Source organism: Brachyhypopomus gauderio, chromosome 2, assembly GCF_052324685.1.
Source record: "Brachyhypopomus gauderio isolate BG-103 chromosome 2, BGAUD_0.2, whole genome shotgun sequence".
Lineage (NCBI taxonomy): Eukaryota > Metazoa > Chordata > Actinopteri > Gymnotiformes > Hypopomidae > Brachyhypopomus > Brachyhypopomus gauderio.
The window spans coordinates 20,890,757-21,034,935 of record NC_135212.1 but is presented as its reverse complement, the minus strand read 5'-3'; the positions used below and the strand labels follow the sequence as shown (position 1 = coordinate 21,034,935).

The 144,179-nt window shown below is 49.3% G+C and overlaps 7 protein-coding genes, 1 long non-coding RNA gene and 3 other non-coding genes across 14 annotated transcripts in view; 8 read left to right on the top strand and 3 right to left on the bottom strand.

The window, feature by feature from the left end:
* Positions 1–76,793: 76,793 nt before the first annotated feature.
* LOC143492152 (uncharacterized) lies at positions 76,794–102,548 on the bottom strand. Its single transcript, XR_013125250.1, has 3 exons — positions 102,284–102,548; positions 101,910–101,977; positions 76,794–79,077 (listed from the first exon to the last, which is right to left on the bottom strand). It is a non-coding gene; the product is annotated as an uncharacterized LOC143492152 (long non-coding RNA).
* Positions 102,549–108,959: 6,411 nt separating this feature from the next.
* rps3 (ribosomal protein S3) lies at positions 108,960–112,434 on the top strand. Its single transcript, XM_076990820.1, has 7 exons — positions 108,960–109,095; positions 109,758–109,888; positions 110,028–110,121; positions 110,228–110,322; positions 110,632–110,819; positions 111,667–111,869; positions 112,374–112,434. Exons 1-6 carry the CDS (start codon positions 109,066–109,068, stop codon positions 111,864–111,866), a joined length of 738 nt encoding a protein of 245 aa, XP_076846935.1. The 5' UTR covers positions 108,960–109,065; the 3' UTR covers positions 111,867–111,869; positions 112,374–112,434.
* On the top strand, positions 110,385–110,528 carry LOC143508981 (small nucleolar RNA SNORD15). The gene has a single exon (XR_013129559.1). It is a non-coding gene; the product is annotated as a small nucleolar RNA SNORD15 (small nucleolar RNA).
* Positions 111,385–111,534, top strand: LOC143508980 (small nucleolar RNA SNORD15). Its single transcript, XR_013129558.1, has one exon. It is a non-coding gene; the product is annotated as a small nucleolar RNA SNORD15 (small nucleolar RNA).
* Positions 112,110–112,257, top strand: LOC143508979 (small nucleolar RNA SNORD15). Its single transcript, XR_013129557.1, has one exon. It is a non-coding gene; the product is annotated as a small nucleolar RNA SNORD15 (small nucleolar RNA).
* A 142-nt stretch (positions 112,435–112,576) lies between the features above and the next one.
* Positions 112,577–114,536, top strand: kctd14 (potassium channel tetramerization domain containing 14). The gene is made up of 2 exons (XM_076990819.1): positions 112,577–112,835; positions 113,501–114,536. The coding sequence occupies exons 1-2, from the start codon at positions 112,749–112,751 to the stop codon at positions 114,170–114,172; spliced, it is 759 nt and encodes a 252-aa protein (XP_076846934.1). The 5' UTR covers positions 112,577–112,748; the 3' UTR covers positions 114,173–114,536.
* Positions 114,537–114,994: 458 nt separating this feature from the next.
* ints4 (integrator complex subunit 4) lies at positions 114,995–123,943 on the top strand. Of its 2 annotated transcripts, none has more exons than XR_013125249.1 (23): positions 114,995–115,140; positions 115,680–115,877; positions 116,059–116,176; positions 116,391–116,497; positions 116,777–116,980; positions 117,120–117,170; positions 117,266–117,354; positions 117,505–117,625; positions 117,726–117,797; positions 118,003–118,177; positions 118,283–118,488; positions 119,172–119,314; positions 119,918–120,033; positions 120,276–120,409; positions 120,490–120,656; positions 121,374–121,467; positions 121,651–121,731; positions 121,834–121,964; positions 122,075–122,134; positions 122,411–122,570; positions 122,677–122,864; positions 122,973–123,093; positions 123,526–123,663. XR_013125249.1 is itself a non-coding variant. In XM_076990813.1 (23 exons), the coding sequence occupies exons 1-23, from the start codon at positions 115,087–115,089 to the stop codon at positions 123,711–123,713; spliced, it is 2,934 nt and encodes a 977-aa protein (XP_076846928.1). In that variant the 5' UTR covers positions 114,995–115,086; the 3' UTR covers positions 123,714–123,943. The 2 variants fall into 2 exon arrangements, 1 of the variants encoding a protein (XP_076846928.1); XM_076990813.1 differs by having other exon boundaries at positions 122,677–122,820; positions 123,526–123,943.
* A 19-nt stretch (positions 123,944–123,962) lies between these two features.
* aamdc (adipogenesis associated, Mth938 domain containing) lies at positions 123,963–125,563 on the bottom strand. Of its 3 annotated transcripts, none has more exons than XM_076990818.1 (4): positions 125,160–125,563; positions 124,723–124,861; positions 124,423–124,518; positions 123,963–124,254 (listed from the first exon to the last, which is right to left on the bottom strand). In XM_076990818.1, the coding sequence occupies exons 2-4, from the start codon at positions 124,852–124,854 to the stop codon at positions 124,114–124,116; spliced, it is 369 nt and encodes a 122-aa protein (XP_076846933.1). In that variant the 5' UTR covers positions 124,855–124,861; positions 125,160–125,563; the 3' UTR covers positions 123,963–124,113. The 3 variants fall into 3 exon arrangements, with proteins under 3 accessions (XP_076846933.1, XP_076846932.1, XP_076846930.1); XM_076990817.1 differs by having other exon boundaries at positions 124,723–124,866; positions 125,171–125,563; XM_076990815.1 differs by having other exon boundaries at positions 124,723–124,866; positions 125,160–125,433.
* A 136-nt stretch (positions 125,564–125,699) lies between these two features.
* rsf1a (remodeling and spacing factor 1a) lies at positions 125,700–134,711 on the top strand. Its single transcript, XM_076990812.1, has 16 exons — positions 125,700–125,924; positions 126,881–126,972; positions 127,135–127,227; positions 127,553–127,758; positions 128,052–128,194; positions 128,388–130,042; positions 130,139–130,342; positions 130,496–130,600; positions 130,711–130,790; positions 130,898–130,952; positions 131,122–131,225; positions 131,306–131,373; positions 131,540–131,729; positions 132,153–132,400; positions 132,510–132,695; positions 132,917–134,711. Exons 1-16 carry the CDS (start codon positions 125,771–125,773, stop codon positions 133,435–133,437), a joined length of 4,104 nt encoding a protein of 1,367 aa, XP_076846927.1. The 5' UTR covers positions 125,700–125,770; the 3' UTR covers positions 133,438–134,711.
* Positions 134,712–134,854: 143 nt separating this feature from the next.
* On the top strand, positions 134,855–138,960 carry clns1a (chloride channel, nucleotide-sensitive, 1A). The gene is made up of 7 exons (XM_076990814.1): positions 134,855–135,325; positions 135,508–135,644; positions 137,350–137,472; positions 137,765–137,875; positions 138,006–138,179; positions 138,370–138,436; positions 138,694–138,960. Coding segments are annotated over exons 1-7 (732 nt in total). The 5' UTR covers positions 134,855–135,206; the 3' UTR covers positions 138,695–138,960.
* Positions 138,961–142,479: 3,519 nt separating this feature from the next.
* The window catches only part of aqp11 (aquaporin 11), a 2,850-nt gene continuing 1,150 nt past the window's right edge, over positions 142,480–144,179 (bottom strand). Inside the window, exon 3 of the mRNA XM_076990811.1 lies at positions 142,480–144,162. Within this exon, the coding sequence (XP_076846926.1) occupies positions 144,056–144,162 (107 nt within the window). The 3' untranslated portion in view covers positions 142,480–144,055. The remainder of the gene's footprint in view (positions 144,163–144,179) is intronic.

Here is a 144,179-nt window from a genome sequence, read left to right as displayed (position 1 = left end):
GTCAGTGGCCCCAACAAGCCATCAACAGCTACAGTATCAGTGTGCATGTCAGTGGCCCCAACACAACATCAACAGCTACAGCATCAGGGTGCAGTTCAGTGGCCCCAACACATCATTAACAGCTACAGCATCAGTGCGCATGTCAGAGGCCCCAACACACTATCAACAGGCACCGCATCAGTGTGCAGGTCACTGGCCCCAACACACCCTCAATCGATACAGCATCAAGGTGCAAGTCAGTGCCGCTAAAGCAATCAACAGCTACAGCATCAAGGTGCAAGTCAGTGCCGCTAAAGCAATCAACAGCTACAGCATCAGTGTGCAGTTCAGTGGCCCCAACACGCCATCAACAGCTACAGTATCAGTGTGAATGTCAGTGGCCCCAACAAGCCATCAACAGCTACAGCATCAGTGTGCAGTTCAGTGGCCCCAACACACCATCAACAGCTACAGCATCAGTGCATATGTCAGTGGCCCCAACATGCCATCAACAGCTACAGTATCAGTGTGAATGTCAGTGGCCCCAACAAGCCATCAACAGGCAAAGCATCAGTGTGCAGTTCACTGGCCCCAACACACCATCAACAGCTACAGCATCAGTGCGCATGTCAGTGGCCCCAACAAGCCATCAACAGCTACAGCATCAGTGCACATGTCAGTGGCCCCAACACGCCATCAACAGCTACAGAATCAGTGTGAATGTCAGTGGCCCCAACAAGCCATCAACAGGCAAAGCATCAGTGTGCAGTTCACTGGCCCCAACACACCATCAACAGCTACAGCTTCAGTGCGCATCTCAGTGGCCCCAACAAGCCATCAACAGCTACAGTATCAGTGTGCATGTCAGTGGCCCCAACACAACAGCTACAGCATCAGGGTGCAGTTCAGTGGCCCCAACACATCATTAACAGCTAAAGCATCAGTGCGCATGTCATGTCAGAGGCCCCAACACGCCATCAACAGGCACAGCATCAGTGTGCAGGTCACTGGCCCCAACACACCCTCAATCGATACAGCATCAAGGTGCAGGTCAGTGCCGCTAAAGCAATCAACAGCTACAGCATCAGTGTGCAGTTCAGTGGCCCCAACACACCCTCAACAGCTACAGCATCAGTGCACATGTCAGTGGCCCCAACACGCCATCAACAGCTACAGCTTCAGTGCGCATCTCAGTGGCCCCAACAAGCCATCAACAGCTACAGTATCAGTGTGCATGTCAGTGGCCCCAACACAACAGCTACAGCATCAGTGTGCAGTTCAGTGGCCCCAACACATCATTAACAGCTAAAGCATCAGTGCGCATGTCAGAGGCCCCAACACGCCATCAACAGGCACAGCATCAGTGTGCAGGTCACTGGCCCCAACACACCCTCAATCGATACAGCATCAAGGTGCAGGTCAGTGCCGCTAAAACAATCAACAGCTACAGCATCAGTGTGCAGTTCAGTGGCCTCAACACACCCTCAACAGCTACAGCATCAGTGCACATGTCAGTGGCCCCAACACGCCATCAACAGCTACAGTATCAGTGTGAATGTCAGTGGCCCCAACAAGCCATCAACAGGCACAGCATCAGTGTGCAGTTCACTGGCCCCAACACACCATCAACAGCTACAGAATCAGTGCGCATGTCAGTGGCCCCAACAAGCCATCAACAGCTACAGTATCAGTGTGCATGTCAGTGGCCCCAACACAACAGCTACAGCATCAGGGTGCAGTTCAGTGGCCCCAACACATCATTAACAGCTACAGCATCAGTGCGCATGTCAGAGGCCCCAACACGACATCAACAGGCACAGCATCAGTGTGCAGGTCACTGGCCCCAACACACCCTCAATCGATACAGCATCAAGGTGCAGGTCAGTGCCGCTAAAGCAATCAACAGCTACAGCATCAGTGTGCAGTTCAGTGGCCCCAACACACCCTCAACAGCTACAGCATCAGTGCACATGTCAGTGGCCCCAACACGCCATCAACAGCTACAGCTTCAGTGCGCATCTCAGTGGCCCCAACAAGCCATCAACAGCTACAGTATCAGTGTGCATGTCAGTGGCCCCAACACAACAGCTACAGCATCAGGGTGCAGTTCAGTGGCCCCAACACATCATTAACAGCTAAAGCATCAGTGCGCATGTCAGAGGCCCCAACACGCCATCAACAGGCACAGCATCAGTGTGCAGGTCACTGGCCCCAACACACCCTCAATCGATACAGCATCAAGGTGCAGGTCAGTGCCGCTAAAGCAATCAACAGCTACAGCATCAGTGTGCAGTTCAGTGGCCCCAACACACCCTCAACAGCTACAGCATCAGTAAACATGTCAGTGGCCCCAACACGCCATCAACAGCTACAGTATCAGTGTGAATGTCAGTGGCCCCAACAAGCCATCAACAGGCACAGCATCAGTGTGCAGTTCACTGGCCCCAACACACCATCAACAGCCACAGCATCAGTGCGCATGTCAGTGGCCCCAACAAGCCATCAACAGCTACAGTATCAGTGTGCATGTCAGTGGCCCCAACACAACATCAACAGCTACAGCATCAGGGTGCAGTTCAGTGGCCCCAACACGCCATCAACAGCTACAGCATCAGTGCGCATGTCAGTGGCCCCAACACGCCATCAACAGCTACAGTATCAGTGTGAATGTCAGTGGCCCCAACAAGCCATCAACAGGCACAGCATCAGTGTGCAGTTCACTGGCCCCAACACACCATCAACAGCTACAGAATCAGTGCGCATGTCAGTGGCCCCAACAAGCCATCAACTGCTACGGTATCAGTGTGCATGTCAGTGGCCCCAACACAACATCAACAGCTACAGCATCAGGGTGCAGTTCAGTGGCCCCAACACGCCATCAACAGCTACAGTATCAGTGTGCATGTCAGTGGCCCCAACACGACATCAACAGGCACAGCATCAGTGTGCAGGTCACTGGCCCCAACACACCCTCAATCGATACAGCATCAAGGTGCAGGTCAGTGCCGCTAAAGCAATCAACAGCTACAGCATCAGTGTGCAGTTCAGTGGCCTCAACACACCCTCAACAGCTACAGCATCAGTGCACATGTCAGTGGCCCCAACACGCCATCAACAGCTACAGTATCAGTGTGAATGTCAGTGGCCCCAACAAGCCATCAACAGGCACAGCATCAGTGTGCAGTTCACTGGCCCCAACACACCATCAACAGCTACAGAATCAGTGCGCATGTCAGTGGCCCCAACAAGCCATCAACAGCTACAGTATCAGTGTGCATGTCAGTGGCCCCAACACAACAGCTACAGCATCAGGGTGCAGTTCAGTGGCCCCAACACATCATTAACAGCTACAGCATCAGTGCGCATGTCAGAGGCCCCAACACGACATCAACAGGCACAGCATCAGTGTGCAGGTCACTGGCCCCAACACACCCTCAATCGATACAGCATCAAGGTGCAGGTCAGTGCCGCTAAAGCAATCAACAGCTACAGCATCAGTGTGCAGTTCAGTGGCCCCAACACACCCTCAACAGCTACAGCATCAGTGCACATGTCAGTGGCCCCAACACGCCATCAACAGCTACAGCTTCAGTGCGCATCTCAGTGGCCCCAACAAGCCATCAACAGCTACAGTATCAGTGTGCATGTCAGTGGCCCCAACACAACAGCTACAGCATCAGGGTGCAGTTCAGTGGCCCCAACACATCATTAACAGCTAAAGCATCAGTGCGCATGTCAGAGGCCCCAACACGCCATCAACAGGCACAGCATCAGTGTGCAGGTCACTGGCCCCAACACACCCTCAATCGATACAGCATCAAGGTGCAGGTCAGTGCCGCTAAAGCAATCAACAGCTACAGCATCAGTGTGCAGTTCAGTGGCCCCAACACACCCTCAACAGCTACAGCATCAGTAAACATGTCAGTGGCCCCAACACGCCATCAACAGCTACAGTATCAGTGTGAATGTCAGTGGCCCCAACAAGCCATCAACAGGCACAGCATCAGTGTGCAGTTCACTGGCCCCAACACACCATCAACAGCCACAGCATCAGTGCGCATGTCAGTGGCCCCAACAAGCCATCAACAGCTACAGTATCAGTGTGCATGTCAGTGGCCCCAACACAACATCAACAGCTACAGCATCAGGGTGCAGTTCAGTGGCCCCAACACGCCATCAACAGCTACAGCATCAGTGCGCATGTCAGTGGCCCCAACACGCCATCAACAGCTACAGTATCAGTGTGAATGTCAGTGGCCCCAACAAGCCATCAACAGGCACAGCATCAGTGTGCAGTTCACTGGCCCCAACACACCATCAACAGCTACAGAATCAGTGCGCATGTCAGTGGCCCCAACAAGCCATCAACTGCTACGGTATCAGTGTGCATGTCAGTGGCCCCAACACAACATCAACAGCTACAGCATCAGGGTGCAGTTCAGTGGCCCCAACACGCCATCAACAGCTACAGTATCAGTGTGCATGTCAGTGGCCCCAACACGACATCAACAGGCACAGCATCAGTGTGCAGGTCACTGGCCCCAACACACCCTCAATCGATACAGCATCAAGGTGCAGGTCAGTGCCGCTAAAGCAATCAACAGCTACAGCATCAGTGTGCAGTTCAGTGGCCCCAACACACCCTCAACAGCTACAGCATCAGTGCACATGTCAGTGGCCCCAACACGCCATCAACAGCTACAGCTTCAGTGCGCATCTCAGTGGCCCCAACAAGCCATCAACAGCTACAGTATCAGTGTGCATGTCAGTGGCCCCAACACAACAGCTACAGCATCAGGGTGCAGTTCAGTGGCCCCAACACATCATTAACAGCTAAAGCATCAGTGCGCATGTCAGAGGCCCCAACACGCCATCAACAGGCACAGCATCAGTGTGCAGGTCACTGGCCCCAACACACCCTCAATCGATACAGCATCAAGGTGCAGGTCAGTGCCGCTAAAACAATCAACAGCTACAGCATCAAGGTGCAAGTCAGTGCCGCTAAAGCAATCAACAGCTACAGCATCAGTGTGCAGTTCAGTGGCCCCAACACGCCATCAACAGCTACAGCTTCAGTGCGCATGTCAGTGGCCCCAACAAGCCATCAACAGCTACAGTATCAGTGTGCATGTCAGTGGCCCCAACACAACAGCTACAGCAACAGGGTGCAGTTCAGTGGCCCCAACACATCATTAACAGCTACAGCATCAGTGTGCATGTCAGAGGCCCCAACACACCCTCAATCGATACAGCATCAAGGTGCAGGTCAGTGCCGCTAAAACAATCAACAGCTACAGCATCAAGGTGCAGGTCAGTGCCGCTAAAACAATCAACAGCTACAGCATCAGTGTGCAGTTCAGTGGCCCCAACACACCCTCAACAGCTACAGCATCAGTGCACATGTCAGTGGCCCCAACACGCCATCAACAGCTACAGTATCAGTGTGAATGTCAGTGGCCCCAACAAGCCATCAACAGGCACAGCATCAGTGTGCAGTTCACTGGCCCAAACACACCATCAACAGCCACAGCATCAGTGTGCATGTCAGTGGCCCCAACAAGCCATCAACAGCTACAGTATCAGTGTGCATGTCAGTGGCCCCAACACAACAGCTACAGCATCAGGGTGCAGTTCAGTGGCCCCAACACATCATTAACAGCTAAAGCATCAGTGCGCATGTCATGTCAGAGGCCCCAACACGCCATCAACAGGCACAGCATCAGTGTGCAGTTCACTGGCCCCAACACACCATCAACAGCTACAGCATCAGTGCGCATGTCAGTGGCCCCAACAAGCCATCAACAGCTACAGTATCAGTGTGCATGTCAGTGGCCCCAACACAACATCAACAGCTACAGCATCAGGGTGCAGTTCAGTGGCCCCAACACATCATTAACAGCTACAGCATCAGTGCGCATGTCAGAGGCCCCAACACACTATCAACAGGCACCGCATCAGTGTGCAGGTCACTGGCCCCAACACACCCTCAATCGATACAGCATCAAGGTGCAAGTCAGTGCCGCTAAAGCAATCAACAGCTACAGCATCAAGGTGCAAGTCAGTGCCGCTAAAGCAATCAACAGCTACAGCATCAGTGTGCAGTTCAGTGGCCCCAACACGCCATCAACAGCTACAGTATCAGTGTGAATGTCAGTGGCCCCAACAAGCCATCAACAGCTACAGCATCAGTGTGCAGTTCAGTGGCCCCAACACACCATCAACAGCTACAGCATCAGTGCATATGTCAGTGGCCCCAACATGCCATCAACAGCTACAGTATCAGTGTGAATGTCAGTGGCCCCAACAAGCCATCAACAGGCAAAGCATCAGTGTGCAGTTCACTGGCCCAAACACACCATCAACAGCCACAGCATCAGTGTGCATGTCAGTGGCCCCAACAAGCCATCAACAGCTACAGTATCAGTGTGCATGTCAGTGGCCCCAACACAACATCAACAGCTACAGCATCAGGGTGCAGTTCAGTGGCCCCAACACGCCATCAACAGCTACAGCATCAGTGCGCATGTCAGTGGCCCCAACAAGCCATCAACAGCTACAGTATCAGTGTGCATTTCAGTGGCCCCAACACACCATCAACAGCTACAGCATCAGTGCACATGTCAGTGGCCCCAACACGCCATCAACAGCTACAGAATCAGTGTGAATGTCAGTGGCCCCAACAAGCCATCAACAGGCAAAGCATCAGTGTGCAGTTCACTGGCCCCAACACACCATCAACAGCTACAGCTTCAGTGCGCATCTCAGTGGCCCCAACAAGCCATCAACAGCTACAGTATCAGTGTGCATGTCAGTGGCCCCAACACAACAGCTACAGCATCAGGGTGCAGTTCAGTGGCCCCAACACATCATTAACAGCTAAAGCATCAGTGCGCATGTCATGTCAGAGGCCCCAACACGCCATCAACAGGCACAGCATCAGTGTGCAGTTCACTGGCCCCAACACACCATCAACAGCTACAGCATCAGTGCGCATGTCAGTGGCCCCAACAAGCCATCAACAGCTACAGTATCAGTGTGCATGTCAGTGGCCCCAACACAACATCAACAGCTACAGCATCAGGGTGCAGTTCAGTGGCCCCAACACATCATTAACAGCTACAGCATCAGTGCGCATGTCAGAGGCCCCAACACACTATCAACAGGCACCGCATCAGTGTGCAGGTCACTGGCCCCAACACACCCTCAATCGATACAGCATCAAGGTGCAAGTCAGTGCCGCTAAAGCAATCAACAGCTACAGCATCAAGGTGCAAGTCAGTGCCGCTAAAGCAATCAACAGCTACAGCATCAGTGTGCAGTTCAGTGGCCCCAACACGCCATCAACAGCTACAGTATCAGTGTGAATGTCAGTGGCCCCAACAAGCCATCAACAGCTACAGCATCAGTGTGCAGTTCAGTGGCCCCAACACACCATCAACAGCTACAGCATCAGTGCATATGTCAGTGGCCCCAACATGCCATCAACAGCTACAGTATCAGTGTGAATGTCAGTGGCCCCAACAAGCCATCAACAGGCAAAGCATCAGTGTGCAGTTCACTGGCCCCAACACACCATCAACAGCTACAGCATCAGTGCGCATGTCAGTGGCCCCAACAAGCCATCAACAGCTACAGTATCAGTGTGCATGTCAGTGGCCCCAACACAACATCAACAGCTACAGCATCAGGGTGCAGTTCAGTGGCCCCAACACGCCATCAACAGCTACAGCATCAGTGCGCATGTCAGTGGCCCCAACAAGCCATCAACAGCTACAGTATCAGTGTGCATTTCAGTGGCCCCAACACACCATCAACAGCTACAGCATCAGTGCACATGTCAGTGGCCCCAACACGCCATCAACAGCTACAGAATCAGTGTGAATGTCAGTGGCCCCAACAAGCCATCAACAGGCAAAGCATCAGTGTGCAGTTCACTGGCCCCAACACACCATCAACAGCTACAGCTTCAGTGCGCATCTCAGTGGCCCCAACAAGCCATCAACAGCTACAGTATCAGTGTGCATGTCAGTGGCCCCAACACAACAGCTACAGCATCAGGGTGCAGTTCAGTGGCCCCAACACATCATTAACAGCTAAAGCATCAGTGCGCATGTCATGTCAGAGGCCCCAACACGCCATCAACAGGCACAGCATCAGTGTGCAGTTCACTGGCCCCAACACACCATCAACAGCTACAGCATCAGTGCGCATGTCAGTGGCCCCAACAAGCCATCAACAGCTACAGTATCAGTGTGCATGTCAGTGGCCCCAACACAACATCAACAGCTACAGCATCAGGGTGCAGTTCAGTGGCCCCAACACATCATTAACAGCTACAGCATCAGTGCGCATGTCAGAGGCCCCAACACACTATCAACAGGCACCGCATCAGTGTGCAGGTCACTGGCCCCAACACACCCTCAATCGATACAGCATCAAGGTGCAAGTCAGTGCCGCTAAAGCAATCAACAGCTACAGCATCAAGGTGCAAGTCAGTGCCGCTAAAGCAATCAACAGCTACAGCATCAGTGTGCAGTTCAGTGGCCCCAACACGCCATCAACAGCTACAGTATCAGTGTGAATGTCAGTGGCCCCAACAAGCCATCAACAGCTACAGCATCAGTGTGCAGTTCAGTGGCCCCAACACACCATCAACAGCTACAGCATCAGTGCATATGTCAGTGGCCCCAACATGCCATCAACAGCTACAGTATCAGTGTGAATGTCAGTGGCCCCAACAAGCCATCAACAGGCAAAGCATCAGTGTGCAGTTCACTGGCCCCAACACACCATCAACAGCTACAGCATCAGTGCGCATGTCAGTGGCCCCAACAAGCCATCAACAGCTACAGCATCAGTGCACATGTCAGTGGCCCCAACACGCCATCAACAGCTACAGAATCAGTGTGAATGTCAGTGGCCCCAACAAGCCATCAACAGGCAAAGCATCAGTGTGCAGTTCACTGGCCCCAACACACCATCAACAGCTACAGCTTCAGTGCGCATCTCAGTGGCCCCAACAAGCCATCAACAGCTACAGTATCAGTGTGCATGTCAGTGGCCCCAACACAACAGCTACAGCATCAGGGTGCAGTTCAGTGGCCCCAACACATCATTAACAGCTAAAGCATCAGTGCGCATGTCATGTCAGAGGCCCCAACACGCCATCAACAGGCACAGCATCAGTGTGCAGGTCACTGGCCCCAACACACCCTCAATCGATACAGCATCAAGGTGCAGGTCAGTGCCGCTAAAGCAATCAACAGCTACAGCATCAGTGTGCAGTTCAGTGGCCCCAACACACCCTCAACAGCTACAGCATCAGTGCACATGTCAGTGGCCCCAACACGCCATCAACAGCTACAGCTTCAGTGCGCATCTCAGTGGCCCCAACAAGCCATCAACAGCTACAGTATCAGTGTGCATGTCAGTGGCCCCAACACAACAGCTACAGCATCAGTGTGCAGTTCAGTGGCCCCAACACATCATTAACAGCTAAAGCATCAGTGCGCATGTCAGAGGCCCCAACACGCCATCAACAGGCACAGCATCAGTGTGCAGGTCACTGGCCCCAACACACCCTCAATCGATACAGCATCAAGGTGCAGGTCAGTGCCGCTAAAACAATCAACAGCTACAGCATCAGTGTGCAGTTCAGTGGCCTCAACACACCCTCAACAGCTACAGCATCAGTGCACATGTCAGTGGCCCCAACACGCCATCAACAGCTACAGTATCAGTGTGAATGTCAGTGGCCCCAACAAGCCATCAACAGGCACAGCATCAGTGTGCAGTTCACTGGCCCCAACACACCATCAACAGCTACAGAATCAGTGCGCATGTCAGTGGCCCCAACAAGCCATCAACAGCTACAGTATCAGTGTGCATGTCAGTGGCCCCAACACAACAGCTACAGCATCAGGGTGCAGTTCAGTGGCCCCAACACATCATTAACAGCTACAGCATCAGTGCGCATGTCAGAGGCCCCAACACGACATCAACAGGCACAGCATCAGTGTGCAGGTCACTGGCCCCAACACACCCTCAATCGATACAGCATCAAGGTGCAGGTCAGTGCCGCTAAAGCAATCAACAGCTACAGCATCAGTGTGCAGTTCAGTGGCCCCAACACACCCTCAACAGCTACAGCATCAGTGCACATGTCAGTGGCCCCAACACGCCATCAACAGCTACAGCTTCAGTGCGCATCTCAGTGGCCCCAACAAGCCATCAACAGCTACAGTATCAGTGTGCATGTCAGTGGCCCCAACACAACAGCTACAGCATCAGGGTGCAGTTCAGTGGCCCCAACACATCATTAACAGCTAAAGCATCAGTGCGCATGTCAGAGGCCCCAACACGCCATCAACAGGCACAGCATCAGTGTGCAGGTCACTGGCCCCAACACACCCTCAATCGATACAGCATCAAGGTGCAGGTCAGTGCCGCTAAAGCAATCAACAGCTACAGCATCAGTGTGCAGTTCAGTGGCCCCAACACACCCTCAACAGCTACAGCATCAGTAAACATGTCAGTGGCCCCAACACGCCATCAACAGCTACAGTATCAGTGTGAATGTCAGTGGCCCCAACAAGCCATCAACAGGCACAGCATCAGTGTGCAGTTCACTGGCCCCAACACACCATCAACAGCCACAGCATCAGTGCGCATGTCAGTGGCCCCAACAAGCCATCAACAGCTACAGTATCAGTGTGCATGTCAGTGGCCCCAACACAACATCAACAGCTACAGCATCAGGGTGCAGTTCAGTGGCCCCAACACGCCATCAACAGCTACAGCATCAGTGCGCATGTCAGTGGCCCCAACACGCCATCAACAGCTACAGTATCAGTGTGAATGTCAGTGGCCCCAACAAGCCATCAACAGGCACAGCATCAGTGTGCAGTTCACTGGCCCCAACACACCATCAACAGCTACAGAATCAGTGCGCATGTCAGTGGCCCCAACAAGCCATCAACTGCTACGGTATCAGTGTGCATGTCAGTGGCCCCAACACAACATCAACAGCTACAGCATCAGGGTGCAGTTCAGTGGCCCCAACACGCCATCAACAGCTACAGTATCAGTGTGCATGTCAGTGGCCCCAACACGACATCAACAGGCACAGCATCAGTGTGCAGGTCACTGGCCCCAACACACCCTCAATCGATACAGCATCAAGGTGCAGGTCAGTGCCGCTAAAGCAATCAACAGCTACAGCATCAGTGTGCAGTTCAGTGGCCCCAACACACCCTCAACAGCTACAGCATCAGTGCACATGTCAGTGGCCCCAACACGCCATCAACAGCTACAGCTTCAGTGCGCATCTCAGTGGCCCCAACAAGCCATCAACAGCTACAGTATCAGTGTGCATGTCAGTGGCCCCAACACAACAGCTACAGCATCAGGGTGCAGTTCAGTGGCCCCAACACATCATTAACAGCTAAAGCATCAGTGCGCATGTCAGAGGCCCCAACACGCCATCAACAGGCACAGCATCAGTGTGCAGGTCACTGGCCCCAACACACCCTCAATCGATACAGCATCAAGGTGCAGGTCAGTGCCGCTAAAACAATCAACAGCTACAGCATCAAGGTGCAAGTCAGTGCCGCTAAAGCAATCAACAGCTACAGCATCAGTGTGCAGTTCAGTGGCCCCAACACGCCATCAACAGCTACAGCTTCAGTGCGCATGTCAGTGGCCCCAACAAGCCATCAACAGCTACAGTATCAGTGTGCATGTCAGTGGCCCCAACACAACAGCTACAGCAACAGGGTGCAGTTCAGTGGCCCCAACACATCATTAACAGCTACAGCATCAGTGTGCATGTCAGAGGCCCCAACACACCCTCAATCGATACAGCATCAAGGTGCAGGTCAGTGCCGCTAAAACAATCAACAGCTACAGCATCAGTGTGCAGTTCAGTGGCCTCAACACACCCTCAACAGCTACAGCATCAGTGCACATGTCAGTGGCCCCAACACGCCATCAACAGCTACAGTATCAGTGTGAATGTCAGTGGCCCCAACAAGCCATCAACAGGCACAGCATCAGTGTGCAGTTCACTGGCCCCAACACACCATCAACAGCTACAGAATCAGTGCGCATGTCAGTGGCCCCAACAAGCCATCAACAGCTACAGTATCAGTGTGCATGTCAGTGGCCCCAACACAACAGCTACAGCATCAGGGTGCAGTTCAGTGGCCCCAACACATCATTAACAGCTACAGCATCAGTGCGCATGTCAGAGGCCCCAACACGACATCAACAGCCACAGCATCAGTGTGCAGGTCACTGGCCCCAACACACCCTCAATCGATACAGCATCAAGGTGCAGGTCAGTGCCGCTAAAGCAATCAACAGCTACAGCATCAGTGTGCAGTTCAGTGGCCCCAACACACCCTCAACAGCTACAGCATCAGTGCACATGTCAGTGGCCCCAACACGCCATCAACAGCTACAGCTTCAGTGCGCATCTCAGTGGCCCCAACAAGCCATCAACAGCTACAGTATCAGTGTGCATGTCAGTGGCCCCAACACAACAGCTACAGCATCAGGGTGCAGTTCAGTGGCCCCAACACATCATTAACAGCTAAAGCATCAGTGCGCATGTCAGAGGCCCCAACACGCCATCAACAGGCACAGCATCAGTGTGCAGGTCACTGGCCCCAACACACCCTCAATCGATACAGCATCAAGGTGCAGGTCAGTGCCGCTAAAGCAATCAACAGCTACAGCATCAGTGTGCAGTTCAGTGGCCCCAACACACCCTCAACAGCTACAGCATCAGTAAACATGTCAGTGGCCCCAACACGCCATCAACAGCTACAGTATCAGTGTGAATGTCAGTGGCCCCAACAAGCCATCAACAGGCACAGCATCAGTGTGCAGTTCACTGGCCCCAACACACCATCAACAGCCACAGCATCAGTGCGCATGTCAGTGGCCCCAACAAGCCATCAACAGCTACAGTATCAGTGTGCATGTCAGTGGCCCCAACACAACATCAACAGCTACAGCATCAGGGTGCAGTTCAGTGGCCCCAACACGCCATCAACAGCTACAGCATCAGTGCGCATGTCAGTGGCCCCAACACGCCATCAACAGCTACAGTATCAGTGTGAATGTCAGTGGCCCCAACAAGCCATCAACAGGCACAGCATCAGTGTGCAGTTCACTGGCCCCAACACACCATCAACAGCTACAGAATCAGTGCGCATGTCAGTGGCCCCAACAAGCCATCAACTGCTACGGTATCAGTGTGCATGTCAGTGGCCCCAACACAACATCAACAGCTACAGCATCAGGGTGCAGTTCAGTGGCCCCAACACGCCATCAACAGCTACAGTATCAGTGTGCATGTCAGTGGCCCCAACACGACATCAACAGGCACAGCATCAGTGTGCAGGTCACTGGCCCCAACACACCCTCAATCGATACAGCATCAAGGTGCAGGTCAGTGCCGCTAAAGCAATCAACAGCTACAGCATCAGTGTGCAGTTCAGTGGCCCCAACACACCCTCAACAGCTACAGCATCAGTGCACATGTCAGTGGCCCCAACACGCCATCAACAGCTACAGCTTCAGTGCGCATCTCAGTGGCCCCAACAAGCCATCAACAGCTACAGTATCAGTGTGCATGTCAGTGGCCCCAACACAACAGCTACAGCATCAGGGTGCAGTTCAGTGGCCCCAACACATCATTAACAGCTAAAGCATCAGTGCGCATGTCAGAGGCCCCAACACGCCATCAACAGGCACAGCATCAGTGTGCAGGTCACTGGCCCCAACACACCCTCAATCGATACAGCATCAAGGTGCAGGTCAGTGCCGCTAAAACAATCAACAGCTACAGCATCAAGGTGCAAGTCAGTGCCGCTAAAGCAATCAACAGCTACAGCATCAGTGTGCAGTTCAGTGGCCCCAACACGCCATCAACAGCTACAGCTTCAGTGCGCATGTCAGTGGCCCCAACAAGCCATCAACAGCTACAGTATCAGTGTGCATGTCAGTGGCCCCAACACAACAGCTACAGCAACAGGGTGCAGTTCAGTGGCCCCAACACATCATTAACAGCTACAGCATCAGTGTGCATGTCAGAGGCCCCAACACACCCTCAATCGATACAGCATCAAGGTGCAGGTCAGTGCCGCTAAAACAATCAACAGCTACAGCATCAAGGTGCAGGTCAGTGCCGCTAAAACAATCAACAGCTACAGCATCAGTGTGCAGTTCAGTGGCCCCAACACACCCTCAACAGCTACAGCATCAGTGCACATGTCAGTGGCCCCAACACGCCATCAACAGCTACAGTATCAGTGTGAATGTCAGTGGCCCCAACAAGCCATCAACAGGCACAGCATCAGTGTGCAGTTCACTGGCCCAAACACACCATCAACAGCCACAGCATCAGTGTGCATGTCAGTGGCCCCAACAAGCCATCAACAGCTACAGTATCAGTGTGCACGTCAGTGGCCCCAACACAACAGCTACATCATCAGGGTGCAGTTCAGTGGCCCCAACACATCATTAACAGCTACAGCATCAGTGCGCATGTCAGAGGCCCCAACACGACATCAACAGGCACAGCATCAGTGTGCAGGTCACTGGCCCCAACACACCCTCAATCGATACAGCATCAAGGTGCAGGTCAGTGCCGCTAAAGCAATCAACAGCTACAGCATCAGTGTGCAGTTCAGTGGCCCCAACACACCCTCAACAGCTACAGCATCAGTGCACATGTCAGTGGCCCCAACACGCCATCAACAGCTACAGCTTCAGTGCGCATCTCAGTGGCCCCAACAAGCCATCAACAGCTACAGTATCAGTGTGCATGTCAGTGGCCCCAACACAACAGCTACAGCATCAGGGTGCAGTTCAGTGGCCCCAACACATCATTAACAGCTAAAGCATCAGTGCGCATGTCAGAGGCCCCAACACGCCATCAACAGGCACAGCATCAGTGTGCAGGTCACTGGCCCCAACACACCCTCAATCGATACAGCATCAAGGTGCAGGTCAGTGCCGCTAAAGCAATCAACAGCTACAGCATCAGTGTGCAGTTCAGTGGCCCCAACACACCCTCAACAGCTACAGCATCAGTAAACATGTCAGTGGCCCCAACACGCCATCAACAGCTACAGTATCAGTGTGAATGTCAGTGGCCCCAACAAGCCATCAACAGGCACAGCATCAGTGTGCAGTTCACTGGCCCCAACACACCATCAACAGCCACAGCATCAGTGCGCATGTCAGTGGCCCCAACAAGCCATCAACAGCTACAGTATCAGTGTGCATGTCAGTGGCCCCAACACAACATCAACAGCTACAGCATCAGGGTGCAGTTCAGTGGCCCCAACACGCCATCAACAGCTACAGCATCAGTGCGCATGTCAGTGGCCGCAACAAGCCATCAACAGCTACAGTATCAGTGTGCATTTCAGTGGCCCCAACACACCATCAACAGCTACAGCATCAGTGTGCAGTTCAGTGGCCTCAACACACCCTCAACAGCTACAGCATCAGTGCACATGTCAGTGGCCCCAACACGCCATCAACAGCTACAGTATCAGTGTGAATGTCAGTGGCCCCAACAAGCCATCAACAGGCACAGCATCAGTGTGCAGTTCACTGGCCCCAACACACCATCAACAGCTACAGAATCAGTGCGCATGTCAGTGGCCCCAACAAGCCATCAACAGCTACAGTATCAGTGTGCATGTCAGTGGCTCCAACACAACAGCTACAGCATCAGGGTGCAGTTCAGTGGCCCCAACACATCATTAACAGCTACAGCATCAGTGCGCATGTCAGAGGCCCCAACACGACATCAACAGGCACAGCATCAGTGTGCAGGTCACTGGCCCCAACACACCCTCAATCGATACAGCATCAAGGTGCAGGTCAGTGCCGCTAAAGCAATCAACAGCTACAGCATCAGTGTGCAGTTCAGTGGCCCCAACACACCCTCAACAGCTACAGCATCAGTGCACATGTCAGTGGCCCCAACACGCCATCAACAGCTACAGTATCAGTGTGCATCTCAGTGGCCCCAACAAGCCATCAACTGCTACGGTATCAGTGTGCATGTCAGTGGCCCCAACACAACATCAACAGCTACAGCATCAGGGTGCAGTTCAGTGGCCCCAACACGCCATCAACAGCTACAGTATCAGTGTGCATGTCAGTGGCCCCAACACGACATCAACAGGCACAGCATCAGTGTGCAGGTCACTGGCCCCAACACACCCTCAATCGATACAGCATCAAGGTGCAGGTCAGTGCCGCTAAAGCAATCAACAGCTACAGCATCAGTGTGCAGTTCAGTGGCCCCAACACACCCTCAACAGCTACAGCATCAGTGCACATGTCAGTGGCCCCAACACGCCATCAACAGCTACAGCTTCAGTGCGCATCTCAGTGGCCCCAACAAGCCATCAACAGCTACAGTATCAGTGTGCATGTCAGTGGCCCCAACACAACAGCTACAGCATCAGGGTGCAGTTCAGTGGCCCCAACACATCATTAACAGCTAAAGCATCAGTGCGCATGTCAGAGGCCCCAACACGCCATCAACAGGCACAGCATCAGTGTGCAGGTCACTGGCCCCAACACACCCTCAATCGATACAGCATCAAGGTGCAGGTCAGTGCCGCTAAAACAATCAACAGCTACAGCATCAAGGTGCAAGTCAGTGCCGCTAAAGCAATCAACAGCTACAGCATCAGTGTGCAGTTCAGTGGCCCCAACACGCCATCAACAGCTACAGCTTCAGTGCGCATGTCAGTGGCCCCAACAAGCCATCAACAGCTACAGTATCAGTGTGCATGTCAGTGGCCCCAACACAACAGCTACAGCAACAGGGTGCAGTTCAGTGGCCCCAACACATCATTAACAGCTACAGCATCAGTGTGCATGTCAGAGGCCCCAACACACCCTCAATCGATACAGCATCAAGGTGCAGGTCAGTGCCGCTAAAACAATCAACAGCTACAGCATCAAGGTGCAGGTCAGTGCCGCTAAAACAATCAACAGCTACAGCATCAGTGTGCAGTTCAGTGGCCCCAACACACCCTCAACAGCTACAGCATCAGTGCACATGTCAGTGGCCCCAACACGCCATCAACAGCTACAGTATCAGTGTGAATGTCAGTGGCCCCAACAAGCCATCAACAGGCACAGCATCAGTGTGCAGTTCACTGGCCCAAACACACCATCAACAGCCACAGCATCAGTGTGCATGTCAGTGGCCCCAACAAGCCATCAACAGCTACAGTATCAGTGTGCACGTCAGTGGCCCCAACACAACAGCTACATCATCAGGGTGCAGTTCAGTGGCCCCAACACATCATTAACAGCTACAGCATCAGTGCGCATGTCAGAGGCCCCAACACGCTATCAACAGGCACCGCATCAGTGTGCAGGTCACTGGCTCCAACACACCCTCAATCGATACAGCATCAAGGTGCAGGTCAGAGCCGCTAAAACAATCAACAGCTACAGCATCAGTGTGCAGTTCAGTGGCCCCAACACACCATCAACAGCTACAGCATCAGTGCATATGTCAGTGGCCCCAACATGCCATCAACAGCTACAGTATCAGTGTGAATGTCAGTGGCCCCAACAAGCCATCAACAGGCAAAGCATCAGTGTGCAGTTCACTGGCCCCAATACACCATCAACAGCTACAGCATCAGTGCGCATGTCAGTGGCCCCAACAAGCCATCAACAGCTACAGTATCAGTGTGCATGTCAGTGGCCCCAACACAACATCAACAGCTACAGCATCAGGGTGCAGTTCAGTGGCCCCAACACATCATTAACAGCTACAGCATCAGTGCGCATGTCAGAGGCCCCAACACACTATCAACAGGCACCGCATCAGTGTGCAGGTCACTGGCCCCAACACACCCTCAATCGATACAGCATCAAGGTGCAAGTCAGTGCCGCTAAAGCAATCAACAGCTACAGCATCAAGGTGCAAGTCAGTGCCGCTAAAGCAATCAACAGCTACAGCATCAGTGTGCAGTTCAGTGGCCCCAACACGCCATCAACAGCTACAGTATCAGTGTGAATGTCAGTGGCCCCAACAAGCCATCAACAGGCACAGCATCAGTGTGCAGTTCAGTGGCCCCAACACACCATCAACAGCTACAGCATCAGTGCGCATGTCAGTGGCCCCAACTCACCATCAACAGGCACAGCATCAGTGTGCAGGTTACTGGCCCCAACACACCCTCAATCGATACAGCATCAAGGTGCAGGTCAGAGCCGCTAAAACAATCAACAGCTACAGCATCAGTGTGCAGTTCAGTGGCCCCAACACACCATCAACAGCTACAGCATCAGTGCATATGTCAGTGGCCCCAACATGCCATCAACAGCTACAGTATCAGTGTGAATGTCAGTGGCCCCAACAAGCCATCAACAGGCAAAGCATCAGTGTGCAGTTCACTGGCCCCAACACACCATCAACAGCTACAGCATCAGTGCGCATGTCAGTGGCCCCAACAAGCCATCAACAGCTACAGTATCAGTGTGCATGTCAGTGGCCCCAACACAACATCAACAGCTACAGCATCAGGGTGCAGTTCAGTGGCCCCAACACATCATTAACAGCTATAGCATCAGTGCGCATGTCAGAGGCCCCAACACAACAGCTACATCATCAGGGTGCAGTTCAGTGGCCCCAACACATCATTAACAGCTACAGCATCAGTGCGCATGTCAGAGGCCCCAACACGCTATCAACAGGCACCGCATCAGTGTGCAGGTCACTGGCTCCAACACACCCTCAATCGATACAGCATCAAGGTGCAGGTCAGAGCCGCTAAAACAATCAACAGCTACAGCATCAGTGTGCAGTTCAGTGGCCCCAACACACCATCAACAGCTACAGCATCAGTGCATATGTCAGTGGCCCCAACATGCCATCAACAGCTACAGTATCAGTGTGAATGTCAGTGGCCCCAACAAGCCATCAACAGGCAAAGCATCAGTGTGCAGTTCACTGGCCCCAACACACCATCAACAGCTACAGCATCAGTGCGCATGTCAGTGGCCCCAACAAGCCATCAACAGCTACAGTATCAGTGTGCATGTCAGTGGCCCCAACACAACATCAACAGCTACAGCATCAGGGTGCAGTTCAGTTGCCCCAACACATCATTAACAGCTACAGCATCAGTGCGCATGTCAGAGGCCCCAACACACTATCAACAGGCACCGCATCAGTGTGCAGGTCACTGGCCCCAACACACCCTCAATCGATACAGCATCAAGGTGCAAGTCAGTGCCGCTAAAGCAATCAACAGCTACAGCATCAAGGTGCAAGTCAGTGCCGCTAAAGCAATCAACAGCTACAGCATCAGTGTGCAGTTCAGTGGCCCCAACACGCCATCAACAGCTACAGTATCAGTGTGAATGTCAGTGGCCCCAACAAGCCATCAACAGGCACAGCATCAGTGTGCAGTTCAGTGGCCCCAACACACCATCAACAGCTACAGCATCAGTGCGCATGTCAGTGGCCCCAACTCACCATCAACAGGCACAGCATCAGTGTGCAGGTTACTGGCCCCAACACACCCTCAATCGATACAGCATCAAGGTGCAGGTCAGAGCCGCTAAAACAATCAACAGCTACAGCATCAGTGTGCAGTTCAGTGGCCCCAACACACCATCAACAGCTACAGCATCAGTGCATATGTCAGTGGCCCCAACATGCCATCAACAGCTACAGTATCAGTGTGAATGTCAGTGGCCCCAATAAGCCATCAACAGGCAAAGCATCAGTGTGCAGTTCACTGGCCCCAACACACCATCAACAGCTACAGCATCAGTGCGCATGTCAGTGGCCCCAACAAGCCATCAACAGCTACAGTATCAGTGTGCATGTCAGTGGCCCCAACACAACATCAACAGCTACAGCATCAGGGTGCAGTTCAGTGGCCCCAACACATCATTAACAGCTATAGCATCAGTGCGCATGTCAGAGGCCCCAACACACTATCAACAGGCACCGCATCAGTGTGCAGGTCACTGGCCCCAACACACCCTCAATCGATACAGCATCAAGGTGCAAGTCAGTGCCGCTAAAGCAATCAACAGCTACAGCATCAAGGTGCAAGTCAGTGCCGCTAAAGCAATCAACAGCTACAGCATCAGTGTGCAGTTCAGTGGCCCCAACACGCCATCAACAGCTACAGTATCAGTGTGAATGTCAGTGGCCCCAACACAACAGCTACAGCATCAGGGTGCAGTTCAGTGGCCCCAACACATCATTAACAGCTACAGCATCAGTGCGCATGTCAGAGGCCCCAACACGACATCAACAGCTACAGCTTCAGTGCGCATGTCAGTGGCCCCAACAAGCCATCAACAGCTACAGTATCAGTGTGCATGTCAGTGGCCCCAACACAACAGCTACAGCAACAGGGTGCAGTTCAGTGGCCCCAACACATCATTAACAGCTACAGCATCAGTGCGCATGTCAGAGGCCCCAACACACCCTCAATCGATACAGCATCAAGGTGCAGGTCAGTGCCGCTAAAACAATCAACAGCTACAGCATCAGTGTGCAGTTCAGTGGCCCCAACACACCCTCAACAGCTACAGCATCAGTGCACATGTCAGTGGCCCCAACACGCCATCAACAGCTACAGTATCAGTGTGAATGTCAGTGGCCCCAACAAGCCATCAACAGGCACAGCATCAGTGTGCAGTTCACTGGCCCAAACACACCATCAACAGCCACAGCATCAGTGTGCATGTCAGTGGCCCCAACAAGCCATCAACAGCTACAGTATCAGTGTGCACGTCAGTGGCCCCAACACAACAGCTACATCATCAGGGTGCAGTTCAGTGGCCCCAACACATCCTTAACAGCTACAGCATCAGTGCGCATGTCAGAGGCCCCAACACGCTATCAACAGGCACCGCATCAGTGTGCAGGTCACTGGCTCCAACACACCCTCAATCGATACAGCATCAAGGTGCAGGTCAGAGCCGCTAAAACAATCAACAGCTACAGCATCAGTGTGCAGTTCAGTGGCCCCAACACACCATCAACAGCTACAGCATCAGTGCATATGTCAGTGGCCCCAACATGCCATCAACAGCTACAGTATCAGTGTGAATGTCAGTGGCCCCAACAAGCCATCAACAGGCAAAGCATCAGTGTGCAGTTCACTGGCCCCAACACACCATCAACAGCTACAGCATCAGTGCGCATGTCAGTGGCCCCAACAAGCCATCAACAGCTACAGTATCAGTGTGCATGTCAGTGGCCCCAACACAACATCAACAGCTACAGCATCAGGGTGCAGTTCAGTGGCCCCAACACATCATTAACAGCTACAGCATCAGTGCGCATGTCAGAGGCCCCAACACACTATCAACAGGCACCGCATCAGTGTGCAGGTCACTGGCCCCAACACACCCTCAATCGATACAGCATCAAGGTGCAAGTCAGTGCTGCTAAAGCAATCAACAGCTACAGCATCAAGGTGCAAGTCAGTGCCGCTAAAGCAATCAACAGCTACAGCATCAGTGTGCAGTTCAGTGGCCCCAACACGCCATCAACAGCTACAGTATCAGTGTGAATGTCAGTGGCCCCAACAAGCCATCAACAGGCACAGCATCAGTGTGCAGTTCAGTGGCCCCAACACACCATCAACAGCTACAGCATCAGTGCGCATGTCAGTGGCCCCAACTCACCATCAACAGGCACAGCATCACTGTGCAGGTTACTGGCCCCAACACACCCTCAATCGATACAGCATCAAGGTGCAGGTCAGAGCCGCTAAAACAATCAACAGCTACAGCATCAGTGTGCAGTTCAGTGGCCCCAACACACCATCAACAGCTACAGCATCAGTGCATATGTCAGTGGCCCCAACATGCCATCAACAGCTACAGTATCAGTGTGAATGTCAGTGGCCCCAACAAGCCATCAACAGGCAAAGCATCAGTGTGCAGTTCACTGGCCCCAACACACCATCAACAGCTACAGCATCAGTGCGCATGTCAGTGGCCCCAACAAGCCATCAACAGCTACAGTATCAGTGTGCATGTCAGTGGCCCCAACACAACATCAACAGCTACAGCATCAGGGTGCAGTTCAGTGGCCCCAACACATCATTAACAGCTATAGCATCAGTGCGCATGTCAGAGGCCCCAACACACTATCAACAGGCACCGCATCAGTGTGCAGGTCACTGGCCCCAACACACCCTCAATCGATACAGCATCAAGGTGCAAGTCAGTGCCGCTAAAGCAATCAACAGCTACAGCATCAAGGTGCAAGTCAGTGCCGCTAAAGCAATCAACAGCTACAGCATCAGTGTGCAGTTCAGTGGCCCCAACACGCCATCAACAGCTACAGTATCAGTGTGAATGTCAGTGGCCCCAACACAACAGCTACAGCATCAGGGTGCAGTTCAGTGGCCCCAACACATCATTAACAGCTACAGCATCAGTGCGCATGTCAGAGGCCCCAACACGACATCAACAGGCACAGCATCAGTGTGCAGGTTACTGGCCCCAACACACCCTCAATCGATACAGCATCAAGGTGCAGGTCAGTGCCGCTAAAACAATCAACAGCTACAGCATCAAGGTGCAAGTCAGTGCCGCTAAAGCAATCAACAGCTACAGTATCAGTGTGCATCTCAGTGGCCCCAACAAGCCATCAACTGCTACGGTATCAGTGTGCATGTCAGTGGCCCCAACACAACATCAACAGCTACAGCATCAGGGTGCAGTTCAGTGGCCCCAACACGCCATCAACAGCTACAGTATCAGTGTGCATGTCAGTGGCCCCAACACGACATCAACAGGCACAGCATCAGTGTGCAGGTCACTGGCCCCAACACACCCTCAATCGATACAGCATCAAGGTGCAGGTCAGTGCCGCTAAAGCAATCAACAGCTACAGCATCAGTGTGCAGTTCAGTGGCCCCAACACACCCTCAACAGCTACAGCATCAGTGCACATGTCAGTGGCCCCAACACGCCATCAACAGCTACAGCTTCAGTGCGCATCTCAGTGGCCCCAACAAGCCATCAACAGCTACAGTATCAGTGTGCATGTCAGTGGCCCCAACACAACAGCTACAGCATCAGGGTGCAGTTCAGTGGCCCCAACACATCATTAACAGCTAAAGCATCAGTGCGCATGTCAGAGGCCCCAACACGCCATCAACAGGCACAGCATCAGTGTGCAGGTCACTGGCCCCAACACACCCTCAATCGATACAGCATCAAGGTGCAGGTCAGTGCCGCTAAAACAATCAACAGCTACAGCATCAAGGTGCAAGTCAGTGCCGCTAAAGCAATCAACAGCTACAGCATCAGTGTGCAGTTCAGTGGCCCCAACACGCCATCAACAGCTACAGCTTCAGTGCGCATGTCAGTGGCCCCAACAAGCCATCAACAGCTACAGTATCAGTGTGCATGTCAGTGGCCCCAACACAACAGCTACAGCAACAGGGTGCAGTTCAGTGGCCCCAACACATCATTAACAGCTACAGCATCAGTGTGCATGTCAGAGGCCCCAACACACCCTCAATCGATACAGCATCAAGGTGCAGGTCAGTGCCGCTAAAACAATCAACAGCTACAGCATCAAGGTGCAGGTCAGTGCCGCTAAAACAATCAACAGCTACAGCATCAGTGTGCAGTTCAGTGGCCCCAACACACCCTCAACAGCTACAGCATCAGTGCACATGTCAGTGGCCCCAACACGCCATCAACAGCTACAGTATCAGTGTGAATGTCAGTGGCCCCAACAAGCCATCAACAGGCACAGCATCAGTGTGCAGTTCACTGGCCCAAACACACCATCAACAGCCACAGCATCAGTGTGCATGTCAGTGGCCCCAACAAGCCATCAACAGCTACAGTATCAGTGTGCACGTCAGTGGCCCCAACACAACAGCTACATCATCAGGGTGCAGTTCAGTGGCCCCAACACATCATTAACAGCTACAGCATCAGTGCGCATGTCAGAGGCCCCAACACGCTATCAACAGGCACCGCATCAGTGTGCAGGTCACTGGCTCCAACACACCCTCAATCGATACAGCATCAAGGTGCAGGTCAGAGCCGCTAAAACAATCAACAGCTACAGCATCAGTGTGCAGTTCAGTGGCCCCAACACACCATCAACAGCTACAGCATCAGTGCATATGTCAGTGGCCCCAACATGCCATCAACAGCTACAGTATCAGTGTGAATGTCAGTGGCCCCAACAAGCCATCAACAGGCAAAGCATCAGTGTGCAGTTCACTGGCCCCAATACACCATCAACAGCTACAGCATCAGTGCGCATGTCAGTGGCCCCAACAAGCCATCAACAGCTACAGTATCAGTGTGCATGTCAGTGGCCCCAACACAACATCAACAGCTACAGCATCAGGGTGCAGTTCAGTGGCCCCAACACATCATTAACAGCTACAGCATCAGTGCGCATGTCAGAGGCCCCAACACACTATCAACAGGCACCGCATCAGTGTGCAGGTCACTGGCCCCAACACACCCTCAATCGATACAGCATCAAGGTGCAAGTCAGTGCCGCTAAAGCAATCAACAGCTACAGCATCAAGGTGCAAGTCAGTGCCGCTAAAGCAATCAACAGCTACAGCATCAGTGTGCAGTTCAGTGGCCCCAACACGCCATCAACAGCTACAGTATCAGTGTGAATGTCAGTGGCCCCAACAAGCCATCAACAGGCACAGCATCAGTGTGCAGTTCAGTGGCCCCAACACACCATCAACAGCTACAGCATCAGTGCGCATGTCAGTGGCCCCAACTCACCATCAACAGGCACAGCATCAGTGTGCAGGTTACTGGCCCCAACACACCCTCAATCGATACAGCATCAAGGTGCAGGTCAGAGCCGCTAAAACAATCAACAGCTACAGCATCAGTGTGCAGTTCAGTGGCCCCAACACACCATCAACAGCTACAGCATCAGTGCATATGTCAGTGGCCCCAACATGCCATCAACAGCTACAGTATCAGTGTGAATGTCAGTGGCCCCAACAAGCCATCAACAGGCAAAGCATCAGTGTGCAGTTCACTGGCCCCAACACACCATCAACAGCTACAGCATCAGTGCGCATGTCAGTGGCCCCAACAAGCCATCAACAGCTACAGTATCAGTGTGCATGTCAGTGGCCCCAACACAACATCAACAGCTACAGCATCAGGGTGCAGTTCAGTGGCCCCAACACATCATTAACAGCTATAGCATCAGTGCGCATGTCAGAGGCCCCAACACAACAGCTACATCATCAGGGTGCAGTTCAGTGGCCCCAACACATCATTAACAGCTACAGCATCAGTGCGCATGTCAGAGGCCCCAACACGCTATCAACAGGCACCGCATCAGTGTGCAGGTCACTGGCTCCAACACACCCTCAATCGATACAGCATCAAGGTGCAGGTCAGAGCCGCTAAAACAATCAACAGCTACAGCATCAGTGTGCAGTTCAGTGGCCCCAACACACCATCAACAGCTACAGCATCAGTGCATATGTCAGTGGCCCCAACATGCCATCAACAGCTACAGTATCAGTGTGAATGTCAGTGGCCCCAACAAGCCATCAACAGGCAAAGCATCAGTGTGCAGTTCACTGGCCCCAACACACCATCAACAGCTACAGCATCAGTGCGCATGTCAGTGGCCCCAACAAGCCATCAACAGCTACAGTATCAGTGTGCATGTCAGTGGCCCCAACACAACATCAACAGCTACAGCATCAGGGTGCAGTTCAGTTGCCCCAACACATCATTAACAGCTACAGCATCAGTGCGCATGTCAGAGGCCCCAACACACTATCAACAGGCACCGCATCAGTGTGCAGGTCACTGGCCCCAACACACCCTCAATCGATACAGCATCAAGGTGCAAGTCAGTGCCGCTAAAGCAATCAACAGCTACAGCATCAAGGTGCAAGTCAGTGCCGCTAAAGCAATCAACAGCTACAGCATCAGTGTGCAGTTCAGTGGCCCCAACACGCCATCAACAGCTACAGTATCAGTGTGAATGTCAGTGGCCCCAACAAGCCATCAACAGGCACAGCATCAGTGTGCAGTTCAGTGGCCCCAACACACCATCAACAGCTACAGCATCAGTGCGCATGTCAGTGGCCCCAACTCACCATCAACAGGCACAGCATCAGTGTGCAGGTTACTGGCCCCAACACACCCTCAATCGATACAGCATCAAGGTGCAGGTCAGAGCCGCTAAAACAATCAACAGCTACAGCATCAGTGTGCAGTTCAGTGGCCCCAACACACCATCAACAGCTACAGCATCAGTGCATATGTCAGTGGCCCCAACATGCCATCAACAGCTACAGTATCAGTGTGAATGTCAGTGGCCCCAATAAGCCATCAACAGGCAAAGCATCAGTGTGCAGTTCACTGGCCCCAACACACCATCAACAGCTACAGCATCAGTGCGCATGTCAGTGGCCCCAACAAGCCATCAACAGCTACAGTATCAGTGTGCATGTCAGTGGCCCCAACACAACATCAACAGCTACAGCATCAGGGTGCAGTTCAGTGGCCCCAACACATCATTAACAGCTATAGCATCAGTGCGCATGTCAGAGGCCCCAACACACTATCAACAGGCACCGCATCAGTGTGCAGGTCACTGGCCCCAACACACCCTCAATCGATACAGCATCAAGGTGCAAGTCAGTGCCGCTAAAGCAATCAACAGCTACAGCATCAAGGTGCAAGTCAGTGCCGCTAAAGCAATCAACAGCTACAGCATCAGTGTGCAGTTCAGTGGCCCCAACACGCCATCAACAGCTACAGTATCAGTGTGAATGTCAGTGGCCCCAACACAACAGCTACAGCATCAGGGTGCAGTTCAGTGGCCCCAACACATCATTAACAGCTACAGCATCAGTGCGCATGTCAGAGGCCCCAACACGACATCAACAGCTACAGCTTCAGTGCGCATGTCAGTGGCCCCAACAAGCCATCAACAGCTACAGTATCAGTGTGCATGTCAGTGGCCCCAACACAACAGCTACAGCAACAGGGTGCAGTTCAGTGGCCCCAACACATCATTAACAGCTACAGCATCAGTGCGCATGTCAGAGGCCCCAACACACCCTCAATCGATACAGCATCAAGGTGCAGGTCAGTGCCGCTAAAACAATCAACAGCTACAGCATCAGTGTGCAGTTCAGTGGCCCCAACACACCCTCAACAGCTACAGCATCAGTGCACATGTCAGTGGCCCCAACACGCCATCAACAGCTACAGTATCAGTGTGAATGTCAGTGGCCCCAACAAGCCATCAACAGCTACAGTATCAGTGTGCACGTCAGTGGCCCCAACACAACAGCTACATCATCAGGGTGCAGTTCAGTGGCCCCAACACATCCTTAACAGCTACAGCATCAGTGCGCATGTCAGAGGCCCCAACACGCTATCAACAGGCACCGCATCAGTGTGCAGGTCACTGGCTCCAACACACCCTCAATCGATACAGCATCAAGGTGCAGGTCAGAGCCGCTAAAACAATCAACAGCTACAGCATCAGTGTGCAGTTCAGTGGCCCCAACACACCATCAACAGCTACAGCATCAGTGCATATGTCAGTGGCCCCAACATGCCATCAACAGCTACAGTATCAGTGTGAATGTCAGTGGCCCCAACAAGCCATCAACAGGCAAAGCATCAGTGTGCAGTTCACTGGCCCCAACACACCATCAACAGCTACAGCATCAGTGCGCATGTCAGTGGCCCCAACAAGCCATCAACAGCTACAGTATCAGTGTGCATGTCAGTGGCCCCAACACAACATCAACAGCTACAGCATCAGGGTGCAGTTCAGTGGCCCCAACACATCATTAACAGCTACAGCATCAGTGCGCATGTCAGAGGCCCCAACACACTATCAACAGGCACCGCATCAGTGTGCAGGTCACTGGCCCCAACACACCCTCAATCGATACAGCATCAAGGTGCAAGTCAGTGCTGCTAAAGCAATCAACAGCTACAGCATCAAGGTGCAAGTCAGTGCCGCTAAAGCAATCAACAGCTACAGCATCAGTGTGCAGTTCAGTGGCCCCAACACGCCATCAACAGCTACAGTATCAGTGTGAATGTCAGTGGCCCCAACAAGCCATCAACAGGCACAGCATCAGTGTGCAGTTCAGTGGCCCCAACACACCATCAACAGCTACAGCATCAGTGCGCATGTCAGTGGCCCCAACTCACCATCAACAGGCACAGCATCACTGTGCAGGTTACTGGCCCCAACACACCCTCAATCGATACAGCATCAAGGTGCAGGTCAGAGCCGCTAAAACAATCAACAGCTACAGCATCAGTGTGCAGTTCAGTGGCCCCAACACACCATCAACAGCTACAGCATCAGTGCATATGTCAGTGGCCCCAACATGCCATCAACAGCTACAGTATCAGTGTGAATGTCAGTGGCCCCAACAAGCCATCAACAGGCAAAGCATCAGTGTGCAGTTCACTGGCCCCAACACACCATCAACAGCTACAGCATCAGTGCGCATGTCAGTGGCCCCAACAAGCCATCAACAGCTACAGTATCAGTGTGCATGTCAGTGGCCCCAACACAACATCAACAGCTACAGCATCAGGGTGCAGTTCAGTGGCCCCAACACATCATTAACAGCTATAGCATCAGTGCGCATGTCAGAGGCCCCAAGACACTATCAACAGGCACCGCATCAGTGTGCAGGTCACTGGCCCCAACACACCCTCAATCGATACAGCATCAAGGTGCAAGTCAGTGCCGCTAAAGCAATCAACAGCTACAGCATCAAGGTGCAAGTCAGTGCCGCTAAAGCAATCAACAGCTACAGCATCAGTGTGCAGTTCAGTGGCCCCAACACGCCATCAACAGCTACAGTATCAGTGTGAATGTCAGTGGCCCCAACACAACAGCTACAGCATCAGGGTGCAGTTCAGTGGCCCCAACACATCATTAACAGCTACAGCATCAGTGCGCATGTCAGAGGCCCCAACACGACATCAACAGGCACCGCATCAGTGTGCAGGTCACTGGCTCCAACACACCCTCAATCGATACAGCATCAAGGTGCAGGTCAGAGCCGCTAAAACAATCAACAGCTACAGCATCAGTGTGCAGTTCAGTGGCCCCAACACACCATCAACAGCTACAGCATCAGTGCATATGTCAGTGGCCCCAACATGCCATCAACAGCTACAGTATCAGTGTGAATGTCAGTGGCCCCAACAAGCCATCAACAGGCAAAGCATCAGTGTGCAGTTCACTGGCCCCAACACACCATCAACAGCTACAGCATCAGTGCGCATGTCAGTGGCCCCAACAAGCCATCAACAGCTACAGTATCAGTGTGCATGTCAGTGGCCCCAACACAACATCAACAGCTACAGCATCAGGGTGCAGTTCAGTGGCCCCAACACATCATTAACAGCTACAGCATCAGTGCGCATGTCAGAGGCCCCAACACACTATCAACAGGCACCGCATCAGTGTGCAGGTCACTGGCCCCAACACACCCTCAATCGATACAGCATCAAGGTGCAAGTCAGTGCCGCTAAAGCAATCAACAGCTACAGCATCAAGGTGCAAGTCAGTGCCGCTAAAGCAATCAACAGCTACAGCATCAGTGTGCAGTTCAGTGGCCCCAACACGCCATCAACAGCTACAGTATCAGTGTGAATGTCAGTGGCCCCAACAAGCCATCAACAGGCACAGCATCAGTGTGCAGTTCAGTGGCCCCAACACACCATCAACAGCTACAGCATCAGTGCGCATGTCAGTGGCCCCAACTCACCATCAACAGGCACAGCATCAGTGTGCAGGTTACTGGCCCCAACACACCCTCAATCGATACAGCATCAAGGTGCAGGTCAGAGCCGCTAAAACAATCAACAGCTACAGCATCAGTGTGCAGTTCAGTGGCCCCAACACACCATCAACAGCTACAGCATCAGTGCATATGTCAGTGGCCCCAACATGCCATCAACAGCTACAGTATCAGTGTGAATGTCAGTGGCCCCAACAAGCCATCAACAGGCAAAGCATCAGTGTGCAGTTCACTGGCCCCAACACACCATCAACAGCTACAGCATCAGTGCGCATGTCAGTGGCCCCAACAAGCCATCAACAGCTACAGTATCAGTGTGCATGTCAGTGGCCCCAACACAACATCAACAGCTACAGCATCAGGGTGCAGTTCAGTGGCCCCAACACATCATTAACAGCTATAGCATCAGTGCGCATGTCAGAGGCCCCAACACACTATCAACAGGCACCGCATCAGTGTGCAGGTCACTGGCCCCAACACACCCTCAATCGATACAGCATCAAGGTGCAAGTCAGTGCCGCTAAAGCAATCAACAGCTACAGCATCAAGGTGCAAGTCAGTGCCGCTAAAGCAATCAACAGCTACAGCATCAGTGTGCAGTTCAGTGGCCCCAACACGCCATCAACAGCTACAGTATCAGTGTGAATGTCAGTGGCCCCAACACAACAGCTACAGCATCAGGGTGCAGTTCAGTGGCCCCAACACATCATTAACAGCTACAGCATCAGTGCGCATGTCAGAGGCCCCAACACGACATCAACAGGCACAGCATCAGTGTGCAGGTTACTGGCCCCAACACACCCTCAATCGATACAGCATCAAGGTGCAGGTCAGTGCCGCTAAAACAATCAACAGCTACAGCATCAAGGTGCAAGTCAGTGCCGCTAAAGCAATCAACAGCTACAGCATCAGTGTGCAGTTCAGTGGCCCCAACACGCCATCAACAGCTACAGCTTCAGTGCGCATGTCAGTGGCCCCAACAAGCCATCAACAGCTACAGTATCAGTGTGCATGTCAGTGGCCCCAACACAACAGCTACAGCAACAGGGTGCAGTTCAGTGGCCCCAACACATCATTAACAGCTACAGCATCAGTGCGCATGTCAGAGGCCCCAACACACCCTCAATCGATACAGCATCAAGGTGCAGGTCAGTGCCGCTAAAACAATCAACAGCTACAGCATCAGTGTGCAGTTCAGTGGCCCCAACACACCCTCAACAGCTACAGCATCAGTGCACATGTCAGTGGCCCCAACACGCCATCAACAGCTACAGTATCAGTGTGAATGTCAGTGGCCCCAACAAGCCATCAACAGGCACAGCATCAGTGTGCAGTTCACTGGCCCAAACACACCATCAACAGCCACAGCATCAGTGTGCATGTCAGTGGCCCCAACAAGCCATCAACAGCTACAGTATCAGTGTGCACGTCAGTGGCCCCAACACAACAGCTACATCATCAGGGTGCAGTTCAGTGGCCCCAACACATCCTTAACAGCTACAGCATCAGTGCGCATGTCAGAGGCCCCAACACGCTATCAACAGGCACCGCATCAGTGTGCAGGTCACTGGCTCCAACACACCCTCAATCGATACAGCATCAAGGTGCAGGTCAGAGCCGCTAAAACAATCAACAGCTACAGCATCAGTGTGCAGTTCAGTGGCCCCAACACACCATCAACAGCTACAGCATCAGTGCATATGTCAGTGGCCCCAACATGCCATCAACAGCTACAGTATCAGTGTGAATGTCAGTGGCCCCAACAAGCCATCAACAGGCAAAGCATCAGTGTGCAGTTCACTGGCCCCAACACACCATCAACAGCTACAGCATCAGTGCGCATGTCAGTGGCCCCAACAAGCCATCAACAGCTACAGTATCAGTGTGCATGTCAGTGGCCCCAACACAACATCAACAGCTACAGCATCAGGGTGCAGTTCAGTGGCCCCAACACATCATTAACAGCTACAGCATCAGTGCGCATGTCAGAGGCCCCAACACACTATCAACAGGCACCGCATCAGTGTGCAGGTCACTGGCCCCAACACACCCTCAATCGATACAGCATCAAGGTGCAAGTCAGTGCTGCTAAAGCAATCAACAGCTACAGCATCAAGGTGCAAGTCAGTGCCGCTAAAGCAATCAACAGCTACAGCATCAGTGTGCAGTTCAGTGGCCCCAACACGCCATCAACAGCTACAGTATCAGTGTGAATGTCAGTGGCCCCAACAAGCCATCAACAGGCACAGCATCAGTGTGCAGTTCAGTGGCCCCAACACACCATCAACAGCTACAGCATCAGTGCGCATGTCAGTGGCCCCAACTCACCATCAACAGGCACAGCATCACTGTGCAGGTTACTGGCCCCAACACACCCTCAATCGATACAGCATCAAGGTGCAGGTCAGAGCCGCTAAAACAATCAACAGCTACAGCATCAGTGTGCAGTTCAGTGGCCCCAACACACCATCAACAGCTACAGCATCAGTGCATATGTCAGTGGCCCCAACATGCCATCAACAGCTACAGTATCAGTGTGAATGTCAGTGGCCCCAACAAGCCATCAACAGGCAAAGCATCAGTGTGCAGTTCACTGGCCCCAACACACCATCAACAGCTACAGCATCAGTGCGCATGTCAGTGGCCCCAACAAGCCATCAACAGCTACAGTATCAGTGTGCATGTCAGTGGCCCCAACACAACATCAACAGCTACAGCATCAGGGTGCAGTTCAGTGGCCCCAACACATCATTAACAGCTATAGCATCAGTGCGCATGTCAGAGGCCCCAAGACACTATCAACAGGCACCGCATCAGTGTGCAGGTCACTGGCCCCAACACACCCTCAATCGATACAGCATCAAGGTGCAAGTCAGTGCCGCTAAAGCAATCAACAGCTACAGCATCAAGGTGCAAGTCAGTGCCGCTAAAGCAATCAACAGCTACAGCATCAGTGTGCAGTTCAGTGGCCCCAACACGCCATCAACAGCTACAGTATCAGTGTGAATGTCAGTGGCCCCAACACAACAGCTACAGCATCAGGGTGCAGTTCAGTGGCCCCAACACATCATTAACAGCTACAGCATCAGTGCGCATGTCAGAGGCCCCAACACGACATCAACAGGCACAGCATCAGTGTGCAGGTTACTGGCCCCAACACACCCTCAATCGATACAGCATCAAGGTGCAGGTCAGTGCCGCTAAAGCAATCAACAGCTACAGCATCAGTGTGCAGTTCAGTGGCCCCAACACACCCTCAACAGCTACAGCATCAGTGCACATGTCAGTGGCCCCAACACGCCATCAACAGCTACAGTATCAGTGTGAATGTCAGTGGCCCCAACAAGCCATCAACAGGCACAGCATCAGTGTGCAGTTCACTGGCCCCAACACACCATCAACAGCCACAGCATCAGTGCGCATGTCAGTGGCCCCAACAAGCCATCAACAGCTACAGTATCAGTGTGCATGTCAGTGGCCCCAACACAACATCAACAGCTACAGCATCAGGGTGCAGTTCAGTGGCCCCAACACGCCATCAACAGCTACAGCATCAGTGCGCATGTCAGTGGCCGCAACAAGCCATCAACAGCTACAGTATCAGTGTGCATTTCAGTGGCCCCAACACACCATCAACAGCTACAGCATCAGTGTGCAGTTCAGTGGCCTCAACACACCCTCAACAGCTACAGCATCAGTGCACATGTCAGTGGCCCCAACACGCCATCAACAGCTACAGTATCAGTGTGAATGTCAGTGGCCCCAACAAGCCATCAACAGGCACAGCATCAGTGTGCAGTTCACTGGCCCCAACACACCATCAACAGCTACAGAATCAGTGCGCATGTCAGTGGCCCCAACAAGCCATCAACAGCTACAGTATCAGTGTGCATGTCAGTGGCCCCAACACAACAGCTACAGCATCAGGGTGCAGTTCAGTGGCCCCAACACATCATTAACAGCTACAGCATCAGTGCGCATGTCAGAGGCCCCAACACGACATCAACAGGCACAGCATCAGTGTGCAGGTCACTGGCCCCAACACACCCTCAATCGATACAGCATCAAGGTGCAGGTCAGTGCCGCTAAAGCAATCAACAGCTACAGCATCAGTGTGCAGTTCAGTGGCCCCAACACACCATCAACAGCTACAGCATCAGTGCATATGTCAGAGGCCCCAACACGCTATCAACAGGCACCGCATCAGTGTGCAGGTCACTGGCCCCAACACACCCTCAATCGATACAGCATCAAGGTGCAGGTCAGTGCCGCTAAAACAATCAACAGCTACAGCATCAGTGTGCAGTTCAGTGGCCCCAACACACCATCAACAGCTACAGCATCAGTGCATATGTCAGAGGCCCCAACACGCTATCAACAGGCACCGCATCAGTGTGCAGGTCACTGGCACCAACACACCCTCAATCGATACAGCATCAAGGTGCAAGTCAGTGCCGCTAAAGCAATCAACAGCTACAGCATCAAGGTGCAAGTCAGTGCCGCTAAAGCAATCAACAGCTACAGCATCAGTGTGCAGTTCAGTGGCCCCAACACGCCATCAACAGCTACAGCTTCAGTGCGCATGTCAGTGGCCCCAACAAGCCATCAACAGCTACAGTATCAGTGTGCATGTCAGTGGCCCCAACACAACAGCTACAGCAACAGGGTGCAGTTCAGTGGCCCCAACACATCATTAACAGCTACAGCATCAGTGCGCATGTCAGAGGCCCCAACACACCCTCAATCGATACAGCATCAAGGTGCAGGTCAGTGCCGCTAAAACAATCAACAGCTACAGCATCAGTGTGCAGTTCAGTGGCCCCAACACACCCTCAACAGCTACAGCATCAGTGCACATGTCAGTGGCCCCAACACGCCATCAACAGCTACAGTATCAGTGTGAATGTCAGTGGCCCCAACAAGCCATCAACAGGCACAGCATCAGTGTGCAGTTCACTGGCCCAAACACACCATCAACAGCCACAGCATCAGTGTGCATGTCAGTGGCCCCAACAAGCCATCAACAGCTACAGTATCAGTGTGCACGTCAGTGGCCCCAACACAACAGCTACATCATCAGGGTGCAGTTCAGTGGCCCCAACACATCATTAACAGCTACAGCATCAGTGCGCATGTCAGAGGCCCCAACACGCTATCAACAGGCACCGCATCAGTGTGCAGGTCACTGGCTCCAACACACCCTCAATCGATACAGCATCAAGGTGCAGGTCAGTGCCGCTAAAGCAATCAACAGCTACAGCATCAGTGTGCAGTTCAGTGGCCCCAACACACCATCAACAGCTACAGCATCAGTGCGCATGTCAGTGGCCCCAACACGCCATCAACAGCTACAGTATCAGTGTGAATGTCAGTGGCCCCAACAAGCCATCAACAGGCACAGCATCAGTGTGCAGTTCAGTGGCCCCAACACACCATCAACAGCTACAGCATCAGTGCGCATGTCAGTGGCCCCAACTCACCATCAACAGGCACAGCATCAGTGTGCAGGTTACTGGCCCCAACACACCCTCAATCGATACAGCATCAAGGTGCAGGTCAGAGCCGCTAAAACAATCAACAGCTACAGCATCAGTGTGCAGTTCAGTGGCCCCAACACACCATCAACAGCTACAGCATCAGTGCATATGTCAGTGGCCCCAACATGCCATCAACAGCTACAGTATCAGTGTGAATGTCAGTGGCCCCAACAAGCCATCAACAGGCAAAGCATCAGTGTGCAGTTCACTGGCCCCAACACACCATCAACAGCTACAGCATCAGTGCGCATGTCAGTGGCCCCAACAAGCCATCAACAGCTACAGTATCAGTGTGCATGTCAGTGGCCCCAACACAACATCAACAGCTACAGCATCAGGGTGCAGTTCAGTGGCCCCAACACATCATTAACAGCTATAGCATCAGTGCGCATGTCAGAGGCCCCAACACACTATCAACAGGCACCGCATCAGTGTGCAGGTCACTGGCCCCAACACACCCTCAATCGATACAGCATCAAGGTGCAAGTCAGTGCCGCTAAAGCAATCAACAGCTACAGCATCAAGGTTCAAGTCAGTGCCGCTAAAGCAATCAACAGCTACAGCATCAGTGTGCAGTTCAGTGGCCCCAACACGCCATCAACAGCTACAGTATCAGTGTGAATGTCAGTGGCCCCAACAAGCCATCAACAGGCACAGCATCAGTGTGCAGTTCAGTGGCCCCAACACACCATCAACAGCTACAGCATCAGTGCGCATGTCAGTGGCCCCAACTCACCATCAACAGGCACAGCATCAGTGTGCAGGTTACTGGCCCCAACACACCCTCAATCGATACAGCATCAAGGTGCACGTCAGAGCCGCTAAAACAATCAACAGCTACAGCATCAGTGTGCAGTTCAGTGGCCCCAACACACCATCAACAGCTACAGCATCAGTGCATATGTCAGTGGCCCCAACAGGCCATCAACAGCTACAGCATCAGTGTGCAGTTCAGTGGCCCCAACACACCCTCAACAGCTACAGCATCAGTGCACATGTCAGTGGCCCCAACACGCCATCAACAGCTACAGTATCAGTGTGAATGTCAGTGGCCCCAACAAGCCATCAACAGGCACAGCATCAGTGTGCAGTTCACTGGCCCAAACACACCATCAACAGCCACAGCATCAGTGTGCATGTCAGTGGCCCCAACAAGCCATCAACAGCTACAGTATCAGTGTGCACGTCAGTGGCCCCAACACAACAGCTACATCATCAGGGTGCAGTTCAGTGGCCCCAACACATCATTAACAGCTACAGCATCAGTGCGCATGTCAGAGGCCCCAACACGCTATCAACAGGCACCGCATCAGTGTGCAGGTCACTGGCTCCAACACACCCTCAATCGATACAGCATCAAGGTGCAGGTCAGTGCCGCTAAAGCAATCAACAGCTACAGCATCAGTGTGCAGTTCAGTGGCCCCAACACACCATCAACAGCTACAGCATCAGTGCGCATGTCAGTGGCCCCAACACGCCATCAACAGCTACAGTATCAGTGTGAATGTCAGTGGCCCCAACAAGCCATCAACAGGCACAGCATCAGTGTGCAGTTCAGTGGCCCCAACACACCATCAACAGCTACAGCATCAGTGCGCATGTCAGTGGCCCCAACTCACCATCAACAGGCACAGCATCAGTGTGCAGGTTACTGGCCCCAACACACCCTCAATCGATACAGCATCAAGGTGCAGGTCAGAGCCGCTAAAACAATCAACAGCTACAGCATCAGTGTGCAGTTCAGTGGCCCCAACACACCATCAACAGCTACAGCATCAGTGCATATGTCAGTGGCCCCAACATGCCATCAACAGCTACAGTATCAGTGTGAATGTCAGTGGCCCCAACAAGCCATCAACAGGCAAAGCATCAGTGTGCAGTTCACTGGCCCCAACACACCATCAACAGCTACAGCATCAGTGCGCATGTCAGTGGCCCCAACAAGCCATCAACAGCTACAGTATCAGTGTGCATGTCAGTGGCCCCAACACAACATCAACAGCTACAGCATCAGGGTGCAGTTCAGTGGCCCCAACACATCATTAACAGCTATAGCATCAGTGCGCATGTCAGAGGCCCCAACACACTATCAACAGGCACCGCATCAGTGTGCAGGTCACTGGCCCCAACACACCCTCAATCGATACAGCATCAAGGTGCAAGTCAGTGCCGCTAAAGCAATCAACAGCTACAGCATCAAGGTTCAAGTCAGTGCCGCTAAAGCAATCAACAGCTACAGCATCAGTGTGCAGTTCAGTGGCCCCAACACGCCATCAACAGCTACAGTATCAGTGTGAATGTCAGTGGCCCCAACAAGCCATCAACAGGCACAGCATCAGTGTGCAGTTCAGTGGCCCCAACACACCATCAACAGCTACAGCATCAGTGCGCATGTCAGTGGCCCCAACTCACCATCAACAGGCACAGCATCAGTGTGCAGGTTACTGGCCCCAACACACCCTCAATCGATACAGCATCAAGGTGCACGTCAGAGCCGCTAAAACAATCAACAGCTACAGCATCAGTGTGCAGTTCAGTGGCCCCAACACACCATCAACAGCTACAGCATCAGTGCATATGTCAGTGGCCCCAACAGGCCATCAACAGCTACAGCATCAGTGTGCAGTTCAGTGGCCCCAACACACCCTCAACAGCTACAGCATCAGTGCACATGTCAGTGGCCCCAACACGCCATCAACAGCTACAGTATCAGTGTGAATGTCAGTGGCCCCAACAAGCCATCAACAGGCACAGCATCAGTGTGCAGTTCACTGGCCCAAACACACCATCAACAGCCACAGCATCAGTGTGCATGTCAGTGGCCCCAACAAGCCATCAACAGCTACAGTATCAGTGTGCACGTCAGTGGCCCCAACACAACAGCTACATCATCAGGGTGCAGTTCAGTGGCCCCAACACATCATTAACAGCTACAGCATCAGTGCGCATGTCAGAGGCCCCAACACGCTATCAACAGGCACCGCATCAGTGTGCAGGTCACTGGCTCCAACACACCCTCAATCGATACAGCATCAAGGTGCAGGTCAGTGCCGCTAAAGCAATCAACAGCTACAGCATCAGTGTGCAGTTCAGTGGCCCCAACACACCATCAACAGCTACAGCATCAGTGCGCATGTCAGTGGCCCCAACACGCCATCAACAGCTACAGTATCAGTGTGAATGTCAGTGGCCCCAACAAGCCATCAACAGGCACAGCATCAGTGTGCAGTTCAGTGGCCCCAACACACCATCAACAGCTACAGCATCAGTGCGCATGTCAGTGGCCCCAACTCACCATCAACAGGCACAGCATCAGTGTGCAGGTTACTGGCCCCAACACACCCTCAATCGATACAGCATCAAGGTGCAGGTCAGAGCCGCTAAAACAATCAACAGCTACAGCATCAGTGTGCAGTTCAGTGGCCCCAACACACCATCAACAGCTACAGCATCAGTGCATATGTCAGTGGCCCCAACATGCCATCAACAGCTACAGTATCAGTGTGAATGTCAGTGGCCCCAACAAGCCATCAACAGGCAAAGCATCAGTGTGCAGTTCACTGGCCCCAACACACCATCAACAGCTACAGCATCAGTGCGCATGTCAGTGGCCCCAACAAGCCATCAACAGCTACAGTATCAGTGTGCATGTCAGTGGCCCCAACACAACATCAACAGCTACAGCATCAGGGTGCAGTTCAGTGGCCCCAACACATCATTAACAGCTACAGCATCAGTGCGCATGTCAGAGGCCCCAACACACTATCAACAGGCACCACATCAGTGTGCAGGTCACTGGCCCCAACACACCCTCAATCGATACAGCATCAAGGTGCAAGTCAGTGCCGCTAAAGCAATCAACAGCTACAGCATCAAGGTGCAAGTCAGTGCCGCTAAAGCAATCAACAGCTACAGCATCAGTGTGCAGTTCAGTGGCCCCAACACGCCATCAACAGCTACAGTATCAGTGTGAATGTCAGTGGCCCCAACAAGCCATCAACAGGCACAGCATCAGTGTGCAGTTCAGTGGCCCCAACACACCATCAACAGCTACAGCATCAGTGCGCATGTCAGTGGCCCCAACTCACCATCAACAGGCACAGCATCAGTGTGCAGGTTACTGGCCCCAACACACCCTCAATCGATACAGCATCAAGGTGCAGGTCAGAGCCGCTAAAACAATCAACAGCTACAGCATCAGTGTGCAGTTCAGTGGCCCCAACACACCATCAACAGCTACAGCATCAGTGCATATGTCAGTGGCCCCAACATGCCATCAACAGCTACAGTATCAGTGTGAATGTCAGTGGCCCCAACAAGCCATCAACAGGCAAAGCATCAGTGTGCAGTTCACTGGCCCCAACACACCATCAACAGCTACAGCATCAGTGCGCATGTCAGTGGCCCCAACAAGCCATCAACAGCTACAGTATCAGTGTGCATGTCAGTGGCCCCAACACAACATCAACAGCTACAGCATCAGGGTGCAGTTCAGTGGCCCCAACACATCAATAACAGCTATAGCATCAGTGCGCATGTCAGAGGCCCCAACACACTATCAACAGGCACCGCATCAGTGTGCAGGTCACTGGCCCCAACACACCCTCAATCGATACAGCATCAAGGTGCAAGTCAGTGCCGCTAAAGCAATCAACAGCTACAGCATCAAGGTTCAAGTCAGTGCCGCTAAAGCAATCAACAGCTACAGCATCAGTGTGCAGTTCAGTGGCCCCAACACGCCATCAACAGCTACAGTATCAGTGTGAATGTCAGTGGCCCCAACAAGCCATCAACAGGCACAGCATCAGTGTGCAGTTCAGTGGCCCCAACACACCATCAACAGCTACAGCATCAGTGCGCATGTCAGTGGCCCCAACTCACCATCAACAGGCACAGCATCAGTGTGCAGGTTACTGGCCCCAACACACCCTCAATCGATACAGCATCAAGGTGCAGGTCAGAGCCGCTAAAACAATCAACAGCTACAGCATCAGTGTGCAGTTCAGTGGCCCCAACACACCATCAACAGCTACAGCATCAGTGCATATGTCAGTGGCCCCAACATGCCATCAACAGCTACAGTATCAGTGTGAATGTCAGTGGCCCCAACAAGCCATCAACAGGCAAAGCATCAGTGTGCAGTTCACTGGCCCCAACACACCATCAACAGCTACAGCATCAGTGCGCATGTCAGTGGCCCCAACAAGCCATCAACAGCTACAGTATCAGTGTGCATGTCAGTGGCCCCAACACAACATCAACAGCTACAGCATCAGGGTGCAGTTCAGTGGCCCCAACACATCATTAACAGCTATAGCATCAGTGCGCATGTCAGAGGCCCCAACACACTATCAACAGGCACCGCATCAGTGTGCAGGTCACTGGCCCCAACACACCCTCAATCGATACAGCATCAAGGTGCAAGTCAGTGCCGCTAAAGCAATCAACAGCTACAGCATCAAGGTGCAAGTCAGTGCCGCTAAAGCAATCAACAGCTACAGCATCAGTGTGCAGTTCAGTGGCCCCAACACGCCATCAACAGCTACAGTATCAGTGTGAATGTCAGTGGCCCCAACAAGCCATCAACAGGCACAGCATCAGTGTGCAGTTCAGTGGCCCCAACACACCATCAACAGCTACAGCATCAGTGCGCATGTCAGTGGCCCCAACTCACCATCAACAGGCACAGCATCAGTGTGCAGGTTACTGGCCCCAACACACCCTCAATCGATACAGCATCAAGGTGCAGGTCAGAGCCGCTAAAACAATCAACAGCTACAGCATCAGTGTGCAGTTCAGTGGCCCCAACACACCATCAACAGCTACAGCATCAGTGCATATGTCAGTGGCCCCAACATGCCATCAACAGCTACAGTATCAGTGTGAATGTCAGTGGCCCCAACAAGCCATCAACAGGCAAAGCATCAGTGTGCAGTTCACTGGCCCCAACACACCATCAACAGCTACAGTATCAGTGTGCATGTCAGTGGCCCCAACACAACATCAACAGCTACAGCATCAGGGTGCAGTTCAGTGGCCCCAACACATCATTAACAGCTACAGCATCAGTGCGCATGTCAGAGGCCCCAACACACTATCAACAGGCACCGCATCAGTGTGCAGGTCACTGGCCCCAACACACCCTCAATCGATACAGCATCAAGGTGCAAGTCAGTGCCGCTAAAGCAATCAACAGCTACAGCATCAAGGTGCAAGTCAGTGCCGCTAAAGCAATCAACAGCTACAGCATCAGTGTGCAGTTCAGTGGCCCCAACACACCATCAACAGCTACAGTATCAGTGTGAATGTCAGTGGCCCCAACAAGCCATCAACAGGCACAGCATCAGTGTGCAGTTCAGTGGCCCCAACACACCATCAACAGCTACAGCATCAGTGCGCATGTCAGTGGCCCCAACTCACCATCAACAGGCACAGCATCAGTGTGCAGGTTACTGGCCCCAACACACCCTCAATCGATACAGCATCAAGGTGCAGGTCAGAGCCGCTAAAACAATCAACAGCTACAGCATCAGTGTGCAGTTCAGTGGCCCCAACACACCATCAACAGCTACAGCATCAGTGCATATGTCAGTGGCCCCAACATGCCATCAACAGCTACAGTATCAGTGTGAATGTCAGTGGCCCCAACAAGCCATCAACAGGCAAAGCATCAGTGTGCAGTTCACTGGCCCCAACACACCATCAACAGCTACAGCATCAGTGCGCATGTCAGTGGCCCCAACAAGCCATCAACAGCTACAGTATCAGTGTGCATGTCAGTGGCCCCAACACAACATCAACAGCTACAGCATCAGGGTGCAGTTCAGTGGCCCCAACACATCATTAACAGCTATAGCATCAGTGCGCATGTCAGAGGCCCCAACACACTATCAACAGGCACCGCATCAGTGTGCAGGTCACTGGCCCCAACACACCCTCAATCGATACAGCATCAAGGTGCAAGTCAGTGCCGCTAAAGCAATCAACAGCTACAGCATCAAGGTGCAAGTCAGTGCCGCTAAAGCAATCAACAGCTACAGCATCAGTGTGCAGTTCAGTGGCCCCAACACGCCATCAACAGCTACAGTATCAGTGTGAATGTCAGTGGCCCCAACAAGCCATCAACAGGCACAGCATCAGTGTGCAGTTCAGTGGCCCCAACACACCATCAACAGCTACAGCATCAGTGCGCATGTCAGTGGCCCCAACTCACCATCAACAGGCACAGCATCAGTGTGCAGGTTACTGGCCCCAACACACCCTCAATCGATACAGCATCAAGGTGCAGGTCAGAGCCGCTAAAACAATCAACAGCTACAGCATCAGTGTGCAGTTCAGTGGCCCCAACACACCATCAACAGCTACAGCATCAGTGCATATGTCAGTGGCCCCAACATGCCATCAACAGCTACAGTATCAGTGTGAATGTCAGTGGCCCCAACAAGCCATCAACAGGCAAAGCATCAGTGTGCAGTTCACTGGCCCCAACACACCATCAACAGCTACAGTATCAGTGTGCATGTCAGTGGCCCCAACACAACATCAACAGCTACAGCATCAGGGTGCAGTTCAGTGGCCCCAACACATCATTAACAGCTACAGCATCAGTGCGCATGTCAGAGGCCCCAACACACTATCAACAGGCACCGCATCAGTGTGCAGGTCACTGGCCCCAACACACCCTCAATCGATACAGCATCAAGGTGCAAGTCAGTGCCGCTAAAGCAATCAACAGCTACAGCATCAAGGTGCAAGTCAGTGCCGCTAAAGCAATCAACAGCTACAGCATCAGTGTGCAGTTCAGTGGCCCCAACACGCCATCAACAGCTACAGTATCAGTGTGAATGTCAGTGGCCCCAACACGCCATCAACAGCTACAGCTTCAGTGCGCATGTCAGTGGCCCCAACAAGCCATCAACAGCTACAGTATCAGTGTGCATGTCAGTGGCCCCAACACAACAGCTACATCATCAGGGTGCAGTTCAGTGGCCCCAACACATCATTAACAGCTACAGCATCAGTGCGCATGTCAGAGGCCCCAACACGCCATCAACAGGCACAGCATCAGTGTTCAGGTCACTGGCCCCAACACATCCTCTATCGATACAGCATCAAGGTGCAGGTCAGTGCCGCTAAAGCAATCAACAGCTACAGCATCAGTGTGCAGTTCAGTGGCCCCAACACACCATCAACAGCTACAGCATCAGTGCGCATGTCAGTGGCCCCAACAAGCCATCAACAGCTACAGTATCAGTGTGCATGTCAGTGGCCCCAACACAACATCAACAGCTACAGCATCAGGGTGCAGTTCAGTGGCCCCAACACATCATTAACAGCTACAGCATCAGTGCGCATGTCAGAGGCCCCAACACACTATCAACAGGCACCGCATCAGTGTGCAGGTCACTGGCCCCAACACACCCTCAATCGATACAGCATCAAGGTGCAAGTTAGTGCCGCTAAAGCAATCAACAGCTACAGCATCAAGGTGCAAGTCAGTGCCGCTAAAGCAATCAACAGCTACAGCATCAGTGTGCAGTTCAGTGGCCCCAACACGCCATCAACAGCTACAGTATCAGTGTGAATGTCAGTGGCCCCAACACGCCATCAACAGCTACAGCTTCAGTGCGCATGTCAGTGGCCCCAACAAGCCATCAACAGCTACAGCTTCAGTGCGCATGTCAGTGGCCCCAACAAGCCATCAACAGCTACAGCTTCAGTGCGCATGTCAGTGGCCCCAACAAGCCATCAACAGCTACAGTATCAGTGTGCATGTCAGTGGCCCCAACACAACAGCTACATCATCAGGGTGCAGTTCAGTGGCCCCAACACATCATTAACAGCTACAGCATCAGTGCGCATGTCAGAGGCCCCAACACGCCATCAACAGGCACCGCATCAGTGTGCAGGTCACTGGCCCCAACACACCCTCAATCGATACAGCATCAAGGTGCAGGTCAGTGCCGCTAAAGCAATCAACAACTACAGCATCAGTGTGCAGTTCAGTGGCCCCAACATGCCATCAACAGCTACAGTATCAGTGCACATGTCAGTGGCCCCAACACGCCATCAACAACTACAGTATCAGTGTGAATGTCAGTGGCCCCAACAAGCCATCAACAGCTACAGTATCAGTGCGCATGTCTGTGGCCCCAACAAGCCATCAACAGCTACAGTATCAGTGTGCATGTCAGTGGCCCCAACACAACAGCTACAGCATCAGGGTGCAGTTCAGTGGCCCCAACACACCATCAACAGCTACAGCATCAGTGCGCATGTCAGTGGCCCCAACTCACCATCAACAGGCACAGCATCAGTGTGCAGGTTACTGGCCCCAACACACCCTCAATCGATACAGCATCAAGGTGCAGGTCAGAGCCGCTAAAACAATCAACAGCTACAGCATCAGTGTGCAGTTCAGTGTCCCCAACACACCATCAACAGCTACAGCATCAGTGCACATGTCAGTGGCCCCAACACGCCATCAACAACTACAGTATCAGTGTGAATGTCAGTGGCCCCAACAAGCCATCAACAGCTACAGTATCAGTGTGCATGTCAGTGGCCCCAACACAACATCAACAGGCACAGCATCAGTGTGCAGGTTACTGGCCCCAACACACCCTCAATCGATACAGCATCAAGGTGCAGGTCAGAGCCGCTAAAACAATCAACAGCTACAGCATCAGTGTGCAGTTCAGTGGCCCCAACACACCATCAACAGCTACAGCATCAGTGCATATGTCAGTGGCCCCAACATGCCATCAACAGCTACAGTATCAGTGTGAATGTCAGTGGCCCCAACAAGCCATCAACAGGCAAAGCATCAGTGTGCAGTTCACTGGCCCCAACACACCATCAACAGCTACAGCATCAGTGCGCATGTCAGTGGCCCCAACAAGCCATCAACAGCTACAGTATCAGTGTGCATGTCAGTGGCCCCAACACAACATCAACAGCTACAGCATCAGGGTGCAGTTCAGTGGCCCCAACACATCAATAACAGCTATAGCATCAGTGCGCATGTCAGAGGCCCCAACACACTATCAACAGGCACCGCATCAGTGTGCAGGTCACTGGCCCCAACACACCCTCAATCGATACAGCATCAAGGTGCAAGTCAGTGCCGCTAAAGCAATCAACAGCTACAGCATCAAGGTTCAAGTCAGTGCCGCTAAAGCAATCAACAGCTACAGCATCAGTGTGCAGTTCAGTGGCCCCAACACGCCATCAACAGCTACAGTATCAGTGTGAATGTCAGTGGCCCCAACAAGCCATCAACAGGCACAGCATCAGTGTGCAGTTCAGTGGCCCCAACACACCATCAACAGCTACAGCATCAGTGCGCATGTCAGTGGCCCCAACTCACCATCAACAGGCACAGCATCAGTGTGCAGGTTACTGGCCCCAACACACCCTCAATCGATACAGCATCAAGGTGCACGTCAGAGCCGCTAAAACAATCAACAGCTACAGCATCAGTGTGCAGTTCAGTGGCCCCAACACACCATCAACAGCTACAGCATCAGTGCATATGTCAGTGGCCCCAACAGGCCATCAACAGCTACAGTATCAGTGTGCATGTCAGTGGCCCCAACACAACATCAACAGCTACAGCATCAGGGTGCAGTTCAGTGGCCCCAACACATCATTAACAGCTACAGCATCAGTGCGCATGTCAGAGGCCCCAACACACTATCAACAGGCACCGCATCAGTGTGCAGGTCACTGGCCCCAACACACCCTCAATCGATACAGCATCAAGGTGCAAGTCAGTGCCGCTAAAGCAATCAACAGCTACAGCATCAAGGTGCAAGTCAGTGCCGCTAAAGCAATCAACAGCTACAGCATCAGTGTGCAGTTCAGTGGCCCCAACACACCATCAACAGCTACAGTATCAGTGTGAATGTCAGTGGCCCCAACAAGCCATCAACAGGCACAGCATCAGTGTGCAGTTCAGTGGCCCCAACACACCATCAACAGCTACAGCATCAGTGCGCATGTCAGTGGCCCCAACTCACCATCAACAGGCACAGCATCAGTGTGCAGGTTACTGGCCCCAACACACCCTCAATCGATACAGCATCAAGGTGCAGGTCAGAGCCGCTAAAACAATCAACAGCTACAGCATCAGTGTGCAGTTCAGTGGCCCCAACACACCATCAACAGCTACAGCATCAGTGCATATGTCAGTGGCCCCAACATGCCATCAACAGCTACAGTATCAGTGTGAATGTCAGTGGCCCCAACAAGCCATCAACAGGCAAAGCATCAGTGTGCAGTTCACTGGCCCCAACACACCATCAACAGCTACAGCATCAGTGCGCATGTCAGTGGCCCCAACAAGCCATCAACAGCTACAGTATCAGTGTGCATGTCAGTGGCCCCAACACAACATCAACAGCTACAGCATCAGGGTGCAGTTCAGTGGCCCCAACACATCATTAACAGCTATAGCATCAGTGCGCATGTCAGAGGCCCCAACACACTATCAACAGGCACCGCATCAGTGTGCAGGTCACTGGCCCCAACACACCCTCAATCGATACAGCATCAAGGTGCAAGTCAGTGCCGCTAAAGCAATCAACAGCTACAGCATCAAGGTGCAAGTCAGTGCCGCTAAAGCAATCAACAGCTACAGCATCAGTGTGCAGTTCAGTGGCCCCAACACGCCATCAACAGCTACAGTATCAGTGTGAATGTCAGTGGCCCCAACAAGCCATCAACAGGCACAGCATCAGTGTGCAGTTCAGTGGCCCCAACACACCATCAACAGCTACAGCATCAGTGCGCATGTCAGTGGCCCCAACTCACCATCAACAGGCACAGCATCAGTGTGCAGGTTACTGGCCCCAACACACCCTCAATCGATACAGCATCAAGGTGCAGGTCAGAGCCGCTAAAACAATCAACAGCTACAGCATCAGTGTGCAGTTCAGTGGCCCCAACACACCATCAACAGCTACAGCATCAGTGCATATGTCAGTGGCCCCAACATGCCATCAACAGCTACAGTATCAGTGTGAATGTCAGTGGCCCCAACAAGCCATCAACAGGCAAAGCATCAGTGTGCAGTTCACTGGCCCCAACACACCATCAACAGCTACAGTATCAGTGTGCATGTCAGTGGCCCCAACACAACATCAACAGCTACAGCATCAGGGTGCAGTTCAGTGGCCCCAACACATCATTAACAGCTACAGCATCAGTGCGCATGTCAGAGGCCCCAACACACTATCAACAGGCACCGCATCAGTGTGCAGGTCACTGGCCCCAACACACCCTCAATCGATACAGCATCAAGGTGCAAGTCAGTGCCGCTAAAGCAATCAACAGCTACAGCATCAAGGTGCAAGTCAGTGCCGCTAAAGCAATCAACAGCTACAGCATCAGTGTGCAGTTCAGTGGCCCCAACACGCCATCAACAGCTACAGTATCAGTGTGAATGTCAGTGGCCCCAACACGCCATCAACAGCTACAGCTTCAGTGCGCATGTCAGTGGCCCCAACAAGCCATCAACAGCTACAGCTTCAGTGCGCATGTCAGTGGCCCCAACAAGCCATCAACAGCTACAGCTTCAGTGCGCATGTCAGTGGCCCCAACAAGCCATCAACAGCTACAGTATCAGTGTGCATGTCAGTGGCCCCAACACAACAGCTACATCATCAGGGTGCAGTTCAGTGGCCCCAACACATCATTAACAGCTACAGCATCAGTGCGCATGTCAGAGGCCCCAACACGCCATCAACAGGCACCGCATCAGTGTGCAGGTCACTGGCCCCAACACACCCTCAATCGATACAGCATCAAGGTGCAGGTCAGTGCCGCTAAAGCAATCAACAACTACAGCATCAGTGTGCAGTTCAGTGGCCCCAACATGCCATCAACAGCTACAGTATCAGTGCACATGTCAGTGGCCCCAACACGCCATCAACAACTACAGTATCAGTGTGAATGTCAGTGGCCCCAACAAGCCATCAACAGCTACAGTATCAGTGCGCATGTCTGTGGCCCCAACAAGCCATCAACAGCTACAGTATCAGTGTGCATGTCAGTGGCCCCAACACAACAGCTACAGCATCAGGGTGCAGTTCAGTGGCCCCAACACACCATCAACAGCTACAGCATCAGTGCGCATGTCAGTGGCCCCAACTCACCATCAACAGGCACAGCATCAGTGTGCAGGTTACTGGCCCCAACACACCCTCAATCGATACAGCATCAAGGTGCAGGTCAGAGCCGCTAAAACAATCAACAGCTACAGCATCAGTGTGCAGTTCAGTGTCCCCAACACACCATCAACAGCTACAGCATCAGTGCACATGTCAGTGGCCCCAACACGCCATCAACAACTACAGTATCAGTGTGAATGTCAGTGGCCCCAACAAGCCATCAACAGCTACAGTATCAGTGTGCATGTCAGTGGCCCCAACACAACATCAACAGGCACAGCATCAGTGTGCAGGTTACTGGCCCCAACACACCCTCAATCGATACAGCATCAAGGTGCAGGTCAGAGCCGCTAAAACAATCAACAGCTACAGCATCAGTGTGCAGTTCAGTGGCCCCAACACACCATCAACAGCTACAGCATCAGTGCATATGTCAGTGGCCCCAACATGCCATCAACAGCTACAGTATCAGTGTGAATGTCAGTGGCCCCAACAAGCCATCAACAGGCAAAGCATCAGTGTGCAGTTCACTGGCCCCAACACACCATCAACAGCTACAGCATCAGTGCGCATGTCAGTGGCCCCAACAAGCCATCAACAGCTACAGTATCAGTGTGCATGTCAGTGGCCCCAACACAACATCAACAGCTACAGCATCAGGGTGCAGTTCAGTGGCCCCAACACATCAATAACAGCTATAGCATCAGTGCGCATGTCAGAGGCCCCAACACACTATCAACAGGCACCGCATCAGTGTGCAGGTCACTGGCCCCAACACACCCTCAATCGATACAGCATCAAGGTGCAAGTCAGTGCCGCTAAAGCAATCAACAGCTACAGCATCAAGGTTCAAGTCAGTGCCGCTAAAGCAATCAACAGCTACAGCATCAGTGTGCAGTTCAGTGGCCCCAACACGCCATCAACAGCTACAGTATCAGTGTGAATGTCAGTGGCCCCAACAAGCCATCAACAGGCACAGCATCAGTGTGCAGTTCAGTGGCCCCAACACACCATCAACAGCTACAGCATCAGTGCGCATGTCAGTGGCCCCAACTCACCATCAACAGGCACAGCATCAGTGTGCAGGTTACTGGCCCCAACACACCCTCAATCGATACAGCATCAAGGTGCACGTCAGAGCCGCTAAAACAATCAACAGCTACAGCATCAGTGTGCAGTTCAGTGGCCCCAACACACCATCAACAGCTACAGCATCAGTGCATATGTCAGTGGCCCCAACAGGCCATCAACAGCTACAGTATCAGTGTGCATGTCAGTGGCCCCAACACAACATCAACAGCTACAGCATCAGGGTGCAGTTCAGTGGCCCCAACACATCATTAACAGCTACAGCATCAGTGCGCATGTCAGAGGCCCCAACACACTATCAACAGGCACCGCATCAGTGTGCAGGTCACTGGCCCCAACACACCCTCAATCGATACAGCATCAAGGTGCAAGTCAGTGCCGCTAAAGCAATCAACAGCTACAGCATCAAGGTGCAAGTCAGTGCCGCTAAAGCAATCAACAGCTACAGCATCAGTGTGCAGTTCAGTGGCCCCAACACACCATCAACAGCTACAGTATCAGTGTGAATGTCAGTGGCCCCAACAAGCCATCAACAGGCACAGCATCAGTGTGCAGTTCAGTGGCCCCAACACACCATCAACAGCTACAGCATCAGTGCGCATGTCAGTGGCCCCAACTCACCATCAACAGGCACAGCATCAGTGTGCAGGTTACTGGCCCCAACACACCCTCAATCGATACAGCATCAAGGTGCAGGTCAGAGCCGCTAAAACAATCAACAGCTACAGCATCAGTGTGCAGTTCAGTGGCCCCAACACACCATCAACAGCTACAGCATCAGTGCATATGTCAGTGGCCCCAACATGCCATCAACAGCTACAGTATCAGTGTGAATGTCAGTGGCCCCAACAAGCCATCAACAGGCAAAGCATCAGTGTGCAGTTCACTGGCCCCAACACACCATCAACAGCTACAGCATCAGTGCGCATGTCAGTGGCCCCAACAAGCCATCAACAGCTACAGTATCAGTGTGCATGTCAGTGGCCCCAACACAACATCAACAGCTACAGCATCAGGGTGCAGTTCAGTGGCCCCAACACATCATTAACAGCTATAGCATCAGTGCGCATGTCAGAGGCCCCAACACACTATCAACAGGCACCGCATCAGTGTGCAGGTCACTGGCCCCAACACACCCTCAATCGATACAGCATCAAGGTGCAAGTCAGTGCCGCTAAAGCAATCAACAGCTACAGCATCAAGGTGCAAGTCAGTGCCGCTAAAGCAATCAACAGCTACAGCATCAGTGTGCAGTTCAGTGGCCCCAACACGCCATCAACAGCTACAGTATCAGTGTGAATGTCAGTGGCCCCAACAAGCCATCAACAGGCACAGCATCAGTGTGCAGTTCAGTGGCCCCAACACACCATCAACAGCTACAGCATCAGTGCGCATGTCAGTGGCCCCAACTCACCATCAACAGGCACAGCATCAGTGTGCAGGTTACTGGCCCCAACACACCCTCAATCGATACAGCATCAAGGTGCAGGTCAGAGCCGCTAAAACAATCAACAGCTACAGCATCAGTGTGCAGTTCAGTGGCCCCAACACACCATCAACAGCTACAGCATCAGTGCATATGTCAGTGGCCCCAACATGCCATCAACAGCTACAGTATCAGTGTGAATGTCAGTGGCCCCAACAAGCCATCAACAGGCAAAGCATCAGTGTGCAGTTCACTGGCCCCAACACACCATCAACAGCTACAGTATCAGTGTGCATGTCAGTGGCCCCAACACAACATCAACAGCTACAGCATCAGGGTGCAGTTCAGTGGCCCCAACACATCATTAACAGCTACAGCATCAGTGCGCATGTCAGAGGCCCCAACACACTATCAACAGGCACCGCATCAGTGTGCAGGTCACTGGCCCCAACACACCCTCAATCGATACAGCATCAAGGTGCAAGTCAGTGCCGCTAAAGCAATCAACAGCTACAGCATCAAGGTGCAAGTCAGTGCCGCTAAAGCAATCAACAGCTACAGCATCAGTGTGCAGTTCAGTGGCCCCAACACGCCATCAACAGCTACAGTATCAGTGTGAATGTCAGTGGCCCCAACACGCCATCAACAGCTACAGCTTCAGTGCGCATGTCAGTGGCCCCAACAAGCCATCAACAGCTACAGTATCAGTGTGCATGTCAGTGGCCCCAACACAACAGCTACATCATCAGGGTGCAGTTCAGTGGCCCCAACACATCATTAACAGCTACAGCATCAGTGCGCATGTCAGAGGCCCCAACACGCCATCAACAGGCACAGCATCAGTGTTCAGGTCACTGGCCCCAACACATCCTCTATCGATACAGCATCAAGGTGCAGGTCAGTGCCGCTAAAGCAATCAACAGCTACAGCATCAGTGTGCAGTTCAGTGGCCCCAACACACCATCAACAGCTACAGCATCAGTGCGCATGTCAGTGGCCCCAACAAGCCATCAACAGCTACAGTATCAGTGTGCATGTCAGTGGCCCCAACACAACATCAACAGCTACAGCATCAGGGTGCAGTTCAGTGGCCCCAACACATCATTAACAGCTACAGCATCAGTGCGCATGTCAGAGGCCCCAACACACTATCAACAGGCACCGCATCAGTGTGCAGGTCACTGGCCCCAACACACCCTCAATCGATACAGCATCAAGGTGCAAGTTAGTGCCGCTAAAGCAATCAACAGCTACAGCATCAAGGTGCAAGTCAGTGCCGCTAAAGCAATCAACAGCTACAGCATCAGTGTGCAGTTCAGTGGCCCCAACACGCCATCAACAGCTACAGTATCAGTGTGAATGTCAGTGGCCCCAACACGCCATCAACAGCTACAGCTTCAGTGCGCATGTCAGTGGCCCCAACAAGCCATCAACAGCTACAGCTTCAGTGCGCATGTCAGTGGCCCCAACAAGCCATCAACAGCTACAGCTTCAGTGCGCATGTCAGTGGCCCCAACAAGCCATCAACAGCTACAGTATCAGTGTGCATGTCAGTGGCCCCAACACAACAGCTACATCATCAGGGTGCAGTTCAGTGGCCCCAACACATCATTAACAGCTACAGCATCAGTGCGCATGTCAGAGGCCCCAACACGCCATCAACAGGCACCGCATCAGTGTGCAGGTCACTGGCCCCAACACACCCTCAATCGATACAGCATCAAGGTGCAGGTCAGTGCCGCTAAAGCAATCAACAACTACAGCATCAGTGTGCAGTTCAGTGGCCCCAACATGCCATCAACAGCTACAGTATCAGTGCACATGTCAGTGGCCCCAACACGCCATCAACAACTACAGTATCAGTGTGAATGTCAGTGGCCCCAACAAGCCATCAACAGCTACAGTATCAGTGCGCATGTCTGTGGCCCCAACAAGCCATCAACAGCTACAGTATCAGTGTGCATGTCAGTGGCCCCAACACAACAGCTACAGCATCAGGGTGCAGTTCAGTGGCCCCAACACACCATCAACAGCTACAGCATCAGTGCGCATGTCAGTGGCCCCAACTCACCATCAACAGGCACAGCATCAGTGTGCAGGTTACTGGCCCCAACACACCCTCAATCGATACAGCATCAAGGTGCAGGTCAGAGCCGCTAAAACAATCAACAGCTACAGCATCAGTGTGCAGTTCAGTGTCCCCAACACACCATCAACAGCTACAGCATCAGTGCACATGTCAGTGGCCCCAACACGCCATCAACAACTACAGTATCAGTGTGAATGTCAGTGGCCCCAACAAGCCATCAACAGCTACAGTATCAGTGTGCATGTCAGTGGCCCCAACACAACATCAACAGCTACAGCATCAGGGTGCAGTTCAGTGGCCCCAACACATCATTAACAGCTACAGCATCAGTGCGCATGTCAGAGGCCCCAACACGCTATCAACAGGCACCGCATCAGTGTGCAGGTCACTGGCTCCAACACACCCTCAATCGATACAGCATCAAGGTGCAGGTCAGTGCCGCTAAAGCAATCAACAGCTACAGCATCAGTGTGCAGTTCAGTGGCCCCAACACACCATCAACAGCTACAGCATCAGTGCGCATGTCAGTGGCCCCAACACGCCATCAACAGCTACAGTATCAGTGTGAATGTCAGTGGCCCCAACAAGCCATCAACAGGCACAGCATCAGTGTGCAGTTCACTGGCCCCAACACACCATCAACAGCTACAGCATCAGTGCTGTCGTGGAAATTTCCTAATAAATGGATGAGGACTCAGACGTGGTTAAATGATTAATTTATTACAAAAATATAAATATATATAAATAGGACAAAGACAGATACAAGACAGACACAGACATGAGAGTCTCATTCAAGCATGACAACTCTGAAGACAGGGGGGCGCTCCCCCTGCTTATATACAATCTTAAACACAATTCAGCAGTTCTAACAGCAGGTTATCTTTAGCACAGCATGTTCCAAAACATAAGCGTCAAGCAGGCTACTTTGTCTCACATGTGTGTATCTCCTAATATGGACTTCCCTAGAGTTAGCGGAAGCAACTGATGTATCAGTTGAACACAGAGAAAGCTAAATGACCCAAGACTAGTAGCCTAGTGACTACCAGTTAACATAGTGTTCTTACCCTCAGCACTCTCCCTGACCTGGGTCACATATAGCACACATGCATAATATGAACGAAACATGGTTACACTGAATCACACTACTTCATTATTGTAGTCCTTCTGCTTAGTCAGAATGGACATGTCCAAAATCATAAAGTTCATAATGATCTCTTATAATAACTAAACATGATCTAATCAATGATAATTAGTCAATAATCAATAATTTCTCTCACACTTCCCCCCTTTGATTCTGTGTAATCATTAAAAAGGAGAGAATAAATCATTAATTTCATCATAGAATATCAACTTAAAACAGGCCCTGGAGTCAGTTAAGCTGCTCAGGGCCATCGGGCACAACCCAGCCAGTCGCCAGGTCGTCTCAGACATCTTCCTTAAACAGACGTCCCAAGGAGTCTGCTATCTCAGGCTCCTTTAAGTCGTCGTGCAAGGCCATCTGAAAATGCTGACGCATAAGGCCAGTAAGCCACGACGAACAGCAAGACATAATACAAGGCACTAAACACAACAACAGCTAAATGATTATTACAATTGGTAAAATCATAGTCAGCATCCAATGTCCCCATGGGCCTAGACATGAAGTGATCCACCCAAACCAGGTTCTTGAACCTCGGCCTTCATGTGATCAATTAAATCAGTAATATTATCATAGTAATCTGGATTGCTGAAACAACATGAAACATTGATTTTCTTACACACATCTCCTTCTTTTGTGAGGAGGAGGTCTAAAGCTAGTCTATTCTGGACCTATACTTGTCTAATTTCTTTCACTTCTTTGTTTAATAGGTCCAGGGCAGTCTCAGTACGAGAAGCCAAAGTCAGAACTTGCCATGCAAGTCCGTTGATCTTATCTATCGTAGCTGCAGTTCCTCCGCCGAGGAACACTGACCATCCCACAGCAACCGCTGGGGTAGTCCAGGGGTCTGCCAGCGTGTAACCTCTAAACTCACCAGGGATCCCCTCCAGTGAGGCCTCCCGTGGGACACGATCTGGTATGGTATAAATTGACACTGGGGGGGTAAGGAAAACTGGAGTACAACACCCTCCCCAGGCAAACTGAAAACTGACCCTTGTTGTATGATCTCTCAGGTAGAGCAGAGTAGGTTTTCTCTCTGCATGCCCACATCGTCACCCCGTCTGTTACTGGGTTCACGATGCCATGACAGGAGGTGAAACTCCATTTTGCAGAGGAGTTATTTAGTCTAATGGTGCATGTTGATTCGTCTCTGGCTGTTGCTACCAGATCAATCTGGCACTTGATGTGCTCTATCCAAAGATGGCCTTCAAGGCCCCCTCTGAGCATAGACACCACTCTCCCTCAACAGGGGTGGTGTCAAATGTCATGTTGCGAATGCCGGCTCGTGACACCTCGTCATTTGAGTCGCAGTCACTTATTTCCTATGATCCATACTTGCAACATCATCACCTACCCAATCAGGAACCTTACCACTGTGAATGATGGCATGAGACATGTTGTAGAATTGACCTGTTAACCTATCAATCTCGCATATGGGTCTGTTAATTAACATTGTAGCCATTTCATAAGTGATTGGTGTTGGTGTTCACGGCATGTGGAAAGGATGGCAAACCAGACAGGGCTGGTTTGGTTTCACTGCAGTAGCAGTGACATTGGACATTACACATGCTTTCTTTCCCTCACACCTCTCCTCCGGTGTGGGGGAGATAACAGTTGCTCCTCCTGTTGAGAAAAGCATCATGTAAAAAACAACAGCATAACATTCATTCTGGCGGCTGCTCTGGAGCTCTTTTGCAGTGGGTGTGGTGTGTCCACGTGGCTCGGCCGCTGGTCTTTACAGCTTTGTTGGTTGTTAGCAGCACGTGGATCTCTGATCAGCAGTGGATTCTCCGACACCTCTGACAGCTTTGACCTGCTCAGACAAAATAGAGACAAACTTGTGCAGGATAACATATTAATGGCTCAACGTGTGTGTGTGTGTGTGTGTGTGTGTGTGTGTGTGTGTGTGTCCCATTCCGGCGGCACTACTCCCATGTTTGGAGGCCTTCCAAACACAATCTCAAAGGCTGATAAGCCTGTGCGAGCTTGGGGCAGAGTGCTGCTCTGCCACAAAACCAGAGGCAGACATTTCAATTCTGTTTCCTGAGTTAATTTCCTTTAAAATTTTAGTTAGTTTAGCTCCTTTAGCCCTTCGTGTACGAAGGGAGTGCCATTGTCACTCGACACCCTCCTGGGTAACCCCCATAGTGGGATTATTTCCCTTAGTAGCATCTTTGCCACCGTATCTGAATTCTGCTTTGTGGTGGGGAAGGCCTCCGTCCATTTGCTAGACATACATACACACAAGCCTGTATTTCAGCAGGTGTTAGTTCAACAAGATCAATTTGCCAGTGTTGAAAGAGTTCGGTCGGCGGCAGGTGTCCGGCGGGTGCATGTTTAGGTCTGTTATATCCCTGTGGTGGGATACCAGACATTGTGTATAAAAATTTTGGGTGAGTGTGGTTATTCTTAGTGCATGCTAGTGCATGCTACTATCCCCCCTTTGCTCATTGTGACTCCTACCATGAGCAATTTCAATCAGTCCTCTCATGTAGGCTGTAGGGACACACGGCTTACCTGTCCAGACTCCCCCCATTGTTTTGCACCCCCCCTTTTGCCCATCTCTGTTTGTCTTACATTGTGGCTTGTGTTTGTATTGCTCTGGTTGTTAAGGGTGTGTCTTCTCTGTTACTGTGATCCGTTAGCATCATTTGTGTGTTTGGAGCCTGCAAAACTGTGTTGGGCTGTGGAGTCTGTGAAGGCATTGCCTTTTGCTACTGTGTCGCCTGTTCTGGTGTGTGCGGCACATTTGATGATTGCAGTTGTGAGATTAGTTGGTGCTTTATCTTTGACCTTGAGCTGGTAAGGAATGGTGAGCTCAGCTGCTTGGGCAGAATAATGTGGCAGGAGTGATATTGTTTCCAAAACCTCTTGTGTGGATAAATGTGCTTTTTTTTTTTCTGGTTCTGTAAAATTTGAAAAACAGCATGTTTGACCCGAAGTGCGAGTTGAGCGTACCCCACTATATCTCTGAATGCTACCAGTGTCCGCACCCCGGCTGCCCCGGGGTCTAGTTTTCCTGAGAAGTAGGCTACAGGCCTCTGTCTGTCACTGTGGGCTTGAGTCAAAACACTGGTCCTTTAACGTCAACACTCCCCACACACATACGAACACTGAACACGCACATCAATTCTGAACTTCTATTTCAGAACTCAAAACTCAGAAACTCAGAACTTTTTTCTGTTTTCTCAGAACAAATCTCTGTTTGTTGTGTCAGAATTTCAATACATACTACGTCATGACCTAGGAAGTGCACTTTTTGTCAGCAATATTGCAATTTTGCTTAGAAACCTTGTGGCCTTCCCTTGCTAGGTGATGTAGCAATGCCACTATGGCCCTCTTTGCATACTTCTCATGTGTTTACACAGAGTATCAGAACATCTACGTAGTGCAACAGTGCAATGCCCTCTGGAAGTTTCAGAGAGGCCAGACTGTTTCGCAGCGCTGCATTGTAAATGGTGGGTGCTGTGTAAGTTTTTTTTTTTTTCAACTTCGAAGGAAAACGCAAACCAGTACTGGCTATCTGGATGCACTGAAAACTGCAATTGCTAGGACCACTACACTGAACCACTGGCTATCTGGGGGAATCTGGGAAAGAATATTGTGAGGACTTGGCACTTTTGGGGCTCTAACGTGTACTGCTGCATTGACAGCCAGCAAATCCTGCACAAATCGCCATTCTTCCCATCCTGGTCCTGGTTTCTTAACTGGAAAAATTGGAATGCGCACGGGTGAGTTAGGGCACAGTACGATCACTCCAGCTTGCCTAAGTGATTGGAAAAACTGGCCTAATTTCCTTTGAGCGCCTCAAGCTTCAAAGGGTATTGATGTTGTCTTGGCCTATAGTCAAATTTTGGGGTGATGTGTATGGGCTCACACCCCCTGCATGAGCCCCAACATCGCTCTTACCTTGTGCCCATAATGCTGCAGGAACAGTTCTGAGTTCCTCTTCCTCTCATTTTTTTTTTCTGAGAGGGTAAGGGAGGCGGCTAAAAAAATATCAAGGGGGTTAATCAGTTCCACTCCCTGCCTGCAGGGGAGCCAGCACGGCGCCGGCTGCATCCACGCCCTCCTGCTAGGGCTAAACATGGTGTTCCTGCCAGGAACTCTCTCCCAATCGGTAATGTCAGACATCTCTGTCATCCATTCACCGATGTCCTGCCATTGAGGCTCCTCGCACACGTTTGCTAGTGACACGTGTGGTTTAGATCGAGGAAATGAGAACAGGTCTTCCTGTTCTAATGTGGTTTGCACCATTGCCGCAGCCCACACGCAATCCCACACAATAGCAGTGACAACCAAGCAATCATGTTTTCCAACATCAAATTTATCCTCAAAACCTCTATCGGGGCCCTCACTCACATGCAGCGTGCAGTGCAGTGACCCCTACGGTCTCAACATCAAATCACCTGGCAACATACTACACACTTCACACATGAAGTGCTCCCAACACTCTCCTCCTGCACTCTGCAGCTCATAAGCAGACAGTGGAACTCCTGCTGATAACTGAACCCCAACACAGCTAACTCCCACTCCATAAACAACCCCTCAGGCCTGCTACTCAGGCTCAATTTACACATTAAATCACAACCCATAACATACATTTAGCAGTTAAGATTAAAAATTCATGTTCAAATGTATTATTTCATTTACATCGGAGAGGCTCTTTTTTTTTTTCTTTGAATGGGTGGCACCACTATAAACCTAAATCTTTTATTTTAGTGCCGTTTACAGTCAGTGTTATTTTAGGCAGGCCCTGCGGACCTACACTAATCTTCTGCAAGCATTGATAAATTAAATGATAATTTAAACCAGTTACTTTCCTTTTTGTCGTCTTCCAGTGGTCCTGTACCGTCCAGCCTCTCCGCTGCCCGTCAATCTCTGAAAGTTCTGTTTCTCTGCTCAGCATTTTCTTCATTATCAGGAAAATATCTTGCAAAGTGTCCTAGTTTTCCACAGTTGTAACATTCACCACCTCTCCTCTGGGGTAACTCTCTCGTCCCCATCCACCTCGTCTTCTTCCTCTGCCTCTGACGCGGCCCCTCCCGCGTTCTCTGGGAGTTCTCTGCACCATGGTCTCAGCTTGCTTCTGGATTTTCTTGTTCACTCTCCATGCCAGCTGTGCCTCGTGATGCTTGGCATGATCTTCTATGGTTTTCAGGGTGGCGTTGTTGTACCCAATGCACTGGGCTCTGATGAGGTCATTGATGTCTTTTCTCATGCTTACCAGGAAGCTGTTTCTCAGGTGGGCTTCCCATGGGCTGGCCTCCGCCGGCCTCCGCTCGTTGTGCTGGTGCTACAAGACCGCTGTGGTCAGTGTGAACTCTGGTCAGTCTCACGAGGAAGTCGCTGACAGGTTCTCCGTCTTCTTGTTTACATGCAGCTATTTTGGACATGCTGATAGTGGCTGGGTGTGCAGCTTCCAACCTTGCGACCAGGCGTCCTACAATCTCTCTGTAGGGCCTGTTTGGATCCTCCTGTCCAGCTGCTGTTCCCACTCAGTGTTGTGGAGTCGGACGTCATCGGACGTCTCCCGGTGTCCGGTCTCGGTCTATCTTGTTTGACTGGATGACAAGACTGAACAAAATCTGTTAGTTCTTCGCCGGAGCGCTTACCTCCCATCTCTGTCGGTTTACCCAGGCCCACCGCCGCCTTCATGATGTCATCTCCTGTCCAGTGACGGTGGACCATGATGTCTCCTTCAGGGCCTGTGACCTCGACCATTGGGAAGGTCGTTGCGCACCCTGGGGTGGTCAGTTCAAGCATCACCTGACCCTTTCTTTCTGTGGCACGGCTTCTTGTGTGTGCTGCCACGGGTGAAGCTGGCGGCGGGGGTGGTGGTGGCGTTGGGGAGGTGGCGCTTCCCATCGTCCGGCTGGCGCATTCCATCGCCTGGCGGACGTCATCATACGGGACTAGTGGCCCTGGGTGCAGCGGCAGCTGTTGGGCTGGTGGGAGTGAGGGAGGCAGAGGTTGTGGTTGTGATACCTGATGGGAACTGATGGCACTGGAGCTCGCAGTGCAAGTGTGGCAGACAGAGTTTGCTGTCGTGGTGGCGCCAGAGCTGGTGGCGCTGGAACTGGCGGTGGAGGTGCGGGAGGCAGGGGTAGCGGCTGTGGGTGCATCTGAGCGTGGCGCAATTGCTGAGCCGGGTTGGCTGGCGCAGATCTCGGTGGGGCAGCGTCGAGGTCTGGTCGGCTACAACAACACACTGAGAGACTTTGTTAGTACACTTTTTTTAATCCCTACCTGTCGTGCTTGCCTTTTCTCGGCTTCTTCAAGCCAACATTTAGCTTTTTCTTCCATATCTGCTTTATGTTTAACAAAATACTTGCGAGTTTTTCTCTATCTGCGACCTTGGGCTCTGTTTTTATTCTCTCAACTAGTCGGCGCAGATAGTCTACACTCAATGTTCCCTTTGAACCAAACCCATAATGCTAAAAAAACCCACATGTCGAGTTACATCTTCTAAATAATCTCTGGTCATTTGGTAATTTACACTTATAATTATTATTATTATTATTATGCTATGAGCCTCCGATGCTTTACTCTTATTATGTATTCTACCCAAATGATGTTTACCCATAATTCTAGATAATCCCAGAGATGACCCTTCACACTTTTTTTTTTTTTTTTGTGAGGGGTCCAAAAAAAAAAATCCCAAATCAATTAAACACGTCAGAAAAAGTCCTCAAAATTTAGATCCGCTACTGCATACCAACGTAACAAACAGTTCCACCCGCCCCTATCGGATATCTCTGCCGCTCCGGAGCTAGCCAACACCGTATTACGTCTAATCAGTGCGCTTCTGCCCAGCTGGATCTCTGGCCAGACTGACGGGCGCTAGGCTAAGTCCTATCTCGCGTGGGCGATATCGCAGTATCCCCACCTTATAGACTTTATATTCTCAGGCGATACCTCTCTGTATCCCTGTAGGCGATACCTCTCTGTATCCCTGTAGGCGATATCTCACTATATCCCTATCGTATAAACAGAGATCATCCGGCGGGCAGACACTGGCGGATATTTAACACTTAAAAACAAAAAAATTCCTAGAATTTTATAAACTGAAAATTCCCACTCACTGCGGTTTGTTAGATCGGGCGGAGAACACCACCGGAGACTGGCGGTGACATCACTCCCTGGATAAGTACTTTCCCTTTGCTCGTGGGGTTCCCACTTTGCCCAGCCCAGCCAGGGATCTCATCCCCCGGGGAGCGTCCTCGAAGATCAGTCACCGCCTTTCCGGGGTGCCTCTCGCCGATCCTGTTCGTGACGCCAAATTGTCGTGGAAATTTCCTAATAAATGGATGAGGACTCAGACGTGGTTAAATGATTAATTTATTACAAAAATATAAATATATATAAATAGGACAAAGACAGATACAAGACAGACACAGACATGAGAGTCTCATTCAAGCATGACAACTCTGAAGACAGGGGGGCGCTCCCCCTGCTTATATACAATCTTAAACACAATTCAGCAGTTCTAACAGCAGGTTATCTTTAGCACAGCATGTTCCAAAACATAAGCGTCCAGCAGGCTACTTTGTCTCACATGTGTGTATCTCCTAATATGGACTTCCCTAGAGTTAGTGGAAGCAACTGGTGTATCAGTTGAACACAGAGAAAGCTAAATGACCCAAGACTAGTAGCCTAGTGACTACCAGTTAACAGAGTGTTCTTACCCTCAGCACTCTCCCTGACCTGGGTCACATATAGCACACATGCATAATATGAACGAAACATGGTTACACTGAATCACACTACTTCATTATTGTAGTCCTTCTGCTTAGTCAGAATGGACATGTCCAAAATCATAAAGTTCATAATGATCTCTTATAATAACTAAACATGATCTAATCAATGATAATTAGTCAATAATCAATAATTTCTCTCACAGTGCGCATGTCAGTGGCCCCAACAAGCCATCAACAGCTACAGTATCAGTGTGCATGTCAGTGGCCCCAACACAACAGCTACAGCATCAGGGTGCAGTTCAGTGGCCCCAACACACCATCAACAGCTACAGCATCAGTGCGCATGTCAGTGGCCCCAACTCACCATCAACAGGCACAGCATCAGTGTGCAGGTTACTGGCCCCAACACACCCTCAATCGATACAGCATCAAGGTGCAGGTCAGAGCCGCTAAAACAATCAACAGCTACAGCATCAGTGTGCAGTTCAGTGGCCCCAACACACCATCAACAGCTACAGCATCAATGCGCATGTCAGTGGCCCCAACAAGCCATCAACAGCTACAGTATCAGTGTGCATGTCAGTGGCCCCAACACACCATCAACAGCTACAGCATCAGTGCGCATGTCAGTGGCCCCAACACGCCATCAACAGCTACAGTATCAGTGTGAATGTCAGTGGCCCCAACAAGCCATCAACAGGCACAGCATCAGTGTGCAGTTCACTGGCCCCAACACACCATCAACAGCTACAGCATCAGTGCGCATGTCAGTGGCCCCAACAAGCCATCAACAGCTACAGTATCAGTGTGCATGTCAGTGGCCCCAACACAACAGCTACAGCATCAGGGTGCAGTTCAGTGGCCCCAACACACCATCAACAGCTACAGCATCAGTGCGCATGTCAGTGGCCCCAACTCACCATCAACAGGCACAGCATCAGTGTGCAGGTTACTGGCCCCAACACACCCTCAATCGATACAGCATCAAGGTGCAAGTCAGAGCCGCTAAAACAATCAACAGCTACAGCATCAGTGTGCAGTTCAGTGGCCCCAACACACCATCAACAGCTACAGCATCAATGCGCATGTCGGAGGCCCCAACACGCCATCAACAGGCACAGCATCAGTGTGCAGGTCACTGGCCCCAACACACCCTCAATAGATACAGCATCAAGGTGCAGGTCAGTGCCGATAAAGCAATCAACAGCTACAGCATCAGTATGCAGTTCAGTGGCCCCAACACTCCATCAACAGCTACAGCATCAGTGCACATGTCAGTGGCCCCAACACGCCATCAACAACTACAGTATCAGTGTGAATGTCAGTGGCCCCAACAAGCCATCAACAGCTACAGTATCAGTGTGCATGTCAGTGGCCCCAACACACCATCAACAGCTACAGCATCAGTGCGCATGTCAGTGGCCCCAACACGCCATCAACAGGCACAGTATCAGTGTGCAGGTCACTGGCCCCAACACATCCTCTATGGATACAGCATCAAGGTGCAGGTCAGTGCCGCTAAAGCAATCAACAGCTACAGCATCAGTGTGCAGTTCAGTGGCCCCAACACACCCTCAACAGCTACAGCATCAGTGCACATGTCAGTGGGCCAACACGCCATCAACAGCTACAGTATCAGTGTGAATGTCAGTGGCCCCAACAAGCCATCAACAGGCACAGCATCAGTGTGCAGTTCACTGGCCCCAACACACCAACAGCCACAGCATCAGTGCGCATGTCAGAGGCCCCAACACGCCATCAACAGGCACAGCATCAGTGTGCAGGTCACAGGCCCCAACACACCCTCAATCGATACAGCATCAAGGTGCAGGTCAGTGGCCCCAACACGCCATCAACAGGCACAGCATCAGTGTGCAGGTCACTGGCCCCAACACATCCTCTATGGATACAGCATCAAGGTGCAGGTCAGTGCCGCTAAAGCAATCAACAGCTACAGCATCAGTGTGCAGTTCAGTGGCCCCAACACACCCTCAACAGCTACAGCATCAGTGCACATGTCAGTGGGCCAACACGCCATCAACAGCTACAGTATCAGTGTGAATGTCAGTGGCCCCAACAAGCCATCAACAGGCACAGCATCAGTGTGCAGTTCACTGGCCCCAACACACCAACAGCCACAGCATCAGTGCGCATGTCAGAGGCCCCAACACGCCATCAACAGCTACAGCATCAGTGTGCAGTTCAGTGGCCCCAACACACCATCAACAGCTACAGTATCAGTGTGAATGTCAGTGGCCCCAACAAGCCATCAACAGGCACAGCATCAGTGTGCAGTTCACTAGCCCAAACACACCATCAACAGCCACAGCATCAGTGCGCATGTCAGTGGCCCCAACAAGCCATCAACAGCTACAGTATCAGTGTGCAGTTCAGTGGCCCCAACACACCATCAACAGCTACAGCATAAATTCGCATGTCAGTGGCCCCAACAAGCCATCAACAGCTACAGTATCAGTGTGCATGTCAGTGGCCCCAACACACCATCAACAGCTACAGCATCAGTGCGCATGTCAGTGGCCCCAACATGCCATCAACAGCTACAGTATCAGTGTGAATGTCAGTGGCCCCAACAAGCCATCAACAGGCAGAGCATTAGTGTGCAGTTCACTGGCCCCAACACACCATCAACAGCTACAGCATCAGTGCGCATGTCAGTGGCCCCAACAAGCCATCAACAGCTACAGTATCAGTGTGCATGTCAGTGGCCCCAACACAACAGCTACAGCATCAGGGTGCAGTTCAGTGGCCCCAACAACCCATCAAAAGCTACAGCATCAGTGTGCAGGTTACTGGCCCCAACACACCCTCAATCGATACAGCATCAATGCGCATGTCAGTGGCCCCAACAAGCCATCAACAGCTACAGTATTAGTGTGCATGTCAGTGGCCCCAACACACCATCAACAGCTACAGCATCAGTGCGCATGTCAGTGGCCCCAACATGCCATCAACAGCTACAGTATCAGTGTGAATGTCAGTGGCCCCAACAAGCCATCAACAGGCAGAGCATCAGTGTGCAGTTCACTGGCCCCAACACACCATCAACAGCTACAGCATCAGTGCGCATGTCAGTGGCCCCAACAAGCCATCAACAGCTACAGTATCAGTGTGCATGTCAGTGGCCCCAACAAGCCATCAACAGGCAGAGCATCAGGGTGCAGTTCAGTGGCCCCAACAACCCATCAAAAGCTACAGCATCAGTGTGCAGGTTACTGGCCCCAACACACCCTCAATCGATACAGCATCAATGCGCATGTCAGTGGCCCCAACAAGCCATCAACAGCTACAGTATCAGTGTGCATGTCAGTGGCCCCAACACACCATCAACAGCTACAGCATCAGTGCGCATGTCAGTGGCCCCAACATGCCATCAACAGCTACAGTATCAGTGTGAATGTCAGTGGCCCCAACAAGCCATCAACAGGCACAGCATCAGTGTGCAGTTCACTGGCCCCAACACACCATCAACAGCTACAGCATCAGTGCGCATGTCAGTGGCCCCAACAAGCCATCAACAGCTACAGCATCAGGGTGCAGTTCAGTGGCCCCAACGCATCATTAACAGCTACAGCATCAGTGCGCATGTCAAAGGCCCCAACACGCTATCAACAGGCACCGCATCAGTGTGCAGGTCACTGGCCCCAACACACCCTCAATAGATACAGCATCAAGGTGCAGGTCAGTGCCGCTAAAGCAATCAACAACTACAGCATCAGTGTGCAGTTCAGTGGCCCCAACACGCCATCAACAGCTACAGTATCAGTGCACATGTCAGTGGCCCCAACACGCCATCAACAACTACAGTATCAGTGTGAATGTCAGTGGCCCCAACAAGCCATCAACAGCTACAGTATCAGTGTGCATGTCAGTGGCCCCAACACAACAGCTACAGCATCAGTGTGCAGGTTACTGGCCCCAACACACCCTCAATCGATACAGCATCAAGGTGCAGGTCAGTGCCGCTAAAACAATCAACAGCTACAGCATCAGTGTGCAGTTCAGTGGCCCCAACACACCATCAACAGCTACAGCATCAGTGCACATGTCAGTGGCCCGAACACGCCATCAACAGCTACAGTATCAGTGTGAATGTCAGTGGCCCCAACAAGCCATCAACAGGCACAGCATCAGTGTGCAGTTCACTGGCCCCAACACACCATCAACAGCTACAGCATCAGTGCGCATGTCAGTGGCCCCAACAAGCCATCAACAGCTACAGCATCAGGGTGCAGTTCAGTGGCCCCAACGCATCATTAACAGCTACAGCATCAGGGTGCAGTTCAGTGGCCCCAACACATCATTAACAGCTATAGCATCAGTGCGCATGTCAGAGGCCCCAACACACTATCAACAGGCACCGCATCAGTGTGCAGGTCACTGGCCCCAACACACCCTCAATCGATACAGCATCAAGGTGCAAGTCAGTGCCGCTAAAGCAATCAACAGCTACAGCATCAAGGTGCAAGTCAGTGCCGCTAAAGCAATCAACAGCTACAGCATCAGTGTGCAGTTCAGTGGCCCCAACACGCCATCAACAGCTACAGTATCAGTGTGAATGTCAGTGGCCCCAACAAGCCATCAACAGGCACAGCATCAGTGTGCAGTTCAGTGGCCCCAACACACCATCAACAGCTACAGCATCAGTGCGCATGTCAGTGGCCCCAACTCACCATCAACAGGCACAGCATCAGTGTGCAGGTTACTGGCCCCAACACACCCTCAATCGATACAGCATCAAGGTGCAGGTCAGAGCCGCTAAAACAATCAACAGCTACAGCATCAGTGTGCAGTTCAGTGGCCCCAACACACCATCAACAGCTACAGCATCAGTGCATATGTCAGTGGCCCCAACATGCCATCAACAGCTACAGTATCAGTGTGAATGTCAGTGGCCCCAACAAGCCATCAACAGGCAAAGCATCAGTGTGCAGTTCACTGGCCCCAACACACCATCAACAGCTACAGTATCAGTGTGCATGTCAGTGGCCCCAACACAACATCAACAGCTACAGCATCAGGGTGCAGTTCAGTGGCCCCAACACATCATTAACAGCTACAGCATCAGTGCGCATGTCAGAGGCCCCAACACACTATCAACAGGCACCGCATCAGTGTGCAGGTCACTGGCCCCAACACACCCTCAATCGATACAGCATCAAGGTGCAAGTCAGTGCCGCTAAAGCAATCAACAGCTACAGCATCAAGGTGCAAGTCAGTGCCGCTAAAGCAATCAACAGCTACAGCATCAGTGTGCAGTTCAGTGGCCCCAACACACCATCAACAGCTACAGTATCAGTGTGAATGTCAGTGGCCCCAACAAGCCATCAACAGGCACAGCATCAGTGTGCAGTTCAGTGGCCCCAACACACCATCAACAGCTACAGCATCAGTGCGCATGTCAGTGGCCCCAACTCACCATCAACAGGCACAGCATCAGTGTGCAGGTTACTGGCCCCAACACACCCTCAATCGATACAGCATCAAGGTGCAGGTCAGAGCCGCTAAAACAATCAACAGCTACAGCATCAGTGTGCAGTTCAGTGGCCCCAACACACCATCAACAGCTACAGCATCAGTGCATATGTCAGTGGCCCCAACATGCCATCAACAGCTACAGTATCAGTGTGAATGTCAGTGGCCCCAACAAGCCATCAACAGGCAAAGCATCAGTGTGCAGTTCACTGGCCCCAACACACCATCAACAGCTACAGCATCAGTGCGCATGTCAGTGGCCCCAACAAGCCATCAACAGCTACAGTATCAGTGTGCATGTCAGTGGCCCCAGCACAACATCAACAGCTACAGCATCAGGGTGCAGTTCAGTGGCCCCAACACATCATTAACAGCTATAGCATCAGTGCGCATGTCAGAGGCCCCAACACACTATCAACAGGCACCGCATCAGTGTGCAGGTCACTGGCCCCAACACACCCTCAATCGATACAGCATCAAGGTGCAAGTCAGTGCCGCTAAAGCAATCAACAGCTACAGCATCAAGGTGCAAGTCAGTGCCGCTAAAGCAATCAACAGCTACAGCATCAGTGTGCAGTTCAGTGGCCCCAACACGCCATCAACAGCTACAGTATCAGTGTGAATGTCAGTGGCCCCAACAAGCCATCAACAGGCACAGCATCAGTGTGCAGTTCAGTGGCCCCAACACACCATCAACAGCTACAGCATCAGTGCGCATGTCAGTGGCCCCAACTCACCATCAACAGGCACAGCATCAGTGTGCAGGTTACTGGCCCCAACACACCCTCAATCGATACAGCATCAAGGTGCAGGTCAGAGCCGCTAAAACAATCAACAGCTACAGCATCAGTGTGCAGTTCAGTGGCCCCAACACACCATCAACAGCTACAGTAGAGCTGGGCGATTAATCGATATTATCTATTAATTCGAATTTACAGTTAAGGACGATGTGTTTTTAAGAAAATCGATTTTCTGAGATTTAATTTTCACCACCGACGCTGCACTGTGGGCTCCCGTAGTTCAGTGAGTTTAGCACCTCCCACCCATCCACCCTCAAAACACACACACACAAACATGACGGCGGAACTTGTGTCCAAGAAAAGAGCAACTAGCTCCGTGATCTGGAGTTGGTTCGGTTTTGCGGCGTCAGATGTAGACCAAACAAGTCCTCGCTGTAAGGTGTTTGAAACCGATAGAGGGAGAGAGCGAAGAGTGCTATTCAGTTGCGCTGTCAATAAAGTTTCCCTCCGCGGGATATTTTGGATTAAGCAGTTTCTGCCTCGGTCACCGAACCCGCTTCAATGGATTATACTTTCGCGAGTGACCGTAGCGCGCGGCTCCGGGCACCTCGCGAGTGTGTAAAATGGAGACAAATTAAGTATTATATTTCGCGATCCATTATTAGTGTTGACTTGTAACTCCTGCGGTAGCCCAACTCAAAAGTAGACCAAAAAACCGCACCCCGCGACCCCATAATTTTTACCCGCGGCTGGATTTTCCAAACAAGCCCAATTTGGCGTGAAAAAGCGAACCTGGCAACTATTGTAGTATAAAGTATAAACTGTGGTAGTATAAAGAAACAGTGGAAGGAACATTTACCTGACGAATTTTAATGTTACATTGTGTTTCAGGTTTGAAAAGTGCTGGAATTTAGGCTAAAGTGAGGGGAGCCCTGTTCTTAATCAGAATGTAGACAGCGTGACTGTCAGTACAACATGCAAGAATTGTTCAATTGTATTTGTTTTCCATTTTATTAAAGGGCACCAAATTATTTATATCTATTTATTTTTTGAGGGTGTGTTTTATTTATTTATTTTAAGTTTGAGGTTGCATTGTGTCAATGCTTAAAGTATGTTGGAGAAAACCTTCTAAAAGTTACTGAATGTTCTCACTTGTTTACAATTTGTTTCTGCTTGCACTTTAACCTCAAAGGGGAAATTTAAGTGAAAAATAAATTAAAACTTTTTTTTACCATTCCTTTATCATCTGTAGTTTTTTAGTAGAGGAAAATAAATCTATTAAAATCGAAAATCGGATTTAAAAAAAATTAATCGAAGATTTTTTTGGAGGGCCATATCGCCCAGCTCTAAGCTACAGCATCAGTGCATATGTCAGTGGCCCCAACATGCCATCAACAGCTACAGTATCAGTGTGAATGTCAGTGGCCCCAACAAGCCATCAACAGGCAAAGCATCAGTGTGCAGTTCACTGGCCCCAACACACCATCAACAGCTACAGTATCAGTGTGCATGTCAGTGGCCCCAACACAACATCAACAGCTACAGCATCAGGGTGCAGTTCAGTGGCCCCAACACATCATTAACAGCTACAGCATCAGTGCGCATGTCAGAGGCCCCAACACACTATCAACAGGCACCGCATCAGTGTGCAGGTCACTGGCCCCAACACACCCTCAATCGATACAGCATCAAGGTGCAAGTCAGTGCCGCTAAAGCAATCAACAGCTACAGCATCAAGGTGCAAGTCAGTGCCGCTAAAGCAATCAACAGCTACAGCATCAGTGTGCAGTTCAGTGGCCCCAACACGCCATCAACAGCTACAGTATCAGTGTGAATGTCAGTGGCCCCAACACGCCATCAACAGCTACAGCTTCAGTGCGCATGTCAGTGGCCCCAACAAGCCATCAACAGCTACAGTATCAGTGTGCATGTCAGTGGCCCCAACACAACAGCTACATCATCAGGGTGCAGTTCAGTGGCCCCAACACATCATTAACAGCTACAGCATCAGTGCGCATGTCAGAGGCCCCAACACGCCATCAACAGGCACAGCATCAGTGTTCAGGTCACTGGCCCCAACACATCCTCTATCGATACAGCATCAAGGTGCAGGTCAGTGCCGCTAAAGCAATCAACAGCTACAGCATCAGTGTGCAGTTCAGTGGCCCCAACACACCATCAACAGCTACAGCATCAGTGCGCATGTCAGTGGCCCCAACAAGCCATCAACAGCTACAGTATCAGTGTGCATGTCAGTGGCCCCAACACAACATCAACAGCTACAGCATCAGGGTGCAGTTCAGTGGCCCCAACACATCATTAACAGCTACAGCATCAGTGCGCATGTCAGAGGCCCCAACACACTATCAACAGGCACCGCATCAGTGTGCAGGTCACTGGCCCCAACACACCCTCAATCGATACAGCATCAAGGTGCAAGTTAGTGCCGCTAAAGCAATCAACAGCTACAGCATCAAGGTGCAAGTCAGTGCCGCTAAAGCAATCAACAGCTACAGCATCAGTGTGCAGTTCAGTGGCCCCAACACGCCATCAACAGCTACAGTATCAGTGTGAATGTCAGTGGCCCCAACACGCCATCAACAGCTACAGCTTCAGTGCGCATGTCAGTGGCCCCAACAAGCCATCAACAGCTACAGCTTCAGTGCGCATGTCAGTGGCCCCAACAAGCCATCAACAGCTACAGCTTCAGTGCGCATGTCAGTGGCCCCAACAAGCCATCAACAGCTACAGTATCAGTGTGCATGTCAGTGGCCCCAACACAACAGCTACATCATCAGGGTGCAGTTCAGTGGCCCCAACACATCATTAACAGCTACAGCATCAGTGCGCATGTCAGAGGCCCCAACACGCCATCAACAGGCACCGCATCAGTGTGCAGGTCACTGGCCCCAACACACCCTCAATCGATACAGCATCAAGGTGCAGGTCAGTGCCGCTAAAGCAATCAACAACTACAGCATCAGTGTGCAGTTCAGTGGCCCCAACATGCCATCAACAGCTACAGTATCAGTGCACATGTCAGTGGCCCCAACACGCCATCAACAACTACAGTATCAGTGTGAATGTCAGTGGCCCCAACAAGCCATCAACAGCTACAGTATCAGTGCGCATGTCTGTGGCCCCAACAAGCCATCAACAGCTACAGTATCAGTGTGCATGTCAGTGGCCCCAACACAACAGCTACAGCATCAGGGTGCAGTTCAGTGGCCCCAACACACCATCAACAGCTACAGCATCAGTGCGCATGTCAGTGGCCCCAACTCACCATCAACAGGCACAGCATCAGTGTGCAGGTTACTGGCCCCAACACACCCTCAATCGATACAGCATCAAGGTGCAGGTCAGAGCCGCTAAAACAATCAACAGCTACAGCATCAGTGTGCAGTTCAGTGTCCCCAACACACCATCAACAGCTACAGCATCAGTGCACATGTCAGTGGCCCCAACACGCCATCAACAACTACAGTATCAGTGTGAATGTCAGTGGCCCCAACAAGCCATCAACAGCTACAGTATCAGTGTGCATGTCAGTGGCCCCAACACAACATCAACAGGCACAGCATCAGTGTGCAGGTTACTGGCCCCAACACACCCTCAATCGATACAGCATCAAGGTGCAGGTCAGAGCCGCTAAAACAATCAACAGCTACAGCATCAGTGTGCAGTTCAGTGGCCCCAACACACCATCAACAGCTACAGCATCAGTGCATATGTCAGTGGCCCCAACATGCCATCAACAGCTACAGTATCAGTGTGAATGTCAGTGGCCCCAACAAGCCATCAACAGGCAAAGCATCAGTGTGCAGTTCACTGGCCCCAACACACCATCAACAGCTACAGCATCAGTGCGCATGTCAGTGGCCCCAACAAGCCATCAACAGCTACAGTATCAGTGTGCATGTCAGTGGCCCCAACACAACATCAACAGCTACAGCATCAGGGTGCAGTTCAGTGGCCCCAACACATCAATAACAGCTATAGCATCAGTGCGCATGTCAGAGGCCCCAACACACTATCAACAGGCACCGCATCAGTGTGCAGGTCACTGGCCCCAACACACCCTCAATCGATACAGCATCAAGGTGCAAGTCAGTGCCGCTAAAGCAATCAACAGCTACAGCATCAAGGTTCAAGTCAGTGCCGCTAAAGCAATCAACAGCTACAGCATCAGTGTGCAGTTCAGTGGCCCCAACACGCCATCAACAGCTACAGTATCAGTGTGAATGTCAGTGGCCCCAACAAGCCATCAACAGGCACAGCATCAGTGTGCAGTTCAGTGGCCCCAACACACCATCAACAGCTACAGCATCAGTGCGCATGTCAGTGGCCCCAACTCACCATCAACAGGCACAGCATCAGTGTGCAGGTTACTGGCCCCAACACACCCTCAATCGATACAGCATCAAGGTGCACGTCAGAGCCGCTAAAACAATCAACAGCTACAGCATCAGTGTGCAGTTCAGTGGCCCCAACACACCATCAACAGCTACAGCATCAGTGCATATGTCAGTGGCCCCAACAGGCCATCAACAGCTACAGTATCAGTGTGCATGTCAGTGGCCCCAACACAACATCAACAGCTACAGCATCAGGGTGCAGTTCAGTGGCCCCAACACATCATTAACAGCTACAGCATCAGTGCGCATGTCAGAGGCCCCAACACACTATCAACAGGCACCGCATCAGTGTGCAGGTCACTGGCCCCAACACACCCTCAATCGATACAGCATCAAGGTGCAAGTCAGTGCCGCTAAAGCAATCAACAGCTACAGCATCAAGGTGCAAGTCAGTGCCGCTAAAGCAATCAACAGCTACAGCATCAGTGTGCAGTTCAGTGGCCCCAACACACCATCAACAGCTACAGTATCAGTGTGAATGTCAGTGGCCCCAACAAGCCATCAACAGGCACAGCATCAGTGTGCAGTTCAGTGGCCCCAACACACCATCAACAGCTACAGCATCAGTGCGCATGTCAGTGGCCCCAACTCACCATCAACAGGCACAGCATCAGTGTGCAGGTTACTGGCCCCAACACACCCTCAATCGATACAGCATCAAGGTGCAGGTCAGAGCCGCTAAAACAATCAACAGCTACAGCATCAGTGTGCAGTTCAGTGGCCCCAACACACCATCAACAGCTACAGCATCAGTGCATATGTCAGTGGCCCCAACATGCCATCAACAGCTACAGTATCAGTGTGAATGTCAGTGGCCCCAACAAGCCATCAACAGGCAAAGCATCAGTGTGCAGTTCACTGGCCCCAACACACCATCAACAGCTACAGCATCAGTGCGCATGTCAGTGGCCCCAACAAGCCATCAACAGCTACAGTATCAGTGTGCATGTCAGTGGCCCCAACACAACATCAACAGCTACAGCATCAGGGTGCAGTTCAGTGGCCCCAACACATCATTAACAGCTATAGCATCAGTGCGCATGTCAGAGGCCCCAACACACTATCAACAGGCACCGCATCAGTGTGCAGGTCACTGGCCCCAACACACCCTCAATCGATACAGCATCAAGGTGCAAGTCAGTGCCGCTAAAGCAATCAACAGCTACAGCATCAAGGTGCAAGTCAGTGCCGCTAAAGCAATCAACAGCTACAGCATCAGTGTGCAGTTCAGTGGCCCCAACACGCCATCAACAGCTACAGTATCAGTGTGAATGTCAGTGGCCCCAACAAGCCATCAACAGGCACAGCATCAGTGTGCAGTTCAGTGGCCCCAACACACCATCAACAGCTACAGCATCAGTGCGCATGTCAGTGGCCCCAACTCACCATCAACAGGCACAGCATCAGTGTGCAGGTTACTGGCCCCAACACACCCTCAATCGATACAGCATCAAGGTGCAGGTCAGAGCCGCTAAAACAATCAACAGCTACAGCATCAGTGTGCAGTTCAGTGGCCCCAACACACCATCAACAGCTACAGCATCAGTGCATATGTCAGTGGCCCCAACATGCCATCAACAGCTACAGTATCAGTGTGAATGTCAGTGGCCCCAACAAGCCATCAACAGGCAAAGCATCAGTGTGCAGTTCACTGGCCCCAACACACCATCAACAGCTACAGTATCAGTGTGCATGTCAGTGGCCCCAACACAACATCAACAGCTACAGCATCAGGGTGCAGTTCAGTGGCCCCAACACATCATTAACAGCTACAGCATCAGTGCGCATGTCAGAGGCCCCAACACACTATCAACAGGCACCGCATCAGTGTGCAGGTCACTGGCCCCAACACACCCTCAATCGATACAGCATCAAGGTGCAAGTCAGTGCCGCTAAAGCAATCAACAGCTACAGCATCAAGGTGCAAGTCAGTGCCGCTAAAGCAATCAACAGCTACAGCATCAGTGTGCAGTTCAGTGGCCCCAACACGCCATCAACAGCTACAGTATCAGTGTGAATGTCAGTGGCCCCAACACGCCATCAACAGCTACAGCTTCAGTGCGCATGTCAGTGGCCCCAACAAGCCATCAACAGCTACAGTATCAGTGTGCATGTCAGTGGCCCCAACACAACAGCTACATCATCAGGGTGCAGTTCAGTGGCCCCAACACATCATTAACAGCTACAGCATCAGTGCGCATGTCAGAGGCCCCAACACGCCATCAACAGGCACAGCATCAGTGTTCAGGTCACTGGCCCCAACACATCCTCTATCGATACAGCATCAAGGTGCAGGTCAGTGCCGCTAAAGCAATCAACAGCTACAGCATCAGTGTGCAGTTCAGTGGCCCCAACACACCATCAACAGCTACAGCATCAGTGCGCATGTCAGTGGCCCCAACAAGCCATCAACAGCTACAGTATCAGTGTGCATGTCAGTGGCCCCAACACAACATCAACAGCTACAGCATCAGGGTGCAGTTCAGTGGCCCCAACACATCATTAACAGCTACAGCATCAGTGCGCATGTCAGAGGCCCCAACACACTATCAACAGGCACCGCATCAGTGTGCAGGTCACTGGCCCCAACACACCCTCAATCGATACAGCATCAAGGTGCAAGTTAGTGCCGCTAAAGCAATCAACAGCTACAGCATCAAGGTGCAAGTCAGTGCCGCTAAAGCAATCAACAGCTACAGCATCAGTGTGCAGTTCAGTGGCCCCAACACGCCATCAACAGCTACAGTATCAGTGTGAATGTCAGTGGCCCCAACACGCCATCAACAGCTACAGCTTCAGTGCGCATGTCAGTGGCCCCAACAAGCCATCAACAGCTACAGCTTCAGTGCGCATGTCAGTGGCCCCAACAAGCCATCAACAGCTACAGCTTCAGTGCGCATGTCAGTGGCCCCAACAAGCCATCAACAGCTACAGTATCAGTGTGCATGTCAGTGGCCCCAACACAACAGCTACATCATCAGGGTGCAGTTCAGTGGCCCCAACACATCATTAACAGCTACAGCATCAGTGCGCATGTCAGAGGCCCCAACACGCCATCAACAGGCACCGCATCAGTGTGCAGGTCACTGGCCCCAACACACCCTCAATCGATACAGCATCAAGGTGCAGGTCAGTGCCGCTAAAGCAATCAACAACTACAGCATCAGTGTGCAGTTCAGTGGCCCCAACATGCCATCAACAGCTACAGTATCAGTGCACATGTCAGTGGCCCCAACACGCCATCAACAACTACAGTATCAGTGTGAATGTCAGTGGCCCCAACAAGCCATCAACAGCTACAGTATCAGTGCGCATGTCTGTGGCCCCAACAAGCCATCAACAGCTACAGTATCAGTGTGCATGTCAGTGGCCCCAACACAACAGCTACAGCATCAGGGTGCAGTTCAGTGGCCCCAACACACCATCAACAGCTACAGCATCAGTGCGCATGTCAGTGGCCCCAACTCACCATCAACAGGCACAGCATCAGTGTGCAGGTTACTGGCCCCAACACACCCTCAATCGATACAGCATCAAGGTGCAGGTCAGAGCCGCTAAAACAATCAACAGCTACAGCATCAGTGTGCAGTTCAGTGTCCCCAACACACCATCAACAGCTACAGCATCAGTGCACATGTCAGTGGCCCCAACACGCCATCAACAACTACAGTATCAGTGTGAATGTCAGTGGCCCCAACAAGCCATCAACAGCTACAGTATCAGTGTGCATGTCAGTGGCCCCAACACAACATCAACAGCTACAGCATCAGGGTGCAGTTCAGTGGCCCCAACACATCATTAACAGCTACAGCATCAGTGCGCATGTCAGAGGCCCCAACACGCTATCAACAGGCACCGCATCAGTGTGCAGGTCACTGGCTCCAACACACCCTCAATCGATACAGCATCAAGGTGCAGGTCAGTGCCGCTAAAGCAATCAACAGCTACAGCATCAGTGTGCAGTTCAGTGGCCCCAACACACCATCAACAGCTACAGCATCAGTGCGCATGTCAGTGGCCCCAACACGCCATCAACAGCTACAGTATCAGTGTGAATGTCAGTGGCCCCAACAAGCCATCAACAGGCACAGCATCAGTGTGCAGTTCACTGGCCCCAACACACCATCAACAGCTACAGCATCAGTGCTGTCGTGGAAATTTCCTAATAAATGGATGAGGACTCAGACGTGGTTAAATGATTAATTTATTACAAAAATATAAATATATATAAATAGGACAAAGACAGATACAAGACAGACACAGACATGAGAGTCTCATTCAAGCATGACAACTCTGAAGACAGGGGGGCGCTCCCCCTGCTTATATACAATCTTAAACACAATTCAGCAGTTCTAACAGCAGGTTATCTTTAGCACAGCATGTTCCAAAACATAAGCGTCAAGCAGGCTACTTTGTCTCACATGTGTGTATCTCCTAATATGGACTTCCCTAGAGTTAGCGGAAGCAACTGATGTATCAGTTGAACACAGAGAAAGCTAAATGACCCAAGACTAGTAGCCTAGTGACTACCAGTTAACATAGTGTTCTTACCCTCAGCACTCTCCCTGACCTGGGTCACATATAGCACACATGCATAATATGAACGAAACATGGTTACACTGAATCACACTACTTCATTATTGTAGTCCTTCTGCTTAGTCAGAATGGACATGTCCAAAATCATAAAGTTCATAATGATCTCTTATAATAACTAAACATGATCTAATCAATGATAATTAGTCAATAATCAATAATTTCTCTCACACTTCCCCCCTTTGATTCTGTGTAATCATTAAAAAGGAGAGAATAAATCATTAATTTCATCATAGAATATCAACTTAAAACAGGCCCTGGAGTCAGTTAAGCTGCTCAGGGCCATCGGGCACAACCCAGCCAGTCGCCAGGTCGTCTCAGACATCTTCCTTAAACAGACGTCCCAAGGAGTCTGCTATCTCAGGCTCCTTTAAGTCGTCGTGCAAGGCCATCTGAAAATGCTGACGCATAAGGCCAGTAAGCCACGACGAACAGCAAGACATAATACAAGGCACTAAACACAACAACAGCTAAATGATTATTACAATTGGTAAAATCATAGTCAGCATCCAATGTCCCCATGGGCCTAGACATGAAGTGATCCACCCAAACCAGGTTCTTGAACCTCGGCCTTCATGTGATCAATTAAATCAGTAATATTATCATAGTAATCTGGATTGCTGAAACAACATGAAACATTGATTTTCTTACACACATCTCCTTCTTTTGTGAGGAGGAGGTCTAAAGCTAGTCTATTCTGGACCTATACTTGTCTAATTTCTTTCACTTCTTTGTTTAATAGGTCCAGGGCAGTCTCAGTACGAGAAGCCAAAGTCAGAACTTGCCATGCAAGTCCGTTGATCTTATCTATCGTAGCTGCAGTTCCTCCGCCGAGGAACACTGACCATCCCACAGCAACCGCTGGGGTAGTCCAGGGGTCTGCCAGCGTGTAACCTCTAAACTCACCAGGGATCCCCTCCAGTGAGGCCTCCCGTGGGACACGATCTGGTATGGTATAAATTGACACTGGGGGGGTAAGGAAAACTGGAGTACAACACCCTCCCCAGGCAAACTGAAAACTGACCCTTGTTGTATGATCTCTCAGGTAGAGCAGAGTAGGTTTTCTCTCTGCATGCCCACATCGTCACCCCGTCTGTTACTGGGTTCACGATGCCATGACAGGAGGTGAAACTCCATTTTGCAGAGGAGTTATTTAGTCTAATGGTGCATGTTGATTCGTCTCTGGCTGTTGCTACCAGATCAATCTGGCACTTGATGTGCTCTATCCAAAGATGGCCTTCAAGGCCCCCTCTGAGCATAGACACCACTCTCCCTCAACAGGGGTGGTGTCAAATGTCATGTTGCGAATGCCGGCTCGTGACACCTCGTCATTTGAGTCGCAGTCACTTATTTCCTATGATCCATACTTGCAACATCATCACCTACCCAATCAGGAACCTTACCACTGTGAATGATGGCATGAGACATGTTGTAGAATTGACCTGTTAACCTATCAATCTCGCATATGGGTCTGTTAATTAACATTGTAGCCATTTCATAAGTGATTGGTGTTGGTGTTCACGGCATGTGGAAAGGATGGCAAACCAGACAGGGCTGGTTTGGTTTCACTGCAGTAGCAGTGACATTGGACATTACACATGCTTTCTTTCCCTCACACCTCTCCTCCGGTGTGGGGGAGATAACAGTTGCTCCTCCTGTTGAGAAAAGCATCATGTAAAAAACAACAGCATAACATTCATTCTGGCGGCTGCTCTGGAGCTCTTTTGCAGTGGGTGTGGTGTGTCCACGTGGCTCGGCCGCTGGTCTTTACAGCTTTGTTGGTTGTTAGCAGCACGTGGATCTCTGATCAGCAGTGGATTCTCCGACACCTCTGACAGCTTTGACCTGCTCAGACAAAATAGAGACAAACTTGTGCAGGATAACATATTAATGGCTCAACGTGTGTGTGTGTGTGTGTGTGTGTGTGTGTGTGTGTGTGTGTCCCATTCCGGCGGCACTACTCCCATGTTTGGAGGCCTTCCAAACACAATCTCAAAGGCTGATAAGCCTGTGCGAGCTTGGGGCAGAGTGCTGCTCTGCCACAAAACCAGAGGCAGACATTTCAATTCTGTTTCCTGAGTTAATTTCCTTTAAAATTTTAGTTAGTTTAGCTCCTTTAGCCCTTCGTGTACGAAGGGAGTGCCATTGTCACTCGACACCCTCCTGGGTAACCCCCATAGTGGGATTATTTCCCTTAGTAGCATCTTTGCCACCGTATCTGAATTCTGCTTTGTGGTGGGGAAGGCCTCCGTCCATTTGCTAGACATACATACACACAAGCCTGTATTTCAGCAGGTGTTAGTTCAACAAGATCAATTTGCCAGTGTTGAAAGAGTTCGGTCGGCGGCAGGTGTCCGGCGGGTGCATGTTTAGGTCTGTTATATCCCTGTGGTGGGATACCAGACATTGTGTATAAAAATTTTGGGTGAGTGTGGTTATTCTTAGTGCATGCTAGTGCATGCTACTATCCCCCCTTTGCTCATTGTGACTCCTACCATGAGCAATTTCAATCAGTCCTCTCATGTAGGCTGTAGGGACACACGGCTTACCTGTCCAGACTCCCCCCATTGTTTTGCACCCCCCCTTTTGCCCATCTCTGTTTGTCTTACATTGTGGCTTGTGTTTGTATTGCTCTGGTTGTTAAGGGTGTGTCTTCTCTGTTACTGTGATCCGTTAGCATCATTTGTGTGTTTGGAGCCTGCAAAACTGTGTTGGGCTGTGGAGTCTGTGAAGGCATTGCCTTTTGCTACTGTGTCGCCTGTTCTGGTGTGTGCGGCACATTTGATGATTGCAGTTGTGAGATTAGTTGGTGCTTTATCTTTGACCTTGAGCTGGTAAGGAATGGTGAGCTCAGCTGCTTGGGCAGAATAATGTGGCAGGAGTGATATTGTTTCCAAAACCTCTTGTGTGGATAAATGTGCTTTTTTTTTTTCTGGTTCTGTAAAATTTGAAAAACAGCATGTTTGACCCGAAGTGCGAGTTGAGCGTACCCCACTATATCTCTGAATGCTACCAGTGTCCGCACCCCGGCTGCCCCGGGGTCTAGTTTTCCTGAGAAGTAGGCTACAGGCCTCTGTCTGTCACTGTGGGCTTGAGTCAAAACACTGGTCCTTTAACGTCAACACTCCCCACACACATACGAACACTGAACACGCACATCAATTCTGAACTTCTATTTCAGAACTCAAAACTCAGAAACTCAGAACTTTTTTCTGTTTTCTCAGAACAAATCTCTGTTTGTTGTGTCAGAATTTCAATACATACTACGTCATGACCTAGGAAGTGCACTTTTTGTCAGCAATATTGCAATTTTGCTTAGAAACCTTGTGGCCTTCCCTTGCTAGGTGATGTAGCAATGCCACTATGGCCCTCTTTGCATACTTCTCATGTGTTTACACAGAGTATCAGAACATCTACGTAGTGCAACAGTGCAATGCCCTCTGGAAGTTTCAGAGAGGCCAGACTGTTTCGCAGCGCTGCATTGTAAATGGTGGGTGCTGTGTAAGTTTTTTTTTTTTTCAACTTCGAAGGAAAACGCAAACCAGTACTGGCTATCTGGATGCACTGAAAACTGCAATTGCTAGGACCACTACACTGAACCACTGGCTATCTGGGGGAATCTGGGAAAGAATATTGTGAGGACTTGGCACTTTTGGGGCTCTAACGTGTACTGCTGCATTGACAGCCAGCAAATCCTGCACAAATCGCCATTCTTCCCATCCTGGTCCTGGTTTCTTAACTGGAAAAATTGGAATGCGCACGGGTGAGTTAGGGCACAGTACGATCACTCCAGCTTGCCTAAGTGATTGGAAAAACTGGCCTAATTTCCTTTGAGCGCCTCAAGCTTCAAAGGGTATTGATGTTGTCTTGGCCTATAGTCAAATTTTGGGGTGATGTGTATGGGCTCACACCCCCTGCATGAGCCCCAACATCGCTCTTACCTTGTGCCCATAATGCTGCAGGAACAGTTCTGAGTTCCTCTTCCTCTCATTTTTTTTTTCTGAGAGGGTAAGGGAGGCGGCTAAAAAAATATCAAGGGGGTTAATCAGTTCCACTCCCTGCCTGCAGGGGAGCCAGCACGGCGCCGGCTGCATCCACGCCCTCCTGCTAGGGCTAAACATGGTGTTCCTGCCAGGAACTCTCTCCCAATCGGTAATGTCAGACATCTCTGTCATCCATTCACCGATGTCCTGCCATTGAGGCTCCTCGCACACGTTTGCTAGTGACACGTGTGGTTTAGATCGAGGAAATGAGAACAGGTCTTCCTGTTCTAATGTGGTTTGCACCATTGCCGCAGCCCACACGCAATCCCACACAATAGCAGTGACAACCAAGCAATCATGTTTTCCAACATCAAATTTATCCTCAAAACCTCTATCGGGGCCCTCACTCACATGCAGCGTGCAGTGCAGTGACCCCTACGGTCTCAACATCAAATCACCTGGCAACATACTACACACTTCACACATGAAGTGCTCCCAACACTCTCCTCCTGCACTCTGCAGCTCATAAGCAGACAGTGGAACTCCTGCTGATAACTGAACCCCAACACAGCTAACTCCCACTCCATAAACAACCCCTCAGGCCTGCTACTCAGGCTCAATTTACACATTAAATCACAACCCATAACATACATTTAGCAGTTAAGATTAAAAATTCATGTTCAAATGTATTATTTCATTTACATCGGAGAGGCTCTTTTTTTTTTTCTTTGAATGGGTGGCACCACTATAAACCTAAATCTTTTATTTTAGTGCCGTTTACAGTCAGTGTTATTTTAGGCAGGCCCTGCGGACCTACACTAATCTTCTGCAAGCATTGATAAATTAAATGATAATTTAAACCAGTTACTTTCCTTTTTGTCGTCTTCCAGTGGTCCTGTACCGTCCAGCCTCTCCGCTGCCCGTCAATCTCTGAAAGTTCTGTTTCTCTGCTCAGCATTTTCTTCATTATCAGGAAAATATCTTGCAAAGTGTCCTAGTTTTCCACAGTTGTAACATTCACCACCTCTCCTCTGGGGTAACTCTCTCGTCCCCATCCACCTCGTCTTCTTCCTCTGCCTCTGACGCGGCCCCTCCCGCGTTCTCTGGGAGTTCTCTGCACCATGGTCTCAGCTTGCTTCTGGATTTTCTTGTTCACTCTCCATGCCAGCTGTGCCTCGTGATGCTTGGCATGATCTTCTATGGTTTTCAGGGTGGCGTTGTTGTACCCAATGCACTGGGCTCTGATGAGGTCATTGATGTCTTTTCTCATGCTTACCAGGAAGCTGTTTCTCAGGTGGGCTTCCCATGGGCTGGCCTCCGCCGGCCTCCGCTCGTTGTGCTGGTGCTACAAGACCGCTGTGGTCAGTGTGAACTCTGGTCAGTCTCACGAGGAAGTCGCTGACAGGTTCTCCGTCTTCTTGTTTACATGCAGCTATTTTGGACATGCTGATAGTGGCTGGGTGTGCAGCTTCCAGCCTTGCGACCAGGCGTCCTACAATCTCTCTGTAGGGCCTGTTTGGATCCTCCTGTCCAGCTGCTGTTCCCACTCAGTGTTGTGGAGTCGGACGTCATCGGACGTCTCCCGGTGTCCGGTCTCGGTCTATCTTGTTTGACTGGATGACAAGACTGAACAAAATCTGTTAGTTCTTCGCCGGAGCGCTTACCTCCCATCTCTGTCGGTTTACCCAGGCCCACCGCCGCCTTCATGATGTCATCTCCTGTCCAGTGACGGTGGACCATGATGTCTCCTTCAGGGCCTGTGACCTCGACCATTGGGAAGGTCGTTGCGCACCCTGGGGTGGTCAGTTCAAGCATCACCTGACCCTTTCTTTCTGTGGCACGGCTTCTTGTGTGTGCTGCCACGGGTGAAGCTGGCGGCGGGGGTGGTGGTGGCGTTGGGGAGGTGGCGCTTCCCATCGTCCGGCTGGCGCATTCCATCGCCTGGCGGACGTCATCATACGGGACTAGTGGCCCTGGGTGCAGCGGCAGCTGTTGGGCTGGTGGGAGTGAGGGAGGCAGAGGTTGTGGTTGTGATACCTGATGGGAACTGATGGCACTGGAGCTCGCAGTGCAAGTGTGGCAGACAGAGTTTGCTGTCGTGGTGGCGCCAGAGCTGGTGGCGCTGGAACTGGCGGTGGAGGTGCGGGAGGCAGGGGTAGCGGCTGTGGGTGCATCTGAGCGTGGCGCAATTGCTGAGCCGGGTTGGCTGGCGCAGATCTCGGTGGGGCAGCGTCGAGGTCTGGTCGGCTACAACAACACACTGAGAGACTTTGTTAGTACACTTTTTTTAATCCCTACCTGTCGTGCTTGCCTTTTCTCGGCTTCTTCAAGCCAACATTTAGCTTTTTCTTCCATATCTGCTTTATGTTTAACAAAATACTTGCGAGTTTTTCTCTATCTGCGACCTTGGGCTCTGTTTTTATTCTCTCAACTAGTCGGCGCAGATAGTCTACACTCAATGTTCCCTTTGAACCAAACCCATAATGCTAAAAAAACCCACATGTCGAGTTACATCTTCTAAATAATCTCTGGTCATTTGGTAATTTACACTTATAATTATTATTATTATTATTATGCTATGAGCCTCCGATGCTTTACTCTTATTATGTATTCTACCCAAATGATGTTTACCCATAATTCTAGATAATCCCAGAGATGACCCTTCACACTTTTTTTTTTTTTTTTGTGAGGGGTCCAAAAAAAAAAATCCCAAATCAATTAAACACGTCAGAAAAAGTCCTCAAAATTTAGATCCGCTACTGCATACCAACGTAACAAACAGTTCCACCCGCCCCTATCGGATATCTCTGCCGCTCCGGAGCTAGCCAACACCGTATTACGTCTAATCAGTGCGCTTCTGCCCAGCTGGATCTCTGGCCAGACTGACGGGCGCTAGGCTAAGTCCTATCTCGCGTGGGCGATATCGCAGTATCCCCACCTTATAGACTTTATATTCTCAGGCGATACCTCTCTGTATCCCTGTAGGCGATACCTCTCTGTATCCCTGTAGGCGATATCTCACTATATCCCTATCGTATAAACAGAGATCATCCGGCGGGCAGACACTGGCGGATATTTAACACTTAAAAACAAAAAAATTCCTAGAATTTTATAAACTGAAAATTCCCACTCACTGCGGTTTGTTAGATCGGGCGGAGAACACCACCGGAGACTGGCGGTGACATCACTCCCTGGATAAGTACTTTCCCTTTGCTCGTGGGGTTCCCACTTTGCCCAGCCCAGCCAGGGATCTCATCCCCCGGGGAGCGTCCTCGAAGATCAGTCACCGCCTTTCCGGGGTGCCTCTCGCCGATCCTGTTCGTGACGCCAAATTGTCGTGGAAATTTCCTAATAAATGGATGAGGACTCAGACGTGGTTAAATGATTAATTTATTACAAAAATATAAATATATATAAATAGGACAAAGACAGATACAAGACAGACACAGACATGAGAGTCTCATTCAAGCATGACAACTCTGAAGACAGGGGGGCGCTCCCCCTGCTTATATACAATCTTAAACACAATTCAGCAGTTCTAACAGCAGGTTATCTTTAGCACAGCATGTTCCAAAACATAAGCGTCCAGCAGGCTACTTTGTCTCACATGTGTGTATCTCCTAATATGGACTTCCCTAGAGTTAGTGGAAGCAACTGGTGTATCAGTTGAACACAGAGAAAGCTAAATGACCCAAGACTAGTAGCCTAGTGACTACCAGTTAACAGAGTGTTCTTACCCTCAGCACTCTCCCTGACCTGGGTCACATATAGCACACATGCATAATATGAACGAAACATGGTTACACTGAATCACACTACTTCATTATTGTAGTCCTTCTGCTTAGTCAGAATGGACATGTCCAAAATCATAAAGTTCATAATGATCTCTTATAATAACTAAACATGATCTAATCAATGATAATTAGTCAATAATCAATAATTTCTCTCACAGTGCGCATGTCAGTGGCCCCAACAAGCCATCAACAGCTACAGTATCAGTGTGCATGTCAGTGGCCCCAACACAACAGCTACAGCATCAGGGTGCAGTTCAGTGGCCCCAACACACCATCAACAGCTACAGCATCAGTGCGCATGTCAGTGGCCCCAACTCACCATCAACAGGCACAGCATCAGTGTGCAGGTTACTGGCCCCAACACACCCTCAATCGATACAGCATCAAGGTGCAGGTCAGAGCCGCTAAAACAATCAACAGCTACAGCATCAGTGTGCAGTTCAGTGGCCCCAACACACCATCAACAGCTACAGCATCAATGCGCATGTCAGTGGCCCCAACAAGCCATCAACAGCTACAGTATCAGTGTGCATGTCAGTGGCCCCAACACACCATCAACAGCTACAGCATCAGTGCGCATGTCAGTGGCCCCAACACGCCATCAACAGCTACAGTATCAGTGTGAATGTCAGTGGCCCCAACAAGCCATCAACAGGCACAGCATCAGTGTGCAGTTCACTGGCCCCAACACACCATCAACAGCTACAGCATCAGTGCGCATGTCAGTGGCCCCAACAAGCCATCAACAGCTACAGTATCAGTGTGCATGTCAGTGGCCCCAACACAACAGCTACAGCATCAGGGTGCAGTTCAGTGGCCCCAACACACCATCAACAGCTACAGCATCAGTGCGCATGTCAGTGGCCCCAACTCACCATCAACAGGCACAGCATCAGTGTGCAGGTTACTGGCCCCAACACACCCTCAATCGATACAGCATCAAGGTGCAAGTCAGAGCCGCTAAAACAATCAACAGCTACAGCATCAGTGTGCAGTTCAGTGGCCCCAACACACCATCAACAGCTACAGCATCAATGCGCATGTCGGAGGCCCCAACACGCCATCAACAGGCACAGCATCAGTGTGCAGGTCACTGGCCCCAACACACCCTCAATAGATACAGCATCAAGGTGCAGGTCAGTGCCGATAAAGCAATCAACAGCTACAGCATCAGTATGCAGTTCAGTGGCCCCAACACTCCATCAACAGCTACAGCATCAGTGCACATGTCAGTGGCCCCAACACGCCATCAACAACTACAGTATCAGTGTGAATGTCAGTGGCCCCAACAAGCCATCAACAGCTACAGTATCAGTGTGCATGTCAGTGGCCCCAACACACCATCAACAGCTACAGCATCAGTGCGCATGTCAGTGGCCCCAACACGCCATCAACAGGCACAGTATCAGTGTGCAGGTCACTGGCCCCAACACATCCTCTATGGATACAGCATCAAGGTGCAGGTCAGTGCCGCTAAAGCAATCAACAGCTACAGCATCAGTGTGCAGTTCAGTGGCCCCAACACACCCTCAACAGCTACAGCATCAGTGCACATGTCAGTGGGCCAACACGCCATCAACAGCTACAGTATCAGTGTGAATGTCAGTGGCCCCAACAAGCCATCAACAGGCACAGCATCAGTGTGCAGTTCACTGGCCCCAACACACCAACAGCCACAGCATCAGTGCGCATGTCAGAGGCCCCAACACGCCATCAACAGGCACAGCATCAGTGTGCAGGTCACAGGCCCCAACACACCCTCAATCGATACAGCATCAAGGTGCAGGTCAGTGGCCCCAACACGCCATCAACAGGCACAGCATCAGTGTGCAGGTCACTGGCCCCAACACATCCTCTATGGATACAGCATCAAGGTGCAGGTCAGTGCCGCTAAAGCAATCAACAGCTACAGCATCAGTGTGCAGTTCAGTGGCCCCAACACACCCTCAACAGCTACAGCATCAGTGCACATGTCAGTGGGCCAACACGCCATCAACAGCTACAGTATCAGTGTGAATGTCAGTGGCCCCAACAAGCCATCAACAGGCACAGCATCAGTGTGCAGTTCACTGGCCCCAACACACCAACAGCCACAGCATCAGTGCGCATGTCAGAGGCCCCAACACGCCATCAACAGCTACAGCATCAGTGTGCAGTTCAGTGGCCCCAACACACCATCAACAGCTACAGTATCAGTGTGAATGTCAGTGGCCCCAACAAGCCATCAACAGGCACAGCATCAGTGTGCAGTTCACTAGCCCAAACACACCATCAACAGCCACAGCATCAGTGCGCATGTCAGTGGCCCCAACAAGCCATCAACAGCTACAGTATCAGTGTGCAGTTCAGTGGCCCCAACACACCATCAACAGCTACAGCATAAATTCGCATGTCAGTGGCCCCAACAAGCCATCAACAGCTACAGTATCAGTGTGCATGTCAGTGGCCCCAACACACCATCAACAGCTACAGCATCAGTGCGCATGTCAGTGGCCCCAACATGCCATCAACAGCTACAGTATCAGTGTGAATGTCAGTGGCCCCAACAAGCCATCAACAGGCAGAGCATTAGTGTGCAGTTCACTGGCCCCAACACACCATCAACAGCTACAGCATCAGTGCGCATGTCAGTGGCCCCAACAAGCCATCAACAGCTACAGTATCAGTGTGCATGTCAGTGGCCCCAACACAACAGCTACAGCATCAGGGTGCAGTTCAGTGGCCCCAACAACCCATCAAAAGCTACAGCATCAGTGTGCAGGTTACTGGCCCCAACACACCCTCAATCGATACAGCATCAATGCGCATGTCAGTGGCCCCAACAAGCCATCAACAGCTACAGTATTAGTGTGCATGTCAGTGGCCCCAACACACCATCAACAGCTACAGCATCAGTGCGCATGTCAGTGGCCCCAACATGCCATCAACAGCTACAGTATCAGTGTGAATGTCAGTGGCCCCAACAAGCCATCAACAGGCAGAGCATCAGTGTGCAGTTCACTGGCCCCAACACACCATCAACAGCTACAGCATCAGTGCGCATGTCAGTGGCCCCAACAAGCCATCAACAGCTACAGTATCAGTGTGCATGTCAGTGGCCCCAACAAGCCATCAACAGGCAGAGCATCAGGGTGCAGTTCAGTGGCCCCAACAACCCATCAAAAGCTACAGCATCAGTGTGCAGGTTACTGGCCCCAACACACCCTCAATCGATACAGCATCAATGCGCATGTCAGTGGCCCCAACAAGCCATCAACAGCTACAGTATCAGTGTGCATGTCAGTGGCCCCAACACACCATCAACAGCTACAGCATCAGTGCGCATGTCAGTGGCCCCAACATGCCATCAACAGCTACAGTATCAGTGTGAATGTCAGTGGCCCCAACAAGCCATCAACAGGCACAGCATCAGTGTGCAGTTCACTGGCCCCAACACACCATCAACAGCTACAGCATCAGTGCGCATGTCAGTGGCCCCAACAAGCCATCAACAGCTACAGCATCAGGGTGCAGTTCAGTGGCCCCAACGCATCATTAACAGCTACAGCATCAGTGCGCATGTCAAAGGCCCCAACACGCTATCAACAGGCACCGCATCAGTGTGCAGGTCACTGGCCCCAACACACCCTCAATAGATACAGCATCAAGGTGCAGGTCAGTGCCGCTAAAGCAATCAACAACTACAGCATCAGTGTGCAGTTCAGTGGCCCCAACACGCCATCAACAGCTACAGTATCAGTGCACATGTCAGTGGCCCCAACACGCCATCAACAACTACAGTATCAGTGTGAATGTCAGTGGCCCCAACAAGCCATCAACAGCTACAGTATCAGTGTGCATGTCAGTGGCCCCAACACAACAGCTACAGCATCAGTGTGCAGGTTACTGGCCCCAACACACCCTCAATCGATACAGCATCAAGGTGCAGGTCAGTGCCGCTAAAACAATCAACAGCTACAGCATCAGTGTGCAGTTCAGTGGCCCCAACACACCATCAACAGCTACAGCATCAGTGCACATGTCAGTGGCCCGAACACGCCATCAACAGCTACAGTATCAGTGTGAATGTCAGTGGCCCCAACAAGCCATCAACAGGCACAGCATCAGTGTGCAGTTCACTGGCCCCAACACACCATCAACAGCTACAGCATCAGTGCGCATGTCAGTGGCCCCAACAAGCCATCAACAGCTACAGCATCAGGGTGCAGTTCAGTGGCCCCAACGCATCATTAACAGCTACAGCATCAGTGCGCATGTCAAAGGCCCCAACACGCTATCAACAGGCACCGCATCAGTGTGCAGGTCACTGGCCCCAACACACCCTCAATAGATACAGCATCAAGGTGCAGGTCAGTGCCGCTAAAGCAATCAACAACTACAGCATCAGTGTGCAGTTCAGTGGCCCCAACACGCCATCAACAGCTACAGTATCAGTGCACATGTCAGTGGCCCCAACACGCCATCAACAACTACAGTATCAGTGTGAATGTCAGTGGCCCCAACAAGCCATCAACAGCTACAGTATCAGTGTGCATGTCAGTGGCCCCAACAAGCCATCAACAGGCAGAGCATTAGTGTGCAGTTCACTGGCCCCAACAACCCATCAAAAGCTACAGCATCAGTGTGCAGTTCAGTGGCCCCAACACGCCATCAACAGCTACAGCATCAGTGCGCATGTCAGTGGCCCCAACATGCCATCAACAGCTACAGTATCAGTGTGAATGTCAGTGGCCCCAACAAGCCATCAACAGGCAGAGCATCAGTGTGCAGTTCACTGGCCCCAACACACCATCAACAGCTACAGCATCAGTGCGCATGTCAGTGGCCCCAACAAGCCATCAACAGCTACAGTATCAGTGTGCATGTCAGTGGCCCCAACACAACAGCTACAGCATCAGGGTGCAGTTCTGTGGCCCCAACAACCCATCAAAAGCTACAGCATCAGTGTGCAGGTTACTGGCCCCAACACACCCTCAATCGATACAGCATCAAGGTGCAGGTCAGTGCCGCTAAAACAATCAACAGCTACAGCATCAGTGTGCAGTTCAGTGGCCCCAACACACCATCAACAGCTACAGCATCAGTGCACATGTCAGTGGCCCGAACACGCCATCAACAGCTACAGTATCAGTGTGAATGTCAGTGGCCCCAACAAGCCATCAACAGGCACAGCATCAGTGTGCAGTTCACTGGCCCCAACACACCATCAACAGCTACAGCATCAGTGCGCATGTCAGTGGCCCCAACAAGCCATCAACAGCTACAGCATCAGGGTGCAGTTCAGTGGCCCCAACGCATCATTAACAGCTACAGCATCAGTGCGCATGTCAAAGGCCCCAACACGCTATCAACAGGCACCGCATCAGTGTGCAGGTCACTGGCCCCAACACACCCTCAATCGATACAGCATCAAGGTGCAGGTCAGTGCCGCTAAAGCAATCAACAACTACAGCATCAGTGTGCAGTTCAGTGGCCCCAACACGCCATCAACAGCTACAGTATCAGTGCACATGTCAGTGGCCCCAACACGCCATCAACAACTACAGTATCAGTGTGAATGTCAGTGGCCCCAACAAGCCATCAACAGCTACAGTATCAGTGTGCATGTCAGTGGCCCCAACAAGCCATCAACAGGCACAGCATCAGTGTGCAGTTCAGTGGCCCCAACACACCATCAACAGCTACAGCATCAGTGCGCATGTCAGTGGCCCCAACAAGCCATCAACAGGCACAGCATCAGTGTGCAGGTTACTGGCCCCAACACACCCTCAATCGATACAGCATCAAGGTGCAGGTCAGAGCCGCTAAAACAATCAACAGCTACAGCATCAGTGTGCAGTTCAGTGGCCCCAACACACCATCAACAGCTACAGCATCAATGCGCATGTCAGTGGCCCCAACAAGCCATCAACAGCTACAGTATCAGTGTGCATGTCAGTGGCCCCAACACAACATCAACAGCTACAGCATCAGTGCGCATGTCAGTGGCCCCAACAAGCCATCAACAGCTACAGTATCAGTGTGCATGTCAGTGGCCCCAACACAACATCAACAGCTACAGCATCAGGGTGCAGTTCAGTGGACCCAACACATCAATAACAGCTACAGCATCAGTGCGCATGTCAGAGGCCCCAACTCACCATCAACAGGCACAGCATCAGTGTGCAGGTTACTGGCCCCAACACACCCTGAATCGATACAGCATCAATTTGCAGGTCAGTGCTGCTAAAACAATCAACAGCTACAGCATCAGTGTGCAGTTCAGTGGCCCCAACACACAAATCAACAACTACAGCATCAGTGCGCATATCAGTGGCCCCAACAAGCCATCAACAGGCACAGTATCAGTGTGCAAGTCAATGGCCCCAACACACCCTCAATCACTACAACATCAAGATGCAATTCAGTGGCCCCAACACATCATTAACAGCTACAGCATCAGTGCGCATGTCAGAGGCCCCAACACGCCATCAACAGGCACAGCATCAGTATGCAGGTCACTGGCCCCAACACACCCTCAATCGATACAGCATCAAGGTGCAGGTCAGTGCCGCTAACAGCTACAGCATCAGTGTGCAGTTCAGTGGCCCCAACACACCATCAACAGCTACAGTATCAGTGTGCAGGTCACTGGCCCCAACACACCCTCAATACAGCATCAAGGTGCAGGTCAGTGCCGCTAAAACAATCAACAGCTACAGCATCAGTGTGCAGTTCAGTGGCCCCAACACACCATCAACAGCTACAGCATCAGTGCACGTCAGTGGCCCCAACACGCCATCAACAGCTACAGTATCAGTGTGAATGTCAGTGGCCCCAAAAAGCCATCAACAGGCAGAGCATCAGTGTGCAGTTCACTGGCCCCAACACACCATCAACAGCTACAGCTTCAGTGCGCATGTCAGTGGCCCCAACAAGCCATCAACAGCTACAGTATCAGTGTGAATGTCAGTGGCCCCAAAAAGCCATCAACAGGCACAGCATCAGTGTGCAGTTCACTGGCCCCAACACACCATCAACAGCTACAGCTTCAGTGCGCATGTCAGTGGCCCCAACAAGCCATCAACAGCTACAGTATCAGTGTGCATGTCAGTGGCCACAACATCAACAGCTACAGCATCAGGGTGCAGTTCAGTGGCCCCAACACATCATTAACAGCTACAGCATCAGTGCGCATGTAAGAGGCCCCAACACGCCATCAACAGGCACAGCATCAGTGTGCAGGTCACTGGCCCCAACACACCCTCAATCGATACAGCATCAAGGTGCAGGTCAGTGCCGCTACAACAATCAACAGCTACAGCATCAGTGTGCAGTTCAGTGGCCCCAACACGCCATCAACAGCTACAGTATCAGTGTGAATGTCAGTGGCCCCAACAAGCCATCAACAGGCACAGCATCAGTGTGCAGTTCACTGGCCCCAAAACACCATCAACAGCTACAGCATCAGTGCGCATGTCAGTGGCCCCAACACAACAGCTACAGCATCAGGGTGCAATTCAGTGGCCCCAACACATCATTAACACCTACAGCATCAGTGCGCATGTCAGAGGCCCCAACACGCCATCAACAGGCACAGCATCAGTGTGCAGTTCACTGGCCCCAACACACCATCAACAGCTACAGCATCAGTGCGCATGTCAGTGGCCCCAACACGCCATCAACAGGCACAGCGTCAGTATGCAGGTCACTGGCCCCAACACACCCTCAATCGATACAGCATCAAGGTGCAGGCGAGTGCCGCTAAAACAATCAACAGCTACAGCATCAGTGTGCAGTTCACTGGCCCCAACACACCATCAACAGCTACAGCATCAGTGCGCATGTCAGTGGCCCCAACAAGCCATCAACAGCTACAGTATCAGTGTGCATGTCAGTGGCCCCAACACAACATCAACAGCTACAGCATCAGGGTGCAGTTCAGTGGACCCAACACATCAATAACAGCTACAGCATCAGTGCGCATGTCAGAGGCCCCAACTCACCATCAACAGGCACAGCATCAGTGTGCAGGTTACTGGCCCCAACACACCCTGAATCGATACAGCATCAATTTGCAGGTCAGTGCTGCTAAAACAATCAACAGCTACAGCATCAGTGTGCATTTCAGTGGCCCCAACACACAAATCAACAACTACAGCATCAGTCCGCATATCAGTGGCCCCAACAAGCCATCAACAGGCACAGCATCAGTGTGCAAGTCAATGGCCCCAACACACCCTCAATCACTACAACATCAAGATGCAATTCAGTGGCCCCAACACATCATTAACAGCTACAGCATCAGTGCGCATGTCAGAGGCCCCAACACGCCATCAACAGGCACAGCATCAGTATGCAGGTCACTGGCCCCAACACACCCTCAATCGATACAGCATCAAGGTGCAGGTCAGTGCCGCTAACAGCTACAGTATCAGTGTGCAGGTCACTGGCCCCAACACACCCTCAATACAGCATCAAGGTGCAGGTCAGTGCCGCTAAAACAATCAACAGCTACAGCATCAGTGTGCAGTTCAGTGGCCCCAACACACCATCAACAGCTACAGCATCAGTGCACATGTCAGTGGCCCCAACACGCCATCAACAGCTACAGTATCAGTGTGAATGTCAGTGGCCCCAAAAAGCCATCAACAGGCAGAGCATCAGTGTGCAGTTCACTGGCCCCAACACACCATCAACAGCTACAGCTTCAGTGCGCATGTCAGTGGCCCCAACAAGCCATCAACAGCTACAGTATCAGTGTGAATGTCAGTGGCCCCAAAAAGCCATCAACAGGCACAGCATCAGTGTGCAGTTCACTGGCCCCAACACACCATCAACAGCTACAGCTTCAGTGCGCATGTCAGTGGCCCCAACAAGCCATCAACAGCTACAGTATCAGTGTGCATGTCAGTGGCCCCAACACAACATCAACAGCTACAGCATCAGGGTGCAGTTCAGTGGCCCCAACACATCATTAACAGCTACAGCATCAGTGCGCATGTAAGAGGCCCCAACACGCCATCAACAGGCACAGCATCAGTGTGCAGGTCACTGGCCCCAACACACCCTCAATCGATACAGCATCAAGGTGCAGGTCAGTGCCGCTACAACAATCAACAGCTACAGCATCAGTGTGCAGTTCAGTGGCCCCAACACGCCATCAACAGCTACAGTATCAGTGTGAATGTCAGTGGCCCCAACAAGCCATCAACAGGCACAGCATCAGTGTGCAGTTCACTGGCCCCAAAACACCATCAACAGCTACAGCATCAGTGCGCATGTCAGTGGCCCCAACACAACAGCTACAGCATCAGGGTGCAATTCAGTGGCCCCAACACAACATTAACAGCTACAGCATCAGTGCGCATGTCAGAGGCCCCAACACGCCATCAACAGGCACAGCATCAGTGTGCAGTTCACTGGCCCCAACACACCATCAACAGCTACAGCATCAGTGCGCATGTCAGTGGCCCCAACACGCCATCAACAGGCACAGCGTCAGTATGCAGGTCACTGGCCCCAACACACCCTCAATCCATACAGCATCAAGGTGCAGGTCAGTGCCGCTAAAACAATCAACAGCTACAGCATCAGTGTGCAGTTCACTGGCCCCAACACACCATCAACAGCTACAGCATCAGTGCGCATGTCAGTGGCCCCAACAAGCCATCAACAGCTACAGTATCAGTGTGCATGTCAGTGGCCCCAACACAACATCAACAGCTACAGCATCAGGGTGCAGTTCAGTGGACCCAACACATCAATAACAGCTACAGCATCAGTGCGCATGTCAGAGGCCCCAACTCACCATCAACAGGCACAGCATCAGTGTGCAGGTTACTGGCCCCAACACACCCTGAATCGATACAGCATCAATTTGCAGGTCAGTGCTGCTAAAACAATCAACAGCTACAGCATCAGTGTGCAGTTCAGTGGCCCCAACACACAAATCAACAACTACAGCATCAGTGCGCATATCAGTGGCCCCAACAAGCCATCAACAGGCACAGTATCAGTGTGCAAGTCAATGGCCCCAACACACCCTCAATCACTACAACATCAAGATGCAATTCAGTGGCCCCAACACATCATTAACAGCTACAGCATCAGTGCGCATGTCAGAGGCCCCAACACGCCATCAACAGGCACAGCATCAGTATGCAGGTCACTGGCCCCAACACACCCTCAATCGATACAGCATCAAGGTGCAGGTCAGTGCCGCTAACAGCTACAGCATCAGTGTGCAGTTCAGTGGCCCCAACACACCATCAACAGCTACAGTATCAGTGTGCAGGTCACTGGCCCCAACACACCCTCAATACAGCATCAAGGTGCAGGTCAGTGCCGCTAAAACAATCAACAGCTACAGCATCAGTGTGCAGTTCAGTGGCCCCAACACACCATCAACAGCTACAGCATCAGTGCACATGTCAGTGGCCCCAACACGCCATCAACAGCTACAGTATCAGTGTGAATGTCAGTGGCCCCAAAAAGCCATCAACAGGCAGAGCATCAGTGTGCAGTTCACTGGCCCCAACACACCATCAACAGCTACAGCTTCAGTGCGCATGTCAGTGGCCCCAACAAGCCATCAACAGCTACAGTATCAGTGTGAATGTCAGTGGCCCCAAAAAGCCATCAACAGGCACAGCATCAGTGTGCAGTTCACTGGCCCCAACACACCATCAACAGCTACAGCTTCAGTGCGCATGTCAGTGGCCCCAACAAGCCATCAACAGCTACAGTATCAGTGTGCATGTCAGTGGCCACAACATCAACAGCTACAGCATCAGGGTGCAGTTCAGTGGCCCCAACACATCATTAACAGCTACAGCATCAGTGCGCATGTAAGAGGCCCCAACACGCCATCAACAGGCACAGCATCAGTGTGCAGGTCACTGGCCCCAACACACCCTCAATCGATACAGCATCAAGGTGCAGGTCAGTGCCGCTACAACAATCAACAGCTACAGCATCAGTGTGCAGTTCAGTGGCCCCAACACGCCATCAACAGCTACAGTATCAGTGTGAATGTCAGTGGCCCCAACAAGCCATCAACAGGCACAGCATCAGTGTGCAGTTCACTGGCCCCAAAACACCATCAACAGCTACAGCATCAGTGCGCATGTCAGTGGCCCCAACACAACAGCTACAGCATCAGGGTGCAATTCAGTGGCCCCAACACATCATTAACACCTACAGCATCAGTGCGCATGTCAGAGGCCCCAACACGCCATCAACAGGCACAGCATCAGTGTGCAGTTCACTGGCCCCAACACACCATCAACAGCTACAGCATCAGTGCGCATGTCAGTGGCCCCAACACGCCATCAACAGGCACAGCGTCAGTATGCAGGTCACTGGCCCCAACACACCCTCAATCGATACAGCATCAAGGTGCAGGTCAGTGCCGCTAAAACAATCAACAGCTACAGCATCAGTGTGCAGTTCACTGGCCCCAACACACCATCAACAGCTACAGCATCAGTGCGCATGTCAGTGGCCCCAACAAGCCATCAACAGCTACAGTATCAGTGTGCATGTCAGTGGCCCCAACACAACATCAACAGCTACAGCATCAGGGTGCAGTTCAGTGGACCCAACACATCAATAACAGCTACAGCATCAGTGCGCATGTCAGAGGCCCCAACTCACCATCAACAGGCACAGCATCAGTGTGCAGGTTACTGGCCCCAACACACCCTGAATCGATACAGCATCAATTTGCAGGTCAGTGCTGCTAAAACAATCAACAGCTACAGCATCAGTGTGCATTTCAGTGGCCCCAACACACAAATCAACAACTACAGCATCAGTCCGCATATCAGTGGCCCCAACAAGCCATCAACAGGCACAGCATCAGTGTGCAAGTCAATGGCCCCAACACACCCTCAATCACTACAACATCAAGATGCAATTCAGTGGCCCCAACACATCATTAACAGCTACAGCATCAGTGCGCATGTCAGAGGCCCCAACACGCCATCAACAGGCACAGCATCAGTATGCAGGTCACTGGCCCCAACACACCCTCAATCGATACAGCATCAAGGTGCAGGTCAGTGCCGCTAACAGCTACAGTATCAGTGTGCAGGTCACTGGCCCCAACACACCCTCAATACAGCATCAAGGTGCAGGTCAGTGCCGCTAAAACAATCAACAGCTACAGCATCAGTGTGCAGTTCAGTGGCCCCAACACACCATCAACAGCTACAGCATCAGTGCACATGTCAGTGGCCCCAACACGCCATCAACAGCTACAGTATCAGTGTGAATGTCAGTGGCCCCAAAAAGCCATCAACAGGCAGAGCATCAGTGTGCAGTTCACTGGCCCCAACACACCATCAACAGCTACAGCTTCAGTGCGCATGTCAGTGGCCCCAACAAGCCATCAACAGCTACAGTATCAGTGTGAATGTCAGTGGCCCCAAAAAGCCATCAACAGGCACAGCATCAGTGTGCAGTTCACTGGCCCCAACACACCATCAACAGCTACAGCTTCAGTGCGCATGTCAGTGGCCCCAACAAGCCATCAACAGCTACAGTATCAGTGTGCATGTCAGTGGCCCCAACACAACATCAACAGCTACAGCATCAGGGTGCAGTTCAGTGGCCCCAACACATCATTAACAGCTACAGCATCAGTGCGCATGTAAGAGGCCCCAACACGCCATCAACAGGCACAGCATCAGTGTGCAGGTCACTGGCCCCAACACACCCTCAATCGATACAGCATCAAGGTGCAGGTCAGTGCCGCTACAACAATCAACAGCTACAGCATCAGTGTGCAGTTCAGTGGCCCCAACACGCCATCAACAGCTACAGTATCAGTGTGAATGTCAGTGGCCCCAACAAGCCATCAACAGGCACAGCATCAGTGTGCAGTTCACTGGCCCCAAAACACCATCAACAGCTACAGCATCAGTGCGCATGTCAGTGGCCCCAACACAACAGCTACAGCATCAGGGTGCAATTCAGTGGCCCCAACACATCATTAACAGCTACAGCATCAGTGCGCATGTCAGAGGCCCCAACACGCCATCAACAGGCACAGCATCAGTGTGCAGTTCACTGGCCCCAACACACCATCAACAGCTACAGCATCAGTGCGCATGTCAGTGGCCCCAACACGCCATCAACAGGCACAGCGTCAGTATGCAGGTCACTGGCCCCAACACACCCTCAATCGATACAGCATCAAGGTGCAGGTCAGTGCCGCTAAAACAATCAACAGCTACAGCATCAGTGTGCAGTTCACTGGCCCCAACACACCATCAACAGCTACAGCATCAGTGCGCATGTCAGTGGCCCCAACAAGCCATCAACAGCTACAGTATCAGTGTGCATGTCAGTGGCCCCAACACAACATCAACAGCTACAGCATCAGGGTGCAGTTCAGTGGACCCAACACATCAATAACAGCTACAGCATCAGTGCGCATGTCAGAGGCCCCAACTCACCATCAACAGGCACAGCATCAGTGTGCAGGTTACTGGCCCCAACACACCCTGAATCGATACAGCATCAATTTGCAGGTCAGTGCTGCTAAAACAATCAACAGCTACAGCATCAGTGTGCAGTTCAGTGGCCCCAACACACAAATCAACAACTACAGCATCAGTGCGCATATCAGTGGCCCCAACAAGCCATCAACAGGCACAGCATCAGTGTGCAAGTCAATGGCCCCAACACACCCTCAATCACTACAACATCAAGATGCAATTCAGTGGCCCCAACACATCATTAACAGCTACAGCATCAGTGCGCATGTCAGAGGCCCCAACACGCCATCAACAGGCACAGCATCAGTATGCAGGTCACTGGCCCCAACACACCCTCAATCGATACAGCATCAAGGTGCAGGTCAGTGCCGCTAACAGCTACAGCATCAGTGTGCAGTTCAGTGGCCCCAACACACCATCAACAGCTACAGTATCAGTGTGCAGGTCACTGGCCCCAACACACCCTCAATACAGCATCAAGGTGCAGGTCAGTGCCGCTAAAACAATCAACAGTTACAGCATCAGTGTGCAGTTCAGTGGCCCCAACACACCATCAACAGCTACAGCATCAGTGCACATGTCAGTGGCCCCAACACGCCATCAACAGCTACAGTATCAGTGTGAATGTCAGTGGCCCCAAAAAGCCATCAACAGGCAGAGCATCAGTGTGCAGTTCACTGGCCCCAACACACCATCAACAGCTACAGCTTCAGTGCGCATGTCAGTGGCCCCAACAAGCCATCAACAGCTACAGTATCAGTGTGAATGTCAGTGGCCCCAAAAAGCCATCAACAGGCACAGCATCAGTGTGCAGTTCACTGGCCCCAACACACCATCAACAGCTACAGCTTCAGTGCGCATGTCAGTGGCCCCAACAAGCCATCAACAGCTACAGTATCAGTGTGCATGTCAGTGGCCACAACATCAACAGCTACAGCATCAGGGTGCAGTTCAGTGGCCCCAACACATCATTAACAGCTACAGCATCAGTGCGCATGTAAGAGGCCCCAACACGCCATCAACAGGCACAGCATCAGTGTGCAGGTCACTGGCCCCAACACACCCTCAATCGATACAGCATCAAGGTGCAGGTCAGTGCCGCTACAACAATCAACAGCTACAGCATCAGTGTGCAGTTCAGTGGCCCCAACACGCCATCAACAGCTACAGTATCAGTGTGAATGTCAGTGGCCCCAACAAGCCATCAACAGGCACAGCATCAGTGTGCAGTTCACTGGCCCCAAAACACCATCAACAGCTACAGCATCAGTGCGCATGTCAGTGGCCCCAACACAACAGCTACAGCATCAGGGTGCAATTCAGTGGCCCCAACACATCATTAACAGCTACAGCATCAGTGCGCATGTCAGAGGCCCCAACACGCCATCAACAGGCACAGCATCAGTGTGCAGTTCACTGGCCCCAACACACCATCAACAGCTACAGCATCAGTGCGCATGTCAGTGGCCCCAACACGCCATCAACAGGCACAGCGTCAGTATGCAGGTCACTGGCCCCAACACACCCTCAATCGATACAGCATCAAGGTGCAGGTCAGTGCCGCTAAAACAATCAACAGCTACAGCATCAGTGTGCAGTTCACTGGCCCCAACACACCATCAACAGCTACAGTATCAGTGCGCATGTCAGTGGCCCCAACAAGCCATCAACAGCTACAGTATCAGTGTGCATGTCAGTGGCCCCAACACAACATCAACAGCTACAGCATCAGGGTGCAGTTCAGTGGCCCCAACACATCAATAACAGCTACAGCATCAGTGCGCATGTCAGAGGCCCCAACTCACCATCAACAGGCACAGCATCAGTGTGCAGGTTACTAGCCCCAACACACCCTGAATCGATACAGCATCAATTTGCAGGTCAGTGCTGCTAAAACAATCAACAGCTACAGCATCAGTGTGCAGTTCAGTGGCCCCAACACACTATCAACAGCTACAGCATCAGTGCGCATGTCAGTGGCCCCAACACGCCATCAACAGGCACAGCATCAGTATGCAGGTCACTGGCCCCAACACACCCTCAATCGATACAGCATCAAGGTGCAGGTCAGTGCCGCTAAAACAATCAACAGCTACAGCATCAGTGTGCAGTTCACTGGCCCCAACACACCATCAACAGCTACAGCATCAGTGCGCATGTCAGTGGCCCCAACACGCCATCAACAGGCACAGTGTCAGTATGCAGGTCACTGGCCCCAACACACCCTCAATCGATACAGCATCAAGGTGCAGGTCAGTGCCGCTAAAACAATCAACAGCTACAGCATCAGTGTGCAGTTCACTGGCCCCAACACACCATCAACAGATACAGCATCAGTGCGCATGTCAGTGGCCCCAACACGCCATCAACAGGCACAGCATCAGTATGCAGGTCACTGGCCCCAACACACCCTCAATCGATACAGCATCAAGGTGCAGGTCAGTGCCGCTAAAACAATCAACAGCTACAGCATCAGTGTGCAGTTCACTGGCCCCAACACACCATCAACAGCTACAGCATCAGTGCGCATGTCAGTGGCCCCAACAAGCCATCAACAGCTACAGTATCAGTGTGCATGTCAGTGGCCCCAACACAACATCAACAGCTACAGCATCAGGGTGCAGTTCAGTGGCCCCAACACAACATCAACAGCTACAGCATCAGGGTGCAGTTCAGTGGCCCCAACACATCAATAACAGCTACAGCATCAGTGCGCATGTCAGAGGCCCCAACTCACCATCAACAGGCACAGCATCAGTGTGCAGGTTACTAGCCCCAACACACCCTGAATCGATACAGCATCAATTTGCAGGTCAGTGCTGCTAAAACAATCAACAGCTACAGCATCAGTGTGCAGTTCAGTGGCCCCAACACACTATCAACAGCTACAGCATCAGTGCGCATGTCAGTGGCCCCAACAAGCCATCAACAGGCACTGCATCAGTGGGCAGGTTACTGGCCCCAACACACCCTCATTCGATACAGCATCAAGGTGCATGTCAGTGGCCCCAACACAACATCAACAGCTACAGTATCAGTGTGCATGTCAGTGGCCCCAACACAACATCAACAGCTACAGCATCAGGGTGCAGTTCAGTGGCCCCAACACATCATTAACAGCTACAGCATCAGTGTGCATGTCAGTGGCCCCAACACACAAATCAACAACTACAGCATCAGTGTGCAGTTCAGTGGCCCCAACACCCAATCAACAGGCACAGCATCAGTGTGCAGGTCACTGGCCCCAACACACCCTCAATTGATACAGCATCAAGGTGCAGGTCAGTGGCCCCAACACACAAATCAACAGCTACAGCATCAGCATCAAACAATGGACGCTAGTAGTTCTGCACACAAACTTCCATAAACAAAATGAATCTGGCTAAGAGAATATCCACAAAGTAAATAGCAGCTACCTCTCTGATCGGGGAATGGGGCATTTCAAAGATGTCCTCGTCCATTGGAAAAGTCTCCTCATCATGTCCTTAGGAAGATGTTAAAACAACACTGAAATTTTTTTTTTTTTATGTGGCTTGATACAACCTAGTTAAAGATTAGCCGTTTAAGGGTAGCTATTTTAGTTAGCGCTAGCTAACATGCTAAGTTTTGCTAATCAAGGAAAACGATTTTGAACAACTTTAGCTTATATATGGTAATGAAATAGATTGGGTCCGATGGAAAAGAAACGTCTTTTTCCATCCGTGACTGCTGAAGGTGAAGTTACAACGACTGTAGCGTAGAATTCAAATGGATGGATAAGATAGTAAACTTTAGTAGCTCCCTAATTTACCGTGGCAGCGGTCGGCATGAGTTCCAGCTTCGACCTGCGTCCGCTGGCGATCTCAGACCCTCCACCTGTAAACAAGAAAAGATGAAACAGCAGCGGCCCAAACTCCAGTGGCACAAAGGACCACTGGTCGCAAACCAATGCCAAGGAAAGGCAAGGGAAACATCATTTAAAACAGATTCAACAGATTCAATATATTAATTCCAGATATTAACTCGTTGAATATATTAATATTAATTATATGATATTGATTTGTAGAAGATATTAATTGGAGTTATTAATTTGTTGAATTTTTCCAGAGCAAATGCAACAGCGTCTTGTCTCATAGGGGGGTCGGTAAACGACTGGATTTTACAGCTTGTGTTCATGGAACCTCTTTCACCTTGGTGATCTACGTTTATGTCCAAACATGTTTTTATCCGTGACTACGATATGCAGAAACGCACTTAGCAACGTAACGGGGCGAAAGGCAAATGCTAGCAAAAGAATGACTTGTTGCAGAGTAAAAACGAAAATTTCCCATAAAACATTGTATTTTTATTTAAGGCTCATTTGCTCAAATGTTTTTATTATTATATTTATTTATATAATTATTCTTTTTTATAGGACCGTTATTTAAAGCAGGGGTGTCAAACATACGGCCCGTCAGGGGGTTCAGTCTAGCCCGCGGAATAAACCTGGATTATTCAACCACAGATGGTTTAATCATCACTGAGCAGTGGCGTGCACAGACATTTTGGGGGGGCAAGTGCTCAGGGGGGAAAAGGGTGCTTTTTAGCACACGTACGTGGAACACTTCATAGTAAAAAATACACGCATATGTTGAATGAAATTTGACTTTTATTTGTAACATTCTCTAAACGTGAGTTTTCAACGGAAAAAAGTCACACCACCAACTGATAAAATCCATATCCAATATTAACTATATACAGTCAATGTTAAGTCCTTCAGATAACTTCTGTTTACCCTCCACTGTCTGCAGGCCTTGTTGCATATATTTTGGAATTATTAAATCAATATAGGCCTACAATTAAGACAATAAAAATACCTAAAAGTACGAGAAGGAGTTATAGGCTACTGAGTGTAATTACATGAATGCAGATGGCCATTTTTCACAGGTAATAATGGGGAACTTCCCGTTTCTTCTTTCACAAATGAATGTGTTAATTTATGTTGCCTAACAAAAACTATAGCCTACAGCAGAAAACGTTCAGCTTAACACATAGATTTGCAAATTCTACCTTAATTATTTATATATGGTCGTCCTCACGTTATCTATCATTGATTTGGGCTAGAGCGACTAGTTATCAGGTGACCAGTCGGCTAAAATGCTTAGTAGTTTGGTGCCGTATGAGACATTTTACTGCACCAGAAAAGGATTTCACGTTGGGCTTAGAGGGCAAGCGATACGATTTGACTTGATGTGTATGTGACCTGGCTGGTGGGGCACGGGAGAAGAAGTCTATCTGTGACCGTGCGTGCTGTGCTGAAGACGCTTCCTTCCACTCGCTGAACTGAACTGCTGCTGCAGCGCATCTGGTGTTAAAGGAAGAGAGAGGTCGGGTGTGTGCGAGGTGGTGGCGCATTTCAGGGCATTGTTTTTATTCGCTCAGGTTTTCAAAAGATCATTTCAAACCGACCTCAGTAAAATGTTAATAATCATAATATAATATTTTTTTTAAGTTTCAAAGGGCACTTTCGTTGATAAAGGGCAGAGTTGGTGGTGCTTTAGCAGACATCCACCTGATGTCTGTCTGCACGCCTATGGATGTATGAAATAATATCTGTAGTTGGATCCAAGATAAACATCTTAGTTACTTATCATGGGAAACTGTATTCTTTGAATGCTGAAGGACAGGTCTGCCAACAATATGTAAACATGTCTGATAAATATGTAGTGTATATCTGCAAGCCTTCAGTTAGGTGTCAGAATTGTTCGTTTGACCCAAACATCAAGCAAATATTGGTCGTACAACGAGTAAAAGACGGGAAAAGGGTGGGAATGTTTTACTTCTGTAAGACCCCTTCTGCTCTAGCTCTGTCTGAGACACTGTGCGTATACGTAGGTTTTGAGGATGGCTCTATTGGAATGTATGCTATTAGTGATCCAGAAGTAGGTTACATCAATTCCAGGGATAAATGTCAGAGCGCAAGACTAATGTCTCCAATTGATGAACCAGTGGTTTGGACACCCATGGCAAACCCTGACCTTATTTGGGTGGATGTAGTCTCTCAATTTCCATAAATATATTGTGGTAGCTACCACAGGCCCAAGAGAGGGACCAAGCAAGCACATTGTGCACCTTCCAGAGGATTGTAATTAGTTACATTTGGTTTGAAAATGTATGATTATTATTAGATATCATTTGATTGTGTGATTGGTTTCATTTTGGATTTGCCTTCCTCCTCTACTTATTAGTATACTTTTTATAGTGTTATGTGTCTGTCCATTTGGTTATTGATATTACATGCTATATTATTATAACAACCCACACTGTGAAACTGTATATCTTGACATGGAATAAAATATTTCAAAAAATATTTTCCTGTGGTTTAAAATTTGAGAACTTTCATATTGCAACTTCTACAAGCAGAGTTTCACAGTCATGAAGGAATAATGAGCACAATGAAATTATATTCTGGATTACTGCATCCCATCATATTGCAACTTCTACAAGCATTAATTAGTAAGATGCCAGCATGTTGAAAATTACCATAAAATGTTTTGCAAGAAATAATAGAACATAGATAGTTGGTCACAAACTGTAACAGCCATTATAATTCAGCCATTTTATGTTAATATGTCAGCATACAAATTAGTTTTACTGGTCCCCTGGTCTATTGCCTAAGGTAGATTTATTTTATTTATTAATTTAATTTGTATGGACATGTAGTAGTGGTTGTTAGTGGTTGAAGGAAGCAACCCACCAGATTTCTGACACTGCTTTTTATAGGCAGAACAACTCTATCACTCCACAGATACAGTCTTCTATTCGGGCCACTATTAATCATGCCATTTCAGCAAGAGACCTCCCTATTCTGCATGCAGTCGTATTGTAGATAATCCTCGCTGTAGATTCATAAGGAAAATAATCCTGGACATCAAATTGCATCTGCTGATGATTCTTGCCCTACAGAAATCATTTTCCAGTTTCTGGATGAAATTTTCAACCTATTATGTACATATGTTAAAGAATCATCACACAGGTTTAATATTCCAAAAAGAACTCTCCTACAGAGATTCTGTTAAGACGAGCTGAACTTGTGCTGAATTTCTTCACTTTTGACTAGAACCAGAGCCGGAGTGGCTAATTGGGAGGTTCGGGAGGATTCCCGATGGGCCGGCTCATGTCAATCTCTAGTTTGGGCCAATTGGGAGGGAAAAATAATTTTGGGCTGGATTTGGGCATGAAACTCCCAGGCTGAAAAAGTGGCCCACTCCGGCCCTGACTAGAAATATTCACAAATAAGAGATGTCAGAATGGGGACCAAAATGGGACCATCTTATGCCAACCTCTTTGTTGGATTTGTTGAGAAATTTCATTTCTTCATTCTCCAAGTTCCACCCAGTTCTTGATTATACATGGAAAATAGCACATCCTGGTATGACTCTCATTCCTATCTACAATTTAATTCTTCCCCTTCCAAGGCCTGCAAAAACTCAATTTCTCACTCGCAACTTCTCAGACTTAAACGCATTTGTAGTGACAATGAAGACTTGTTCCAGCATACCATTAAGATGCATGAACATTTCCAAAACTGGTTTTCCTGAGGAAGTCATAGATGCTCCTTTACTCGTGTGTTACCTATTCAGAGAGTAGATGCACTGACCTAGAAACAATCTACTGAGACAACAAGAAATCCTTTGGTTCTGACTTATCCCACAAATAAAATAGTGGCTAATGTTATACTTCAACACTTCAGGATCCTCCAGGATGAGAAGAGACAAGAACATTAAAGACATGCTCATCAAGACTGATTTTATTAACCATTCAGATTCCAACTGTGGTACTGTAGCCTGCAACCGATCTAGATGTGCTGTGTAAATTTATTAACACAACAACTAAAATAACTGGCATAAAAGAATAAATTGTTATCACTCATTCATCCTCATGCACCACAGCAGGAGTTGACTATTGCATTACTTGCAAGATGTAATCAGCATTACATTGGAGAAACCAAGAGAAAACTTGTTGATCGGGTTTTTGAACACCTTCAGACCATCAGGATTAAGGATGCGTGATTTTAATTCTAATGGACATTGTATTAATTACATCTGTTTGAATAGCCAGTTGATGTTATGCCAGCAATTAAATTAGGAAATTCAAAGAAAATGAACTGATCTACGCTCTTGGAACTTCAGAACCCCATGGAATGAATGTGATTATCTAAATGTCTATGTTTTCATATATATAAAAACTCGGGTGTGGGAAGAGTTCAGTGAGACCATGGAAATTGACTTTCGATCGGCTCCAAGAAGATTCTGTCAAAGCGGCAAGCAACTCAAGCGGTTCCTGCTCCGTCAGTTTGCATGGCCTACCACTTCGTGGCTGAGTTGCTGTCATTCCCAAAGACTTCAATTTTCTTATAATACAGCTGATCATTGACTGTGGAATATTTAGGAGCGAGGAAATTTCACGACTGGATTTGTTGCTCAGATGGCATCCTATCCTGGCATCCTGAAATTCACTGAGCTCCTGAGAGTGACCCATTCTTTCACAAATGTTTGTAAAAACCGTCTGCATGCCTAGGTGCTTAATTTTATTAACACAAACAGTGCCTTGTGCTCAGAACACTCAGACCATGTATCCACACAAACAAGCGATGAGAACGGATCAGAAAGTAGATGCACATTAAATCGATGAACATAACAAGACCCAAGTTCAGCACATTACGATAACAAGACGTTTACAACAAATGAACACACGCACACGACACCTCACCCACAGGAAATACATACATGGACATGACCAGACGCAAACTACACATATACACACACACACTTCCGAGGGGAGGGGTCAGGGGCTGTACCGTGACAATTTTAATTTCTCTTTAATGTTTTTCATTTCTACTCTTGTTTCTAAATTAAGAATGACCTTCCTGAGGCGATAAATCTCGGGTCATAATGAGGTCATAATGAGCTTTTCTTATCAAAATTCATGAATTGTGGGACAGACCCATGGCAAACAACTATTACTATTAGCCTACTACTATTACTGCACATTTAATTGTGTATTAAAGGTACTATATAAATATTTTGCCTTGCAATATTAATAAACCATGCATAAAACTATTAGCCTTTCAGAGGCAAGCTTGTTAAATTGGCTTTTAATTTACAAATATAAATTTCACCCCATCAGTCTTTACTTTGGAGCAATGAGCACATTACGGTAAGATCCCCTATCTCACATTTGTTGAATAACATTTTGTTGCTTCAATAACCATTGGATACGGACTCTCCCCTGTAAATTTGTTCTGAATCCCGTTAACATTTTATATTAATCTTTATTTGTATAGTGCCTTTCATACATCCAACTCAGTGTTTTACAGAATGAATAGAAGAAAATCATAAACGCTCTTACACCAGGGGTGCCCAATACGTCAATCGTGATCTACCGGTCGATCGCGAAGGAAGTGTGGGTCGATCGCAAAGGAAGTGTGGGTAGATTGCATGACATTAAAAAGTAGTGGATGAAGGCAGTGTATTATTTTGTATAAGCCTGCAACAACTACCATGTACAACATGCGTTTACCGTTATATATTTTAATAGTATGTTTTTTTTATTTTAAGGCTTAATAATTTTTTACTTTATTTTATTTGACAAAGAGACAGGTGAGGGAGATGGAGGTGTCTGAGATGAAGATGTTGAGATTCTCATTTGGAGTGACGAGGAAGGATAGGATCAGAAATGAATTTATTAGAGGATCAGCACATGTAGCATGTATTGGAGATAAAGTTAGAGAAGCGAGATTGAGATGGTTTGGACATGTACAGAGGAGGGAGGAGAGGTATATTGGTAGGAGGGTCTTGAGGATGGAACTTCCAGGCAAGAGGAGGAGAGGTAGAACTAAGAGGAGGTTTATGGATGCAGTGGTAGAGGAAATGAGAGTGGCTGGTGTGTCAGTGGAGGACATTCAGGACAGGGCCAGATGGAGGAGTTTGATCCGCTGTGGCGACCCCTAAATGGGAATTGCCGAAAGAAGAAGGATGAATGAACGCCGCTAAAAAGTAATTTTGTTTTGCATTATTATAGTAGGTAGATAATTTTGACTTGGTCATTTTATAAGTAGCTCACAAGCTGAAAAGTTGTGGGCACCCCTGTATTACACCAAACAGCTAAGTTCTTAACCACAGGGATGCAGACCTGTAGAAGTCCGTGTATTATTTTGTATAAGCCTGCAACATGCGTTTACCGTTATATATTTTAATAGTATGTTTTTTTTATTTTAAGGCTTAATCCTTTTTAACTTTATTTTATGTGATTCACATCGCAACATGTCACCTCTTTCTGAAACAAAATGAAGACAATGGCCCTTTAGATGTGTAGCCTTTTCAGTAGGCAACTCGCAACTGGCCAAGCCTAGAACTACTTGTAATTTAAATTATTTAAACCAAATATATGGTAATGACTGCAGGAAAGCAATTTCTACCTGGTAGACTTTTACTGAAATCGCACAAATACTACAGTACCCATCAGCACGAATGTGAAACGGAAGTGTTTCAATAATATAAATAAATTTCCGCCTTTTAACGCGGTCCTTTCCTGTCTGCGGCCTTCGTCAAGATGGCGGTGCAAATTTCAAAGAAGAGAAAGGTTAGTGGGATTTTCATCAAATTATACGCCAAAGCAGGATTCATCACAGTGAAATAAGGGTTGTATATTATTAACATGCGGCTTAGTAATAGTTGCTGGTGTTTAAATTGGTGTTTTCTTGCATCTTAAAGCTGGATTGTCATGGATGATACTAACTGCATCTAGAGGAACATGGCAGGCTGTTCTCAGACAGTTTAACTCATGGGGCGATGTACCATGTTGTCCAAAATAGAGGACTATTTTGTATTCATGCAGCTCTTAAAATTTGTCCGAATGATAATGCCGTTTACCTTTATCATACGAGCTACTTGGACCGGTGTGGTTAACCTACTAGTTGGCTAGCTAGCTATCCCAGATATTGCAGTGGTTTGGGAGCTAGCTAACGGTTAGCATTTGTAGACGCATTTTGACTTTACTGTCGGTTCTGTGTAAATTTTCTAACAATAATTGAGAAACAGTATATAGCTGACTGTCTTCTTAACGTTCACTTCAACACGGTGAATAAATAACTGCCTTTCATGTCAGTCAGGACGTTTATTTTCTCCAGTTTGTTGAGTGGCAAGTTAATGTGGCATGTCTACGTTATAATGTGCAACGGAAAATGACGCTTCATCAGTTTTCTCTGTTTAAATCGTATTCAGTTGAATGTGTTTTGTCATTAGTTTGTCTCAGACGGCATCTTCAAAGCCGAGTTGAACGAGTTCCTGACCCGTGAGCTCGCAGAGGATGGTTACTCCGGTGTTGAGGTCCGTGTCACACCAACAAGAACAGAAATCATCATCCTAGCCACCAGGTACGTCTTAAACTGGGAACTTACTAAAGACTAATTCTATTACGTAATTTTAATAGTTGAAGCACTCTTTATCCTCTCGTTTAGAGCAAAGCAATTAAACTAGCTATGCAAATCATAAAGAATAAAACTCTTTGTTTAGGACTCAAAACGTCCTGGGAGAGAAAGGCCGCCGCATTAGGGAGCTGACTGCTGTGGTGCAGAAGAGGTTTGGGTTCCCAGAAGGCAGTGTGGAGGTAAGACCAGCCAACATGTCAGAATACAGATAACCAATGTGTAGTGCCACCGGTTCTCTGTATTGTTAGAGCCGTATAGTAAACTGCCATGTGCTGGTTGTTTCAGCTCTATGCCGAAAAGGTTGCGACCAGGGGTCTGTGCGCCATTGCCCAGGCAGAGTCACTGCGTTACAAGCTGCTCGGAGGCCTGGCTGTCCGTAGGTGAGCCGCTGTCACACGTTATTCGTTCCCCTCTCTTGAGTTCACCTCTGGGCTTGCGTGACCTTCGGTGATGATACGATGACGAGTCGGAATGGAGCAGATTCTCTCTGAGGATTCTGGGTCAGGGTCACGTTCTGTGATTCTGGCCTCATCAAGAGTAGAACGTTCCTCCCGGTTGAAGACATTGAGGCATTTGTCTGAGAAGAGCGAAGCCAGTTGTGTTCTCCATCTCCCAGTTTCAGTCCGTTTATGTAGCGTGGTGTTTGATCGGAGTGTGGAAGTGTCTTGAGTGCGTTTGCCTCTTCTCAGGGCCTGTTATGGTGTCCTGCGCTTCATTATGGAGAGCGGGGCCAAGGGCTGTGAAGTCGTCGTCTCTGGCAAGCTCAGGGGTCAGAGAGCCAAGTCCATGAAGTTTGTGGATGGCTTGATGATCCACAGCGGAGATCCCGTGAACTACTATGTTGACACGGCTGTACGCCACGTCCTGCTCCGACAGGGTGAGTGCGGAGAGATTAAGGTGGAGTAAACACTGTATGTGCAATTCCTCAACGTTTAGAAGAACAGAGTTGTTGGATGTTTTGATGTTGATCATCAGAATTCATGTTCTCTTATTATACATGCAGTACGTTGCATCAGTATGTGGTGTTTCATTATATACACTTGTTCTGTGTCTCACCTGTGGAGCGTCACGCTGACTTGGATGTTAAGACCACTGAAGTAACTATAATAAAAGCAGGATTGTTATAGCAGTCAGCAAAATGACCTGTTTGGAAATAAATTCTAAATTTAGGTAGAGAAATTAGTTATACAGTTTTTTTCTATCTTAATTTATTCCAATTGTGCTAAGTAAAAGATTTTCCAGTTTGGTGCCAAGCATGCTAGCAATTAAAGCTTGAAGCATAAATGGTTGAAAGTATTGCATAAAACATACATTACACTGGTTATTGCAGATTCAATTAAGTAACTGGCAGTATTGCCAAAGTCATAATGATACAGGAGGTCTGAAGCATGAGGTTGACGGTAATGTTGGTATTGGCTAGACTTCAGTGATTCTGGGCAGTCCTTCAGTGATGATACGATGACGAGTCTGAATGGGACGGTGTCTGTCCAGGGCAAGCTGGGTCAGGGGTCACGTTCTGTGCTCCTGACTTCACTTCCTTGGAGCAGCATGTTCCCTTCACTTGAAGACATTGAGGCATTTGTCTGAGAAGGGCATAAATGAATATAGATTGGATCACTGTGTTTACCTGGATTATAACCAGTCAAGCTTATTTTCGCTATAAAAGGTCAGACAGTTAATGCTGTTTGGCTTTGGTAATGACCGATTTATGTACCCGTGTCCAGGTGTGCTTGGCATCAAGGTTAAGATCATGCTTCCCTGGGACCCCAGCGGCAAGATCGGCCCCAAGAAGCCTCTGCCTGACCACGTCAGCATTGTGGAGCCCAAAGAGGAGATTCTCCCCACCACCCCGGTGTCTGAACAGAAGGGGGCCAAACCCGAGGTCCCCGTCATGCCACAGGGACCTCCTGTGGCCACAGCATGAAGGGTAAGGGCATCAGGATGGCCACCATTTGACAAAGCTCATCAAGATGGCTCTTGAAGAGTTAGTTTAATATATCCAAGGTCTTGAGTCCAAGATTGAGTGCACAGAGATATATATATATATATATTTTTTTTTTCTTCTTTCCTGATGAATTGGAGTATAATGAGTGGATTAATGTAGGAAGGAATAAAGCCAGTAAATGTAATCTAGCCCACTTGAAGACTTTTCAGATGTGCACACACCCTTCAGTGATGATACGATGACGAGTCGGAGTGGGACGTTTTCTTTGAGAAGGTCTGGGTCAGGGGTCACGTTCTGTGCTCCTGCCTTCAGCTCCTCAGGGCAGAATGTTCCTTTCAGTTGAAGACATTGAGGCATTTGTCTGAGAAGGGTTTTGTTTTTTTTTCAACTGTATAGTTTTGGTATCTTTACAAAAGCTTTTTTGTTAATGGTCAATGAAGGTTGACGTCCCCTACCTGCGTATTCATTGTTTTCTATCTTTTCCAGGTGTTCACCATTGGATGATGAAAAACCTGTGATTCTGTACAAAAATAAAAAGATAAATATATTTTGCTGTTGTCATTTCTTCATGTCATGCCAGCTTTCTTTTTTTATGTATCTAATGATGGACTGAAATAAATGAAATGGGTATATTTAGTAAGAAGTGGGTTAACTTTGCTTTTTCTTTTGTGCTGCAAATACGTGTAAAGGGAGACTACAAGCCCCACTTGATTTACGTAACCCACAAACTGCAAAACGACCAAGTCATGAGCATCAAACGTCTTGGGTGTGGAATAGCACGTAAAAGTTGAAGCTGGAGGTTTGTTCAATGCGCTTAAACCACACCTCCGCAGAGACTCCAACCTGCTGCTGTATTAGTGCATGGGACAGGTCGACGCTGAAGTCTTAAAAATGAGCCTTCCCGAGTTGAAACCTTCAAGGAAACAAGCTGTTGACCCTCAGCAACTGGTAAGACGTTGGTGGGCTGTAAATTATGTAGTTGTAACCTAGTTTGTGTATTTGCGGTGGATATTGTATAGCAGCTGTTAACTACTGGTTTACCCCCTATGGGGAACACCTGGAAACAACTTTAGTCGTATTTGTCAGTGGCTTATGACATTTTTTATGACATTTAAAGTATGGCCTACGTTTACTGGTTATGCATGGTAAGGCGTCGACGGATGACAGTACAGCCGTGTACGTGGAGCAGGTGTCGGCTGAGAAAAGCAGTGAAGTGTTGCGTTGAGTTCGGACGTATTCGCGTGTGTTTCAACGGTAACGGTGCCTGCAACTCATTTTCTTGTCCTTCACACTCGAATGGTAATTCGAGCACAGAAGTACATAAAGGTTATATTTTGATCATTAAGAACTAAGGAATGTAAAGTGTTTCACAAAGTACAACCCTTAACGGCAAATAAATGAGTAATACATTTATTCCACAGATTTATAGTTTCATCTCGGTCCTGTGGTATAATGGCTACAGTGTGAGCTGTAGTGAGAAAGGGGGTTCGGACGGGAACATGCGCCATTATTCGAGGAAACTAAAGTAAAATATCGGGTTTCGGTGGTTTACGCGTAAAACCCTAAGACATGCCTGTGGAGTTGATTTTCTCTCTCTCTCTCTCTCTCTCTAGCACACTGTAGTTGTGCAGCTGAACGTCGGTGGTCAGATGTTCACCACCACCTTGGGGACTCTCCGCAAATTCCCCATGTCCAAGCTCGCCGACATGTTCAACGGATCGCCGAAGCTTCGTAAGGATGCCGAGGGTCGCTATTTCATAGACCGTGACGGGACATACTTCGGGTCGGTCCTCGAGTACCTCCGCACAGATGAGGTTCCCACCAAGCACTTGCTGGAGGTGCACAAGGAAGCCGTGCACTATGGCATAAAGCCTCTGGTGAAAGTCCTGGAGGAGACGCCCCGGTTGTTCGGTGAGACCGTGGGGAGGCAGCAGTTCTTGTCCCGCGTGCGCAATTATCAGGAGAACCTGGAGGTGATTGTGAGGGTGGCCAGGGCAGAAGCCATGGCCTCAAGATATTCTACCATAGTTATGTGTGTTCTAAGGACAGAGGACGATCTGACAAGGTACAATGATGCTCTGGACAGTCTCGACACTAAAAAAGAGTCAGTTGTGAGCTTTGGCCCATGGAAAGCTTCGGCAACTGTGGAGGATCTGCTGGATTGCATAAAAATGGATATAGAGGCAAAAGGGTATAAAGTGAGCCTTAAACCTCACAGCGCGGATAAGGGTTTTCTTTTTAAGAGCTATGATTTCTTTTATAAGCTAACATTCACTTGGTGGTGAATGTGTTTGTTGAAGTTCTTGTCCTGCTATATCCGAACAGAGGTAGCTCCATAGAATTGGCGGTATGAGTCTTTAAAAGATTCACAAACACTTAGATAAGAACTATGTGTCAGCTGTTAGTGTATAAGACCCACCTATGTTACTGGCGCCTGGTGACTGGGAGTCTATCTATTCAGAACCTTTGTTGATAGTTGTGACCACCCTTGTTTAATATTGACTCTAGTTTATATTTGACATTATATGCTCACTACAAATGTATCTTACTGATGTTTTACCACAGGGCTTCTAAAAATGTCATTACTAGCAACTAGGCAGCTGATTCATACCAGTGTAAGAATGTAATAAAAGTTCTGTTGTAATTTGAGTGGTCGTAAATGCATGTTTATCATCATCTTAAGTTCTGATGAATTCATATGTAATGGGCTCCTTCTCCATTAGGTTACCCTTAATGTTTACCATTCAAATTCCACAAAAGAGTAATTTTCTGGGAGACATACACAGTCCTGATCAATGATTAGTCAGAAATAACACATTATAATTAATTATAGTTTACCACAGTTTTGTATTGTGATGACTATATGCAATGTGCATTGTTTGGTTTGGGGAAGCTTGATAATAATATTCATTGTTTAACGAATGTTTTGATACACATTTATGAAACAAACCACTGACATGTTTAACTATACAACTAACATAAGAAAAAAATAGTCAATAAATAATACCTACTTTACTGCACTGTAGATGAATATCACGTTGAGGCAGTCTGTCAAACTACAACAGTTTCTCTTTTTGGACACATGGTGTCGATATGGGTACAAACCTGTGTTAACTACGCTCATCGAGGAAGAATGGCTACGGAAGGTGATATGGGACATTCTTAATGAGTCTATTCCGTTGCTACTGAGGACTGTAGTATGGCAGCTCATTTGAAAAAACGGGTTTATGAAGAATTTTCCAAAGTTGTACAGGTAAAAAACACAATATGGAACAGAAAGGATAAATGTGATACAAAGTTCATGACATGGTTAGCTGGCTAGGTTATATTTTTCGTTACCATGCTAACACGGTTAGCTGGCTAGCTAACTAGTGATTATGCGTTTAATGGCGCTACATTACTCTTACATTACTACATTACTAAAACCTACGAAGGGTTAGAACCAGTATGACAGGCGAATCAATATCAAACTCTGGCAGTGTTGTGTATGATGAGATATACATTCATTCTCAGTATGCATTTCATGTATATCCAGGAAATAAAAGTCTTTATTTACAGGGGTGAGAGCCAAATACGTTTGAGATAGGCGACCTCATCCTTCTCAAAACTACTGACGTTCATTTTTAATGTCTAGCGTAGCAAAATCACTGGGTTTTGTTTCTGCCGCACAACGTTTCAGTGTCTGACATGTATCACAGAGTGCTTGCAATATATTACTAGCAACGCGTATGTTATTTTGTTATGCGCAGAATTATAATGAATTTTGTTAGCATAATTAATATTTTCTCCCAGCAACAACCTCATGAGGAGGTGCCGGCCAAGAAGCTTCGGCTAACCAAGCCTAGTAAATCGGCAGCGCTACACATCGACCTCTGCAAAGCCACCAACCCCACAGACGCCCTGCAGTATCTTCTGAGTTTTGCTCGCAAGCCGGTGGAGGCAGAAAGTGTGGAGGGCGTCGTGCGCATTCTGCTGGAGCACTACTACAAGGTCTTTTAAAAGTCTTTCATAAAAAGAAATGTTTAGGGGGGCAACACCTGTGCAAATAGCGAATTCCCACCATGTTTTGATAAGACCCATGTCCAGAGTTTTTTGGTGTAGATTTGTGACGGTGAAAAATTGTTTCTGTGTGTTGTGTGGGCGCTTGTTTATAACTCGTGTTATTTTCCAGGAGGTAGATAACTCGGTCAGACTGAAGATTGCATCTCTGCTTGGTCTGTTGTCCAAAACTCCTGGTTTCTCTCCTGACTGTATTGTAGATGATGTCATAAGCACCCTTAACAATGATAGTAAGTTACATCGATGAACATTATGTTGTCTAATTTGGCTGTAAATTCATCTGAGACCTTGTATGTCCTTGTATTGTCATGTGGGTATCACTGTTTACTCTCTGAATCCCCGCTTACAAAAGATTATGCCACTTTGCACCAACAATTGTAATAGATTTGGAAGTTTAGATACCTCACTGTGCTTGACGAGATGTTCTCACTGTTTTGCTTTTAGAGTCTAAACAGGTGCTAGCACAGCTGTTAGACACACTGCTGGTCATAGGAACACACCTTCCAGAGAACACCACAGTGACTCAGAGGCTTATCGACGTGGCATGCAAGGTTGTTGCTATTAAGCATTTATTTATTTTACTTAGTTACATTAATTTATGTTACTTTGTTTCATTACTTTGAGTAAGAAAAAAACAAATAAATCAAGGCAACATTTTCCTGAAATTAGAATCAACTTGTCACTTTAGAAGCATATCAGAACAGTAAATTATGTCACAGCAATCTATGTAGCACCCACCATACATATTTCTTATATGATGTCTATGGGCAAACTCGGCCCTGTACAGAATGCTTGCCTGTCATTAAAAACATCCATCTGTTCTCCTCCAGCATCTAAACTGCACCTTCTTCGGGGTGCGTAATAAGTGCCTGCAGCTGCTGGGCTGTCTGGGTACTGTGGATAAGCCTCTGAGTAAAGAGAGCGAGCCTGGTGCCAGCTCCACTGCCACGCCCCCGCGGGACGTCCTCAGCCTGATCAGTGACTACTTCAGCGACCAGGATCCCCGCGTTCGCACCGCGGCCATTAAAGCTACAGTAAGCGGCGTCAGCACTGCTAAACCTTCACTGCTCCCGCCGTGTGAAGGCTCACAGAAGCTATTTGCAGCCTCTGATTTAATCAGATGTATCGACGCATCAGATGTTCAAACAAACCTCCTCCTTTTTGCATCCATAGCTGCAGCTGCACGAAAGGGGGATGAAACTCCAACAAACCATATACAACCAGGTAGGGCTTGCTGCCACTCACATGCTTAATTATAGGCGTAAGCACACCCTGATGCACATCTAAGTAACAGTTCCCGCCTCGTGTGTGTCTTGCAGGCCTGCAAGCTTTTGAGTGACGATTATGAGCAGGTGCGCTCAGCAGCTGTGCAGATGGTGTGGGTGCTGAGCCAACTTTACCCCGAAAGGTAGAGTCATTTTCAGCCATTCTTCAACCATCCACCATCTTGTACACTGGCTCGCATGGTGTGCTGTTTTATGACACACAGTGCCGCTGACATGAACGCAATCTCTCTCTATCTCTCTCCCTCTCCCTTCTGCTTTGCCATTGCACACAGCATCGTCCCAATTCCCTCGTCCAACGAGGAAATCCGACTGATAGACGACTCGTTTGGGAAGATCTGTCATATGGTCAGCGATGGCTCCTGGGTAGTCAGGGTGCAGGCCGCCAAGCTGCTGGTGGGGGTTTTGTTGTTTGTTTGGGTTTTTTCTGATACTCCACCACGTAGTCTGCAGTCTCTGCTTACATCTTTCCAAATTGCCTTATTTTCATTCCCAGGGTTCCATGCAGCAGGTGAGCCCGCATTTCCTGGAGCAGACACTGGACAAGAAACTGATGTCGGACCTCAGGGTATGATTAAACATGCGTGTATTAATAACTTAAGCCATTCCTTCTGTTAGCATAACTGCTCTTACTAATAAACCATTTGCCCCTTGCTGACAGTTTAAGGACCTCTTTGTAAATTTTGTAGACTATTGCTATGTGAAACTGTAATTTGTATATTTTGGCATTATATTTGTGCCGTTTGAATCCTTTCCACCCATCCACGATATAGCGGAAGCGCACAGCGCACGAGCGAGCTAAAGAACTCTACACTTCCGGAGAGTTCTCCTCGGGCCGGCGCTGGGCAGATGACGCGCCCAAAGAAAAGGTGGACACGTCGGGCGTGAACCTCATTGACTCTGGCGCCTGCGGAGCGTTCGTGCACGGCCTAGAAGACGAGATGTACGGTGCGTACGAGACCTTCTGAGATCTTCTCCCGAGATCCTGCTGCAGCCAGATGCTTCGCCGCAATGCCCAGACGCTGATTCTCCTGCGTGGTTTGCTCCCGACAGAGGTGCGGACGGCGTCCGTGGAGGCGCTGTGCACCCTGGCCCAGTCCTCTCCCAGCTTCGCGGAGAAGTGCCTGGACTTCCTGGTGGACATGTTCAACGACGAGATCGAGGAGGTGCGGCTACAGTCCATTCACGCACTGCGTCAGATTTCCATCAACATCACACTGAGAGAAGACCAGCTGGACACAGTACTGGCCGTGCTGGAGGTACTGCAGGCCGCCCACAAACACGCTAACGTACCCTGATTGTCCATAATGTTGGTGACATCTGTCTTATTGGGGACATGTACCTGCTGATTGGCTCCGATATGTTGTAAGACCAGCTGTATGCTGTCCTCACTGTACAGTTTTACACAGCAGTTAGTCTACTGTAGCATGTTGTGATCTGTGGCATGGCAAAATACTATTTTCTACCTATTATGTACACATGCAAGTTATTGCTAATGATTTGTATACTCAGTACATACTTGCTAAAGCAACTGGTTTAACTAGTTTGGATTTGCTTAAATAAATTATATCTGTATTAAAATTCCAACTTGCCACTTTTTTATCTGCAAGACTCGTGCAGTATGAAGTATTTAAGGAAGCAGTGTGTAATTTTTCCCAATGATTCTTCTTCACATTATACATCAGCCATTGTTGACATCTGGTAGCCTGGTCGTTTCAAAGGTTCTGTACTAAATCTCTTTAAAACATGGCTGGCCGATTCCCACTTAATCCAGCAACAACTGGTTAATTTGTGGAATACAAAGCAAATGTAGTCTTCACTTCATGTGACCTGTACTTTAAAGATTTTCATACTTTTTGGTAGCAAAAATGACTTCCTTCTCATTCATCACATATTGGGGGCTTTTTTCATGACTCTTAAAAACATCTGTTCTTACCCTCAGGACTCCTCGCGGGACATCCGAGAGGCCCTGCACGAGCTGCTGTGTTACACTAACGTGTCAACTAAAGAGTGTATCCAGCTGGCCCTGCTGGAACTGTTGAAGAACCTCACCAAGTACCCAACCGACCGCAACTCGGTGTGGAAGTGAGTCTGGAAATAGCACCACTGACTACACCGCGCTTAGTTGGGGGCTTACCGGCTGGTTGTCTTGACGGCTCTACTGCAGGTCTGGTGAAAACTGGAAAATGTTTGAAATCAGAAGCAGCCCTTTTCAGACCTGGAAAAGATTGAGATTACCAAAAGATTGAGGTTTACTTTGTACTCATAAAATAAAATTGAGACTCGAGATTCTAAATTGGAAAAAAATGGGGTAAAAAGCCTGTGTATGTATATGTGTGTAATTAATATATATAAAGTATTTTCCTCTTATAATGTTGACTCCAGCATATCACACTTGAAGGAGCATATGGTTTTTCCACCATATATTTTCCACCAGAATGTTTCCTATGTGACACATGCTATGTGACACTCAACATACAAACACCACTTGGCTCACAAAGATGAGCACAGGACAGGACTAACTCTCATGACATATACATAGCACATAACAAGCGTGTAACATATTAGACTGAGGAGACGTGTGAACATGTACCTAAACAACCACACCCACAGGAAGTACATGTATACCAACACAGACTACACAAACACGTCCCCCACCCCCCCGTGTGCTCTCCTGTTCTCCTGCAGATGTTTGAAGTTCCTTGGTGCTCGCCACCCCACTCTGGTGTTGCCCATCGTTCCCGAGCTCCTGAGCACACACCCCTATTTTGACACTCCTGAACCGGACATGGACGACCCAGCGTGTATCCTGACCAGCTCGGTCCTGCCTCACGAGAGATCAGGGGAGCAGAACTAGCTATACAACAGATCTTTACTTGGGCGTGGAGCATCATGGATACTGTCATCTCTACCAGTACCGTGATCATGAATATCATTAACTCTTGAGTGATCACAAGAAACTTCATGTTCAGTTCAAATGGGTCGTCATGCGATTTCCAATTGATTTTCCTTTGTATGTGTGCTTTCCTGAACTGCAGTTGATCAGATATTGCTGTGTTAGTGCTAGTGTTTAATGCGGCAAAGTCTTGCCCCACTATGCCAGCTCTGTTCTCAGACCACACCTTCCGCCACTACGCCTACCTGCGTGACAGCCTTTCCCACCTGGTGCCTCAGCTCAGAGTGAGCACTGCCTCTTTATTCTTTATGGCGCTAAAGAGATGGTTCGCCTGTCTCCTTCATCTTCTGCCTCACTCACTCAGTTACCAGGCAGGAAGCAGGTGGCGGGCTTGGGCTCCGAGACGTCCGGGCTCGGATCCAGCAGCCTGGAATCAGCACAGCACTTCCTGCAGGAGAGCCTGGCCCGGGTCAGCACCCTGCAGAACCTGGACTCACCCGGGGCTCAAGAGCTTCTGCACTTCACTATCAGGTCGGAAATGTGCCATTAAACCAGGAGATGGCAATCTTCCCAGAAAAACATCACAATTTTTTTTTTTTGAACACCCAGTCACGATCCATGATCCTAATTGCAATCTTTCTTCCAAATTTTGTACTGTGTAGATTACCCAGATTTGAAGCAGTCTGTGGGCTGTTTCCACCATTTAAAGCACAGTACAGCAATGCTTAAATCCCACATTGTACACTGCTTTAAATAGCACCATATCCTTAGCTAGATGGAATGAGACAGTCTCAGTCGCCTCTTTCACTCTTGCTGTTTCTATCGTTTTTCTAATGATCTAATACATGCACCAGTGATATCTGTTTGTTTCGGGGCCTCACGAGATACAGATGAGTGGGGAGGGTACGTCTGGCAGATAAGGTGGTTGAATAGATTTGTCGTATTACCTCTAATCAATGCCCAACAAAGTTTATAGATAACTGTGATTTGAGAAATCTCACAGTAGACTTTCACATTGAAAGTTTTGTAAATGCGTGAGTGAGACACGTGGTACAATATGCCAATCAGCATGGTCTTCTCATAAGCAATCGTTTTGTTGGTTTTAGAGCGTAGCATATGGATCCACTTTATCATCAGCCATTGATGTTTTTGTGAAGTTTCTTCAGATCGCATTTCCTGACATTGAGTACAGAGCCGGTTCCCACAGCATTTACGGGCCACATGCTGATATCTTGCCCTCCCCCACAGAGACCTGCAGAGGCTGGGGGAACTCCAGACGGAGCTGGCTGGGTCAGCGGACTTCTGCGCCACTTACTTACACTGTCAGCTTCTCCTTATGAAGGTCTGTGTCTAGATGAGCTTTGACAGGAGCTGTGCACATTACTGTATCACTTCATGGGTTATTCATGATGGGGATCGATTAGCAGTGGCTGCAGCAGTAGCGCAGGCTTTTCCCACTGAGTGGCAGTAATCTACCTCAGATGTTGCATATAGAATGAGAATATCTTTCTTGCTTATCTCTCAGGCTCTGCAGGAGAAACTGTGGAACATGGCTGTGCCTCTTTGTCTGAAACAGAATGCTATGGCATCAACCGCTGCTCAGCAGGTACACACACACACACACACACACAGTTGTATGAAGAGTTTGCTCCAGTGTGTAATGCAAATACATGCATAAAATATTTGTGGGTATGCATGTGTCCGTTAGATCTTAGAGGAGACATACAAGTTGGAGTTCCTGTATGGTGGCCTGGAGGTGCGTCAGGTGGCCACTATTCACAATGTGCGGCTACAGGCCAAGGCTCTGCAGCTCATTCTCACTGCCCGTACCAAACGAGGGTCAGCATTCACCCACACACACACACACACACACACACACACACACACCCTTCCTATCGGCCGCATTCCGACCTTGGTGTTGGACTAACTAAACCTCCTTCCCACTCCAGAGTTGAGACTCTCCTCGTACTGTGTGAGAAGTTCCTGCAGGAAGTGGAAGCATTCCAGAGGTGTGTTTCACATGGGACCATTATGGCAAGAGACTCATGAATATTTGTGTCCCCAATAAAAGCATTTCAGTAATTACATTGCTGATAAGATGCAATTACAATTATGAGTACACACAGGAAGTGCCATCTGAAATTACAAGTCATTGCTATGTAATTACTGTCTTACTCTGGCAGTTCTTGATCTTAAATAGCAGGATGAAACTTCACCTCAGCTCTGTCATGGCAAGAGCAGTCAATTCTCTTTTTGCCCTGCCCCACACCCCTCACCCGAAACAGGCTCTTCGTCACAGAGCTGCCCCACTTTCAGGACAGTTTTGTGGAGAAACTTCTGGAACTCATGCCCAGACTTGTGGCTTGTAAACCACTGGACCTAGTGAAGATCCTCCAGACCACTCTGAGACAAAGCAGATTCATCCACCTCAAACTCCCTGAACAGGTGTGCTCAGACTCCGACATGATTGCCTGAAATTGATCATGCGTTACGTAGCACATAGCACCGCCCCTTTGGCCTCTCATTGCCTGGCTTTCTTTTGGGTTTGCAGATCCACCGAGCTTTGGCAACCATCATCGAGCCCACAGGGGAGTCAGACAACCCGCTGCGCTTCACGTCTGGCCTGGTAGTGGCACTAGACATTGATGCCACCCTGGAACATGTGCAAGAGCCCCAGTCAACAGTCAAAGTGCAGGTCTTGGTTCCGTTTATGACAGATCAGCATTTTATGCTTATGTGGTATGAGTGTTGCTCTAGAAAATTGGACCTTTTTGTTTTGTTTTTTTTTCTTTTTTCACGTTGTTTTGAGTCTGCATTTTTAACCTCGCCTGTCTTCCCACCCTCTAGGTACTCTACCCAGATGGACAGTCTCACATAATTCATCCCAAACCTGGAGATTTTAGGACACCTGGACCCGGGAGGGTACGACTAATCACTCAGGTGTATCTGTCCCACTCAGCCTGGACAGGTGAGAGTATTCCCAGTGGCCCAATACATTTTTGTCATTTGAGCCAATAACTACATATTAGACAAGCTGGTTTTCAGTGTTAGTGTTTTTTATTAGTACAATTTCTTTGAAGGAAAAGTTCTATTCATAATAGGAATTATCATGCCATGCAGAATGAAATCCTAGCACACCCACAGATATAAATAGAAATGCATCCAGGCTGGGGAATCTTCCTCTGGCCAGACTTATTTTGTATTTGTGCATGCGGTGACTTCAGCAGTACTTTTAAACTGACTTTTAAAGTCAGGCCATTCTTCAGAATGCAACTAAAGTATAGAGAAGCATTTACAACTAATTTTTCAAATTGCTGTAGAACACGCATGCCAGATATTGGGTAATCCTCTGACTTTTGACATGCCCGAGTTTAGCGCTCTCCCCGTTCCTGACTTTCAGAGCCATGCCAGATCGAGGTGAGGTTACTCTTAGCCTACAGTTCCAGCAGCAGCAAGCTGGCCGCTTCCAAGCCAGCCTGGAGTGAGAGCACGGAGGGCCTGCCTACAAGCGAGAACCTCATCGAGGGCACCATCAACCTCAGCAAGCCTGTCAAGGTGTTCATCATGCCAAAACCTGCTCGCCGATAACCCAGGACAGGAAGGAACAAGGAAACAACACGGGAACCGTGTGTTCCACAAAGGCAAAGACTACTGAACTAATCAGTTTTTGTTTCTTTAACAGTGCTTTATTTTTTTCAAAAACAAAAACGGAAATAATACTACGGAATAATAATACGGAAGTAATAATGATTCCATCATCTGTAGTTTTACATTTAAATAAACACTTGCATTGAATTAAAGGGTTACTTTTAGGAATACTTCAAACATTTAATAGCGTTTTTCTTCAATAACAAAGGAAAACCATATACCTTTTTTGGCAGCTTTTTTTTTTTAGGTTTTTGTCCTTGTGCCCGTGAAATATTAAATAACTATTATTAAATTAACTTAAATTTAAGGCACTGGTACTGTGTGTGTGGCTGGAGCATCTTCAGCAGGTGGAGTGAAAGACTCCTCCCACTTTAGCCCCCTGTCCAGCCAGGTTGTTGTACTCCTTCACCGCCTTCTCCGTCTGGAGCACCTTCACGTACACACCCTGCTTCTTCACGTACTCCACGGTAGAGGAAGGCACCTGGGGCAGAAACACTCAAACATTATCCATCATGCACTGGAACCATCCAGAATCTGTAATGATTGGTGTTGGGTGAGCACAGAGCACTCCAAAATGGCTGGGGAGTCGAGTGGCTGGTGTTAGTCTCTTGATGTGGTTATGTTGTAAAGGCCTAGTTGTGTGAATCACCTGCAATGCTTCACTCATTCCTCTGCCTATGACCAGTGTCTCAACACCTTTCTTAAGGATTTCCTCCAGATCTGCTGGCTGGACACCTGGATAATGCTAAGAGAAGCATGGGAGTTAAAAGTGAGTAACAAGAAGCTCAGTGTCTGGAATATTGTGAATATAAATCGTTTTTGACTATTATGCCATTTCTAATGTAATCTCCGATATTCCAAAAGCATGCGAATTCTGCAAATTCTCTGCATAAAAGTTTCCACAGTAATACATTTTAAACTCAGGCCACGAGCGGTAAACATTACTCACATCTGTACCGGTCTCTCTCCAGTTCCATTCGCGACTGCCCCCTGGCCACACTTTGCAGTCTTTATAAGTAGAAGAACAACCCTTCACCTTCATGTGGCCCCAGGACAAGGATGCGATTTCTGGGGATGACATGATTCCTCTATACTAGAACAGAAGAATTCGTTACATGACTTTGTGCTAAACACGCATTTAACGTTGGCGCAGCTGGTTCAGCAAAAATGAATCGGTGGAATGCATGAAGTTGCATGTATTTATTCAGAGATACCGCAGTCAGCGAACATATCGACCATTTATTTGTACGTATAAGTAACGACGGTGAACTTTTACTGTCTAGATAAAATCCAGAATCTTGTTTATGCGATCAGGAGAAAGCAGTCCAGTAGTCCACAACAACCGCGACAGATTGCATGCAAAGAAAATTGACGTCTCGGATATACCTGCAAAATACCTCAATGGTTAGAGTCTTTTACGCGACAACTCGCAAATCAGTACGATTTCTGCAGGGATCAATCTCTTGCTTTGCCCAGCAATTCGATCTCGGTTGTAACTGCAGAGGTTTAACAACAAATATGTCCGGGTCTGCCGAACACACCCACTCCAGCGTCATGCACCAGTATCCAATGTGAGGAGGCAGTACCGGCCCAGCCACTGCTGCAGACGGCATGGGTCTCATCCTCTTCCCTGTCACGAAGGGTTCATGAAAATGATTATTGGTCATTAATACCCTCCAATGATTAAAATACAGACATCACAGTCACTTGCGTTTCACTGGTGTTGAAGTTAAAAGGCTGCCGCACCCCCTTTTGAAAACGAAGCACAATGATAATCATACACTTAACATACTTAACCATTCAAATTGCATTTGGTTTAACATGTTGCATTAAGTGGAAGTCCCAGTCCCCGCACGCGCGCCCGCACGCGCCCCCCGTGGTCCGCGAGCGCTCCCAGAGCGATGCTCGGCTGTCGCGGTGAATTGTGGGCAGTGTTCGGTCCTCCCAACTCCTTCTGACTCTATTAGCAAGCGAGGCTAGCTGTAACCCGTTGGAAAATGGCTGCTCCGGTGGCTTCAACGGGTCTTTCCCCGGGTTCGTGTCCGAGCTTCGCCGTGGTTTGTTCCTTTTTGGAGCGATACGGCGCCGCCTTGGACCTCCCGGAGCTAACGTTCCCACAGATGGAGCGGTACCTGCAGGAGACGTCGTCAGGTGAGGCGGGATAACTCCTGCGACGGTGGGGTAGAGGGTCTCCATCACCACCGTGCTACTCCTCACGGCTAGCAGGCTAGTGTCTGCCTACCTAGCTAGCTGTGAAACCCACGACACCAGGAGGTTAAGATGGAGTAAACCCCGCATATCTATCACCCTCAGTACATTATGTGTAGTGGGCTTCAGCAGAGTATTAGTGTGGAGTAACTGTCAGCTGGCGCCTTGAGGCTTTTCTCCAGGTTTTTCACACCCTGAGCGCGCGGGTGTATTCTAGCTGCTTAGCCTGCTAGCTAACTGTCAGGTGTTATTTTCCATTGGGTCCGCTGTCCCTTGTTTTACCGCTTACCCGTGAAAAAATGTACACTAAAATGTGCTTCACTACACGGTAACGTCCATTGCCTGGATCGTCGTCGTTATAGTGGACATATGTTATTGTGAGCGTAACGGTGTTTTGCGTTTTTATTTTTTAAACGCCGATTATTTTACGTTAACCGGGCTGATGTTTACGTTCTGTTTAACAACATTTTGACGAATGGAACGAGCCTAGCTAATGTAGTGCGCATGCGCAGAACTTTCTGTCAAACTTCCTTTTCGGGGGCGGGGGGATCCTATGGTTTTCCATTAATTGTTGTTCTAATAATATGGCTCAATAAAGTCGACAGCATTGTCTGTTGAAAATGGTTTCTAATGCATTTTATCGTATTTATTTTTCCACCTGATCTCTTTGTCTATATTATATTATATATATAGATTAGATTATAATTATAGTCTAGATGAGAAATCATTCACCCTTCTACACAAATTTATCAGTAGATTATCTGTTTGCTTCTTTTGCAGTATTATCTAAATCCCTGTGCTGAACACAGTGAACAATGTCAGTTCACTTTTTAAAAGTTGTTATAGGCTCATTATTAATGCGTTATTCATATTGTCTATTTCTGTCTTGGACATCGTAGTTCCACAACCTCTTATTGAGCTTCACGTCAAATTACTGCGCAAACTTGGCAAGTCAGTTACACCAGACAGATGGGAAAAGTATCTTGTCAAGGTAAATTCTGTATTTACTTCCTGTACCCAACCAGCACTGTCAAAATTCATACCGTTAAGAGGTGCAGTAGATATGTTGTCTGTGTGTCGGGTATCCCATATGTAATGTTGGCACTAATGAAGGCAGAGCTATCCGACACCCCTTTCTTTACTCTTAACCCAGGTGTGTCAGGAGTTCAACAGTACCTGGGCGTGGGAGTTGGAGAGGAAAGGCTACCCAGAGATGTCCACTGAGTGCAAGACTGATCTCCTTAAGGTGTCCGCGTCTGGACAGCCGCTCTCACTGCTCATCACATTCTACACCTTTCACTTGCAACTACTGTTGTTATAGTTGCTATGAATTATTTACGATATATCCGATAAGTGGAGGATGTTATTACATTAAGTACAAATGAAGCATTGTAACAGAGAAAACACGGGGTTAAACACAGAGTTATTAAAACACAGGGTTGTATTTGTGCGTTTATTTTGCTTTAGTTAATATGTAATTAAACATTTACTGCATTACATGGACATTTTTATTGTTCATTTTGTTTTCTTTTTATTTGTTTACCTGTTTGCATTGTGTTATATTTTTTTAGTATTTGTGTGAATGCCAGTTTGATGACAACCTGAAGTTTAAGACTGCGGTGAATGAGGAAGACCCAGAGCAGATGCGTCTCCAGCCCATTGGTAGGGACAGAGAAGGCCTGTTGTACTGGTTCCAGCTGGACCAGGATCAGAACGTGCGGGTCTATGTGGAGGAGCAGGACGATTTAGACGGCTCCTCTTGGAAGTGCATAGTCAGGTGAGCGGTGAAGATGTAGCAGTCTGGACCTTTGACAGGTTACTGAATTCACAATATGAGTGTTAAAAGACACTGAGGTCAAAGGTTCCCATTTGACCAAATGTCCTGTTTTATACGTAAGTAAAATATTCATCCCCCCTTTTGAAAAGGGTTAATAATCACTATTACGTGGTAAATTGGACTACTGAAGTTTGCACTTTAACTTGAAGCTTTCATTCTTATAGCCCAGTATATTATTTATCTACACAACAAACTGGGTTGTTAGCAGAGCAGTGCCGTTTGTCTCAACACAGGACCCGGAATGATCTAGCAGACATTTTGGAGCTGCTTAAATCCAAGATTGACCCAGCAATTAAAGACCAGCAACGGCAAGACGGCACGTGCGGCAGCCCTGAAGCAGAGGAGAGGGGCAAGAGGCAGGAAATCTGCCCCAGTGGTAATAAAACCCATACAGTGTGCACTGCTTTACCACACTGCTTTACCACACAAACTGAACCTTACACCATCCTCGTTTTGTGTTTAACCACACTTACTGCACTAGCCTGGGGTTAGGAAGGCTGCTCGGTTTTTGTTCATTGTTTTCTTACAACCCACATAGCGTTTCTAATTCATATCTGTTGTGAATTTAGTCGACGCAAATCCACGAGGCGAGATCAAGCATGAAAAGAAGGCGGACGAAGTGAAGAGTTCAGAAGAGATCGCCAAGCAGGCAAGCAAGGCCGACATCACCTCCGCCGACCCCGTCAAAGAAGAGAGTCCGTGCGCGAATGAAAGCGCTCAGCATCAAAGATCATCCGTCCCTCTTAAACTACAGCAAGAGCCAAAGGAAGAGTCTGACGTGAAGGCCGCTGGCACAGAAAAACCCCGGCTCGAACAAACCCCCGTTATAGACAACCGAGTCAGCACCATTAAAAGCCTCATCAAGGACGAGCCAAAGGATTCTCCCCGCCACTGGAACGCGGTGTCTGTCGTCATGGCGCCGGGCTCCATGAAGCATGAGCTTCCAGCAAACAAGGAGAAGAAAGAACAGGCGGCCGACGCCATGGAGAGGTTGCTGAGGAGTGACCAGCAGGCTAAGATCCCCCTGAAAAAGAGAGAATTGAAGAGGAGCGGGGGCTACGACGGCGGCCATTACGGCAACGGTAACCACAACAACATTGGCAGTGACGCTAACGTGAGCGCCGGGAGTATCATCGTTCGCAACCCGGCAGTGTCTGTGCCCGAAAGTCAGCTGACTGGCAGGGCCGGAGAGAAGATGATGATGACCCCCGCCTCCTCTGGCACGGGCACAGAAAGCCCTCGGGTGCCGTGCGGCGAGTTGGTCCAGGAGAAGGTCAGGACTGCTGACCTTAACAAAAACGAGCTGAGAGAGCCCTATGTGGGAACAGGAGTGATCATGGGCCCCATCGAGAGGAAGTCCGGACTCCCCGAGCCCAACAGCACGCCAACAAAGGACAGAAACGGACTGCATGGAGACGCTATCTTCCCTGCTGAGGGGACACCCACTGAGGGCATAAGGCAGTCGGTCTTGGTTCGGAAGCCCAGGATCACTGCCGAGGGCGATGACGCTCTCCATCCCATTCTACCCAAGCCAGTGGACGGTGAACAAAAGCATGGCGAAGTAAAGTCCGTTATACGGCCCGGTCTGGTTGGACGGGGCTCAGCTAAGGGACAGGGCACGCAGGAAATTGTCTCCTCTTCCGTCGGGAAGGCGGAAGAAGACGGTGGAAGGGAGGACACCGCTGGATTGCGGAAGGGTAAGACGGCGACGTTATTGGACAGAGCGGCAGACGAGGCACCGGACGGCCTCAAAGCCGAGGAAGACAACGGAGGAAGAGCGGCAAAGTCTTCAAGAAAGAGGCGATCGGAGAAGGCCAAGGGGCAGGCGGGGGAGGACCGCAACAGGGCGCCCCATGACCCGGCGGCCAATGACGACAACGACGAGGTGTCGTCGGAGCTGCAGAAGGAGGGCATCCGTCTGAAGATCAAAATCCCGCTGCACAGGCGGACACCCGAGCTCCAGCTGGAGAGGGAACGGCAGAGGGAGCGGGACAGAGCGGACTCGCAGCCCGGAGACAGGCGCTCACTCCGCAGGTCCGCACGAATCTGCAAGCCCAGTCCCAAGCTGGCGGAGATCCAGGACAGGAAGCAGGAGAGGAAACAGCCAGCGCCCCCTACAGCGTGTGAGGGGGAAGAGCACGAAGGTCATGAAATGGAGAAAGCGCTACACAAGAGGGACATCCACAAGAAAAGCGACTCGGATGGACAAGCCAAAGCCGCTAGGGTAAAGGACGAGCAAATCGCATCAGGATGCACTGCAGAATCCTCCTTCCATAGTACATCCATCTGTATAAACGTTTTTCTCTCATTCGTGTTCTAGGGCAAACGACGACACAGGAGACCCCGTTGGTCGAAAACGCGGTCGAAAAGTCGCAAAACCGAAGGGGGTCCGGAGGCAGACGGTCCAGGAGGGAACAACACGGAGAGAGACGAAGACAAGAGCGGCTCGGAGTCGGAGCGCTCGGACGAGCTACCGCCCGAGGACGCGTGTAAACACTGTGGCCTCCCCAACCACCCGGAGCTGGTGAGGCTCAAACGTTCTTTACCCCACACGCCTGCCTGGCTCCCCCTCACGCATTTACAGACCCTGGCCAGGTGCTCGTCGGGAAGGTTACATGTAGATGTCCTGTTCACGTAGCCTTTGGTCAAATGGATTGATCTTTCTTTTGTTCGACAGATTCTCCTGTGTGACCTGTGTGACAGTGGCTACCACACGGCGTGTCTGCGCCCCCCCCTCATGATCATCCCAGACGGGGAGTGGTTCTGCCCTCCCTGCCAGCATGTGAGTGCCACCCCTTACGTTCCACAGTCCCCCGTGTGCCCACTAGCTGAGGAGTTGGGGGGGGGGGTGTCACACATGGGGTTTGAACATCTGTGTTCTGTGGTGTACAGAAGCTGTTGTGTGAGAGGCTGGAGGAGCAGCTGCAGAATCTGGACACGGCTCTGAAGAAACGGGAGAGAGCTGAGAGGAGGTGTGTGTGTGTGTGTGTGTGGGGGGGGGTACTTCTACATACACTGGCTGTATTTCTCATGTTTTGGCCCTTTCACCTAAAAGGCTCACTCCTGTGTGTGTGTGCAGGAGAGAGCGTCTGGTGTATGTGGGTATCAGCGTGGAGAACATCATACCCAATCCGGCAAGTCCATCAAAATGAAACTAAATCTCACTGTAGATCAGATTTTTTCCAATTACGTAATTGAAGTTCTGACACAGAAAAATAAAGCACAAACAAATGAGGTTATTGTGTATTTTAAAGCTCTTTCGTTAGCCTCGTTTATAATGAGCTCTCCCCTTCATCTCGTCAGTATGCTGATCCTGAGGATGGAAAGCAAGAAAAGAAGAAAGATGCAAAGAAGAATAAGAGCATGGAGAGGAGATCCACACGGAAGAGGAAGTCCATCAGTTACAGGTGCTCCGCCCCAGCAGCACAACTCTAGTGTCAGGGGGTTATTGTTCATGAGTGTACTTACACTGATCATCACTTACCAGGTTTGATGACTTTGATGAAGCCATCGATGAAGCAATAGAAGAGGATGTACAGAATTCAGAAGGAGCAGGTAAACGAGTGTGTGTGTGTGTGTGTGTGTGTGTGTGTCCGTCCGTGCGAGCGTGTCCGTGTGTGTGTGCTCGTTCATGTGTGTATGCCTACATGTGTTTGTGTACATGTGTGTGCGTATTTGCGTGAGCGTACGCGTTCACGGTGTTCGCTGTCGTTTGCTTTAGGCGTGGGCCGTGGCAAGGACATGGCCACCATCACAGGGCAGCGTGGGAACGAGGGCGGCAAAGAGAACCGGCGGCCGGCCAAAGCCCCCACACCTCGCAAACGCAAGCGCCGCAGGAGACTCAACGACCTGGACAGCGACAGCACCCAGGACGAGGACGAGAGCGAAGACGAGTTCCAGCTCAGCGACAGGTGACGTTTGACGTTGACGTTTCCCTCACCATGGTGCCCACTCCAGCAAAATGTTGATTGTTCAGAAAACAAAAATTTCGGGCATGTCATTATTGCTCCGGTCGGTAAACGTGTTGCTGCTGCTGCTATCTGTTTATTGTTGCCATGGAGGCAATCCCCAGCCTCATCTTGAGATCGCGGTGCACGATTTAAAAATAAGAGTGGATATCGAGATTGAAAAAGAAATCCTAAAAAAAAACTTTTCAAAACAGCTCGTGGGCCAGAAACAGATGCCCAATGGGCCTAAAAAGGCCCGCGAGCCGCTATTTGAGTATGGGGGGATTAAAGAATGTGGCTCTGTGTAGTAACGGCATGTTAAAACTTCAGCACACATTATTATTTCACACATAATTACCTTAATTCTGCACTCTTGCATGAACCCAGCATGGAGGAGGAAGACTTTGTGGTCTCGGGGGACGACGCGGCCAGCGAAGCAGATGCTGCCTCTTGGGACGGGAGTGACTCGGCCAGTGTGGCCAGTGGCGTGGGTCGCCTGCCTCCGGCCCGGAGAGCGCCCAGGAACGGACGCACGCCACGGACCAGGAGGAGCTCGCACAGAACGTCCCGACGACAGCGAGGCTCTTCGGAGGATGAGCTGATTGATTCAGAGGAGGAAGAGGAAGAGGAGATGGGTCTGTAAATCTTGTGTATTATTATTATTAGCTGGAACACCAAACATTTAACGCTATGTGAACTGCTGTGAGGCACTGAGTCCAGAAGTCCTCCCCCTCCCCCCTGCAGAAACGGAGGGCTCCAGTGAGTTCAGCGACAGCGACGTGGACGTGAGGAGGAGGAGGTCACGGCGGAGCCACACCGCCCAGATCAACTACTGTGAGACGTCGGAGTCCGAGGGGTCGCAGAAGACCTCAGAACGGAAAACCCCTCAACACGTGCGAAGGCGCAGGCTATCCAGCTCAAACAGTGAGGGTCAGTCATCTCCTGGACTCTTATCTACACTTAGCTGTCCACCATCCCGCAAATTCTTCACAGAGCAGTCCTGTCGAACTCCCCCTGGTGGCGTCTTTGATTGGTTTGGATAACACAAGATTGTTTACATCATTAAGTAGTCTCACTTGTAGTTTAAATGCAAGTCTGCTGAGGATTCATTGTCTTATATGTTTTTTATGATTGTGTATATTTTATTGTAGCATCAGCTTTCTCCAAGGACTCGGAGCCGGAGGAGGAGGCAGCTGTGAGGAGACGGAGGGGCAGGAAGAGGGAGTCTGTTCAGGAGGACTCCAGGCAGAGGCACAAACTGCTAAAACTGAAACCACAAAGGAGCTCGACTGAGGATGGCGAGGAGGAAGAATCGGATGAAGACGGAGACACCGACGAGTCCGAGGAGGAAGAGCGGCCAGTCCGCAAGAGACTGAACCGCATAGAGACGGACGAGGAGGAAGATGAGGCTGAGGCTGAGAAAAGGCCAATGAGAAACGTACATGGGAAGAAGACCGGTGGCATCACAGACTTCAGTGGGCCCCCTAGAGGCTCGGAGGACTCGTTGCCAAAGCATATGGGCAGAAATGGCAACGTGATTCACGGCCCCAGCAGGCATAATGGCCTGGTCCCTCTGAGGCCCACAGCTCAGGATGAAGATGAGGACGAGGATGACCTCACTGCGGACACAGACTTTGTTAACTTTGTTTTTGACAGTGAACAGTTATCGTGATGTGCTGAATAAATTAATATATTATTTTCCTCATTGCCTTTCACCAGCGCCCACATCCTGAGTGGAAGTCCCATGTCAGTCACCGTAATCTCCTGGTTTTTGGGCGTACTGGACCAATGCAAGCTTCCAGAGGAATGCTATGATGTTTCCTCATGTGGTGTCTGAATGCACTGTAGTTTGTATTTACCATTCAACAGCATGCACATTCAGGTTGGGAACAGGGTCTCAGTAATAAACATACTATAGTTGTTCCTCTGACAGTAAAGCACTATGTCATTTTAAGGCCAGTAATGTCATCTGTATAACAGGCTTGTTTTTTCCTGTAGAGACACTTTGCACTGTACATCTTCAGCTTGTATGTTAGCGAAATTTTAAATTGGTGTTTTAGAGATGTTTTTAGTTTTCTCTGTAAAAAAGTTTTTATATGAAAGAAAGGCTCTATGGTAAATCTGTTCAACAGTTTGAAATTTTGCTAATCTTGAATAATATTCCTTAATGCCAGCCCTTAATGTTTTGTCCATACATTCATTCAATCAGAAACTAACTGTACTGACGTTTTGCCATCACAAAAGAAATAAAGTGCCACGACTTATATTAAGGCACAGAATTTAGTGGAAGGAAATTTGATAGCTTTATGGTTTACTTACACATTTTAACCACTTCATTCTAACTCGCTTAACATGCTTAAGTCTTACAACTCTTCAAAAGGATTATATCTCATTCCTAAAAGGATGTATTTGTTCATTTACGATAGTGTACACTTTGAACTTTGTTTGCCCAAAATATGTGATTATGTAGTTGCATTGGTTGTATGTGTGTGTTTTTAACCATATATAATGTGCCTGTACACTTGCCCTGGGGCTGAACTAAAAAAATACACCCCCTCCCCTCAAAAAACTTTTCTAGAGCTGAATGCACTTGTCAAAGCACCTTTGATTGTACCAGATGTCCCGGCACTATTCGCAGCTTTCGTTCTGCGCTGAAGGTTTCGACTCTCTTTCAAAAGCACTTTAAAGAAAGTGTCGTTTATCCCAGTTCACTCAAGGTTGCGCCCGATCTCTGTGAGTCTAATTCAAATGAGACACTACTAATCCATTCCAAGTATACGCTACAAGTCCCGTATGCGAAATTAATCCACTAGTGTCAGTCGTACTGAAAGTGGCCTTCGCTGTAAAAGGACGATTGTGAAAAAATATTCAACTGTTACATGTTTTACTGTTAATGTTCAGTCTCCATACCTAAAGAAAACAACCAAAACATAAATAAACTTGACAAATACATTTCTGTGAAAAGGGGGCTCTGCTTTTATTACAGCTAGCCAAGATTTTACCAGAAAACGTAGAAAAAAACCCCTCCACATGGGTTATTCGACTTGGTGGCCTGCAGTACTGCCTCCGGACCGCAGGGCGGCGGTGGCATCCCACACGCACGGCTCTGTTGTCCCCTCTCCCCCCGTGTCAAAATCGCAGTAATTGTCTCGTGCGGCGTGTATGGAAACTAAAGTATTGTTAGACTAAATAAAGTATTGTTGTGGCCGTTTGAAACACAAGAACAAAGCGTCTCGTTGACCGAGTTTGCTATCACTGCGCGGAGACCGGAAGCTGGAGTTGTCTTCGCTAGCATAGCCAGCTAGCTCAGTAGCGTAGCCGTTACTTTAGCATCACACACATCAGGTGTGCGGCCGTATTAATCCACATAACCCCGCTGTCGGGCCCCACCTGGGCAGGTGACCTCCCCATCCGCGTCTCTGAACCCTGGTTACTCGCACTATGGTTTTGTTAAAAGGTTTGTCCCCTCCTAGCGAGGGTGTTCGGCTGGAGCAAGCCGAGACCGCAGCTGTGTTGGGTGGGAAGAGGCTGGGCGCGGGGACGCTCTACATCACCGAGGCGTGAGTGATCATGACCTAACTAACTCACTGTAGATTAGGATCATTACAATTCTGATTAGTTGTATTCTTAAAAGTAATTGGACATTATATAGGTAATATATAAGTAAGCAGATAATATATTTGTGCGATAATAAAGCTACACATTTGTGTATTGAGAAGCTGTATCGAACCCATACTTGCAGGAACCTGTCTTGGTTTGATGGGTCAGGAATGGGGTTCTCGCTGGACTACCCCTCCATCAGCCTCCACGCAATTTCTCGAGACCCAAGCGCCTACCCTCAAGAGCATTTGTACGTGATGGTCAACAAGAAACTGGATGGTAAGGAATCTAGCTAAAGCAATACTCTGAGCTGAAACACAGACACATGTAGGTTAATTGCAGTATAGATTACATTGAGTACCCCGGGCCACTAGCTAGACGGAGGGGACACTCATGCCTTGTTAGTGCTCAACTGCTAGAGTTGTATACAGAGCCGGAGTGGCTAATCGGGAGATTCGGGAGGATTCCCGATGGGCCGACTCATGTCAGTCTCTAGTTTGGGCCGATTGGGAGGGAAAAATAATTTTGGGCCGGATTTGGGCATGAAACTCCCGGGCTGAAAAAGTGTCCCACTCCGGCCCTGGTTGTATATAAGTACAGTCTGTAGCTACCAGTATGGTATGGCAACGGCATGACCCTCATCCAGACACATTCCCACTGCCATGAACTGCCACCTTTCGTGACCCCTGTGGTCATTTTTTTAGTTCCCTGGATTTTTTTTTCAGAAGTGATTATGTAATTACCTCATCATCTTTTATATACGAGTGATGAAATCTCTATAATTATACCCAAACCATACATTATTCAGTCTCTGCAAAATTGATTCAACCATTATGCAAGTATGACATCAGTATGATGTATGACCTTGTTATATCTCACTGAAATGTACCACCTCAACTCGCATCACCAAACACCTGTACGATAAGGTTGTTCTCTCCATCACTCTGTGTATGGTTTGTTGTCTCTCTACCAAGGCCAAAGACTCACAAAGAGACTTTCACCTCATTAAAACTTATCCACTACTGATAAGTTATTTCTTATGTTTGCCATCAGAAGCTGTTTCTCATGCCTGTTAGGGGAATGTTCTGTAATGGCCTTGTTTGCTCTGTAGCCTTATGGGCTCCTGCTCCAGAGCCCACTGAAGCTTTCGCTCTGTACACAGCGCCCTAAACAGGCCTCTCAGTTTGTAGGCTTTACCTTAGGTTTGATATTACCAGTGTTTCTTATGCAGAGCTCAAACCTTTCTACCTAAATTACCTTGTGACACTAAACCACGCCTACACATAGCAATTGCATGTGTAGTATGGTCATTTTTGTGTGCAGCCCAGCAGAGTAGGGATGTCCCAGTCCCCATCCCCCAGCCCCCAGTCCCCAGCCCCCAGCCCCCAGCCCCCAGTCCCCATCCCCCAGCCCCCAGTCCCAGCCCCCAGCCCCCAGTCCCAGCCCCCAGCCCCAGTCCCAGCCAGGGTGCAGCGACCACGGTGTGCTGAGTAGTGTGCATCCAAGTCTCCTGCACAACCAGCTGGTTGCAGGACTCCGTCATGACATTATCTGTGTCCCAGACCGGCTGAAGGACTCCTCCTCTTCCTCCTCCTCCTCCTCCGGCTGCCCTGGTGGCATTTGCTGGCCTCTAGCCACGTATATAACGTTTGCCAGCTTCGGGGGCAGGAAAGTGATCCAGTACCTCCATGGCTCCATTCCAAATGTCTAAAAATGACACATTTAGAATACTGCTATAAGTACCCCAAACTCTTAAAATTTATAGTTCATATAAAAATGCTTGAAAATCATTATATTGCAATGGGCCCCAAGTACTACATTGGAACTACATTTGATGATTAGCCAATATTATTTTTTGTCGATTTAAAAAAATTAAAATCAGTAATGGCATATAAGATAAAATATACATTACAGCTTATCACAGAAATCATCTCTTGCCTTTTGAGGTGCTCTGTATATTAACTTGAAGTACCTTGAACGGCAGATGAAAACGAGGCCGAGATGCAAGAGAGAGCGCCGGATGATGAAGGTGAAGATGAAGGTGATGATGACAGTGAAGATGAGGTCATCACAGAGATCCGATTTGTACCCAGTGATAAGGCAGCTTGTAAGTGTGTGGTGAAATTGTACAGCTTGGTTTTTAAATGCAATGGTGCATGATCAGTTATATTTGTATAAAGCTGTATTGATAATGCTGCATGTTCGATACAGTGTGACTTGTGAAATAAATTGCATTGGTGTGACTTGGTAAACTGGTAAACATTATGTACATTTATCAGATTTAAAAGCATGTCTGTCTTTGTTGTGCTCACTGTCCAGCCCTGGTTCCGTAAAACAGAAGTGTGTGTGTGTGTGTGTGTGTGTGTGTGTGTGTGTGTGTGTGTGTGGGTGGGTTGCAGTGGAGTCCATGTTCTCTGCCATGTGTGACTGCCAGGCGTTGCACCCCGACCCGGAGGACGTGGACTCTGACTCGGACTTTGAAGGGGAGGAGGGTGAAGCAGAGGAGGCAGGTGAGGAAACGCCGTAGTTTCATGATCTAAATCTGCATTAAAGGAGCCGTATTTGGTCCGCTCTCCAGACCATACAGGCGTGCGCCGCAATCCCACACCCTCCTGGTTTCTGGTGTCTTTCCGTGTCTAGAGCAAGGCCAGGGAGACGTGCCCACGTTCTACACCTACGAGGAGGGGCTGTCGCAGCTGACGGCCGAGGGCCAGGCTACCCTGCAGAGGCTGGAGGGCATGCTGGCCCAGTCTGTGGCTGAGCAGTTCCACATGGCCGGGGTCAGGACCGACGAGGCCTCGGTCGACTTTGAAGGTCTGTGAAGTTTAACACTTCTAAGCAGCTGCTGAGAGGCAGCAGACTACTGCTAGTCTAGTTTGATCACATACACACACACACTACACCCATACAACAGTAATTCTGCACTTGGGTGAGTCGTCATTAACACCCTATATACACGTGACTGCCTTTTGTGTCATCTCTGTGTCTTTTTGCTTGTCTTCAGATGGAATGGAAGTTGACCCAAATTCAGCAGTGGCGGGACAGTTTGACGATGCTGATGTTGATCACTGGTAATTGATCAGCCTGTAAAATAGTTGATTTCTTAGTTTTTTTTTTATTATAAGGACCTTGCACATAAAATAATACTGAGCAACAAAAGAAGAACATTAGTAGGACGAGGTTGGGTCGATTTTCCCCAAAGCGATTCCCTTTTTTGGATTCTAAAACCCAGTATTCCTCCATCTTTCCATCTACAGTCTTCTAAGCCTTCTCCTCTGAGACGTTTGGGTATCTTTGTGTGTCTCTTACTGTAGCATGTGTTCCACAGATGCAGTACTTCTCCACACCGTTAACTGAAGCACTTCAGGTCCTCTAAGAGATGGCGACTCCTTCAGCAAGCTCTTACCCACTTCACTGAGCCGAGCTCTCTCTGGTTCTATGTGTCCGCGACCGTCTGGGCTGCTGTGTGCAAAGCCCCGACTTCTCAAACTCCAGCTGTTTCCTTGTTTTGTACTTTTCCTTGAGACCATATTATAACTGTTCTCTGCAAGGCATTTGTATAAAATATCAAGAAATAAAGTAGTTTTTGTACAAAGTACTTGTTTCATGTTTTGTTAATTCATTCATTTTTTGTTTATAAGCTTAAGTTAAATCATTTGATTTCAAAATACTGAATTTTAAAGTACTGAATACTGTAATGAGATCATCTGGGAAATTGCCAGGTAAATGTATTTGTCTCAGGTCATCCTCTGTTAACCTGTGTTCTGTGTATATATTGAATTCCAAGAACAAGTGTTGTCATGGCAGCCATTCCCACTACACTTCTAAAGGTTGTTTTTCAGCCTGTGTGGTTTCATTTTCTTATCAACTGAACACCATTTGCTAACGCAGCCCATGTACACAGGTCACCAGTCAGTAAATCATTCATGAATGTCTTCCCAAGCCCCTCTTGTCCTGGGGAGCTTTGTGTGCTTGCTGTGAACTCCACACATAATGCGCTAAAGCTGATGTGATTGTCTACAGAAACTCATCATTGTGGAAAATGAAAGGTGAAATTAACAGGAAAAGCACAGTGTGGCACCATGGAATTTACACTTATTTGGTGGCATGGACCACAGAATGCTAAAAACAATATGTTTACAACAGATATTTCTAGCATTAAAATGAGTCCTTAAAGCATGATTATAAAGTATATGGAAATAAATGTATTAAAAAGCTTTGAGTATGTTAAACAGTTTAATTTCAAATTCATTTAATTTCAAATTCATTTAATATGTTTTAGATGTGTATTTATCCCTCATATGGCCAAACACCAGCCCTGACACTCATGTAATGCATCATACAGCTTTAGGCCTTTCTACTTTTTTCTGGTTCTGTAGTTGGAACAGGATGAGCAATGACTGTCCTGACTACACAGGCTGAACGTGCAGTCTCTGCAGATGGGAGGGCCCAGTCATAGTTTTCCTCTGCTAGTGTGGTAGATGATATTGGCAATGACTTCATTTTTGTTGTCCTTAAGATGGAATTAACCACTTACTGGCTTAACAGACAACACTTGGAGAGAGACTGAGAATATCTGTAATCTGATGGTTCTGAAAGGATTACTTTAAATTACATATTACACCATGGAGCAGACATGCACAATGTAAACAGGAAGCTGAGGGGCTAAACATCCTGGATGCTCGTGTGTTCTGTGCTGATACACACTGTTATGGGATCATTTATGTGTACCTTCCCAGTAATTGGTCTATATCCAAATATGAGGATAGCAGTTTAGATATTTGTGGAAGTCCCACACCTTTCCCACTGAACGGTTTGTATAAATACCTTCTTAGTTAATCTTAGCCTTCACAGGCATTTTGATCGGGAGGCTGCTGTTAGGACCAGGATATCAGGAAGGATCTCATGGAGAACAGATCGTTATCCAGAGTAACCATCATTACCTTGTGCACTCACAAATTCCCTATTGGTTTATTGCTATATAAAGACAATTTGAGTTCAAAATTGGCAATTGTACTAGATTTGGAACAAAATTGGATATTTTGATTTTACTGTAACATTGTAACTGGAGATTTACCATTAATCTGATGTACAAAGACACTTTAGCAAATCATTACTGGGTCTTTAGGGATGAGAAAACCATCAGCATCTAATAAATGGGACAGAGGAAATAAAGTACATACAATAAGATGAAGATGAAGAAGATGCACACATCTCCACTTTTGCTAAACTGTTCTAACAGCATTGTAAGTTTATTTCCTGCTATGAACAAAATATAAACAAGTTTGTAAATTTGTTTTATCATTGATGCTTACAGCCAAGGGCCACAAACAACAAATGTTGATTTATGAATGCCAGGGGCGATTTTAGAATTTTTAGGTCTTTAGGGGTGCCCAGCCCCCAGTGCTCACAGAGGCACAATACCAAAGTATTGCGCAGGTGCAGAGCAAGTTTTTTGCATAATATAATATTAAAAAAATGTGTTGAGCCAGGGGGTGCTGAGCAACCTCACAGTGGTGCTCTAGCACCACTAAAATACCCTAGCCTCGCCCCTGATGAATGCATTCGGTAATTATTCCAAAGCACTCTCGTAACAGCTGTACCATTATTTCATTTGGGTTCTGGTTCTGCAATAGTTGAGCAGTTTTGTCTTCTGCATGCGAGAATGAAGTGCCAAACACCACCACTGCATAGTCCATCTGGGAGACGGCGTGCTGGTGAGGACCTCATGAATGAGTAACACGTGGTCTAGTTAAGTGTACTAATACACAATATACACTACTTAAAAAAAATAAAGGGAACTCATAAACAACACAGTGTTACTCCAAGTCAACCACACTTCTGTGAAACCAACCTGTTCAATTAGGAAGCAACACTGTGACTCAATTTCACCCACTGTTGTGCAAATGGAACAGACAACAGGTAGAAATGACAATTATCAAGACACCCCCTATAAAGGAGTGTTTCTGCAGGTGGTGACCACAGACCTTTTCTCTGTTCTCATCCTTTCTTGCTGATGTTTTGGTCACTTTGGCGTTTTGTCAGTTCTCTCTCACCATAGAGGTGGCATGATGTGGTGTCTACAACCCACAGAAGTTGCTCAGGTAATGCAGCTCATGCAGGATGGCACATCAATGCGAACTAGGTTTGCTGTGCCTGTCAGCACATCACAGTGTCCAGAGCATGGAGCAGATACCAGGAGACAGGCCAGTACACCAGGAGACATGGAGGGGGCTGTAAGAGGGCAACATCCCAGCAGTAGGACTGCAGGACAGGCCCTGGGTTCCTTCTGATGCATGACAATGCTAGGCCTCATGTGGCTAAAGGCATTGATGCTAAGGACTGGCCTGCCTGTTCCCCCGACCTGAATCCAATCGAGCACATCTGGGTAATCATGTCTCATTCCTTCCACCAATGCCATGTTGCACCACAGACTGTCCAGGTGTTGACTGACGTTTTAATCCAGGTCTGGGAGGAGATTCCTCAGGAGAACATCCCCACCTCATCAGGAGCATGCCCAGGTGTTGTAGGGAGGTCATACAGGCATTTGGAGGCCACACACACTACTGAGCCTCATTTAACTTGTCTTAAGGAATTTCCATTTAAGTTAGATCAGCCTGTCATTTGATTTTCCACTTTGATTTTGAGTATGTATCCAAATCCAGACCTCCATGGGATAATTTTGATTTACATTGAACATTTTTTGTTATTTTGTTCTCAACTCATTCCACGATGGATTAAATAAAAAATTTCAACTGGAATATTTTATTCATTGAGATCTAGGATGTGTTATTTTAGTGTTCCCATTATTTCTTGAGCAGTATTACCTGTTTGGGCCAGTAAGGTCAAAGGTCATTTCTGATAATTTCTACACTAATATGTTCTAAGACGAGATATGTTTCAGGGTATTTTAGTGTTTACTTTTCACGCACACCTTCCTAGTCAGCAGGTCAAATGTCAACATTTTTACAGTATTCAGGTCATGTGCGATGGGGCTGCAACATATTTTGTTCAACTTCATTCAGGATCTCTGTTCAATGTCCTCAATTAGCACCATATCTCATAGTAAAAATACTGCCACTATACAGCCTGAAGGCTTCATTACATTATTCCTTTATTGCTCCAAAAGATATGATAAATAACACTGGGCATGAGATGGGCACAAATAGCTCAATGTAAAAAAACATACACAGAAGGGAAAAGGAATGTTTTATGTCTATGTATTTAACAATGTCTCAAAATAATCATTATAGATGGGTTCAGCAGTAACGTTACCAGAAACCTGCGCTCACATTTTGTCAATGAGAGCTTTGTGCCATTGAGCTAGCGTTGGTCTTTAACAGCTATATAAATGAATGAAGGATACAAGTCCACAGTGCATGAGGCTTGGTGTTATCAAACTTCAGTTTTGTGTTGACTGATTCCTGCTCCTCAACAGTAGGTTAACTAGTTATACAAGTTAGCCAACTGGGTCAATTTATAAACTCCCAGACAAATGTTCTCAGAAGGTGGACTGTACTGTGAGTGGACTGAGGCATGTGATTCTAAAAGCAAAGAAATGTAGTTACTAGTGCTGTCAATTCCAGGTGCCGCGATTAAAAGTCCTAACCAGGATTTTGCTCAAGCTTGCTAGATTTTCTAATTAGCAATCCAGGTAAAATTAGTGGAATCAACACAATCCAGGAAGCCTGAGCAAAATCCTGGTGAGGACTTTTAATCGTGGCACCTGGAATTGACAGCACTAGTAGTTACACATAAACTAAGAGTTAAACATCTAAATACCTGTGAATACCATTGTTCATTATTATACTAACAGACTGTGTAGCTTACAAGAGTAAGGCTATTGCTATCAGTTAGGTGCTAACTACAGCCCTAATATGCTAATATTAACTATCTATATTAAAGGCTGAGCTCAGTGAAGACCAACTATAGTCCCAGTATAGTGAAAACGAAAGTAAAATCTAGAACATCTTGCATCTTAGGTAAACAAACTCCTAAGTGCACACACACAACAAAAGTATAAGAAAATGGGATCAGAGATAGCAGGACAGTAGCTAAGTTATGCGACTACGACTGAAGGACCTTATTGAATCCAACAATACTTGCATATATGTAAGGATAAAGGTCTAATGTTTTACAATATTGATACAATATATTAGTTTTTATTAATTCAACTGTTAAATAAATGGGATCAACACACTGGATTAATGGCACAAATCTCTATTTCATTTGCCAAAATGACACCTTTGTGAAGTCATCTTTGTTTACAAACTTTGAAAAGGTATATTTGTGTCACAGATCCAAGTCCAGTCAAAACAAACTATGTTTCCTGAGAGATCTCTTTCTCTTAGCTCAAAGGCACCTGTGAAAGTATCTCTGTGCTTACAGCTAATGAACAATAGTGCTAAATTCACATGGCCTTTATTACATAGCCTTCACACAACTCTTGTTCCAGCAATATTTCTCTGAATTGTTCAAATCCAGTTAGAGAAATAAAGATTTTAGTGACATACTTTATAATCCTGTGCTTTAAATATTTTTTTAAAAATTGTGCTAGTAATTTCCAGTGCATTATCTGCACTGACCTGTATTAACAACACTTACATTACCTTTGAGTGATTACAATTACCATCGCCTTAAAAATGAAAACTGCAATGATTAACATTTAAAACATTTAAAACAGCTTTCCGTTACTTCATCTTCTTCATATCCATTAAATTCTGGTCCCTGTGAGTTGCACTCTTTGGCAAACAGGCTGGAATGACTTTATCAAACAGCAGGACAGAGCACGCCATGCCTGAACACAAGAGAGAA

Coding starts and splice junctions, on each gene's coding strand:
- ints4 (XM_076990813.1), top strand. CDS start 115,087: ATGGCAGCTCATTTGAAAAAACGGGTTTATGAAGAATTTTCCAAAGTT. Junction 118,489..119,171: donor CAGTACTGGCCGTGCTGGAG/GTACTGCAGGCC, acceptor TCTTACCCTCAG/GACTCCTCGCGGGACATCCG. Junction 119,315..119,917: donor GACCGCAACTCGGTGTGGAA/GTGAGTCTGGAA, acceptor GTTCTCCTGCAG/ATGTTTGAAGTTCCTTGGTG.
- clns1a (XM_076990814.1), top strand. CDS start 135,207: ATGGTTTTGTTAAAAGGTTTGTCCCCTCCTAGCGAGGGTGTTCGGCTG. Junction 135,326..135,507: donor ACGCTCTACATCACCGAGGC/GTGAGTGATCAT, acceptor CCATACTTGCAG/GAACCTGTCTTGGTTTGATG. Junction 135,645..137,349: donor GGTCAACAAGAAACTGGATG/GTAAGGAATCTA, acceptor CTTGAACGGCAG/ATGAAAACGAGGCCGAGATG.
- aamdc (XM_076990818.1), bottom strand. CDS start 124,854: ATGTCATCCCCAGAAATCGCATCCTTGTCCTGGGGCCACATGAAGGTG. Junction 124,519..124,722: donor GGAGAGAGACCGGTACAGAT/GTGAGTAATGTT, acceptor TGCTTCTCTTAG/CATTATCCAGGTGTCCAGCC. Junction 124,255..124,422: donor GAATGAGTGAAGCATTGCAG/GTGATTCACACA, acceptor TTTCTGCCCCAG/GTGCCTTCCTCTACCGTGGA.
- rsf1a (XM_076990812.1), top strand. CDS start 125,771: ATGGCTGCTCCGGTGGCTTCAACGGGTCTTTCCCCGGGTTCGTGTCCG. Junction 130,343..130,495: donor TCCCCAACCACCCGGAGCTG/GTGAGGCTCAAA, acceptor TTTGTTCGACAG/ATTCTCCTGTGTGACCTGTG. Junction 130,601..130,710: donor TCTGCCCTCCCTGCCAGCAT/GTGAGTGCCACC, acceptor TGTGGTGTACAG/AAGCTGTTGTGTGAGAGGCT.
- kctd14 (XM_076990819.1), top strand. CDS start 112,749: ATGGGACAGGTCGACGCTGAAGTCTTAAAAATGAGCCTTCCCGAGTTG. Junction 112,836..113,500: donor CTGTTGACCCTCAGCAACTG/GTAAGACGTTGG, acceptor CTCTCTCTCTAG/CACACTGTAGTTGTGCAGCT.
- rps3 (XM_076990820.1), top strand. CDS start 109,066: ATGGCGGTGCAAATTTCAAAGAAGAGAAAG. Junction 109,096..109,757: donor AAATTTCAAAGAAGAGAAAG/GTTAGTGGGATT, acceptor TTTTGTCATTAG/TTTGTCTCAGACGGCATCTT. Junction 110,323..110,631: donor GGAGGCCTGGCTGTCCGTAG/GTGAGCCGCTGT, acceptor GCCTCTTCTCAG/GGCCTGTTATGGTGTCCTGC.